The 144,179-nt window shown below is 40.8% G+C and overlaps 1 protein-coding gene and 1 pseudogene across 5 annotated transcripts; both read right to left on the reverse strand.

Moving 5' to 3' along the window:
• Nucleotides 1-903: 903 nt before the first annotated feature.
• Mtdh (metadherin) lies at nucleotides 904-58,373 on the reverse strand. Of its 5 annotated transcripts, none has more exons than XM_042673204.1 (13): nucleotides 57,668-58,274; nucleotides 39,425-39,526; nucleotides 31,738-31,822; nucleotides 30,369-30,545; nucleotides 28,917-28,982; nucleotides 25,860-25,946; nucleotides 22,205-22,294; nucleotides 18,870-18,968; nucleotides 12,654-12,778; nucleotides 7,459-7,566; nucleotides 6,249-6,389; nucleotides 3,286-3,442; nucleotides 904-2,611 (listed from the first exon to the last, which is right to left on the reverse strand). In XM_042673204.1, the coding sequence occupies exons 1-13, from the start codon at nucleotides 58,046-58,048 to the stop codon at nucleotides 2,541-2,543; spliced, it is 1,689 nt and encodes a 562-aa protein (XP_042529138.1). In that variant the 5' UTR covers nucleotides 58,049-58,274; the 3' UTR covers nucleotides 904-2,540. The 5 variants fall into 5 exon arrangements, with proteins under 5 accessions (XP_042529138.1, XP_042529136.1, XP_042529137.1 ...); XM_042673202.1 differs by having other exon boundaries at nucleotides 25,710-25,946; nucleotides 57,668-58,271; XM_042673203.1 differs by lacking the exon at nucleotides 22,205-22,294 and having other exon boundaries at nucleotides 25,710-25,946; nucleotides 57,668-58,373.
• A 22,479-nt stretch (nucleotides 58,374-80,852) lies between these two features.
• On the reverse strand, nucleotides 80,853-118,372 carry LOC122102291 (annotated as a pseudogene).
• Between the last annotated feature and the right edge of the window lie 25,807 nt (nucleotides 118,373-144,179).

The following is a 144,179-nucleotide window of genomic DNA, read 5'->3' on the forward strand; positions in this document are numbered from 1 at the left end:
CTCAACTGTTAACTCAATTCAGGGTAGATAAGTAGGATTTCAGTCTGCAGAGGTCTGAAACCACAAATTTCTGCCTGAGAACGGGAGGATTTTCACTTGCATGTGGAGCAGAGGCCAGGATCAGGAAGACTTTTTGTTTGCTTAAAGGAATACAGGACTGGCAAGGCCTGAAGGCAGCAATCTAGCAGCATCTAGTCCACACCAAAGACTAGGCCCAGCCTCTTCCCTCCTTTCTGAACTACTCGATTTCTATGCCTTGTGTGAGGTAACAATAGAAACCAGTTCAAGTACAAGAAACTGCTGTGATGTTGTATCAAGATCCTATGATCAGGGAGAGTAATGAGTATATTGTGCAAACGTTTCTACCTCATGCAGGTAGAGAGAATGGGGTTCATTTTCACTCATAGTTGCTACCTCTTATAAACACAAAACTCATGTTCTTGGCTCCTGTGCTGGAGAGGAGGAAGGAGATTATCTCCATACTGGACCCAACCCAATCCATCAGTGTGCTTCTCCATCTGTACAATATATCTCACCTCAACAAATCATGTCTTGGCCCAAGTGTCCTGGCATAAGTGGTCCAACATGGTGATACTGAACCGGAGGGATAAAGGTCCCATGTTTGACACAGCAAACAAAAGTCTAAGATATAGAAATGGTGAGGTAGAGTTGAGAGAGTTCAATTAAACGTTTCAACAGATACCTTTTGGCACACTCCAAAATTACAGACTCTTTGTATCAAATTCTTTGTGATACTTTTACAAAATGCTGACAACTTAGGAACTTTAGGATCTATGTAGCAAACACTATGTAAAGTAACAGAATAAAGTTATTTGAAGAAATCCATTCCTGGCACTTTAGCTATTATTTACCCCCATACTGAAGCAAATAAAAACAATGCTATCCATTTGTTGAATTTATTTAAACAAATCAATTTAGAAATACCATAAAATTAAACAAAACTTATGACATGTAAACAGACTGCCATGTTCCTGAAACAGATGTTAACACCTTAAAGTTAATAATTGCTTATGAGGAAAGCTGTCCATTAATAAAGGCCAGTCTTCTGCACAACTAAAATCATTTTGTTTCTTTCGCTTTCCTAGTCTGACAATGGAATACTATTAAACCACAACCATATATAATAAAGACATTGGATGGATATATCAGTACCATTGGTTACAGCTGTTAAACAATTTTGTTCTTGTTGCCACATAAAAACAATTAAGCCAATCACATCAAATAAATCATGGCTTTTTCTTTATCACAATTCACTAAGTGATGTTAATTATGGTCCTTGTCAAACACGTTTGGTAAAGGCTATTTACAGTGTACATGGCCAAGCATGCACTATTTATAATTACAAAGATACCTGCCAGTTTATTACAATAGAATTACACAGTGCCTGAAAATGGTGAAACATCTCACACATTATTTAAATCAATACACTTTCAAGCAGAAAATGTTCCTTATTTGACCACAATTGCAGTAATTACATGAAAATTCTTATAAAAACATGAATCTTCTTCAAGAAATTGATGCATATTCTACATACTACAGGTTAAGGCAGTAAAAAAATGTATTCCTGATAACTGGAGGTCTTGACAATGTCAATTAAAGCTGTCTGACTCTAGGTTTTCATTCTCCATCATATACTCAAGTTTGTGAACAATTTTAAGTAAAAAAAAAAAATCAGCAACTAATAAGGGTTGTTATTGGAAAAAAGTAATTGCTAGGGAAAGGAAAAACACCAAGTTGGATTTTGTCTGAAGAATTTCAAATCATAAACAAGAACATTATTTGTTAGTCTGAGCTTTAAATGTATAAAACAAATACATATAGTTTACCTTTCTTAATTTAAAATATACCGTATTTTGAACAATTCAAGTAATGTAAGACTATCAAAAATAACTTCATAAGCCATACAAGTGTCAATTGCATTTTCAATGTTTTAATTAAGAACTTTTTAAAAATTGTAAACTAAACCATGACAGTTTAGTTAAATGATAAGTGACTTTTTATTTGCACTTGTGATTCCTTGATACAAATTGCTACCAACAAATATGCAAAGATATGGCAGATTAAGCATTTGATCAAAGCACTTTGATTTAAGCATAAAACAGATTCAAATGGTACAAGTTCGTGCATAAGATCCAAGGAGCTGCCCACAAATTTATAGGCAGCCCTCTCTAATCAGAATCCATTATTCTTCAGCTGCAGATGAGATAGGGCACAATCTGTTGTAAACAGGGCACTGTTGTAAAACCAGGATAATATTCTTAAATTAAGATCACTCTCATCCAATTGAAAAGACTTTCCCAAGTGTCTTCCAGCACTGTAGTATGTTCTGCTGACCTCTTAATTTCACAAATTAACTTTCCTTTGATTCCATTTTTATGGTGTTTGTGTTCACAGTTTTGTTTTAAAAATTGGTTTAAATTTATATAAAACTCTGTACATGTTCACAAATTATTGCATAAACAGCATAATCTTCAAGACAGTGTTTGCAAACACGTGTCCAATTCAGGAAATAAAAATATTCACGTTTCCCGTCTGGCTTTTTTCTTCTTTTTTATTTGTTTAGGAGATTCCCAGTTAGTTTCAGACTTGGCTAAAAGAGAAATAGATAAGGAGACAAAAAAAGGCAGGAATATAGTAAGTACTGTAAAATTTTAGTAACACAAAAGCAGTAATTATGAAAAAAATACTTTAAAATCCTCAAATTTTAAGTTTTAAAGTTAATTTCTAGTTACATATTTTCAAGTCATGTAACCTGTTTTGACTTAAAGAGATGTATAAAGGGACTGGCAGATAGATAGACAAGACAAGCAGATCAAGTTTGCCTTTCTTGGCCATTCATTCATTTTTTTTTTTTGGTCAGTTGTGGGGCTTGAACTCTGTACCTGAGCACTTCAGCTCAAGGTAAGCACTCTACCGCTTGAGCCACAGCGCCACTTCCGGTTTTCTAGTGGTTTACTGGAGTCTCACGGACTTTCCTGCCCGGGCTGGCTTTGAACCACGATCCTCAGATCTCAGCCTCCTGAGTAGCTAGGATTACAGGCGTGAGCCACCGGCGCCCACTTTTGGCCATTCGTTCTTTCTGTAACTTTAGCAACTGACGTCTATTGGATTTCAAGGAATCTAGCATTTGCAGAAAAAGAAATGGCTGCTCTATGAATGCATTAGATTTCTAATCTTCATCCTTACATATCAAGAATGTGATCAGCATAGAAGGGACCCCATTTTACCCCCCTCACCTTGCCAAAATAAAAGATGATTACTTACTCTGTGAAGGAGGCACACTATTTTGCTTGGTATTTGACTTTGATTTATCTGTCTCTGGTAGCATCGGTGGCACTTGGGAAGAACTCTTGTCAGAATCATTTTTTGATAAGCTAACAGATGGCTCGGTAGAAACAGCAGGTGGAAGAGTCTTGATAGGCTATTTTAGAATCAAATTACCTCAGATTAAAACAAAATTTCACATAAATTAAGCATCAAAACATTAAAAGGCTACTGTTATTGCTTTTTTGTTGTTGTTGGTTGTGGGCTTGAACTCAGCTTCTTTTGCTCAAGGCTAGTGTTCTACCACTCTCAGACAAAGCTCCACTTGTGGTTTTCTGGTGGTTAACTGGAGATAAGTCTCACAGACTTTCCTGCCTGGGCTGGCTTTGAACTGTGATCCTTGGATCTCAGCCCTGAGTAGCTAGGATTATAGGTGTGAGTTGCCAGTGCCCGGCTAAGAGGCTATTTAACAGCAAGTAAATTGTTTTCTAACTAATGTATCAGCAGAAAAACTACAACTCACCTCTGCCCTCTAGTGCTATAACCACTGCCTGGAATACCTATGAATATGGATATAAAGGTGTAAAAACTATAAATACTAACAGATTCCATTTTAATTGACTATCATATTTTCCTATTTCATTATATGTAGCATTCTTTTTTTTTTGGTTGGTCATGGGGCTTGAACTCTGGGCTTGGGCACTGTCCCTGCGTTCTTCAGCTCAAGGCAAGTAAGTGCTCTGCCGTTTGAGCCACAGTGCCACTTCAGGTTTTCTAGTGGTTTATTGGAGATAAGAGTCTCACGGACTTTTCTGCCCAGGCTGGCTTTGAACCGTGACCCTCAGATCTCAGCCTCCTGAGTAGCTAGAATTACAGGCGTGAGCCACCAGCGCCCCGCTAATTTTTTTCTTTTTGGTCGGTCATGGGGCTTGGGCGTTGTCCCTCAGCTCTTCAGCTCAAGGCTAGTGCTCTACCACTTGAGCCAAAGAGCCACTTCTGGTTTTCTGGTGGTTTATTGGAGATAAGAGTCTCACGGACTTTCCTGCCCGACTTTCCTGCCCGGGTTGGCTTTGAACCATGATCCTCAGATCTCAGCCTCCTGAGTAGCTAGGATTATAGGTGTGAGCCATTGATGTCCAATTTATAATGTTCTTTTTACCTTTTCCTTTTTCCTTAAGCAACACAGGTTACTAATTTTGAATGCACTGAAACTTCTCATGAAAGGAAGAAAAGAAAATAGTAAACTTCACTACTAGCCTCTGATACTTCATTATTTCCTTCCCATTAGGGAGGGATGTGTAGAATAGCAATAGTAATAGTTTTGGCTTTCTATTCTGGCATTCCAGCAACAAATGACACTCAGATCTGAATGTTTTAACTTATCTAATATGGCAATGAAATTAGGATGCTCATGGGGCTTGAACTCTGGGCCTGGGCGCTGTTCCTCAGTTCTTCAGCTCAAGGCAAACACTCTACCACTTGAGCCACAGCACTGCTCCCAGTTTTCTGGTAGTTAATTGGAGATGAGTCTCATGGACTTTCCTGCCTGGACTGGCTTTGAACTGTGATCCTCAGATCTGAGCCTTCTAGTTGCTAGGATTACAGGCATGGACTTTCCTGCCTGGACTGGCTTTCAACTGTGATCCTCAGATCTGAGCCTTCTAAGTTGCTAGGATTACAGGCCTGAGCCACTGGTGCCCCATGGTCTAGATTTTTTCTTTTTGGTTGGGGGTGGGGCTTGAACTCTGGGCCTGGGCGCTGTCCCTCAGTTCTTCAGCTCAAGGCTAGTGCTCTACCACTTGTGCCACAATGCCACTTCTAGTTTTCTTTTCTTTTTTTTTTTTTTGTCGGTCGTGGGGCTTGAACTCTGGGCCTGGGCACTGTCCCTCAGCTCTTCAGCTCAAGGCAAGCGCTCTACCACTTGAGCTACAGTGCCACTTCCGGTTTTCTGGTGGTTTATTGGAGAAAGGAGTCTCACGGTCTCTCCTGCCCGGGCTGGCTTTTAACCTCGATCCTCAGATCTCAGCCTCCTGAGTAGCTAGGATTACAGGCGTGAGCCGCCAGCGCCTGGCCCACTTCTAGTTTTCTGACTGGTTTATTGAAGATAAGAGTAGACTTTCCTGCCTGGACTGGCTTTGAACCATGAGCCTCAGATCTCAGCCTCCTGAGTAACTAGAATTACAGGCATGGGCCACTGGCGCCCGGCTTCTTGCATTTATTTTACATCCAAAAGATGACGTATTTTAAATTTTCTCCCCTCTATTTTCTCACTCATTAATCACAGAATAGTTCAAGAAAATTTTTTTTGTACAAGATGACTTCTAAAGACAATTTTAAATACAAAACCAACATGTCACTAATTACGAAACCTATTTACTTATTGAGATTCTTTTCCTTACTAAATAAGAAGAGATAGATAGATGGCTTAGGGAAAATATGACCAGTTCTATTTTCCTCAAAGAATGCTCATAATTTAACCAGTTCAATCTCTAAATGTAACTTTAATGAGATTTCAAATGATATACCCTCTATGGAAAATACTAATGTATCAGAGGGGGTGCCATTTTACACAAGGCCTTGGCTTCATTTACATACTGGGTCCTACCTACCATTCTATTTTTTTTTTTTGGTCGGTTGTGGGGCTTGAACTCTGGGCTTGAGCGCTGTCCCTGCGCTGTTCGAGTGCTCTACCGCTTAAGCCACAGTGACATTTCCAGTTTTCAAGTGGTTTATTGGAGATAAGAGTCTCACGGGACTTTCCTGCCCAGGCTGGCTTTGAACCTTGTTCCTCAGATCTCAGCCTCCTCAGTAGCTAGGATTACAGGTGTGAGCCAGCAGCGCCCGGCTCTACCTACCATTTGTTTAGGGTTTTATGATTAGTATACTTGAAATGATTAGTCTAGCAATAGTAATTATGACACAATTATTAAGCCAACAAAACATTATTATTGCTTAAAAATTACCTGGCTATTTTTGACAAGTACTTCAGCTGGATCACTAGTGCTTATGGTCTTCGAGGGAAATGCTTTTTCCTGTTTTGGACGGGCTTTAGAGGTATTCACTGGAAGCTCTTCTCTAATCTCTTTTTCTATTTCTTCTGTGTCCTACAGAGGAAAGCACTCTATTAGATAATTAAACCTATTCATCAAATTACTTTCTTGTTGTTCTGAAGATATGTCAGAAAATAACTTCATTTCAGAAATTATCAATTCACCTTTGGAACATATGTTCATCACTTCTGTTTCTCCATGGAGTTGCGATCAATTGTGAATAAAATAAATAAAATAAAATAATACACCTACATTTTGCAAAATGGGAATCATTTTGACTAACTCAGAAAGAATAAACTAATGTTTTTTCTATTAAAAAGAAAGATGTTAAAAAAAAAAAATGATGTAATGTGATAATGAAATTCACCTTGAAGGTTAAAATGTGTCTGCAACTTTATTTAGCTAAGTATCACTATCCTACAATATTGTGAAGTTTATGTAACCACTTAATCTCAACAAAGAAATTAAAAAACAACAACCAAGAACTGGAAAAAAAGTATGTAGTGAAACAGATGCTTGAAATAAGACTTTAAAATTGCCATTTCAAGCCAGGTATGGGTGGCTCATGCCTGTAATTCTAGCTACCTATGATGCTGAGTTTTTTTTTTTAAACCCACCAGTCCTGGGGCTTGAACTCAGGGATTGGACACTGTCTCTAAGCTTCTTCTGCTCAAGGCTAGCACTCTATACTTTACTACTTGAGCCACAGTGTCACTTCTGGCCTTTTCTGTTTATGTGGTACTGAGGAATTGAATCCAGGGCTTCATGCATGCTAGGCAAGTACTCTACCACTAATCCACATTCTCAGCTTCAGGGACTTATTCTCAGATCTCAGCCTCCTGAGTAGCTAAAGCGTGAGCCACCAGCGCCCAACGGGACTTTAAATGATGTGTAAAATACTGAACCTCTTTTTCTATTTCACCATTTTACAATAAAAAAATGTATTTGAGTAATTTGGAATTTTAAAATGATACAAATTTTATTTTATGATTATTAACTCCTTAAAATGACTGATTTAAAAATGCTTTTCAGTAAACTTGATGTTGTACAGTGTCATTAGCATCATACACACCATCTTTTTGTATTTATAGCAGTACATGCATAATGAATACTAATTGTTTACCTGTGCAACAGAGTTATCTTCACCTTGCTTCTTCTTTTTCTTTTTTTTCTTTTTAGATTTTCCAGTTGGAAGAGCTCCCTCTCCCTTTTCTTTATCATCATCTGAAACCTAATGATAAAAACAAAAAAATGAGGTGAATCAATGTATTAATTTTTTTTGCCTGTCCTGGGGCTTGAACTCAAGACCTAGGCACTGTTCCTGAGCATCTTTGTGTTCAAGGCTTTCTACCATTTGAGCCACAGTGCCACTTTTAGCTTTCTCTGAGTAGTTTTACTGGAGGCAGGTCTTTCCTGCCTGGGTTGGCTTTGAAGCACAATCTTCTGATCTCAGCCTCCTGAGTATAGCTAGGATTGTAAGTGTGAGCCACTGACACCTGGTATGATTTGTTAAATTTCTATTACTCAGAAAATTACTATCAAATTTTATTCATTAAGGTTTAGTCTTTGAGCTTGCTAGTCTAGTGCTGCACACTTGACTTATACACCTAGTCCTTTTTGCTTTTAATTTACTTTTCAGCTAGCATCTTTTGCTTTTTGGTCTTGGCTGAGATCCTTCTGTCTCTGCCCCCCCCCACCCCCCCCCCCAAGTAGCTGGGTTTACAACGTACCACCAAACCCAGCTTTTTCAGGGAATCCCCACACCAAAGGAGGACTCAAAATTTGATCATCTGGCTGGGAAGGTGGCTCAGTGGTAGAGGGTTTGCCTCAAATGCATGAGGCCCTGGGTTCAATTCCTCAGCGTCACATAAACAGAAAAAGCCGGAAGTGGTGTTGTGGCTCAAGTGGTAGAATGCTTGCCTTGAGCTGAAGAGCTGAGGGACAGTGCCCAGCACCAGAGTTCAAGCCCCAGGACTGACAAAAACAAATACAAAAAATTGATCCTCTCATTTCTACTTCCCCAGTAGCTGGGATTACAGATATGCAACAATTCACCAGATCTAGGATAGTCCTTTTTACAATGATTTCTGTGTAAATCTTAAATGTTTTAAAATTTTTCTGGAGGGCTGGGCATGTTGGTACTCATATATAATCTTAGCACTTGGGTGTTAGAGGGTGGAGGATTTCCCATTGTAGGCCAGCCCGAACTATACAGAGATCCTGCCTCATAAATCAAAATGAGCACTGGAGGCAGGCTCCATGTGGGTATAGTACTTGTCTACCAAGCCCTGAAGACCTAAGTTTAATCCCTGGAATTATCATTAAAATAAACAAAATCAACCCAAGCCAAAATGAAACACAAACTTAGAAGAAAACAAAGTTTCAGAGGAAAGTGGTAACACTCTTCAAAGAGATATGTACTCATTACCTAACATGTAACTGTAACCCCTCTGTACATCACCTTTACAATAACAATACATCTTTTCCCCATTCAATAGGTAGTTCTGGATTTTACTGTGGAGATAAAAATGCCAAGTTATAGGCAGGTGTCGGTGGCTCATGCCTGTAATCCTAGCTATTCAGGAGGCTGAGATCTGAGGATCGCGGTTCAAAGCCAGCCCGGGCAGGAGAGACCGTGAGACTCCTATCTCCAATAAACCACCAGAAAACCGGAAGTGGCGCTGTAGCTCAAGTGGTAGAGCGCTCGCCTTGAGCTGAAGAGCTGAGGGACAGTGCCCAGGCCCAGAGTTCAAGCCCCACAACCGACAAAAAAAAAAAAAACAACACTCAAGACATGCACATACATTTTAAAGAAGCTAAACATGGCAAAAAGCAAAAAATGGAAAAAAAATTCAACACCATTAGCAACTGGAGAGGTGCAAATTAAAAATACTATGATTCATCATTTTTTAGAATGGCTAAAATAAGAAATAGTGACATCTGCAAATGCTAGTGAGGATGCAGAAAAAATTCATATATACAGCCCATGGGAATAAGTATTACCATGATAAATGTAAATATATGGAAAAAACTAAATTTAAGTATGGGAAGTAAAAATAAATATAGCTATTTTAGAAAAGTTTCTAAAATTAAAAATGTTAAAATCATTAAATAGGCCCAAGAATGTGGCTTTAGTGATAAGAGTTCTTGCCTAGCACGCATGAATTCCTCAGTACCACATAAAACAGAAAAAGCCAGAAGTGGTGCTGTGTTCAAGTGGTAGAATGCCAGCCTTGAGCAAAAGAAGCTCAGGGACAGTGTCCAGGCCTTGAGTTTAAGTGCCAGGACTGGCAAAAATAAACCCAACAAAAAACATTAAATATCAAATATCATACCACTCTACCACTCTATGATCATATACTTAGGAATGAAACCAGAGAAATGAAACCTTACATTCACACAAAACCCGCTAAGGAACAATGTATTACTTAAGTAGCTTTCATAATAACTTGAAAGGCAACTCCTGTTTTTCAATAAAAGTTTTTTTCAAAAATTAAGCAAACCTAGGTAGAGTCTGTCTACAGAATAGTTTAAAAAAAATTAGTGATATGCTCAACAAACTGACCCCCTCCTCCAAAAAAAGTCTATTGAAATAAGATAATTGTGGAGAAGGGATACAGAGGGGGACAGGATGAAATTAAAGAAAGGAAGGCTATAAAAGAACAACATGAAGGAACTTCTTGGTGGTTAAATGTTGCATGGATTGATTGTATCAATGTCAGTGTCCTGGTTGTGATATTGTACTGTTGCTTTTCAAAAGGCTATGAATGGGGAAAAATTCAGCGAAGAGTATAGGAGATTACTCTTATTACTTCCTTTTTAGTATTTTTTTTTTTTAAATTGAAGTTAAAAGAGAACAATGAAATCTGGTGAAACTGTAGTAGAAGGGAGGGGGATGGTGATGGAATGATAGAGGGATTAGAGATTGTTGAAATATGCTGCACACATGTATCACAATGAAATCCCTCTATGAATATAGCTAATGTGTGTTAATAAAAAATTAAATTGGAGAAGTTATCACTTAAAAATTTCTGCAAGGGCTAGGAAGATGGCTCAGTGGTAGAGTGCTTGCCTCACATGCATGAGGCCCTAGGTTTGATTCCTCAGCACCACATAAACAGAAAAATCTGGAAGTGGCGCTGTGGCTCAAGTGTAGAGTGCTAGATAGCCTTAAGCTGAAGAGCTGATGGACAGCGCCTAGGCCTAGAGTTCAAGCCCTATGACAAAATAAAACAAACTGCATGCCAAATATTATCAAACTAGAATTGTAGTTTTTTTAAGATTCAGTCTTTGCCTTATATACGGGGTGTTCACGTGTACAGTACATCTTGGGAGGTAGGGGAAGAGCACAGAACTTGAGGGGAAAAGGGTGAAAAAGTGGAAGCAGGGGAGCTCACTCGACACGGATGAAAGTGAACTATACAACTTGTGGGTGGAGACAGGATGGAGGGACTGGGAGAGAATGAGGCAACAGGTGACACTGTATGAAAGGAAATGTACTCATTCCCTGACTTATGTAAGTATAGCCCCTCTATACATCACCTCTGAAACAATAAAGTAAAATAAAAAAGAGTAAGGGTTTATTTTGGTGTAGGTTTCAGTGCATGACTGATTAGCTCCATTGCGAGACAGACTGAGTATTCACTTCCTATCTGCCGGGTGCTAACGAGGAGAAAAAAAAATGCTTCCTGCTTATACTCAAATGACAACCTAGATTTCTAGACTATCAAACAGCTTATAGAAATTACTAACAAATAGAAAAATAAAACAAAATCTGGCATGAGCCTGACTAGGCAATTTTCAGTCCAAGCTGCCAGTTGCAGAGAAACCTCTATAGAAGGTTTCTTTTCTGGGAGTACTGGAGCACTTTACACTTTGAGCTACTGTGCCACTTCTGAGATAAGGATCTTTCCACCTTCTCTTGGGGAATAAAATATCAAATTCAGGTTCTTTTCAAATGTTTAATAAATGTTCCACTACAGAGCTCTATCCATAATATAATTCATTCATTTTTAACTCCTAATATGTCACTGTACAAATATAATACATGTGTCCCTGAACTAAACTTTCAATTGCCTGCTCACTCTATTCCTTTATACTCATATGACCCTTTTTTCTCATCCTGTTAGTACCTCTTCCTTTCTTGGGTCTCCAAAGCTGAGAAGTACACCGGAACAGTTCCTTCACTTATGTCTATGTGATTCCTTTACCCTCTTCTACCTGTTCCAGGAGGCAGTTACAGCGGAGCTGTGGATCAAGTGGTAGAGCTCTGTTCCTGAGCACAAAAGCTAAGGGACAATTTAGTTTCTGAGTTCAATCTCCACTATCAGCATACATGTGCATACAATCCTATAAGGCAGCCATATTATTCTTTTACTTCACCCCAAATATTTACCCTTTTTGCCTAAGAGATGTGTTAAAGCAAGATTTGACAAACTACCAGGTTTTGTTTTTTTTTTATTTTTTTTAAACTACCAGATTTTTAAAAGTTCAATTTCCACATCAATTATGGCTGCTTGCAAGAATACACGAGTGCTATATCATACTAAATGATTCTTTCCTAACTAGTTTACTAAACTTGCTACTTCAACCAAGTCCCCCCTACAAAGTCCTTCCATTTCTACCCCAATTTTTTTTTTTTTTTAAAGTTATACTGGAGCTGGGTGCTCATGACTATAATCCTAGCTACTCAGGAGGCTGAGATCTAAGGATCATGGTTTGAAGCCAGTGGGGCAAAAAGTCTGCAAGACTCTATCTTCAACTACCTACCAAAAAAGTTGGAAGTAGAACTGTGGCTCAAGTGGTAGAGCACTGGCCTTGAGCAAAAAAAATTAAGGGACAATTAAAAGAAAAAAGAATTATGTTGCCTTTTCCTGTTTTTTTTCCAAACCCAGGTTCTCATGCATGTTACTGGGCACGAGTTACATCCACACCCTCCAATCCAAGATTTTTAATGAAAATTCTCCAAATTATTAGGAAGCAAATCCAGCAACATTTTTTATTTTTTGTCAGTTGTGGGGCTTGAACTCTGGTCTTGGGTGCTGTCCCTTAGCTCTTCAAGGCTAGCACTCTACCACTTGAGGCGCATCACCACTTCTGGTTTTCTGGTGGTTAAATGGAGATAAGAGTCTCATGGGCTTTCCTGCTCAAGCTGGCTTTGAACTGCAATCCTTAGATTTCAGCATCCTGAGCAGCTAGGATTACAGGCGTGAGCACCAGTGCCTGGCTACCAGCAACATTTTTTAGTCCTAGCCATTCTGTTGTTTCTGATGCTGTTTCATTAGTAAGTAAATATCCACTCTAATCCCTTGGACTCACCTTTTTATCATTAGCAATGGGTTCTTGGGACTTTAGAAGTGAAGCTCTTTCTTCATCAACCCAATTTCCCCACTCTTCTGCTGGTGCATTCCAATCAGAGCTGGGGTCAGCTGAAGATAGACCATCTAAAATTTAACAGTATCAGTTACTTATCATTTCTTCCACAAATAAATACAAAAACTAAAAATTCTTCATGTTGAACTAAGCTATATACATTTGAGACACAGTCTCACTATGTTAATCCAGTTTGGCTTCGAACTCAAGATTTTCTTGCCCCAGCCTCCCAAGTGTTGGAATTACAGGTAGCTTCATCACACTAATTTTTTTGGGGGGTCGGTCATGGGGCTTGAACTCAAGTGTCTGGGTGCAATCCCTGAGCTCTTTTGCTCAAGGCTAGCACTCTACCATTTTGAGCCACAGCATCACTTCTGGTTTTCTGGTGGTTAATTGGAGATAAGAGTCTCACAGACTTTCCTGCTCAGGCTGGCTTTGAACTGTGATCCTCAGACCTCAGCTTCCTGAGTAGCTAGGATTACAGGCATGAACTACTGGCGCTTGGCCACCACACCAATTGCTAAATAGTAATTTTAAAACAATTGCTAAACTGTAATTTTAAAACAATTGTTCTTTTTCCAAGAATATTTTAAGAGCTAGAAAAACAAAACAACATAACAATAAGCCAGTAAATGACGGTACCATCTTTACCAAAACTTTTCTAGGTACATATTAAATACACTTTCTAGATAGTCCAGTGAACATACTAATTAGCCATTTAATTTTATTCTCTTTATTTCTCTACTGGTCTCCTGAATCTTCACCCTTACTCATATCTATCTTTAATGTGGCCTGACCATCACATAATGTAATTGTTTCTAGGACAGAATTTTCAGTAGCTAAAATTACACTCTCTACCTACTATCATTTATATACACATCTTCCCATCCTAAAGTGTTCTTCAAATTTACCAACTCATGATAGAATATGCAACTTCTTTTCCTCAGATTACTTCATACCCCTTTTATCTGATTATCTCCAAAAGTATCTGAGTTGCTTTGAGGGCTTCAATTATCACAGACACAAAATTAGTTTTATTCTAGATTTCCAAATCCATTTCCTTCACTATAGAAGGCACTTTTTTTTTTTTTTTTTGGTTGGTTGTGAGGTTTGAACTCAGGGACTGGGGGCTGTCTCAGCTCTTTTGTTCTATGTTAGTGCTCTTAGTCACTTTGAGGCACAGTGCCACTTCCGGTTTTCTAGTTGTTGAGTCTCACCAACTTTCCTGCCTGGGCTGTTTTTCAGTTGCAATTTTCAGATCTCAGCCTCTCAGGCACAAGCCACCAATGTCTGGCTTGTATGACTATTTTTTAAAAGCTTTTAGTAGGTTTTTCTTTTTTTTCCGGTCATGGGGCCTGAACTCTGGGCCTGGGCGCTGTCCCTCAGCTCTTCAGCTCAAGGCTAGCGCTCTACCACTTGAGCCACAGCGCCACTTCCGGCTTTGTTCTTTTTTGCTTATGTGGTGCTGAGGAATCCAACCCAGGGCCTCATGCATGCAAGGCAAGCGCTCTACCACTGAGTCACCTTCCCAGCCCCAGTAAGTTTCATTATATTCTTTTCCTGTGTACATAGAATATACTTCTGTAATTTCACTGACACCCTCTCCTAACATTGCTCAATGGAAAAATAAAATAAAAACATTTCCTACTAGCTCCAAATACAAAATTCTTTAATATATACTTACAAAATTCTCCTCCTACCAAAAAAACTCCACCAAAAACCAAAAACCCAAATCACACAGAATGAGACCCCAAGTTTGTGTGAGAAAGAAACAGATACATTAAAAATAAGTATATCTTTGTGGATTACAGGAATTTTATTTACTCACTAATTAAGTATTTTAGTTAATAATTTACTATACAGTAGAACTGGAACTAAGTAACTTCTAAAACCAAGTGAAATAGAATCCATCCCCAGAGACAGCTGGCTCACACTCTGTCTATTCAGGGATGGAAGGATGTAGATGTAAGCATAACAAACAAGAAAAGAGTGATAGATTCCATCACAGGGATTGAGAAATAAGAGAGGAGGAGCTAAACCAGCATAGGACATGGAGAGCCATTAGGTGCTGGTGGCTCATGCCTGTAATCCTAGTTACTCAGGAGGCTGAGATCTGAGAATCATGGTTCAAAGCCAGTCTGGGCAGGAAAGTCCGTAAGACTCTTCTCTCCAATTAACCCCTAGAAAACTGGAACTGGAGCTGTAGCTCAAAGTTGTAGAGTGCTAACCTTGAAAAATAAAGCTCAGGAACAATGTCCAGCCCCTGATTTCAAACACCACTACCAACAAAAACAAAAGAAAACAAAATAAAGTTTACAGTTCCGTGAGGGAAAAAGTGACTGTGAGAAGTGTCCCAAAAAAGTCCATATATTTATGAATTCAGTACCATGACAGGCATTCAAAAACAGTTTTAACAGTATTAACACAAAAGTTCAAAGCATAGGTGTTACAGTCAACAAATGAACATATGCACAGTTCTCTACAACTTACTGACATTGTGATTTGCTTATGTTTCTTAATCTTAATTGGCTACATACCAACTTCATGGAATGCTGAGAGGATAATATAAAATATATGTAAACAGTTCAAAGCAATGCAATAAATGCTCAATAATGTTGTTTTTATCATCATGAAGGATATATATATATATATATATATATATATGCGTGTATATATATACGTATATATATATTTCTTTTTTGATTGTTGCTGGTTGTGGGGCTTGAACTCTGGCCTAGGTGCTCTCCCTCAGTCTTCAGCTCAAGGTTAGCACTCTACCACTTGCGCCACAGTACCACTTCCAGTTTTTTTGGTGGTTTATTAGAAATAAGAATTTCACGGACTTTCCTGCCCAGCCTAGCTTTATTATTATTATTATTATTTTGGTCAGTTGTGGGACTTGAACTCTGGGCCTGGGCACTGTCCCTCAGCTCTTCAGCTCAAGGCTAGAGCTTCTACCACTTGAGCCACAGCACCACTTCCGGTTTTCTGGTGGTTTACAGGAGATAAAGAGTCTCACGGACAGGATTGGGTGCGGGGTGGGTGGGGGGAGGATGGGAAGGGATGGGAAGGGGAAACAAAGGAAGAGGCTACAATGCTTGGTAAGAAATGTACTCATTATCTTTCCCATATAATTGTAACCCCTCTGTACAGTATTTTCACACACACACACACAATATATATATATATATATATATATATATATATATATATATATATATATATATATAAGTCTCACAGACTTTCCTGCCCAGCCTAGCTTTGAACCGTGATCCTCAGATCTTAGCCTCCTGAGTAGCTGGGATTATAGGCATAAGCCACCAGTGCTCAGCTCATGAAGTGTATTTTAAAACCATTTATGTGCATCAATAAGATACATTTGATGAATAGCAAAATCATTTTTGTAAGTACAAAGTTATCAAGTAGATGCTTGGAGCAAATATATCAAGCATTCATTAACAGAACTGTTAGGATATTCAAATGCCAGAGATGTCATTGTAAGGTTTAAAGCTTACAGATAACACTCAGACTTGAAAAATTGCTTTTCATTAGCCATGTCTCTAAGACTGTTTGCCAAGAAAGAAACTATCAAGTAGGAAAAAAAGTAGGCAAACAGGCAAAATAATTCACATACGCCCATTTTCTTAATGATGGAGGTGGGTGTCAGGGATAAAAATCTAGTGATTTAGTAAAAGGATTATTTAAAAGGCTTAGAATGGCCCTAAACTTTGATGAATAACTGTCACCAATAGTTTAATTCCTTAAGAATATTAATAGAAGACAGATTTTTATAAATAACTTTTCTTTTGGTCGGTCACTGGGGCTTGAACGCTGGGCCTGGGTGCTGTCCCTCAAGCTCTTCAGCTCAAGGCTAGCACTCTACCACTTGAGCCACAGTGCCACTTCTGGCTTTCTGGTGCTTAACTGGAACTAAGAATCTTATGGACTTTCCTGCCCGGGCTGGCTTTGAACTGTGATCTTTCAGATTTCAGCCTCCTGAGTAGCTAGGATTACAGTTGTGAGCCACCAGTGCCAGCTCTTATAAATATCTTCTACGTGGTTCTCAGGCTTGAACTTAGGGCCTAGCTTTTGTTGAACTCAGGGCTTAGCTTTTTTTGCTCAAGGCTACTGCTCCAGCTTTTTGGTGGTTAATTTGGGTAAACTCAAGAGTCTTTCTGGCACATAAAGACATCTATACCTTAAACCTAAGAGACAACATGTTAATCATATGATATGATAAATGTAAAATGATATTTGGACTAAATATTAAGTTATGTTCTCTATCAATATAGAATAATTACTGGGCACTAAAAAATAGCTCCACTAAAAACAGTAACACAAAACATAAAATTTATAGAGGAAGGGAAGTTAAAGAGAAAGTTTAGACTTTAAAGACAGCCAATATAGGTTTTATTAAGTTATTGGATAAGCATAAAGCTAACTTACAGAAATAGACATGCTACTTGTTGCATTTTGCAGCTTGATTAATCTAGATTCCTTATTAGTGACAAGAGTTCAAGTCATATGACAGTGTAAAACTCAGATCTTTCTAAACAAGTACTCTAGTACCTATCATTAATCTTCAAAGTATTTCACAAGCCAGGTACCAGTGGCTCATGACTATAATCCTAGCTACTTAAGAGGCTGAGAACTGAGGATCACAGTTCAAAGCCAACCCAGGCAGGAAAGTCTGTGAGATTCTTATCTCCAATAAACTACCAGAAAACAGGAAGTGGCACTGTGGTTCAAGTGGTAGAGTACTAGCCTTGAGCTGAAGAGGGACAGCCCCCAGGCCCAGAGTTCAAGCCCCATGACCCAATCAAAAAAAAAAAAAAAAGCATTTTACAATACAGCCTTGCCTATAATCTACCATTCCAACGTTGTCTTCCTTAGCCTCTAAAAACTGTGCTTCAACCACTAATTTGCAAATTTGCCTTCATGAATGCTATCATCACCAACACTGTATGGAAGTTAGAGTATGAGAACTCTAGAGCCAAACTAGCAAAGTTTAAATATATCTTCCCATTTAACTAGCTGTATGACCCAGTGAAAATTAAGTTATTCTTTGTCTCAGTTTCTTCATCTGGAAAGTGTGTTTGTGTGAGTAATATCTACTTGGACAAATAAAAACTTTTTTTATCATGTCAGAAAATATGTTTTACTTATGCTACTCAAAAGAGAACTTTTCCTTTTCTTTATTTTTTAACTGATACACCAAAAAATAAAAATGCTGTGAAATCTCATAGGTAGTAATGTAAATACTAAAATATAGGAGGAGAAAATAGGGTGGGCTGCAAGTAGCTCACACTTATAATCCTAAAATACTCGGGACACGGAGACTGGAAGGTCTGTAGTTCACGGCCAGCCTAGACAGAAAAGCTCATGAGACACCTTCTCAATGGAGAGTTGGGTACAGTGGTATGTCTGTCTGCAAATTCTGATGAGAATTCTACAAACAGGCAGATCAGAGTAGTGGAGGAGGAAGCAAGACTCTTTCTTCAAAATAATCAGCACAAAAAGGTCTGGAACTATGGCTCAGCAGTAAGTAGAGTATCTAGCAAGTACAAGGGTCCTGAGTTCAAGCCCTGATGATTAGGAAAGAAGGGGAAGAAAGAAGAACATAGTAAAAAGAACAAATGCTGAAATTTGAGGTTATAAGGGTTAAAAAAAATCATACTTTTAAATGAAAATGTTGTGAATTCTCTGAAGATAAAAACCATATTCTTTTTCCTTTCCTATTATTTTTTAAAAAATAACTCTTGCCTTTAGCCTTCCTTATGCTTGTACTGGAAACAAAGACTAACAAAGTTGGTTGTATACTAACACAAGACATAAACACTTCACAAATCCAAAGCCATTCCGGGATAACTATTGCCTCTTTTAAACCACAACTAAAGGGACACAACATTCTAAAGACCAAAAAATCTAAAAAGACTATAGATTAGCAATAAGAAAATTTCATGTTTAAATATTGCCTCAATCATTATGAAATATTTTAATTCTCTAAGTTAATCAGATTTCAAGTAGTACATTTGATATTAAATTATATTACTATGACCTCTAAAAGTAGTAAGTCAGAATTAAAAGTAAAACATAAAGCATGAATTCAGGGTGCTAAAAAGAAAATTCTGAAAATAACTGATAATTTTTAAAAGGACATACTTAACCCAGACCATTCATCATCGATATAGGGTTGATTACGGTTAACATCCCACTGATAATCAGAAGTGGAAGACTGAGAAACTGGCTCAGCAGTAGACCCTTAAATAAAAACGAATGCAAAAAAATTAAAAATGGAATTTCCTAATGATGTTTCATTACAATAGTTCTATACTTTGCACACGGAGGTTTTATTTTATTTTTTATTTCTCCTAAAAGAAAAAGTTCAGACATTAGAAAGAGTTAAAAGGAAAAGCAAAATTTTAAAATTAACTGATATATGATTAAAAACATTTTCCCTTAGTACCAATTAGATTTTATTTTTTGTAATATACTTCAATCTAGTTGTCTAAACATTTTTTAAATAAGAAAATGATTTTGTTCTTTTTTTGCTCAGTCTTGGGGTTTGAGCTTAGTGCCTGGGTGCTGTCCCTGAGGTTTTCTTCCCCACCATTAAGGTTAGTGCTCTTTGAGCCACAGCTCCCACTTCCAGTTTTTTGGTGATTAACTGGATATAAGTCTCACAGAGCTAGGTGCCAGTGGCTCATGCCTGTAATCCTAGCTACTCAGGAAGCTGAGATCTGAGGATCATGGTTCAAAGCCAGCTGGAGAAACAGTCTGTGAGATTCTTACTCCAATTAACTACCAGAAAACCAGAAGCACAGTAGTGGCTCAAAGTGGTAAAGTGCTACCCTTGAGCAAAACAGATCAGGGACAGCACACAGGTGCCGAGTTCAAGCTCCATGACTAACAGGAAAAAAAAAAGTCTCATGGACTTTCCTGTCCTGGCTGGCTTTGAACTGCGATCCTCAGATCTCACCCTTCTAAGTAGCTAGTATTACAGTAGACATGAGCCACCAGCACCAATACCCAGTTAGCTTTTTCTTCTAAATAAAAAGTAATACAACACAAATCTTGTTTATTTTAGTTCTGGATATTTGAGGGTATGCCTATGAGAGAGAACTAGAAAATGTCTGTTCAAATAAGCCTGAACTTTCTGAGCAAGGAATGTAAAAGGAATAATTACAGCAAGAAAGAGCCAAAGAGACAAGAAGGTTGTTAGAGCTTTAGAGAATTAGGCTTAAGAGAACAGAATATTTTCTAAGCTTTGTTTTTTTTTTTTGGGGGGGGGGACAAGGAGAGGGGATGAAGTAGAAAAGCTACAAGGTCCTTTAAGAACCTATGAAAGCTGTGGTAACCCAACTAAACTTTAAAAGATTTTTGGGGGAGGGCTGGGAAGGTGGCTCAGTGGTAGAGTGCTTGCCTTGCATGCATGAGAGGCCCTGGGTTCAATTCCTCAGCACCACATAAACAGAAAAAGCCGGAAGTGGTGCTGTGGCTCAAGTGGTAGAGCACTAGCCTTGAGCTGAAGAGCTGAAGGACAGCACCTAGGCCCAGAGTTCAGGCCCCACAACCGACCAAAAAAAAAAAAGATTTTTTTGGGAGGGCATGTAAGTTCACAGATACCAGATTGAAATCTCTGCTCTATGGCCATTCATTTTAGAATGTAAATGACTGTGGTCTCTACCAGACAAGCATGAATATATGCATAAAATGCTTTCTGAATCAGAATTTCCTCTTGCATGCGAGTCCATACTTGACTTTTAATGTTTTGTACCAATACTGGGGCTTAAACTCTTGTTCTTGCTTGGCTTTTCTGCTCAAGGCTGGTACTCTGCCACTGGAGTCACTCCTTTACTTCCAGTTTTTTTTGCTCATTAATTGGAGAAAGAAATCTGAGACTCTTCTGTCCAGACTGGATTCCAAATGCAATTTTCAGATCTCAGCCTCTTGAGTAACTAGGATTACAGGTATGAGCCAACAGTGTCTGGCTCATCTTTGACTTTAATATTCACTTTGGATTTTGATATAAAGAAATAGTTAAGAAGGAAAGAGACCTAGTTAGCATAAAAGGTCAACATACAATCATTTCTATCTCTCATTTTCACTTGGATGTAGATGATTTTACTAGAATTCCACTAATGTAACTGCCTGATATGGATTTAAAATAAAAATAACCCTATAAAAGTAGTATATATTACTAGTATGTATATATACACATATATTACCATATATAATATAAACTATATATGTGTGTGCATATGTATATACTAGTACTACTAGTATTATATATACATATATATACACACACACACATACATATATACTAGTATTAGTATATAGTATATATACATACTACTTTTATAGGGATGTGTGTGTGTGTGTGTGTGTGTGTATATATATATATATATATATATATATATATATATATATATATATATATATATATATAGCATACTGTTTAAAAGCGTAACTATAACCCTTCAATTATTACTTCAGTAACTTATGCTGTTTTCTTTGAAGATATGAAGGGTAAAGTATTACACATTTGTGTAATAAAAAATCACCAAATAAGAGAAGCAATTAACATGCAATTAACATGGAATTCAAAGGTGCTCTTTAAGACCAGGTTTTAGTAACTGCAACTGGTGGGCCAAACTAATCACTCTATTTTTGTATGCTCAAAAGCCAAGAATAGTTTTTAGATGGCTGAAAAATAGTATTCTATTACCAGTCACAATTACTTGTTGCTATTTCCTCTGGTAACTTGCCTATTATCATGGCAAAACTGAGGAACTACAACAGAGACCATATGGCCCACAAAGCCTACAATGTTTCTTTTCCAGAGAAGATTTGCTGAGCTGTTCTACCTTAGTGTTCTAGATAATGTGGCACTTTTTTTTCTTTTGGTTGGTTGTGGGGCTTGAACTCAGGGCTTGGGTGCTGTCCCTCGCTTTTTCACTCAAGGCTAGTGCTCTACCACTTTGAGCCACAGTTCTACTTCCAGTTTTCTGGGGGTTAATTGGAGATAAGAGACTCAGAGATTTTCCTGCCCAAGGTGGCTCTGAACAGTAATCCTCAGATTCAGCTTCCTGAGTAGCTAGGATTACAGGCATGAGCCGCTGATGCACCGCCTAAAATTCCTACTAGAAACTCATAATGAATAGGAATAAAATGCCAAATCACAACAACTATGGTAAGACTATGTGCCTTACCTAAAAGAAGGACTTTCAGGGTATTTGTTTATGTGCTAATAAACTGTAAGTGATGTCAGATGACAGAATCTTCCTTACTCTTCTGTAGAAAAGAATTAAGCCACCTGCACATGAAGAGTTAGGTTTTCTTCATCCCCACTCTTTTTAGGACTCTGCTACTTTACCTACTATTTATTTTAATAGCAGTACTTGATGATGATGATTTTTTTCAAATAAAAGTGCTAAAATTAATTTACACAAATTTTTTTTGTTAACTCAATGAAAGACTGTTTTTTCACATACCAGAAACAGCAGAGTTAAGTGTGAGAGATGCAAAAGAAGCAGAATTCTGTTCAGAGGTATTCATCCCCCTATCCACACTAGACCAAGCAGCTGTTAAAATAAAGAACGTCACTTGGAACCTTTAATTTGCAATAAAATCTGAAAGATATGTACAGATTTAAAACTATGATAACAATATTTAAAGAATGAGAACCAATAATACAGCAATAACTAATCAATTTCTATTATATTGTTGGCCCTTTATACCCAAACACTTGTGATCTTTATGGTAACCCTACTAGGCAGTTTCAGAGCAATTAAGTGATTTGCTGATACCTAGAAAACAAGGGAGCTCATGACTGGAAATTAAGTCAATTTCCAAAGCCCATGCTCTTTCCAACTACCAAACTACCTTATCATCTATCCCAATTAAGCAATTGCGTTGGGCCAGGCACTGAGCCTAGTTTGTTTTCTGACAGTCACTTAAAATATCAGCTTCATACAGGTTAAATAACTTAATGTCCAACAGATGTTCATATTTATTAAGTCTCTCTGAACTATTACATGCTCATTCTATTTAGTATATACCATACTAAAATATTAAGACAGTTATTTGAGTATACTCATATACCACAAAATTATACTGTGATCAACAGATCAGATATATACGTGGTCCTATAGAGTTTATAAGTATACACTATACTGTCACAAAATGACAAAATCATCTGGCAACTGTTTTTTCAAAGAACAATTCCCCATCATTATGCTACATGTGATGTATTTTAAGAAGCACATACCTCTGTGTAATTATTAACACCTGTCTCCTCTCAGCGGCAACCACCCTCCTCCAGCAAGCCTAACTTAATACAGTTCTATTTCAGGACTAATTCAGCTAGGGAAGAACCTTAATCTACTGTTTAATTTTTTCTATAGTAACACTAAGCAAGTACCACTTAATCTATGTCTTAATTATGAAACTGTACATGGCTCTTATAGGTGAACTGAAAATATTTCAAAATGTTATAGCTTAAAACAGTACTCCATAAAAACCTAACAATTTCATTTGTTATAAAAGAAAGTTTTAGCACAGAAATCTTATGCTTTCTTCTCTACTCAAAGTGAGAATAGGAAATTAAAGAGAACGTCTCTTTCAAACAAATTCTGCTATTTCCACACAATTCTTTATATACATCTTACTGGAAGGAGAGAACAGAGAGCAAGCTTAAGAACTTATTAGTAAATGCCAGAAGTTTGTTCTTAAGAGTGTTAACTTTTTAACAAGAAAAGGGCAGCCTAGGTGCTGGTGGCTCATGCCTATAATCCAAGCTACTTAGAGGCTGAGATCTGATGAGCACAGTTTAAAGCCAGCCTGGGTAGAAAAATCCCTGTAAGACTCTTATCTCCAATGAAACTACTCAAAAAGGCTGGAAGTGGTGCTGTGGCTGAAGTGGTAGAGCGCTAGCCTTGAACACAAAGAAGCTCAGGGACAGCACCTAGGCCTTGAGTTCAAGCCCTAGGACAGGCAAAAAACCATCCAAAACAAACCAGCTGCCCGAAAGCCAAAAAATCCCCAAAAACAAACAAAAAAAATCCCAAAACAAACACACACACAAAAACTAAGGGTGAGGAAGTGGGAGAGAGGGAATTGACAAAAAGGGGGATGGGGGAATGCTACCGGTGGCTACACCTGTAATCCTATCTATGTAGGAGGCTGAGATCTGAGGATCATAGTTTGAAGCCAGCCTGGGCAGAAAAGTCTGTGAAACTTTTATCTCCAGTTAATCACCAAAAAGCCAGAGGTAGAGCAATGTGGCTCAAGTGCTAGAGCACTACTAGTCTTGAGCTAAAAAGCTCAGTTTTAGTGCCCACGCCTTGAGTTCAAACCCCAGGACTGGCATCAAAACAAAGGTAATGGGGTATGAACAACAAAGAGAATTATTTTCTATTTACAAACTATAAACTTCTAGTGTGCATTACTCCCCAAATTAAAAGAAAAAAGCTATCAAAAATATTTGCTTTACCACGATAGAAAAAAATTGTATGTTTAATGGGTAAGAAATTGTAGTTTGATTTTAAAAATAAAAACCATAGGAGAAATGGCAAAGAACATGAACAGGGAATTCATAAAAGAAATAGAAATAAGACAGTTGTAGAAAAACCTCCAACCTCATTAATGATTCAAGAAAGTTAACCAAAATAATCTTTTTTTTTTTTTGGGTCCGGTCGTGGGGCCTGAACTCTGCGCCTAGGCACTGTCCCTCAGCTCTTCAGCTCAAGGCTAGCGCTCTACCACTTGAGCCACAGCGCCACTTCCGGCTTTTTTTCTTTTTGCTTATGTGGTGCTGAGGAATCGAACCCAGGGCCTCATGCATGCAAGGCAAGCGCTCTACCACTGAGCCACCTTCCCAGCCCCAAAATAATCTATTTTTGCTAATCAAATTAGAAAAAAAGGTATACACCACCTTTTAAGTAAATGATGAATAAGCATTTATACTGATGTTAAGAGTATATTGGGAATAACTGTCTTAAAAAATACTTTCAACAATATGGAATGAAGCACTATAAACATTCATATGCCCTTTAATCCAAAATTATTCTCAGGAATTCATCCTAAACAAAGAAGTCCTAAACTAATGTATTCAATGTAACATGCTGTTACTAACACGATATAATCATAGAGCCACTCAGTAAAAATATTTACAAAGAGTAAAGAAAATGTTTCTTACAATTTTGCAAGTAGGTGTGCAAAAGGACCACACAAATACACATAAAATTCAAATTACATCAAAAACAAAAACCATGTACAGGGAGGAAAAAAAAGACTAAGCAAAAAAACAAAAACAAAAACAAAAACAAAAAACTGTCACTAGAATGTATGGTAATAGTGCGTTTTTCCTTTTTTTGCAGTTTCCTATATATAACATGATTTCTTCTCTATACTATAACACACAATACATACATACACTCACTCAATTATATCTGTCTCCAAAAATTTAGTTTTTAACCTAATGGTCCTCAAGAGAAATAAGCTTCTCAACTAATGGTACTTATAATTAAAATCCAGGGAAAAATTTAATTACAAAAAAGCATTTGCGGGTTCTAAAACTCTCTATAAACAGATACTTTAAATTGTACTTTCATTTAATATTTTCATTTAGACTCCACAAAACTACAGATATCAATCAAGTCTTCTCAACACACCATTCATATCACTAAGAACACACAAATATAGTTAACTGATAAATGTGATATGTGAAGATTCTCTCAAAGTGATCACCCTTCTCATGTAAAAATTGGTAATAAAAAATCCATCCAACATAGAAAAGTGATCAACTTTATTATTTTAGTTCCTACTTTGCTTCATCCAAAGGAACTGAGATAGTACTAATATTTCTGTATAGAAGGACCAAATTTTCTATTGATGACTACTTTTCATTCCTGAAAAATCCAACATATACCATATTAGCACTTTAAAATGAACTTATAAAATATGTGAACTTATAAAATATGTTCTAACAGTCCTTACCAATGCCAGAAAATATTGAACGGTCACTCCAATTCCTTCCCCAGTCTTTTCCATTTGCATTAGTATCACCAGTATCTTGAGTCCAAGCAGGTGGCTCCGTTTTTCTCTTGCCTACAGAAGCTGGTGGAACAGAATTCCACTTCTCCTCACCTGCACTGATGTGTGAGGAGAGTTTTACAGGCTTTTCATTCCAACTTCCTCCATCGACAGTAAGGTTTTCATTCAATCCTGAAGAAACTTAAAGAAAAGAAAATGAAGATTAAAAACAAGAAAGATGGGGCTGGGAAGGTGGCTCGATGGTAGAGTGCTTGCCTTGCATACAGGAGGCCTTGGGTTCGATTCCTCAGCACCTCATAAGCAGAAAAAGCCGGAAGTGGCTCTATGGTTCAAGCAGTAGAAAGCTAGTCTTGAGCTGAAGAGCTGAGGGCTGGTGCCCAGGCCCAGAGTTCAGGCTCCATGACCAATAAAAAAACCAACCAACCAACCAACCAACCAAAACCAAGAAAGATGACTTCTTGTTAAAAATGTTTTGTTTTGTTTTTTTTTTATAGCATCATGGGATTTTTATTTGGAAGTAAATTTTTAACTAGCAACACAAATGCCAAGATACCACACAAAACATCCACAGGAACAAAAATGGGTTATTTTTAAATCTCTGCAATGCCTTGGCTTATATTTATCATTTTCATTCCCTTACTCTCTTTTAAATAGTTTGAGCATTAAAAAAATGAACTTAACAGTATGGTTACCACAAGGTCTCTATTAACTTAAAAATTAACAGGAGGTCTGAATGTAATTATATATAGTAGAGATGTTCTCAATAGCAGAATGACTGCCTCACAGGAATTATGAAAAAGTAAACAGGAGCCGGGAGCCAGTGGCTCACGCCTGTAATCCTAGCTACTCAGGAGGCTGAGATCTGAGAATCGCGGTTCAAAGCCAGCCCGGGCAGAAAAGACCGTGAGACTCCTATCTCCAATAAACCACTAGAAAACCGGAAGTGGCGCTGTAGCTCAAGTGGTAGAGTGCTCGCCTTGAGCTGAAGAGCTGAGGGACAGTGCCCAGGCCCAGAGTTCAAGCCCTATGACCGACAAAAAAAAAAAAAAAGAAAAAGTAAACAGGAAAATGGCCCACATTCTAGGATACTCAGAACACTCACCCATGAAGAATATAAAGACTTATACTTAGTTATATGTTTTTCCTTAAACATTTGTGTATATTATATATAAAGCAGTGATTCTAAAACCTGGTTGCTCATTAAGAAATTCCTTAAAAATACACTAGACAGCCTTAACCAAGACCAATTTAAAATCTGAGATGGGGCCTCAGGCCTCATAACATATGTCTGTATATATACTCCTATACAAATTACACACAAGTGATTGTAAATAAGTACATGTTTGTCTGTTGTGTTTTGTTTGCCTCTGTGTAGGAGTGTAAGCTTCCTAGATAACTGTGATAAGTAATAAGGATTACGACCAGGGTTATAGAGGAAGCTGACAGTGATAAAGAGGAGCCTAAAATAAGGTGCTTTTTTTTCATTTCTAAATTTATGTTTTGCTACAACACTTGTGTTTATAGGTCAGGTATACAACTCTACTTAAGCTATTATCATAAATGAGGAAACAAAATATATTTTTGTGAAGTACCTGAAAACCTTATAGTCCGTTTTTTTTTTTTTGTCGGTCGTGGGGCTTGAACTCTGGGCCTGGGCGTTGTCCCTCAGCTCTTCAGCTCAAGGCGAGTGCTCTACCACTTGAGCTACAGCGCCACTTCCGGTTTTCTGGTGGTTTATTGGAGATAGGAGTCTCATGGTCTCTCCTGCCCGCGCTGGCTTTGAACCTCGATCCTCAGATCTCAGCCTCCTGAGTAGCTAGGATTACAGGCGTGAGCCACCAGCGCCCGGCGAGGGTTGTTTTTTTTTGTTGTTTGGGTTTTTTTTAACTGTATTTTTTTGTCTTTTCTTTCTTGGTACTGGGGATCGAACCCAGGACGTTTAGGCAAGCGCTCTGCCACTGAGCTACATCCCAGCCCCCGTTTATTGTTAAATATTTAACACTGTCAAGGAAATAGTATTAAAAAACTGAAAGAACTGGGCTGGGAAGGTGGCTCAGTGGTAGAGCGCTTGCCTTGCATGCCTGAGGCCCTGGGGTTTGATTCCTCAGCACCACATAAGCAAAAAGGAAAAAGCTGGAAGTGGCACTGTGGCTCAAGTGGTAGTACGCTAGCCTTGAGCACAAGAGCTGAGAGACAGCGCCCAGGCCCAGAGTTCAGGCCCCACAACCGGATCCAAAAAACAAAACAAAACAAAACAAAACAAACTACAAGAACTAATGCTTTTTCTTGTATATGATGGTTAGGTCTTTTATATGTTCATATTACATTCATGTCCAATAAAGACCCCTCTCTATTGGCTTAAGTGGTTCAAGTCAAGAATAAAAATTGGATATAAATTACTAAACGTATATGTATATTTATGTGTGTGCGTGTATTACACATACCAAAAACTATTAGAAGTGGGATTGATTTTTTTTCTTTATTTTCCATAGAGTATGTAATCGTATTATTTTTGTTTTTTGTTTTTTGTCAGTCATGGGGCTTGAACTCTGGGCCTGAGCGCTGTGTCCCTCAGCTCTTCAGCTCAAGGCGAGTGCTCTACCACTTGAGCTACAGCGCCACTTCTGGTTTCCTGGTGGTTTATTGGCGATAGGAGTCTCACAGTCTTTCCTACCCAGGCTGGCTTTGAACCTTGGTCCTCAGATCTCAGCCTCCTGAGTAGCTAGGAATACAGGCGTGAGCCACCAGCACCCGGGGTAATTATATTATTTTAGTAATTACTTTTAATTACTTTAGTAATTACTTTTTTTTGTTGTTGTTGTTGATTGTGGGGCTTAAACTCTGGCCCTGGGCGCTGTCCCTCAGCTCTTCAACTCAAGGTGAGTGCTCTACCACTTGAGCTACAGCACCACTTCTGGTTTTCTGGTGGTTAATTGGAGATAAGAGTCTCACAGATGTTCCTGCCTGGGCTGGCTTTTGAATTGTGACCCTCAGATCTCAGCTTCCTGAGTAACTAGGATTACAGTCATGAGCCACCCACACTTGGCAGCAATCAAAATAATTTTTGCCTTTTTCTTTCCTTTCACATTATCCATGTATGTAAGTTTTTATTGATAGGTCTCCAATTTAGTTACACAGAATTTCTCTCACCCTGAATTGTAGAATCTCCTTTTCCAGACTTAAAGTTGCTAACTTGAACATTTAGATGAGAATCACCTGGTTGAAACAGAAATAAAATTTACTTAATATCAAACAGGCTATGATACACATAAAACTAGGAGTAACATACAAATTGCTATTTGCTTATTACTTATAAAAAAACTGATCCTTCAAGTGTCAAATTATGACCCTGAAAAAAAGTTAATTTTATAACACAGTTCACATGTCTAACAGGGAACTGAGTTCTCTAGTTACCATACTAAAAGGCCAATAAAGGACCTGGAAAATTGCCCAAGTAGCAATAACACTTAGCTAAATCTGCAATGGTTATTAAGATTCTTTAAGGTAGGAGCAGGAAAACTAACTGGGCTCTGAAATTGGATTCAACTTTGCCACTTCTCAATACCAGTTTTTTTTCAGCAATCCTGGAAGCAAACATAGCAACTCAAGAACTTTTGCCAGTATTTGGCACCACAACTTAGGAAATATGGCAAGAGGTGAGAATACATGTTTTAGCACAAAAATAGTACATTTCTAAAACTAGAATGATCACAATGTAGTTAAAACAAAAAAAAAAACAAACCACCAACAAACCTAGCATCAAACAGGATTGTGTAAGCAAGGAAGGCATGCACATGAACAAAGGATCACTAACAAAGCTAAAGCATATCTAGTACGTGGTAAAGAAAATGGGTAAGTAGAACTCATTGCTGTACCATGGCAATACATTCCAATAAGTTATCAAGCAAAAATGTAAAAAAGCTAAGAAAGTTATCTAAAAATAAAAGACGACATCATAAACAAAAAGACAAAGAAATATAAATAAAGCCAATCATCTGAAGCGGGTCGAACGGTTTTACTTTGCAGGCTGGTGTCTTCAGGGTAAAATGATGGTGACATAATGCTACCAGGAAGCAACCAATACTGGACAGCCTAGGTATCTAAATTCTTGAAAGAATTTAGCTTAATCACCTTGCAAATTCTGGTCTAGCTTTTTCAAATACCTACAGCTGAGGTGATAGGAAATCCAGTTAGAACCTGCACTAACCAGACATGCTTGTTTTAATATTGGAATGAAAGCACTCAACATGCAGAACGGTGATAAATAATTCCACTAAATAAATGTCCTATCCACTGTAAGAAATGGAAATGCAAGAGAGTAGGGGCAAAGCAATGCACATGAGGAAAAGAAGCAACATCATTTTCTCATGTGACTCAAGGTAGAAAGGTAAATTTTAATTTAAAAAGCCATTCATTCAGAAGAATGTAACAACATTGTTGGTTATTAGGTAAACCACTATGGTTCACAATACTCTCACAAAGAAGGGTATATCAGCACAATGATTTTAGCAGTTTGAAATAGATCTGGACATAATGGTATTTTGTACATCTGATTTAAAGAAATTTTATTTGATGTACCATTTTTATGTTCCACTAATATACCTTTATTCTTCTTGGAACCAACAGGAAATGATGCAGTTGTAAGTTGCTCGGTGGTAACTGTGATGGTATTTTCTATCCCAGGGATAGTTGAATCCAATGAACCAGAATCAGTCAGCACCTTATCACGTTTACGCTGTTGTCGTTTCTCTCTGTGACTAATTTTAGTTTCCCAGGCTCCTGATACAGCCCGAGAAGAAAAAAAATTATTCAGTAAGGGGTAAACAAAAAAAGCTATCATTTTGAGGGAAAAAAATGAGGTGGTACACACAAGGTATACTAGATTTAGATACTAAGCAAAAAAACCGTCAAACAACAACAACAACAAAAACAACCCCAAGACTGTTAATTACATTAAACTAGCCTAAGACTGTATTCTAATCTCATTTTTTTGCAACAAACTGCTATTGTTTAGTCTAATAATGTTAAAATTCCAATTTGTTTAGAAAAAGTGAAAGAAGTCATCTTTTTATTTTGTTAGGTATAAGTGACAGGAAGACTGTTATAGATTATTACCAATAACCATTTATTAGGTAATGGGTAATAAGTGGCTTATTCATGAATTTTGCAAAGCTGGGTGCTGGTGGCTCATACCTCTAATCCTAGCCACTAAGGAGATCTGAGGAACATGGTTTGAAGCTAGCCCAGGCAAGAAAGTCCATTATTTCTAATTAACCACCAGAAAGTTGGAAGTGGAGTTGTGACTCAAAGTATGAGTAAAAAGAGCTCAGGGACAGTACCTGGAATTCAAACCCCACAACAACAACAAGAAATTTTTGCACACAGCCTTTCAGGGGAGATATATATATATATATATATATATATATATATAAATATAAATTAGGGGGCTGGAAAGTTGGCTCAGTGGTAGAGCGCTTGCCTTGTATGCCTGAGGCCCTGGGTTTGATTCCTCAGCACCACATAAGCAAAAAGAAAAAAGCCGGAAGTGGCGCTGTGGCTCAAGTGGTAGGGCACTAGCCTTGAGCTGAAGAGCTGAGGGACAGTGCTCAGGCCCAGAGTACAGGCCCCACAACCGGACCAAAAAAAAAAAAATAAGTAAATAAATAAATTAAGCAATGGGGAAAAGTTCAAACCAGGCTTCTTTTCTTTGTTAAGATAAAATGATTAGCTTTTCAAATGCTCAAAATTTTGAGGTCAACCTAAATCTCATCAGGAAAAGCACTGCGGATTGTTAAGTAATTTAAATAATAAAAGTATTTTTTTTCAAAATGTCACATTTGAGAATCTATGGTCATTAAAAAGAAGAGCTAGAAATAAGATTAAGTGAAACAAATGCAGCTTCAACATAACACAACTTGGTTTTAAAAAAAGATATACAGTTTTTCTACAGTTCTTTCCCTTGCTCAAATACCTTCATCAACTTCCTTTCCATCATGGCGTGAACTGTTTTGTACTGCTTTAGCATCTGATTTTGTTTTCTTCTTATTTTTCTTTGACTGAAAGTAAAATAGAATGTTACTTATTATTCTGTTACTTTTTGAAAGGTAGGAGTCAGTAAAATATATAATAAAATGTATGATGCTGACAACTAAAAGATTTCAATAAGTTTGGTTTTAAAAACTGTAATAAGGGACAAAAATATAAGGTTATAATTTATTTTTTACTATCTACTAAGTATTTTACATTTTTTTATTAAAAACCATAAGAAGGCATTACCCTCATTTTAAAAATAAGAAAATGGACACAGGATTATTAAATTTATATAGGGTATATTGGTAGACATTAAATTCGTAAATTAAGTTATAATTAGAAACGAGGTCCATCTGGATCCAAAACCTGAGCTCTTAGACATGCCTACTCTATAGTACAAATTAAGTGCCATAACATAGTGTCTTCAAGAACAGTAAATCTAAAACCCATTGCCAGTGTACAGAAGGAAAATTATGCATGGAATACTGATTTTTGGACACATTGCTGATAAACTCTAAGCATAACAAATTAAATGGATCAACTATATGAAGCAAGTAATAGACTGTCAATTTCAAAGCAATGTGAAAAAACCCCTAAGTTGAATAGATGTTTAACAAGTCAATAAAGATAAAATACCTACACAAAGCGAAATACGAGTATTTTGGAATAGGTTTTTAACTCCTTTTCCATTCAAAATCTTGCAAAAAAAAAACCAAAACTCCTTAAAGCAGTTAGACAACTGCTTCCAGACGAGAATTAACAATAATAAACACACTTTCTTTCTTATTTAGCTATTTATTGGAATTGGCTATTCTTGTTATTGTATATTACTGTAAGTAAGTTTAGGTCAAAGAAGTATTCTGTATAAAACTATAAGCCTTTTCTAGGAGAAAGCAGTTAAGGCAGTGTGAATAATCAATAAATAACAGCTTAGTACTTTTCTTATTAATAACTTACAAATGTAGTTAGCCCTCTCTATCTATAGATTTCCCATGTATAGATTCATTTCAGAAAATGTTTGAGGGAAAAAATCATCTGTACTGAACATGTACAGACTTTTGTCATTATTTTCTAAGTACTACAGAATAAAAACATTTTACATAGCATTTACATTATACTAAACTCTAGACATTATTTAAAAGGCTATACACAATTATGAGATAGTTACAAAGGAACTTAAGGAATCTGTAGATTTTTTTTTTCCTTTCTTTGTCTGTCTTTAGTCTGGGTGCTGTCCCTGAACTCTTTTGCTCAAGGCTAGCACTCTGTCCCTTTGAGCCACAATGGCACTTCCGGTTTTCTGGTGGTTAATTGTAGATAAGCGTCTCACAGACTTTTCTGCTCAGGCTGGCTTTAAATGGTGATCCTCAGATTCTTCTGAGTAGTTAGGACTACAGGCAGGAGCCACCAGTCCTGGCTTGACCTCTAGATTTTGGTATCAGGAACCAGTAGCCTACATATACCAAGGAATAACTGTATTCTCAAGTGGCATGTGCTGTTAAAAGTGATTAAAAACTGTCCTTGACAAGGGATTATGATATGGGAGTATAGAAAAAATTATTTTTAAAAGTTCTTTTTCTGTCTTCATAGTTGATTTCCATGTTTTTATGTTCTCATCATTAAGATGTATTATGTTTAATATACTACTTTATTGTATTTGCCAAGCAAGGCTCACATCCACTTTTTAAAAGTTGACATAGTATCCACATACCTTTTAAAGGGCAGTTAGAGGTTTGTCAGTGTCAAAAAAAAGAAAAAGAACAAAACCCTTAAACAATTAGCAGTCATTCTCCTCAGTCCTATTTCTGGCATCCACGTAAATAAAGATAACACATTGAATGCCTGTCAATTACTGACTACAGCAGACCTTCACATTTATTCTGTAAAGGACAAAATAATCAACATTTTAGGGTTTATATCCCATATGGTTTTTGTAACAACCATACAACTCTGTAGCACAAAAGCAGATATAAGGGAATGGATGGGACCGTGTTCCAATAAAACTGTACACACACACACACACACAAACAAACCAGGTATCTGGGTTGGATTTAACCAGTTTACTATTCTAGCAGAGCTGTCAGTAAACATATAATGTAAGCTACATATACAATGTAAAATATTTTTCAGAAGATACACTTTTTTTTTTTTTTTGGTCAGTCGTGGGGCTTGAACTCTGGGCTTGGGCGCTGTCCCTGCGTTCTTCAGCTCAAGGCAAGCGCTCTTCCGCTTGAGCCATAGCGCCACTTCCCGTTTTCTAGTGGTTTATTGGAGGTAAGAGTCTCACAGAGTTTCCTGCCTGGGCTGGCTCTGAACCGCGATCCTCAGATCTCAGCCTCCTGAGTAGCTAGGATTACAGGCGTGAGCCACTGGCGCCCGGCAGAAGATACACTTTTATAAGTTAAAATAGATGACATTAATAATATGGTTATGTTAACTTTAATAAACCTAAAATACTAACATTTTAACATGAAATCAATACTTTTAAAACTATTAATCAAGCAAATAAGCTGAATGTTGGAGGTTCACACCTCACATGTGTACACACATAGTATGAAAAAGAAAGGTAAATTAAGTCTTAGACCACACCACTGTGCACCTGGCTGATAGTCTGAAATCAATTACATATTTTATACTTAACACTGGTCTCAATTTAGATAAGCAACAATTCAAGTATTCAATATCTACATATGTGGCAAAGGGCTGCAAATTGGACAATATAGGTCAACAGGAACTATTGTAAGTATCCTCATTTTATAGGTAAGGGAACTGATATATAGAAATATTAAGTTGTAAAACATTAAGGGTTGTAAATTGGTAAAATCAGGACTAAAGGTCCAGTTCTATCTCTAGACCCTAATCTACCAAATTCTTTACTACTATGTCTCTCTACATGTTAACTCTAAATATAAACTCAATAATGCACTGGCTATGTAGCTTTGGGCTAAATAAAAAAGTCTTTTTCTCCAACTGTCAGAGGACAAATTCCTACTAACTTCACATAAGTTTTTAATTTGTAAATTTGTATTGTTATTATAAAGGTGATGTGCACAGGGATTACAGTTACATAAATCAAACAAGTGAACACATTTCTTTTTCTTTTTTTCGGGTCCAGTCGTGGGGCCTGAACTCTGGGCCTGGGCGCTGTTCCTCAGCTCTTCAGCTCAAGGCTAGTGCTGTACCACTTGAGCCACAGTGCCACTTCCAGCTTTTTTCTTTTTGCTTATGTGGAGCTGAGGAATCGAACCCAGGGCCTCATGCATGCAAGGCAAGTGCTCTACCACTGAGCCACCTTCCCAGCCCCTGTGAATACATTTCTTTTTGGACAAAGTTACTCATCCCTCCATATGATATACCTATAATACCAGCATTGAATATGGAGCAGGTTTTCAGTTTAGGTTGCTTTGGGCTACATATTGAGACCTTATCTCAAAAAAGAAAGAATAAATGAGATTGCTCACTATAAAGCACTAGATACAAATAAGATTTTTCAAACAGGTGAACTGAAAAAAAAGAATTACATTTGAATTCAAATAAATTCAGATTACTTAGGAAACATCTATAAAAAAAAGGAAATTACCTTGAATAAGCCTAAAGTACTATTTATATTTACTATATTTACTTTTATTTAAAAGTTTCTATTACAAACTTATATAATGGAGACTTAGTAAGATAATAGGCTACTAAAAACTTGCCATCTTACTACAGTGATATGTCTTACTTTTGAGGTACCCCCTTCAATCAGGACTTTCACAAAGTTCTGGCTTTCTTGTTTCCCTTATTTATTGTCAGACTCTGCCATGGAGCTAGGTGGACTAAAAACAAACATAGCATCCTCCAGACAACTGAGCAAAATTCCCAAATAAGCAGATTAATAAAATGGTAAATGATGCCAGGTGCCAGTGGCTCCCGTCAGTATATCCTAGCTATTCAGGAGGCTGGTATCTGAGGATTATGGTTCAAACCCAGCCTGGGAAGGAAAGGAAAGTCAATGACACTCTTATCCCCAATTAACCATCAGAAAACCGGAAGTGGTGCTGTGGCTCAAGTGGTAAAGCGCTTGCCTTGAGCTGAAGAGCTGAGGAACAGTGCCCAGGCCCAGAGTTCAAGTTCCACGACTGACCAAAAACAAACAAACAAACAAAAAACAAGCAAACAAGGTAAATGATGAGTATACATTTTTCAAAATAGATACAGAAATAGCTAACAAGTATTTAAATACTTAAGATCCCTAATCAGTAGGGAAATGCAAGTAAAAACCACAATGAGATCTCATATGGTTTGATACCCAGTCAGAATAACTATTATCAAAAAGATTTTTAGGGGCTGGGAAAGTGGCTCAGTGGTAGAGCGCTTGCCTTGCATGCCTGAGGCCCTGGGTTCGATTTCTCAGCACTACATAAGAAAAAAAGCTGGAAGTGGCGTTGCGGCTCAAGTGGTAGAGCACTAGTCTTGAGCTGAAGAGCTGAGGGACAGGGCCCAGGCCCAGAGTTCAGGCCCCACGACTGGACCAAAAAAAAAAAAAAAAAAGCCACAGAAAGGCAGATAAAATTCCAAATGTTGGGCTGGGAAGGTGGCTCAGTGGTAGAGCACTTGTATGCATGAGGCCCTGGGTTCGATTCCTCAGCACCACATAAGCAAAAAAGAAAAAACTGGAAGTGGCGCTGTGGCTCAAGTGGTAGAGCACTAGCCTTGAGCTGAAGAGCTGAGGGACAGCGCCCAGGCCCAGAGTTCAAGGGCCCCCCCCCCCAAAATTTTTTTCCCCCACATATTCTCTTCATTTGTAATATGTAAAATAGAAGCAGAGAATAAAACAGAGGTCATTAGAGACTAGCAAGGACAGGGTGAAGGAGGTGGATAAGAGGGTAGATAATAGGTACAAAAATAAAGAGTTGGGATGAAAACAGTTCCAATCTTCTATAATATAAAAGGTAATAGTCTATAATCATTAACTACATAGCAATTCAAAATAACAAGAGGAAATGAGGTTGAAGGTTCTTGACACTAACAATAATAATAATACCTAAAAAGATAATGCTAACCACTTTGATTTGATCATTATATCAAATACACATTTGTTAAGTAAGTACAAATACATGACAATTAAAAAATAAAAACTCCTAATCTTTTTTTTGGCCAATCTTCATGCAACCATAGATATATACTATGTGCCAGATCATTGCTTTTTTGGTTGGTTGGGGGGCTTGGGCACTATCCGTCAACTCTTCAGCTCACAGCAAGTACTCTACCACTTGAGCCACAGCACCATTTCCACTTTTCTGTTGATTAATTGGAGATAAGAATCTCACGGACTTTCCTGCCTGCCTGGCTTTGAACCGCAATCCTCAGATTTCAGCCTCCTAAGTAGCTAGGATTACAGGTGTGAGACACCAGGCCCAGCTCTTGTGAGATTTCCAATGCTGTTTTAATTTGACTGTGCAGATATTCAATCTGGTTTTTTTAGCACTAACATGAACTTGAAAACTATAAAGTGCAAGTATTTATACATAAACACAAATGTATATAAATACATGTGCATATAGGGGGATTGGGGGAGGATGGGAAGGGATGGGAAGGGGAAACTAAGGAGGAGGCTACAATGCTTGATAAGAAATGTACTCATTATCTTGCCCATGTAATTGTAATCCCTCTGTACAGTATTTTCACAATAAAAATAAAAATAAAATACATGTGCATATATACAGTATATATATATTTTTTTTTGTAGGGGAGGGAAAACACAGTACAGGGGCTTGAACTCAGGATCTCTCATTTGAAATCTGTGCTGGACACTGGTGGCTCATGCCTATAATCCAGGCTACTCAGGAGGCTGTTATCTGAGGATTGTGGTTCAGTCAGACCAGACTCTCATCTCCAAGAAAACCACTCAGAAAAAGCCAAAAGTGGTACTGTGGCTCAAAAGCTGTAGAATAATCTTGAGGGAAAAAGCTCAGGGACATTGCCCAGGCTCTGAGTTCAAGCCCCAAGACCAACAAAAACAAAAACAAAATCTCAGAAGTGGCACTGTGGCTCAAGTGGTAGAGTGCTAGCCTTCAACAGGAAAGTTCAGTACAGTGCCCAGGCTCTGAGGACTAGTACCAAAATAAAAACAAACAAAAAACAGAACAATGGTTATAAACTTTAGACTTTAAACTGATTAATAATAGTTCACTAATTATTCTATCAAAATTTTCAGGATCATTTAAGGAGGGAAGCAAAATTGAGTTTAACAGACTTTTACCAGGAAGTAACAGTGGGAAATCTATATCAAACATATCAGCTATCTACTCTATAATCTCACAATCATTTAATTATATGCTTATTTGTTAAAGCAAGTCCTTTATGATTTACTTTTCTGTCAAAGTCAGACATAAATTCTGTTCTTTCCTACAACTATCCTTTGTTTCAAGCCATTTTACCAGCAGCTGCCTTAAATCTAGACCAATTTCACCAGATTATAGGGAAGAACTGCTTCCTCACTCATTCTTCAAAGATGTTCTGAAACTGTAAGTTATAAGAAACTGTAGCATAAGGGCTACGAGTGTGGCTCAAATAGTAGATATTTGGCCTAGCAAGCATAGGTTCTGAGTTCAAACCATAATACTGTAAAACAACGACGACGACGACAAAAACATAACACATCATCTCAACAAACCAGACAGGTATGGTGGTGCACACATATCATTCCATGTGACAGGCCTAGTAGGATTACAGTCTGATGCTGTATCCCTAGCACCCCTTCGCCGTGGTCAAATAAAGTGAGAGACTTTCTGAAACCAAAGCAAAAAGGGCTAGAGATATAGCTCAAGTAGTAGAGTGCTTGTGTAGAAAGTGCAAGTTGTGAGTTTAAACTCTAGAGAAAGGGAGGTCAGGGGAGGAAACTGTAAGCAACCAGTTCATACTGTTAAGGGAAATAAAAAAGGCTGGGGGAATGGGGTGGGAGGAAGATCAGAGTACCTTGTAAAAATGTACAAAAATGTTATATTGAAACCCACTGAGTCTGGGAAGGTGGCTCAGTACTAGAGTGCTTGCCTTGCATGCATAAGGCCCTGGGTTCGATTCCTCAGCACCACATAAGCAGAAAAAGCTGGAAGTGGCACTGTGGCTCCAGTGGTAGTACTCTAGCTTTGAGCTGAAGAGCTGAGGGGCGGCGCCCAGACCCAGCGTTCAGGCCCCACGACCAACAAAAGAAAACAAAAAGAAACCCAATGACAAATATAAATCAAGTTTGTTTATTTTGCTATTTCCAAACAACATTAAATCAAGTATAAATGAGTCAGTTTTATCAGCAACTTGAAAATTAATGAAATCCCAAGAATATATCATTAATGGGGTATAAAACATTTGGAAACTTCACATTGAAAATAAAGTGCAGAGTCAAATCTTTTAGTAATGACTTAAGTACCGAATTATTTTTTTTATAAAAACAAACTCTATTAATTAGAATTGGAACAGAAATCTGTTTTTCAGACAATTAGATTTTCACTGTAACAGATATCTATTTTAACAATACCACTGGACAATTTTGCTAAGTATTTTTCACATTACAGGTACAATATCAACAAAAACAGATAAACATAACTTTTATTAAAAACCTTTCATGTAATTGTATATGCTCCCAAGCTTACCTTTTCATTTTTCTTATCTGTCTCTGGTGGTTGTTTTGCTGCTATACTTCGAGTTGTTCGAACAGGTTCCTCTTCAGCCACTTCAACAGTCCGTCCATTTGGCTGCATAAGTAGAAAGAAAACATCACATAACCAAACTGGCTTGGAAGATAAAACCAAAGATTTACACTCAGGAAGCAACATATATTACACCCAATTTTTCCTCTGAAGTCCAAATTAACAAGGTTGTTTTGGTATAGCAATATTATCTAAGATTAAAAAAATATTATCTAAGATTTGTTGGACTATTGTCCCTAATAACAAAGTTTTGTGACATAAAGAATCTATAAACAGAGTTCCATACCACAAATTTTCTGATCTCACTCAGATATTAGTCTCTCTAGCAAAAGCAACAAAATAGAGACAATTAAAAGGAGATTTAATCTAGCCCTGATTCACTAGACATGAATTTTGAATAAATGCTCTCTTAAAAGTTTGTGTTATGAAGGCTGGGTGGCTAGTGACTCATGCTTGTAATCCTAGATATTCAGGAGACTGAGATCTGAGGATCCCAGTTCAAAGCCAGCCCGGCCAGGAAAGCCTGTGAGACTCTTATCTCCAATAAACCACAGAAAAGTGGAAGTGGCGCTGTGGCTCAAGTGGTAGAGTGCTAGCCTTGAGCTGAGAACTGAGGACAGCGCCCAGGCCCAGAGTTCAAGCCCCATGACTGACCAAAAAACAAAAGTTGATGTTATAATTGATGTCTCTGGTCTCTCCTTGTCACCGCATCACTAGTGGCCACTTATAGGTAGCTCAAATGTCTTATGTTGTTGTATTAGGATTGCTGCACTTTACCTTTAGAAACTGATTTGGTGTATCACAGTAAGTGACAAGTGGTGCAGACATGTCTCTGTAATCCTTCAGTGGGCTCAAAGTAGTAGATCTCTAGCCTTGAACACAAAAACTCAGGAACTGTGCCTAGGCCTTGAGTTCAAGTCCCAGGACTGGCACACACACACACAAAAAAAGACAACTAATGCCCAAAGCCAAGTTCTCCCCTACCTGCCTGCCTCCTTCCTTCCTTCCTCCCTCCCCCGCCCCCAACTCTTCCTTTCTTGTTGATCATTGAGCTTGAATTCAGGGCCCATGCACTGTTCCTGAGCTTTTTTGCTCAAAATTAGTGCTCTGCCACTTGAGCCACAGAGCCACTTCTGGTATTCTAGTGGTTAATTGGAGATAAGACTCTCACAAACTTTTTCCTGCCCTGGCTGGCTCTGAACCACAATCCTCAGATCTCAGCCACCTGAGTAGCTAGGATTACAAGTGTGAGCTACCAGCACCTGGCCAAATTTTCTTTCTGATGTGTTTTTCTATCTTCTGTATTGTTTTGCCACTTTATAATTTATTGCCAGTTCTGGGGCTTGAACTCAGGGCACTGTCCCTGAGTTTCTTTTGCAAAGTCTAGCAGTCTACCACTTGAGCCACAGCGCCACTTCCAGTTTTTCCTGTTTATGTGGAATTGACCCAGCGATTCACACATACTAGGCAAGCATTCTACCACTAAGCCACATTCCCAGCCCTTGCCACTTTAATATTGTCTCTCTTAATCTGGCATTCTGTATTTGTGTACATCTTGGGGGGAAGGGTACGGTATGGAAACAGTCAAGAAATCTCAGAAAGGCAGGTAGGATTAGAGCTGGATCTACATCAATAATATAAAATCTACCTTGGGGGCTGGGAAGGTGGCTCAGTGGTAGAGCGCTTGCTTGCATGCTTGCCGGAAGTGGTGCTGTGGCTCAAGTGGCAGGGCACTAGCCTTGAGGTGAAGAGCTGAGGGACAGCACCCAGGCCCAGAGTTCACGCCCACGACCGGACCCCCAAAAAAACAAAAACAAAATCTACCTTGCAGTATCACAAACACTACACATGTGTGTATTATTTCCTTCTCTTCTCTCTCTAACAGAGTGGGGATCTGACTATGTTGCTCAGGCTGTCCTAAACCTATTGGGCTCAGGTAATCCTCCGGCTTCAACCACTTTCTCAAGAATCTGAGACTACAGGCACATGATACCACACGTGTTACATGCTTTTTCTTAGTAGACACTATCCTCTCTAGCCAAACTTACCTTTTCAGACTTCCTGTGGTTAGTCTTAGTAAGGTTTACTACAGTAAATGAATAATCCTGCAGCTATTTCAGTCTCTGATCTCTTCAACTGGCAGTTTATAACTGTTTTGTCTGCAAATTTTCATTTAGCTAGTAGTACTTTCAGAAAACTCTTCGCCATGGTCACTTTATACCATCTCCATATTATTCATGTAATCATTTTATTTACTAAATGCTAAAAACTGAGAAAGTAAGTAATCAAAAATGGTCTTTAAAAGCCAGGCGCCGGTGGCTCATGCCTGTAATCCTAGCTACTGAGGAGGCTGAGATCTGAGGATCATGGTTCAAAGCCATTCCAGGCAGAAAAGTCCGTGAGACTCTTATCTCCAATAAACTACTCGAAAACTGGAAGTGCACTGCGCTCGCCTTGAGCTAAAGAGTGCAGAGATAGCGCCCAGGCCCAGAATTCAAGCCCCACGACTGACAAAAAAGACAAAAACAAAAACAAAAATGGTCTTAAAAATGTTATCAGAGGGCTGGGAAGGTGGCTCAGTGGTAGAGCGCTTGCTTTGCATGCCTGAGGCCCTGGGTTCGATTCCTCAGCACCACATAAGAAAAAAGCCGGGAGTGGCGTTGTGGCTCAAGTGGTAGAGCCCTAGCCTTGAGCTGAAGAGCTGAGGGACAGTGCCCAGGCCCAGAGTTCAGGCCCCACAACCGGACCCCCCCCCCAAAAAAAATGTTATCAGAAAATTCAATGCCATGTATGTGATAGCAACTACAGGCACTGTTGATGTAGTATCCCAAATGAGGCCTTAAGTCCTTAATTGGTGATCAACACCACTATTAGAGGCTTGGGAACACTCAATTTTTATTTCCTGGACTTTGAAAGGATCAGCAAGCCAAAGGTGCTTGGATGTTCCCACCTGTGTCAATTTTAGTTCTTTCTTTGTGACATCAATCTATGTATAACAACTGTTTACATACGTCTGATGCCACTAAACAATAAGCCTCCTATCCCAAGAGTTAAGTCTAATTCGTGGGTAGTAGGAACAGCAAAACCATTGGAAATGACATACACACACACACATATGTATTATGGTGTGTGTGTGTGTGTGTGTGTGTATAACTCTTGTATGTGTGTGTGTGTGTGTGTGTGTGTGCGTGTGTGTGTGTGTGTGTGTGTGTGTGTGTATAACTCTAAGCCTGGGTGCTGTCCCAAAGTTTTTCTTCAAGGCTAGCGCTCTATTACTTGAGCCACAGCTTCACTTCTGGCTTTTATGGTAGTTTATTACAAATAAGAATATCATGGAGCTGGGCGCTGGTGGCTCACGCCTGTAATCCTAGCTACTCGGGAGGCTGAGATCTGAGGATGGAGGTTCAAAGCCAGCTCGGGCAAGGAAAGTCCGTGAGACTCTTATCTCCAATGAACCATTTGAAAACCGGAAGTGGTACTGTGGTTCAAGTGGTAGAGCGCTCACCTTGAGCTGAAGAACTGAGGGACAGCACCCAAGCCCAGAGTTCAAGCTCCACGACCGACAAAAAAAAAAAAAAAATCATGGAGTTTCCTGCTCAGGCTAACTTCAAACCATGATCCTCAGATCTCAGCCTCCTTGGTAGCTAGGATTACGGGCATGAGCCACCAGTGCCCAGCATATTGAGTGGTGCGTAAAGAAGCAAATCCCTAAACAGCGTTATTATATAGATCTAGTCACATGAAAGGTAAATAACTGGAAGGCAACACTTCAAGTCCAACTTATCTGTCCCCATGATTGTTAACATAGGCTTTATATAAAACTGTTATCCCTGATTGTGGAATTTTATACAGTGGTTCTACATGTTGGCCTTTTTTTTTGGTCCGTCGTGGGGCTTGAGCTCTGGGCTTGGGCACTGTCCCTCTGCTCTTCAGCTCAGCTCAAGGCGAGCACTCTAGTGCTTGGGCCACAGCACCACTTCTGGTTTTCCAGTGGTTTATTGGAGGTAAGAGCCTCACAGATTTTCCTGCCTGGGCTGGCTTTGAATCGTAATCCTCAGATCTCAGCCTCCTGAGTAGCTATGATTACTACAGGTGTGAGCCACTGGCACCTGGCCTTTTTTTTTTGGCTGGTCACGGGGCCTGAATTCTGGGCCTGGGTGCTGTCCCTCAGCTCTTCAGCTAAAGGCTAGCTAGCACTCTACCACTTGAGCCACAGTACCACTTCCAGCCTTTTCTGCTTATGTGGAGCTGAGGAACCCAGGGCCTCATGCATGTGAGGCAAGCACTGAGCCACCTTCCCAGACCCCATGTTGGCCTTTTATTGCAACCTCATTCTAAATTCTGAGGTCTTCCTTTTTAGAGCCAATCAAAATTAATTTCACATATAATTTACAGTCTGTATGTTAAGGTAGACCAAAGATGTCTAGATGTCTTTCAGTATGGAAGAGTGATATAATCACCCCATTCATATGGATAAACTCCTATTAGGCATTGTTATGTTTACCTTTTTGTTATGACACCCCAAGTCCTGCCCAAATCCTTGCAAGGACAGTAAACTCGAATAAGCTGACCATCAGAATGGAATAGAAGCGGGGGTATAGAGCAGGAGAGCTGGAGCTCATTTCATGACTGCTGATATCAAGGAAATCAAAGTGCTCGATGTTATTAAATCTTTAACTTCGACTATGGGAACAAGGACCTAAGAAAGGACTTGACCTTCAAGGAGTTAAAAAGTTTAGAAGAAGATATGCTTTAGACTTCTACTTCTTTGAGCAGCCTCTAGTAGTTAACTATTTTTTTTTTGGCTGGTCATGGGGCCTCAACTCAGGGCCTGGGCACTGTCCCTCAGCTCTTCAGCTCAAGGCTAGTGCTCTACCACTTGAGCCACAGTGCCCTGCTTATGTGGTGCTGAGGAATCGAACCCAGGGACTCATGCATACAAGGCAAGCACACTGAGCTACCTTCCCAGCCCCTAGTTAACTTTTTTTGTTTTTTATGTCTGATTGTGGGGCCTGAACTCTGGGCCTGGGTGCTGTCCCTCAGCCCATCAGCTCAAGGCTGATACTCTACCACTTGAGCCACAGTACCACTTCTGGCTTTTTTTTCCTGCTTATGTGGTGCTGAGGAATCGAACCCAGGGCCTCATACATGCAAGGCAAGCACTCTACCACTGAGCCACCTTCCCAGCCCCCTAGTTAACTATTTTAAAGTTAACTGCACCCAAGGTAAACATTTATGAAAGGATTAACATTTGAAGCCAGAGCTGGGAGGTGGCTCACACCAGTAATCCTAGTTACTCAGAATGCTGAGATCTAAGCCAGCCCAGCCTGGACTAATTGAAGAGACTCTTATCTCAAGAAGCAAATAGCCAGAACCAGTCATGGCTCTAGTGGAAAAGCACCAGCCCTGAGCAGAAAAACTGAGGGAGAACCTCAAGTTCAAGCCCTAGTACTGGCACAAAAATATAAAGATTATTGTTAGGTGCCAGTGGCTCATGTCTTTAATCCTACCTACTCTCAGGCGACTGAGATTTGAGAATCACAGTGTGAAGACAGACTAGGCAGGAAAGTCTGATTCTTACATACAATTAACCACCAAAAAGTCTGAAGTAGAACTGTGGTACAAGTGGTAGAACATTAGCCTTGAGCAAAATTAGCTCAGGGACAGTGTCCAGGCCCTGATTTCAAGCCCCAGGACTGGCAAGAAAGAAAGAAAGAAAGAAAGAAAGAAAGAAAGAAAGAAAGAAAGAAAGAAAGAAAGAAAGAAAGAAAGGAAGGAAGGAAGGAAGGAAGGAAGGAAGGAAGGAAGGAAGGAAGGAAAGAAAGAAAGGCAGACAGAGAGAAAGAAAGAAAGAGAGAGAGAAAGAGAGAAAGAGAGAAAGAGAGAGAGAAAGAGAGAAAGAAAGGAAGAAAGGAAGGAAGGGAGGGAGAAGAAAGGAGAGAAAGGAAAAGAAAAGAAAAAGAAACTGCAGGTTATATCACTGAAAAAGAAGAATGTACTAAGTGGACATAAAAGCATATTGGCTCAAGAAATAGTTTCTTCTCTTCTAGCTCCAAAGCTCCATTAACAAATATGTAGGTATTAAAGTAATTTTATACTAGAAATTTCAATAACTAATTGCTGGTGAGCATTAGTCCTGGATCATTAGGTCCAATGCTTCAGACACAAACTCTTTTTGGAAGTTAATAGATTACAAATGATAAGCAAATATATTCTCTCAGGGGCTAAATAAAAAGTGTAGGGCATTGCTCTGCCTTTCTTTTGTGAATAAGTGATTACATAATTTTCACAAATTTCATAGTATTGTGAGATAGTGATACTTAAAGTCACAAACACATTCTATCCCTCTCATTCCCTCCCTCCCATCGATGCCCTTGAGTTGCTTAATTCGTTTTCATCGACGTCCAGTGCAGCTGATGGGTTCTGCTGTTGTATGTTTTCCCCTTTCCCTCTGTTTTTGTGTCCTCCTCCTAGTTTCCCTCAGATGTGTGCACATATAGCTTATATGTGGTCAACAGTCATTTAGTAATGATACAACAAGATGAGTGGAGGTCCTTTGTTTCTCCAGTCTTGTTTACTCTGTTGTATCTCCTTACATTTTGGATTTAACCTCCACATATTAGGGAGACCATATGCTGTTGGTCTCTGCTCCTCGCTTACCTCACTCAAAATGATTTGTTCTAGTTCTATCCATTTCCCTGTGAATGCCATTATTTTGTCCTTTCTAATTTGCCTTTTTTTTTTCCTTCTGATTTTGTTAAACCTTTATTATGAAAATCTCTTAAGTAGATGAAATATTTTAAGTAACTTTTCAGCAATTTGGGGTTTGAAGGAAAGGTCGCAAGGTAAGCCTATAGCCATTTAGAATCCAGAAGAGTAGAAGAAAAATGTTCAAGTGCCCCTAAAGTTGTTGAGTGCCAATGGGCAGGTCCCTGGGGCCTGCCTTATACTGCCCACCTTCTTGAGGCATGGACCTCAGTATACAGGGGACACCTAGGAATCAGCCATCAGGCCCTGGATGCTTGAGTAAAGCAGTCAGCAGTGTCCTGCACCTCCCACGCACTTACTGGGTGGCCTCCCTAAGAGGAAGGGCAGGTGGGCAAGCCCTCTCATGGCCTCATGCATAGATGAACTCCAGGATTTGCCTACCCTGGACTCCAGGTCCCACTAGTGCTGTCTGAAGAGCACTGGAACTGAATAGCCACCTTCCCACATTGTATTTTTGTCATTCCCTTCTGCCCAAAGTAATAGAGCTCACTGCCATCCAGGTGTCCTGCTCTACCTGGACTGAGTGCTCAAACCAGGCTGATACAAACTTGGTCAGGTTCTGGGCAGAAAAGTCCAGGAGACTCATCTCCAATTAAAAACACACACACACACACACACTTGAAATTGGAGCTATGGCTCAAATGGTAGAGTACTAGCCTTAAGCAAAAAAAAAAAAAAAAAAAAAAAAAAAACACCAAAAAACAAAAACTCAGGCACTGAATTAAAGCTCCAGACTAGAGCTTGAACAAACAAAAAATTAATTAAGCAAAAAAAGTCATTAGAATTTTACTATATTCTAAGAAAATTGCATATTACATACATCACATTTTCATTCAATACTCAGTAAACAAACTTAGTAGAGTAATATATTGAATAATACTCTTCCTCTATGAAAAGTATTTTGAAGCTAAGTTGAGGGACCAGAATTGGAATTCCTAATGTGTTGGACAAGTTATTTCATTAGACTTTGAATCTGCTTAGCTGAAAGTTGTAGGTTAGACTACAAGATAGCCTAAAAATACTAATTTCTGATATTTGTCTAGTGTCAGACTTCTGCTAGATGCTTTACATAAAGAGTTTTGATATAAATTTCATATGGAAAGCACAAACTATGTGTTTTCACTGATGAATGTTGTATAATTATCAACTACATATAGCTTCAGACATAGTGACTTAACCTATTTGAAAATCCCAATTTAAACTCCTCATAATAGAGAACAATCCTAACAAATAAGATCTACAATTCAAACATTGCTATGCAATTCAAGTATTGCTATGCCCCTTAAGATATTTCATTTATATCCGTGTTTTCTAAACAACTAGCCAAAAGTTCAACCCTATTCAGGTATACCAAATGATGTTGTTAATTGCATCAAGAAAGCTCAAGGCTCCGATTATGGGACAGGGAGTTGACAATATCTGACACATGACTAAATTCTGCTAAGGACGATATGAGACCCACGCATTGGTTTTTATTGACCTTTTTTTGTTGACCTCAGAGCCTGGGTGCTATCCCTGAGCACTTAAGGCTAGTGCTCTATTACTCTGAGCCACAGTGCCACTTTGACACATTGGTTTTCATATGTGATGGGTGCTGAGATAAGGAGTACAAGTGATATAGCTGACACATACTCATGCATTTTTTTTTCTTGGATCATGATATATGCCTTCTGGAAGTCCAGAATTTTGTTTCAAAACTACTAACTAGAATTGAACAGAAAAGAGAGTAAACGTACACCATCAAAACCAAAGAGGAAGCCGGGTGCGGGTGGCTCACACCTGTAATCCTAGCAATTTAGGAGGCTGAGATCTGAGGCTCATGGTTCAAAGCCAGCCCAGGCAGGAAAGTCCATGAGACTCTTATCTCCAATAAACCACCAGAAAACTGGAAGTGGTGCTATGCCTCAAGTGGTAGAGCGCTAGCATTGAGCTGAAGAGCTGAAGGAGAGCACCCAGGCACAGAGTTCAAGCCCCACTACTGATAAAACAAAACAAAAAAAAGCAAAAACAAAAAAACCCCCAAAAAACCCAAAGAGGAATGTTGGACAGAACAAGTAAGTCTCAAACTAGAATGAGAAAACAATTTTTACTTTGCTGTCTGACTTTCAGAAAGTCATTTAATCTCAATATTCTTCTGTGGAATTAGGGAGTTGTTTTACCTATTTACTTGAAGATTCTTGTTTTTCTTTTTTGTTGGTTGTGGGGCTTGAACTCTGGGCCTGGGCGCGGTCCCTTAGCTCTTCAGCTCAAGGCTAGCGCTCTATCACTTGAGCCCCCTGGTTCTCTGGTAGTTAATTGGAGATAAGAGTCTCACAGACTTACCTTGCCTGGGCTAACTTTGAACTGGGATCCTCAGATCTCAGCCTCCTGCAGCAGTTAGGCTTACAGCATGAGCCATCAGAGCCCAGCCTTTGAAGATTCTTATTTTTTTTTTTAGCATCCACACTAGAGAAATAGTGGCTTAAAGAGAAGGCTAGGATGTAACTTAGGATAGGATCACTTCCTTAGCACTACAGTAAGGTTTTGGGTGTACTCACATACATACCCACATGTGGCAAATGATGTAATTTGACAGGCACCTGGTGGCTCACCCCTGTAATCCTAGCTACTCAGAAGGCTGAGATCTGTGGATCTCGGTTCAAAGCTAGCCTACGAAAGGAAAGTCCGTGAGATTCTTATCTCCAATTAACTACCAAAAAACCAGAAGTGGCTCTGTGGTTCAAGTGATAGAGTGCTTGCCTTGAGCTGAAGAGCTCAGGGATAGCACCGGAGTTCAAGCCCCATGACCGACCAAAAAAAAAAAAAAAAAAAAAAAAAAGATATAATTTCTTTTTAGTACTACCAATAAAACCACTACATAGAAAAAAAAAAACCCACATTACCCAATTAAACTATGCCATTTAGTCATTCCACTCAGCATTTAATTTGAAAATTAATTAACGAAGACTTTCAGATGTCAGGCACTGTTTGCCACTGGCTTACCAACTAGTCTAAGAATGGTCTAGTATATTCTGAGAAAAGTCCCTCCAAAAGTAAACGGGAAAGCAAATGTTACAAAATGTGATAACTATTATGAAGGAAGCCTAGTGAGCCTTGGGATAGAAAATAGAGGAGGGCTGGGAAGGTGGCTCAGTGGTAGAGCGCTTGCCTTGCATGCCTGAGGCCCTGGGTTCGATTCCTCAGCACCACATAAAAATAAAAAGCCGGAAGTAGCGCTGTGGCTCAAGTGGTAGAGCGCTCACCTTGAGCTGAAGAGCTGAGGGACAACGCCTAGGCCCAGAGTTCAGATCCATGACCGGCAAAAAAAGAAAATAGAAGAGGAAAGGGCTGGAATGTGGGTTAGTGGTAGAGTGTTTGCCTACCGTACATGAAACCCTGGGTTTGATTTCTCAATACCACATAAACAGAAAAAGCCAGAAGTGGCGCTGTGGCTCAAGTGGTAAAGCACTAGCTTTGAGCTAAAAACGCTCAGGGACAGTGCCCATACCCTGAGTTTAAGCCCCAGGAGCGAAAGAAAGAAAGAAAGAAAGAAAGAAAGAAAGAAAGAAAGAAAGAAAGAAAGAAAGAAAGAAAGAAAGAAAGAAAGAAAGAAAGAAAGAAAGAAAGAAAGAAAGAAAGAAAGAAAGAAAGAAGGAAGGAAGGAAGGAAGGAAGGAAGGAAGGAAGGAAGGAAGGAAAGAAAGAAAGAAGGAAGGAAGGAAAGAAAGAAAGAAGGAAAGAAGGAAGGAAAGAAAGAAAGAAAGAAAGAAAGAAAGAAAGAAAGAAAGAAAGAAAGAAAGAAGGAAGGAAAGAAAGTAAGAAAATAGAAAATGATGTCTATTTCAAATGGAGTGATCAGATCAGTAAAGAATCTTCTGGGTAAAGAATCTTTAATAATCTTCAGTAAAGAATCTTTAAGGTGAGGTCAAAAGGTCGATAAGAATACTAGAAGATTACTGTAGAAGCTTTAGTATTAGGTTATGTAAAGGCAATGGGACTATGAAAAGTATTTTTGAAGAATTGAAAGAATACTGTAGTTTAAAGTAGCAGGAGAATCAATCTGGTATACTGGAGGAGTTTGTGTGCAGGTAGTACTTAGCATCTGAGACTGGTCCCCCCTAAATCTCTCCAGTGATCCGAGGAAAGACCTTGGGGAGAAGCCTCCCTCACCTTGCCCTCCAATCTCCAGAGCCCAACAGAAAAATAAGGAAACAAGTTTGATGGAAAAAAAAATTAGCAAGGGCTAGGAAGATAGCTCAATGGTACAGCACTTGCCTTGCATGCATGAGGCCCTGGGTTCGATTTCTCAGCACCACATAAGCAAAAAGAAAAAAGCCAGAAGCGCTGTGGCTCAAGTGGTAGAGTGCTAGCCTTGAGCTGAAGAGCTGAGGGACAATGCCCAGGCCCAGAGTTCAGGCCCCACGACCAGACCCAAAGAAAAAAAAAATTAGCAAATAAAGAGAAAACTAACTCAAAAATCAGCTTTGAAAGAAAATCAGGTGCTGGGCCATACAGAGTAAGCTAAGAGATTGCGTGTGTGCGTGTGTGTGTGTGTGTGTCTTGAACTCTGGGCCTGGGTGCTATCCCTCAGCTCTTCAGCTTCAGCTCAAGGCACTTCTGTGCTCTTCCACTTAAGCCACAGCACTTCTGGTTTTCTGGTGGTTTACCAGAGATAAGAGTCTCATGGGGGCTGGGAAGATGGCTCAGTGGTAGAGCACTTGCCTTGCATGCATAAGGCCCTGGGTTCGATTCCTCAGCACCACATAAGCAAAAAGAAAAAAGCTGGAAGTGGCACTGTAGCTCAAGTGGTAGAGTGCTAGCCTTGAGCTGAGGGACAGCGCCCAGGCCCAGAGTTCAGGCCCCACGACCGGACCCCCCCCCCCCCAAAAAAAAAAAAAAAAAAAAAAGAGTCTCATGGATTTTTCCTCCCTGGGCTGGCTTTGAACCGTGATCCTCAGCTCTCAGCCTCCTGAATAGCTAGGATTACAGGCGTGAGCCACCAGCCTGGCTCTAAAGAGTCTTTAAAAACAAATAACCAAGCTCAGTGCCAGTGGCTCACACCTGTAATCCTAGCTACTCAGGAGGCTGAGATCTGGGGATCATGGTTCCAAGCCAGCCTGGGCAAGAAAGGCTATGAGACTTATCTCCAAAAAACCACCAGAAAATTGAAGTGGCACTGTGGCTCAAGTGATAGAGGGCTAGCTTTGAGCAGCCTTGAGCAGATGAGCTCAGGGACATCACCCAGGCCCAGAGTTCAAGCCCCAAGATCTCCCCCCCCCCAAAAAAAAACTCTTTAGCTGGTGGGCGTAGTGATTTGTCTGTAATCCCAGTACTGAGACTGACGCACAGAGACAGAGATCATGAGTTGGAGGCAAGCCTGGATCTCAACAATAAGGCCCATTTCCTCTCTTTGTCTCCCCCACTCCTACATAAAATAAATCTGATAATTTTTTATCTAATGATATATTTACTATGGAATAGATAGGTTAAGAAGGTTAAAATCAAGGATGATTCTGAAGACTTGGCTTGAATAACTAATAAAAGACAATTTACAGAGAAAGGGAAGATTACAAGAGGGTAGGAAACTAAGTTCTGTTTTTGAGATGTTAATCTTTGAAATAAACATGGACTTCCAATTGGACAAAGTATATGACTAGTCTCAGTTGACTTTTAACTATTCAGATTCTATCTGGGCAATTCTGTTTGCTTACTAATTGTAACCCCCAAATCAGTACATGAATTACTTCTAGAGACTTCTGTGGACATGTACAGTGTTGCAAAAAATTAAAGGCATGTTCTCACCTGAGGTTCAAGGTAACATTCTGCCTTTATTTCAGTTTTCTTAACTATAAACAAGTGTGCCTTTTGAGGTCTAGTTTGCACCAAATATTTTGCTTTTTTTGTCAGTTGTGGGGCTTGAACTCTGGGCCTGGGCGCGGTCCCTCAGCTCTTCAGCCCAAGGCAAACGCTCTACCACTTGAACTACAAGCACTACTTCTGGTTTTCTGGTGGTTAATTGGAGATAAGAATCTCACAAACTGGGCTGGGAAGGTGGCTCAGTGGTAGAGCGCTTGCCTTGCATGCCTGAGGCCCTGGGTTTGATTCCCTAGCACCACATAAGCAAAAAGAAAAAAAAATAGCCAGAAATGGCGCTGTGGCTCAAGTGGTAGAGCTCTAGCCTTGAGCTGAAGAGCTGAGGAACAGCGCCCAGGCCCAGAGTTCAGGCCCCACGACTGGACCCAAAAAAAAAAAAAAATCTCAAACTTTCAGCTCGGGCTGGCTTTGAGCCGGGAAACTCAGATCTCAGCCTTCTGAATAGCTAGGATTACAGGTGTGAGCCACTGGCACCCGGCATATTTTGTGTTTCTGTCTGTGTGATTTCACTGTTTAAAATGGTGCCCAGTCATTGTGCTAATGAGCATCTTATGTTCCTAAATGGTTTGCAAGAAGGCAACAATATACCTTACAGAGAAACTTTGCATATTAGATAATAAGCTTCATTCAGGCCTGAATTTCAGTACTGCTGTCTGTGAGTTTAATATTAATGGATTAACAATATTATCTTTGTATTATAGTATCTTTAAATGGAAATACCCATAAAACAAAGCCATGTATTAACTGGTTGCTGAAAATAATGTGATCAGAAGAGTTTGCAGAAACCTAAACTTGCATTTTCTTTAGGGGATATAGTCAGTACTTACCAGTTCAATGTTTGCAGTGACTTTATAGAATGTAACTACTGTAAAGCAAGGAAACTTAACTATATTGAGCTGTCACTGTATATACAGTATACTGTATATAACCACTAGCAATGTGCTCTACGCTACCCATATAGACATGTTTGAATATTGAATGACCAATTTGATTTTTGTAACTGGCAACTGTAGTTTCCACTAAACACGAAATATTATGCTAAATGTTACAAGGAACATATAACTATGGAACAATGGAAATCTTTAAAGTAAAGGCAGAGCCTCAAAGAATGGCTAAATATTTGTAAGAGAAGCCAGATACGATGGTACATATCTCAATAGGAACTGAAGACAGGAAGAATGTTAGTTCAAGGCTTGCTTGGGCTTAGAGGTAGAGTGGTGCTTGCCTTGCACGCAGGAAGCCTTGGGTTCAATTCCAGAGGAACTGAACAGAAAAAGTCAGAAGTGGCACTGTGGATCAAGTGGTAAGAGTGCTAGCCTTGAGCAAAAAAGCTCAGGGACATGTCCAGGCCCTGAGTTCAAGCCCCAGGTCTGGCAAAAACAAAACAAAACAAAACACCCAAAGCCCAATTCACATCAACAAAAACTGGTAGAGAAAAAGGGGCTTTTTTTTTCCCGGTACTTTTTTATTGTAAAAATACTGTACAGAGGGGTTACAGTTACATTAGCAGTAATGAGTACATTTCCTCTTGAGCATTGTTGCCTCCGCCTTTGTTTGTCCTCTTCCATCCCTTCCCTCCCACCTCCACAACTACTCCCCCCATTTTTTTGGTCAGTTTGGGGCTTGAACCCGGCCTGGTCCCACAGCTCTTTAGCTCAAGGTGAGAGAGCTCTACCACTTGAGCCACAGCACCATTTCTGGTTGTCTGATGGTTAACTGGAGATAAGAGTGTCAGGGACTTTCCTGCCTAGGCAGTCTGTGAACAGTGATCCTCAGATCTCAGCCACCAGAGTAGGTAGGATTACAGAAAGGGCCTTTTTTTTTTTTTTTTTTTTCTTGTCCGTCGTGGGGCTTGAACTCTGGGCCTGGGCGCTGTCCCTCAGCTCTTCAGCTCAAGGTGAGCGCTCTACCACTTGAGCTACAGCGCCACTTCCGGTTTTCTGGCGGTTTATTGGAGATAGGAGTCTCATGGTCTCTCCTGCCCGGGCTGGCTTTGAACCGCGATCCTCAGATCTCAGCCTCCTGAGTAGCTAGGATTACAGGCGTGAGCCACCAGTGCCCGGCTCCAGAAAGGGCCTTTTAAAAAGTCAATATAAACAGAGACTCAGAACTCTAGCTAACCAGATTATTTCTTAGAAGTAATGAGCCTGGGAAGTGGCTTAGTGGTAGAGTGCTAGCCTAGCATGCATGAAGTCCTGGGAAGGTTGTATCAGGTTATATCACTGAACCCACTTAAATACAGAATGTGGTAATGAACAAATGAATTAATAGACAGACTACACTTGGTAATTAATTTTGTATTAAAGATCCTTGTTTTTGAAGCTCAAGTCAGTCTGAACTCAAGGTTCTCCTTCCTTTCTCAAGTTCTGGGATGGTTACAACTGTGCCCGACACCACACTGGACTAGAAAAATGGTGTTTTTTGTTGTTGTTGTTGGTTTTGTTTTTGGCAGTAATAGGAACTGAACTCAGGATCTGGTGCTTGCTAGGTAGGCAACTTTACAACTTGAGCCCCAAGTACTCAGTAGTCTAAGGTAGGAGGATCATTTAGGTCAGCCTGGACTAGCCAGACCATGTCTGAAAAGAAAAGGCAAGATACCCTAAACATTGTTCTGGAGATTTTGATTTTTTAAAATCTGAGGAAAGGCTGAGAAGCTACAAATTTTTACTCTATTGTAAGCATTCTGGAAGAGGGACACTTCTACAGTACTTGAGATCTTTAATATGTAAACAATATAAGCTAATAGTTAAGGTTAAATGCTTTACCCAAGTTTAGAGTTTCCCTTTCCAGCCAGCCAGTCAGCCAGCCAGCCAGATTGTCTTCCTCTATCCCTGGGCCTTTGCTATTTCTCAGGCTTCTCCCACTACTTTAATCTAATCTCCTACCCACTTTAAAAGCAAATGCCGTGATTCGGCATTTTTGTCTCCACCCACGCCTACAGTGGGATTGTATTGTTATAATTTTCCCCCCAGCAAAGTACTTTGTTAAAGGACTACCATAAGTACAAGAATCTGCAGATGCCCAAATCCCTATATAATAAAATTACATTCAGTTTGTGCATTACTTACAGCCTCATACTCTTGAAGTCATCTTTTGATTAATCATACTTAGTACATAAAAATAGTTGACATTCTATATTGTTTAGTGAATAATAACAAGGAAAAAAGTATATATGTGGGATAGTCATAATTTTGATCCTTGACTGAATCCATGGATGCAGAGCCCACAAATAGGTGGGCTCTGGGGGAAAAAAGCTGCTTGGGGAGAACATGAGCCTCTACTTTTATATTTCCCTCACACTGAGACTGACAATACTGTATCCCTTTTTCCTGCCTTCAGTTTACATAACTAGTATATTGCTTTTCTCCAAGTAAATACGTGTAGCACAGTGCAAGGCACATAATGAGAACTAAACAAATGGCAGTTTATACTTAGACCTGTAAAGCTGCATTTTAGTAACTGGGGGTCATCTCTCATAATCAATTCTTTGGTTCAAAACACAGAGAACAGTTTTGTGGGTATGTGTTGGAAATAAAGATCTTCTCACCCAATTAACAGTCATTATACCATTCAGCCTGTCTCCCATTCTCTACCCCTCAACACTTATATTAGGTTCAATCATTCATTTCCTCCTTCCTTACACAAATGAAAAGGAGGAGAGTAAGTCCTAAGTCTAATGCATATTTTTCCTAGTACAAATGTTCACCAGAGTCTGTTTCTTCTTCTGATGAGTCATTTGAATGCTATAATGTACTTCAGATGGGCTCTTGGAGCACCTGTCTCTCGCCTCAAGTCCATCTGAAACTCTAGATGTCCTAAATAGGGATTTGTAATTTTCACAACCTGTCATATCCACACAGATTTTAAGATTAATGTCTGGGAGTCCTCCCAGCCTCCAAGACAATTTTCTTTATTGTGGAGCTGGATTCTGTATTTGTTACTTTCCAGTAATCCTTGACAATGTCTACAAAAGTTTAAATATATACGTTCTAAGTTGAGTAAATTTTCTGTTCTTCTACCATAAAGGAGTAGCACACACAATTCCTCACCATGTTCTAGGTTTCCTATCTTGTTAATCAGCAAGCAAAAAGCTGAATACTTATCCAGGCCTATTACATTGTGACCTGTCATATCTTTAATAAAGACTTTTTAAAAATGGTTACCAACATTTTCATTTGTTTGGCATGAAGCTCCACTTCCTGCGATCAGTTTCCTAAGTCCCTTCAGTAGAATTAAATCTCCCAAACCTCAATAACATCCTGTACATGCCTCTATTAGCACCAATGAGTCTATGGATATAATTATTTAGAATCAGCCTCCTACACTTAGTCTCCTTGTGGATTCTAACTCTTACGTGCATACCTTGCACCAACCACAAAACACACCAAGTGTACTTCTGCACAGTAAGGCCTTGAAACTGGCTACTAAATTGTACCCGAAAGGTCATTTAATGCAAATATAGGCTAGAAGATGTTTCTAAGTCTGCACACCTTCCATATTCTCAACTGTAAAGCAAAAAAACAACAAAAAAACCTGAAACATAATGTGAAAACCATACGGAGAAGGCAATAAAAAATGTTGAAGCAGCCGGGGCTGGTGGCTCATTGAGATCTAAGGATCAAAGGGGGAGAGGGGAGAGAGAACTCCGACCATGAAATTCTTAACTCTAACCAGCAAAAATCCCTAAGCAGAGGTGTGGCTCAAGAGGTAGAGCTCCAGCCTTGAGTGGAAAAAGCCAAGTGAGAGCATGAGGCCCTGAGTTTAAGCCCAGTATGAGAATGGGCACACACATACACAAAGTAAAACTCCGCACTGAGGCTCTACCTCTGCGTTTCGACACGTGGTGCTTGAAACCTCCCAATCTTCACCTTTCTGCCCTGTCATCCCTTAATTTTTTTCTAAAAATCTCCCACATCACCGGGTGTACAATAGCCCATTTACAGAACTTGCTTTAGCTCTCTTTCATGGCGCCAAATAGCTCACAAGAATATTATGAGTCTGACTCCCTCTTGCCCCACTGCTGTTCCCGGTCTCTATCTGACCACATTCACTACACCAAGAGTGGGCAACCATTTCCCGTTTCCAGTCCCAACTAAAATGGAAGCACATCTAGACATAGACACCTTTAATCCTCTGTAAGCCCGAGTTTTTAGGTCACCCTATTTTCTTCAGTAGCCTCTGTCACAATGTGACTTAGACATCGGTCTTCCAGGTACAGTCTTTCCAGAACTTCCCAACACCACCGGAAGATCCCATTACCCTCCCCTTACAACCTACCCTGTAGGCCACAAGAAAGGTCAAGGTTTGAAGTCTGGGTAACCCCCTCCCCCCCATCCTCTAACTTCCTTTCTTGTAAACTGGTCTTGCCCACTCGTCTGCCCTAACCCTTCCTGAGTTTCTCCCATTCTCCAAGTAATGTGTCCATCCATCACCGCCTCCCCTTTGGCAGATCTGCATCTCGCCTGTCGCCTAACGCACTCTATTTCCTTCCAGGAGGAGACTCGGCCTCCTGGCTCCGGGGCGTCCGTGCCGTACCCACCGCACCGGCCCGCTCGCCCATACTCACTTTGGGTTTTTCAGGAAGCTTCTTCCGGTTCTTCTTCTTCTGCTCCTCGTTCCTGAGATTCTTCAGTTGGGCCGGGTCATCCGCGGCCGGGGCCGGCGCGGCGGCCGCCTCCTCCCGCTTGCGGGGCGGGCTCCTGCGTTTCTTGCGGGCGCCGGCGCAAGCCGCGGCCCAGCCGTAGCCCAGCAGGACGAGCAGCAGCAGCCCGAGCGCGCCGGTGCCCACCAAGATCACCCAGCCTGGGTACCGCTTCGGCTCCAGTCCCAGGTCGAGGCCCAGTTCGGTGCGCAGGAAGCCCAGGCCGGCCGAGAGCATCTCCCGCAGTCGGGCCGAACCCTCTTCGGCCTGCTGGGCCAGCTCCTCCTGCCAGCTCCGTGCAGCCATCTTCCCTCCCCGTCAGAAGGACTCACGGGATGACGCCGGGGCGCCGAGGGGCTGTGCAACAGTCGAGGGAGGCAGCGAGGGCCGGGTCGCCTCAGGCCCAACGCATCGCGGCCGCCCCTCGCGCTGGAGCCGGGGATCGGCCGCTGCCGCCGCGGGAAGGGCAGAGGAGGCTCCGGGTTCCCCCCGCCCCAGTCAGCCTCACGCCGCCGCCGCCGCCACCACCAGGAGGAGAGGTGGGAGAGAGAGGAGTGTCTCCAGTGGCGGCCGCTAAGCGGCGTCTCGGCGCCGGCGCCAGGCCCCGCTGGCCTCCCCCGGCGGAACAATGGCGGCGGCGGCCGCGACCCTCGCCGCGCGTGCGGGGGCGGAGGGGCGGGGAGGAGAGAAATGTGCGTAGGTCACGTGAGCGCGGTGGGCGGGTCGTAGGTGTCACGTGGGCGGGGCCGGGGCGAAACGCGACGAGTGAGGTTGGCGTTGGCTGGTTTCGGCCTGAGGGAGACGCGGAACCCGGGGAGCCGGTGACTCTAGGCGGGTGGCGGGGTGACTTAAAGGGGGCAAAGCCTCGCGGGGCCGCTGGGGGCGCGAGCTCTGAGCGACGTGGCGCTCGCTGTGAGCGCCGGGGTGGGGCTCTCGGGGGAGGGCGGGGGTAGCAGCGCTGGGTGAAGAGCCGGGAACCGGCCGGCTCGGAGTCGCCCCGAGTAGGTGTCGGGCGGTGCTCCCTTCCTGTGTGAGGAGGTGGTGCGAGGGGGAGCGGCCTTTTCTCCCGACGGTCAGGCTCCGCTGGAGGCTGCCGCGGTGGGCTGAAGCCGGCCCCTGGTTCATTCACAAACTGGGGCTTCGTCTTGCGGGCCAGTGAGCCTAACGCGCGTCCGCCGGACTGCGGCGCGGCGCGGTGCGGTGCGGTGCGGTGCGGTGCGCCGGCGGGCAGCCCATTCATTCTCTCCTGCCGTCTGCTGTTAGTCCCGCGCTCCGAAGTGCGGAAACCCGGGGGCGGCGCTGTTATTTTCCTACTAATTTGTAGCTATAATAGGAAAGAATGAAAGGAAGCACAGGAGTGGGTATTTGCGTGTCGAGGGATCTTCATGGTTTTCTGGGAAAGATTTTTATGTAACTTCGCTTAAACCAGTTCCCCCACCGCACCCCCAAAATAGGAAAATCTGCTTTGTTGATCGGCTGCGGCAAGTAGCATTAGAAGGAGAAGTGCCTTTTCAGGCTTAATTACCCAGGATGAGTGGGAGATTCTTCAAGGTTTTACATTTTCATTTTGTTATAAGGAAACTTGGTATGTCCTACACGAAATGATCGTGAACACGTAAACAAGTGAACTAAATACTAACGCCGAATGCCAAAGGGAGCCAAGGAGAATTTTGACCTACTTATGCAGCAGTGATTATGTTGCGTGGGTGGGAGTTCTGTAAATAATAAAAATGAACTGTTAAACTTATACAGGCTTATGACTAAAGACTTAAGTTGTAGAAGGCTGTAAGACTCAGAAGTTGTCATTGGCATCTGTGTCAACTCAAAATTCCATTCATATTTTTAAGGTTTATAATCCTACATGTTTTTGTTCTAGATAAGCTTTCCCTAAGAAGTTTTTCTGACCATTTTAGATACAACACCTGTGGTTATATGAAATAAAACTATTGCAGAAGCCCGGCGTCAGGAGGTGAGATCTGAGGAACGCCGGTGTGGACGGGAAAGTCTGTGAAACTTATCTCCAGTTAACCACCAGAAAACCGAAGTGGAGCTGTGGCTCAAAGTAATAGAGCTCTAGGCTTGATTGAAAGAGCTCAAAGACAGTACCCAGGCCTTGAGTTCCAGCCCCAAGATCAACAAAACAAAATACAAACCCCATTGCAATAATAAAGGAATGTGCAAGTCCCTTCAAACAAACAAGTATCAATTCAGTACAGTTATATAGCCTTTATTGCTTTTATTTTGTCATTGTCTTAAAAAATAGGGGACAAATGTTTACTGTATTTAGTAATAAGAGATATACTTATTTTAACTCATTGTATTTCCATATACTTAACATTTTATACAAAAAATAAGGTCATGTGCTTTATTGTTTTTCACATATTGTAGTCAGCAGTCATATCAGTTAATAAAACATCTGAAGCAGGGTGCTGGTGGCTCAGGCCTGTAATCCTAGCTACTCAGGAGGCTGAGATCTGAGGATTGTGGTTCAAAGCCAGCCCCAGCAGGAAAGTCCTTGAGACTCATCACCAGTAAACTACCCGAAAACCAGAATTGGTGCTGTGGCTCAAGTGGTAGAGCACTAGCCTTGAGCTGAAGAGCTGAGAGACAGTGCCCAGGCCCAGAGTTCAAGCCCCACAACCAACTAAATAAAACATTTGATAAAGACCACCAAAAATACAGTGTAGTTCCACAAAGTTAGGTTTATTAATTTATATAATGATGGACTTTATGTAAGATTTAAGTGAAGGAAACATTATTCAAAAAATTTGAAACAAGCAAGGCTGTGAGGAATGCTGTTAATAAACCTGCTTTGATCTAAGTAGATTGAGAATCCTAATTCTTTAAAAAACAGTAAAGTTAAGATAAATGTAAAATGAGTTTGAACACCTAACAAGAAGCTCAGGTTCAGAAATAAGAACTGCTTTTCTGTGGGTGACATATAAAGGAATATCACTCAGAAATAAAAATGAACTACAAATACAGCATGAATGCATCTTAGTTATGTTGATAGAAACTATACCAAAAAGAAAAGAGAGCATATAGTATATGATTCTGCTCATGTAAAATGAGAACATGTGAACTAATCTATGATGAGAGAAAAGCAATGGTTATTTGGGAATGTGAGGTGGAAGCAGAGGAGGGAGGGAGGTATTAAATAAGAGTATTAGGAAACTTGGAATGATGAGTATGTACTTTACTGAGATGATTTTATAGATATATCCTTTTTTTTTTTTTTTGGCTCTGGTGGTGGGGCCTGAACTCTGGGCCTGGGCACCGTCCCTCAGCTCTTCAGCTCAAGGCTAGTGCTCTACCACTTGAGCCACAGCGCCACTTCCAGCTTTTTTCTTTTTGCTTATGTGGTGCTGAGGAATCGAACCCAGGGCCTCATGCATGCAAGGCAAGCACTCTACCACTGAGCCGCCTTCCCAGCCATACAAGTGTGTGTGTGTGTGTGTGTGTGTGTGTGTGTGTGTGTGTGTGTGTGTCCAGTCCTGGGGCTTGAACTCTGGGCCTGAGCGCTGTCCCTCAGCTCTATAGCTTAAGGCAAGTGCTCTACCACTTGAGCCACAGCACCACTTCTGTTTTTTGTGTTTTTGGTTTTTTTTCCCCTGGTGGTTTATTGGAGATAAGAATCTCACGGACTTTCCCTCCTGGGCTGGCTTTGAACTGTGATCCTCAGATTTCAGCCTCCATAGTAGGTAGGATTACAGGTGTGAGCTACTGGTGCCTGGCTGGTATATACTTTTTTTAAAATATCAATTGTATATTCAAGTGTTGTAGTTTATGTCAACTATACATCAATAAAACTATTTGAAAAAGTTTTAAAATGTAATGCATATAGCTTGGGTCCTAACAAAGGTAGGATATACCATCCTCACTTTGGGATTTGCTAATGTATAATTTTATTTATTTTTTTTGGGTCCAGTTGTGGGGCCTGAACTCTGGGCCTGGGCCAGAGTACTGGAGCTCTTCAGCCCAAGGCAAGCACTCTACCACTTGAGCTACAGCACAACTTCCAGTTTTCTGGTGGTTAATTGGAGATAAGAGTCTCACAAACCTATGTGCCTGGGCTGGCTTTTAACCATGATCCTTAGAGCTCAGTTTCCTGAGTAGCTAGGATTAGTGAGGCAACAACACCTGGCCTTTTTTGAGACCAGGACTTGAATTTGGTTCTGATGGTTTTGCTCATTGGCTGGCGCTGTACAACCTGAGCCATACCTCCAACCCCAGTTTGGATGTTTTAAGGGAACTGAAGAGGTGCTACTTAAAGCTAGTTATTTTATAGATAACAGGGTTAAGTGTCATCCTAGAGTCAGAGTGGCAAGCTAAGATTAGAATCCAGCCCACTGCTCTTGACTCCTGTGCAATCAATTCTTGGAGTTAGTTATTCTATATGTTATTCTGCAGTGGCTGCCATAACAAAATACCACAGACTGGAAAATGTAATCATATCTACCCTGAAATTAGATCAAAGGTGCAACATGGGAGTGATGAACTTGGATATGTAGTGATGGATATTTCTTTCTTTTTTGGGGGTGTGTGTGGCGTCCAGTCGTGGGGCCTGAACTCTGGGCCTAGGCGCTGTCCCTCAGCTCTTCAGCTCAAGACTAGCGCTCTACCACTTGAGCCACAGCGCCACTTCTGGCTTTTTTCTTCTTGCTTATGTGGTGCTGAGGAACCAGGGCCTCAGGCATGCAAGGTAAGAGCTCTACCACTGAGCCACCTTCCCTGCCCCAGTGATGGGTATTTCTAAATGTAGGTACCTTGGGGTTTCTTCTCAAAAAGAAAGAGGAGAGCATCAGTTGAGAGAACTATGAAACAAAATTCTACTTGATTCTGAGAATTCTTAGACTCTTCAGATGAGAGAACATGCTAGAAGAGAAATGGCTCTGAATAGGGTGAAAAAAGTGGCATAAAGAAAAAGCCCATGGGCTGGGAAGATGGCTGAGTGGTAGAGTGCTTGCCTTGTCTTGCATGCCCTGGGTTCAATTCCTCAGCACCACATAAGCAGAAAAAAACGAAAGTGCTACTGTGGCTCAAGTAGTAGGGCACTTGCCTTGAGCTGAAGAGCTGAGGGACGGTACCCTCAGTTCAGACCCAGAGTTCAGGCCCATGACCAACAACAACAACAAAAATAGCCTTTGGATGTGAGTTTTTGTTAAAATTATAGAACAGAAGAGTAATCATACAAAGATACTCTACTCCTACCCACAAAAAAGAATATTCCAACCATAGTTTTATCTATGAAGTTTAAGGGTACTATTCCTTAGTAATATCAATGGGAGCTCAAGGTAGAGAAGGGCTTACCTGAAAGAGATGTTTGTGTGTGTGTGTGTGTGTGTGTGTGTGTGTGTGTGTGTGTGTGTGCGCGTGCGCGCGCATGCTGGTACTGGGCGCTGTCCCTTAGCTTTTTTTGCTCAAGGCTGGCATTCTACTACATGAGCCATAGCTTCTGGTACCCCTAGGAGTACCAGAGTAGACAAGATCAACATCTTGTCTGTTCCCATGGAGTTTATGTTCTAACAAGGTATACTTGCAGTCCAATTCTATGATATTCTTGTCCTCAGATATCAAGACTAATCCTAGATCTTATGAACTGAATTGTGTTCCTTACTATCAAATTCATAGGCTGAGGTCTTTACCCCTCAATATGACTATATTTGGAGATAGAGGCTTTAAGTAGGTTAAATGAAGTCATAAAGGTAATGACAGTTTACTAGAAGGAGTGGTCTCATAAGAAGAAGAAGAGAAATGAGGTGTGGCTCAAGTGGTAAAGTGCCTTCCTAGTAAGTATAAGGCCCTGGGTTCAAAACCCCAGTACTGGGAGAAAAAAAAAAAAAAAGAAATGCCAGGGATACCTCTATCTTCCTCTTCCTCTCCTTCCCTCTTCCTGCTTACCCCTTTCCTGATTCCCCTTACCCTCCCACTTCTCCCCAAAGACACACAGGGGAAAAGTCCTGGGAGGACATAGTTAGAAGATGCCATCTATAAGCCAAGGAGAGAGGCTCAATGAAAACTAACCCTGGCAGCACTTTGAACTTGGCTTCCAACTTCCAGAATTGTGAGAAAATGACCAAACAAGTCACCCACTGTGTATTATTCTGCTATAGCCGCTTCATTTGATTAATGTATCTTGTCACTCTTGTTTTTGCATATAGGTTCTATTGGCTGATATCCCTCAGCATCAGTTAAAATAAAGCCCTCTGGAGACATACCACTTCTTTTCTTTAAACTTTTTTTTTTTTTTCTTCACCCAGGGCTAGCCTCAGACCATAATCATCATCCTACCTTAGCATCAGACCATGATCCTTCTACCTTCACTTCCCCCATAGCTAGCATTACATAGGCCTCTGTCATCACACCAGTCCTTTACTGGTTTTTATAATTACATTTTTATTGTACAAAATAATGGGTTTCTTTCTAACATTTACATACAAGCATTCAGTGTATTTTAATCATACTCCCTCTCCCATCACCTTCCTGTGTTTCCCTAGCCCCATTCCTTTCCATTCCTTCCCACTACAATAGTCTTCCATTTAGGTCCTGTTATATGAGAACTCAATCAGGAGAAACAGAGAAGCCACATTTTGAGAGGTTGAATCATGTATCTTTATTAGAAAGCCAGTGACTACAGGCAGACACATGTCCCCAGCCTTGAATACAGGCTGGAAAACAGGCATGAGCTTTCACTGTATATGATGTTGGTATAATTTGTGGAGGGGAAGGAAAAAAACAAATCGTTAAAACAGGGATACAGATGGGTCCATTGCAACAATGAGATGTACAAGTTGTTATGTTGAAAAACGAACTTGGGCTGGGAAGGTGGCTCAGTGGTAGAGCGCTTGCCTTGCATGCATGAGCCCTGGGTTCGATTCCTCAGCACCACATAAGCAAAAAGAAAAAAGCCGAAAGTGGCGCTGTGGCTCAAGTGGTAGAGCGCTAGCCTTGAAGGGCTGAGGGACAACACCCAGGCCCAGAGTTCAGGCCCCACGACCGGACCCAAAAAAAGAAAAAAGAAAAACGAACTTTACAACTTTGGGGGTGGAGGATTCATTGGGGGTTTGGGGGGAGGATGAGAAGGGATGGGAAGGGGAAACAAAGGAGGAGGCTACAATGCTTGATAAGAAATGTACTCATTATCTTGCCTATGTAATTGTAACCCCTCTGTACAGTATTTTCACAATAAAAAATCTTTAAAAAAAAAAGAAGAAAAAACAAAAAATAATACCAACAAGCCAGATCAACTCCAATGGAGAGGTAAAGTAGGATGCCATGGTGGCCTGAGGAGAGTCAGCAGGCAAAAGGCATGGTGCCACCACTTCTAGTCCAAAGTTCTGCTTAAGTTGCTCATTGCTCACCACCATTACTAGACCTGACTTTTATTTTTTTATATTTTATTTTATTTTTGTCAGTCATGGGGCCTGAACTCTGGGCCTGGGCGCTGTCCCTCAGCTCTTCAGCTCAGGGCTAGCACCCTACAACTTGAGCCACAGTGCCACTTCTGGCTTTTTCTGCTTATGTGGTGCTGAGGAATCGAACCCAGGGCCTCATGCATGCAAGGCAAGCACTTTTCCACTGAACCACCTTCTCAGTCCCTAAATCTGACTGTTTTAATAAAGAACCCCATTATTTCTTAGAGTATAATTTTAAGCAGATTTTCCTTCTGAAGTTGAAGTCTGAGTTATTTGGAAGAGAAAGCTGTTTCTAAGGCATTAATAAGGGATTTCTTTATCATTTTTGCAAGACACAGGGAACAGCCTCTTAGGAACAAGAGTCAAAAAGTAACTGCTGCTTTTGCATCTCTTTAGCACACTCACACATAGATTTTACTTAATAAGATGATGCTTATGTTATCAAGTAAATGAAGTTTTATTTTAAGGTTCTATTTTATGATCTTTATGCTTTTTAGAAAATATGCTAAGCCGAGCGCCAGTGGCTCACACCTGTAATACTAGCTACTCAGGAGGCTGAGATCTGAGGATCCCGGTTCAAAGCCAGCCCAGGCAGGAAAGTCGGTAAAATTCTTATCTCCAATAAACGACTAGAAAACCAGACGTGGCGCTGTGGCTCTAGTGGTAGAGTGCTTGCCTTGAGCTGAAGAGCACAAGGACAGTGCCCAAGCCCAGAGTTCAAGGCCCATGACTGACCAAAAAAAGAAAGAAAATGATATCCTAACATATTGTCTGCAAAAGATGTTACCAGTGCACTTTACCTTCTTTTGGTAATGAGATTAGGTTTGTGCTGAAGCAATTGAAGCTCTCCCATTGGATCATCTGACAAATAATGTATCATCGCCTTACTCATGTAACTGTAACCCCTCTGTACAACATCTTAACAATAAAATTAAAAAATTGTTTTAAAAAAAGTGGATCATCAAGATTGAGTGTCATAGCATAGTGAATTTATCCAAGTAGTAATCATACTTGGAGTTCACTTGTAGTATATGCTAAACCAAAAAAAAAAGAGGGAAAGAGAAAAGGAAGGGAGGGCAAAAAGGAAGAAGGGAAGGCGAGGGGAAAGGTCAAGTCACTGGGTTTTAGTAATCTATATTAAACATCAAACAGGGTTTGTTAGCTATAGCAGGTTGGTTGTGAACTTGCTACTTGTCCAAATTTAGATGACACTCTTTAGTATCTGAGGTTACTAATTTACATCAACACTTGGGTCTTTCCCAGAAGGGACAGCTGCTTCTTTCTGTTCAGCCTCTACAGAATCTACTCATTTTTGTGAATTACTAAGGTTTCAGGTGTTACTTTTTCTTCTCTTCCAGTAAAGCCTATTTATTGCATCTGAAAATAAGTTTTTCCTTTCAGTAATAAAACATTTAAAAATTTAACTAGTACCATAGAAGCCATGAGGTACGTTTAATAACTGCGATTGCTCAAGAAATAAAACAAAAAAATAGGTCAATAGATTGGCCTATGTTGTTATGTCACCAGTCAGCAAAACCAACTTTGATGAAATATAGTGATTAATTGTATAACTCTAACAAAGTGCTTCCCAGGGAAAAATAAATTATACTAACATATATTACTAAAAACATGATCATCATAGGAGCCACTCTAGCATTTACTTAAGTACCTATTAGTGTAAATATGTGTGAGCTAACAAATTAATGACAATGATTGCAAAGTAAAATGGGGGGAAGCTGTTTCAGTGGTTTAAGATTTGAACTGCAGTGGTGGAAGAAATGAAGAGAAATAGTGTCAGTGAGTCACAATAATCCAGTGGAGCAGTGGGGTGGGACAAATCATAGATACCTAATATTTGGGATTTTGTGATTTGGACACTGCTGTTCATTGTGGAAATGGTGATGTTGAGAGTAGTTAGCGTATCATTACTGATCTTTCTTTTGAAGTGAGCAGACAGGACTTACTTACCCATAATTTGAAAGTCATCATATCTTCTCCCAGATGTTTCCTGAGAGTTCTCTGAAGATGTGTGATTTTTTTTTTCTCTTCCAGCAATGTTCAGGCTCCAATTTATTTGAAAACTATTCTCTCACTTTGGTAGTACAAAAAATTATAGGGACTAGAAATTAATACTATTTATTTCTGGTAATCATATCAGATATTACCCTTCTAGGCAATAGTGCTCTTTTTTTTTTTTTTTTTTGGGTCAGTTGTGGGGCTTGAACTCTGAGCCTGGCGCTGTCCCTGCGCTCTTCAGCTCAAGGCAAGTGCTCTGCCGCTTGAGCCACAGTGCCACTTCCGGTTTTCAAGTGGTTTATTGGAGATAAGAGTCTCACGGACTTTCCTGCCCAGGCTGGCTTTGAACTGTGATCCTCAGATCTCAGCCTCCTGAGTAGCTAGGATTACAGGCGTAAGCCACCGGCGCCTGGCTGGTCTTTGTAATTCTATAAGAATTTTTCCCAGTGTCATAGCTGAGTTACTGATAAGTGAAACTTTGCACCTGCTGGTGATCTATTTGCTGAAAGAGGTCATGTTGAAATATCCCACTGGTGAAAGGAGTCACCAACACTGTCAGTCGGGGCTAGGAATGGTTCATTAGCCATGGCATCTGACCTCCACTATACCACCATAGTGAAGACCAGCGATGAAGTCAAAATAGCTCAGGGTATTTAAAGGCAAGATCCATAAAGGCCACTCACAAGTGGTTAGTGCCAGTTTCATAATTGACAAAGAAGCAAGTTACAGGGGCTGGGAAGGTGGCTCAGTGGTACAGTGCTTGCCTTGCATGCTTGAGGCCCTGGGTTCCATTCCTCAGCACCACATAGGCAGAAAAAGCTGGAAGTGGCGCTGTGGCTCAGGTTAAGTGGTAGTGTTCTAACTTTAAGCTGAAGAGCTGAGAGACAGTGCCCAGGCCCAGAGTTCAGGCCCCACAACCGACCCCCTTTCCCCCCCCCAAAAAAAAAGGCAAGTTACAAAAGGGTAACTAGCAGTTAGTGATTACAAATGGCATCAAAGTAAGATGTCTGAGCCCAAAAATTCTCCTGCAGACATCCCAGTGCCTAGGCAGGAGATGGGGGCTGTGTACCCATCCCCAAGGCCTGGAGGTGGGGCAAGCCTTCCTTTGAAGTTCAGATACCTGGCTCAGTGGGGTGTGAGCTAGGAGGGCTCTGCTTTAGCCTTAGGAAAACATTACCTCCCCAAAAGGCCTAGAAGTGAGACAGTCCATCCTTAGAAATACAGATGCCTAGCATCACCATCCTGGTGCTTAACTCGCTACTTCACTCAAGTCTTTGTCTTTGAAATTTAACATTTGGCCTGATTCTTAATCAATACAACTGGTCTAGTTTCAGCAGGGTGCCGGTGGCTCTTGTTTGTAATCCTAGCTACTCAAAAGGCTGAGATCTGAGGATTGGGGTTCAAAGCCAGCCTGGGCAGGAAAGGCCTTTAAACTCTTATCTCCAGTAAGTCACCAGAAAGCCGGAAGTGGTGCTGTGGCTAAGTGGTAGAAAGCTAGCCTTGAGCTGAAGAGCTGAGGGACAGTGCCCTGGCCCAGAGTTCAAGCCTCACTACTGGCAAAAAAAAAAAAGGGTCACATTTTAGTAACTGCCACACTGCAGTCTTTCTCTCGTTTCCTGGGACTTGTTTGTCCCGGTTAAATTTCCTTCTTCTTTGGTCTAATCAACACCCTATCTGCTTAATTTTGACCTGATCCAAACAATTTCACATTTTATATTCTCTCTTTTGTGGGGATCATCACAGTGTCAGCTTATACCAGAAACAGTGTGAACATGTCCATTCTCTATTCTGGACATACTATTAGCCAACTTTAAAAGAAAAACTCAAAATGTTATTAAATATAGATTGAAAGTAATTGAATTACATCTACTAATAGGATCTAGCACTAGGAAATTTGCTTATTGTGGATAACTGGAATTTTTCCCCCTAGTTATCCTAGCTGCTGTACAAGGCCAAGAATGAGATTCAGTGTTCAAGCACACCCCACTAACATACTATGTTGTTGTTCTTTGTAAGTAGGCAGTATTTTGCATAACCTTAATGTAGGAGTGTTTACTAGACTTGAACTTTTAATGAGCTGATAAAATGGCCATTTTCCACTATTGCATGTTAATGCTATCAATTTTAGTAATCATCCCTTTTTGTACACAAATTTGTATAATTCTTTAACTGTTTTATTGCCACATGTCTTAAATTCTCTAGCAATTAGCAAAAATGAAATAGCAAATAGTAATACAAGCATATATTCCAAATGTAATACCATTGAAACAGACAAGATAGGATCTTACAGTTAAAGATTCAGCTGCTTTAATGAAGATTAAGAATTTAAACAAATCAAAATTTGACTTTCCATGGAATATTTTGATTTATCACATAATTTTACTATGTGGGGCTCTTTACATCTTGAAGTCTGTGTCCCTATAAATTAGTCTTATTTGATTGGTCCTAATTAGCTTGCCATCAAGTCAAATTCCAGACAAAAAGTTTGGGGAACATGGAGCATATGCATGCACACGTTCATGAATTAAAGGACATACTCTATTTAGGAGATGCAAACCACAAGTTGCATGTGCATTTCTGCTTAGCTTCTGTTGAACAAATCTTAGTTATACGTTATCCTCAGATACAAGGGTAGCTGAGCAATATCCTCAGCTAAAACTCAGATTCTGGTGGATTTTTTGTGTTTTTGGTTTTTGCTGTTTTGCTGGCCTTGAAATCTCAATCCTCCTGCCTCTGTCTCCTGAGCAAAAGGATTACAGCCTCTACAACTGGTAGATATGCCACCGTATTTCTATTCCTTAAGGGAATGTAGAAATTTTGGATATTGCCTGTCAATTGTTGACTCTCTGATCCCAAATGAATGCTCATTATATCTAAATGATTTACTAAACTTCCAACTGTGAACAACAAAAAAAGCAAAATTATACATTACTAGCATAGTGATAAGAATTTGTTGTAAAGAAAGAAATCTAAGCTGGGCACCAATGGCTCACATCTGTAATCCTAGAAACTCAGGAGGCTGAGATCTGAGGATCACAGTTCAAAGCCATTTGGGGCACGAAAGGCTGTGAGACTTATCTCCAATAAACTAATGCTCAGAAAAAGCTGAAAGTGGCACTGTGGTTCAAATGGTAGTGCACTAGGCTTAAGCAGAAGAAGCTCAGGGACAGAACCCAGGCCCAGAGTTCAAGCCATAGGACCAGAAAAAAAAAATGAAGTTTCTAAATCTAAGCCAAGTGTCTGTAGCTCACACCTGTAATTCTAGCTAACCAGGATGTGGAGGCTGGGATCTGAGGATTATACTTTGAAGCTAGCCCAGACAGGAATGTCCTTAAGACTCTTATTTCCAACTAGACATAAAAAAGAAAAGTTGGAAGTGGAGCTGTGGCTCAAGTGGTAGAATGCCAGCCTTGAATGGAGAAGTTGAAGGACAGTTCCTAGGCCCTGAGTTTAAGTTTTAGTACTGGCTTAAAAACAAAACAACCCAGCATAGTAGGTTTCAGTACTTTTTGAAAAGTACTTTTTGAAAGTACTGAAAGTACTCCATGTTTCCCATTCTCTTTGGGACTAGGTGTTTTGGTGCCTAAATTATCATCCCAGCACTTGGATGCTGAAAATTCAAGGCCATTAATGAGTTCTAGGCCAGCCTGCACTACATAGCAAGAGCATATCTCAAAAACCCCAAACAACAACAAAAAATAAAAAATAAGAAGGAAAGAACTTCTCTATTGAGTCTTAGAAAGTAAGTTGTTTCCTGTCATCCATGAAGGAATTGATACAGGGATGCTGTTGGATATTCAAATTTGAAGATGCTCAAGTTCCTTATATAAAATGGTATAGTATTTGCATATAACCTCAGCATATCCTTCATATACCTTAAATCATCTCTTGATTACTTATAATACTTCCTATAGTGTAAATGCTATGTAAATAGTTGCAATTTTATATTGTGTAGGGAATTATGATGATAAAATGTTTGCACATATTCAGTATAGTCTCCCCCCATCAATAGTTGGTTGAATTCATGAATATAAAATCTTCAGACACAGACTCCTAATTCTATGTGTACACAGGGAAAATTCAGGCTTCAACCACATTCATCTACCAGAGCTTCTCCCATCTAGTGTTCAGTTGCGGTGCCTTCAGCTCTGCCTGGGAAGGGGAAGAAGAATGCTGTGTTGCAGCCTGGGACCACCAGAGAAAAGGATTGTCAAACAGCCAGGGATTCCAGGTTAGTAGGGGGAGGTCTCATGATATTACTTGATATGGATTCAGTTGAGGTTAGTAGGGGGAGGTCTCATGATATTACTTGATATGGATTCATTTGGGAGCATCAGGTAGGGGGAGAGTAACTGAGGGGGACATCTCCTGTAATAATAGAGCCGCTGTGATTTAAGATGTTAAGTCCTTTGCTTGGATTTTGTTGAGTTTTCCAGGTCTCACCAAGCCTTATTGTATTTCATTAAGTGTCCCATGCTAGTCTTTAGGTACCTCTGATAAATTCTTGTTTCAGTGCTATGAATTTTCAATCACTAGAAACATTCTTTTAGTTAAGCATAAAGATAATAAAGAAAACCACATTTTCTGAAAGGTTGTCTCATATCTATTTCCTGGGGAGATGGGTAAGGGAGTAAGTAGGATGTTGTAACTCTATTTCTCTTTATCTTATAACCATTTAAAATTGACCTGTTTGGGCTGGGAAGGTGGCTCAGTGGGAGAGCGCTTGCCTTGCATGCATGAGGCCCTGGGTTCGATTGCTCAGCACCACATAAGCAAAAAGAAAAAAGCCGGAAAATGGCGCTGTGGCTCATGTGGTAGAGTGCTAGCCTTGAGCTGAAGAGCTGAGGGACAGCACCCAGCCCCAGAGTTCAGGCCCCATGACCGGACCCCACCCCCCCCCCCCCCAAAATTGACCTGTTTATCTGATTGAACTGGTTGCCACATTGGGAGTGAGATTTGAATAATGGCATCCGTGTTTCAGGGTAGAGTAGTGTGATAGGTTATATCAGCAACAGTACGGCCTAAACAACTAGGGGGGCTGGGAATGTGGCTTAGTGGTAGAGTGCTTGCCTTGCATGCATGAAGCTCTAGGTTCGATTCCTCAGTACCCCATAAACAGAAAAGGCCAGAAGTGGTGTTATGGCTCTAGTGATAGAGTTACTAGCCTTGAGCAAAAGAAGCTCTGGAGCTGGGCACCAGTGACTCATGTCTGTAATCCTAGCTACTCAGGAGGCTGAGATCTGAGGATCACGGTTCAGAGCCAGCCCGGGCAGAAAAGTCCACGTGAGACCCTTATCTCCAATAAACCACTAGAAAACTGGAAGTGGTACTGTGGCTCAAGCAGTAGAGCACTTGCCTTGAGCTGAAGAGCTGAGGGATAGGGCCTGGCAAAACAAAACAAAATAAAACAACAACAACAACAAAAAAAAACAACTAGGGGCCATCTGGAAAGTATTGAGCTAAGGAGATCAGGGTTGAGTTCTTGCATTGCTTAAAGAACAGTGCCTTAAGGCTGTGCACCAGAAAAGTAGGACCCGCATGCGAATTTTTTTTTAATTTTTTTTTTTTTTGTCATTGGTTGTAGGGTTTGCTGGGCCTAATCACTGTCCCTCAGCTCTTCAGCTCAAGGCTACTGCTCTACCACTTGAGTGCAGCACCACTTCTGGTTTTCTGGTGGTTTATTGGAGATAAGAGTCTGATGGACTTTCCTGCCTGGGCTGGCTTTGAACTGTGATCCTTAGATGTCAGCCTCCTGAGTAGCTAGGATTACATGGGAGAGCCACCAGTGCCCAGCCAGCATGGAATTTTATAAAATGAAACTTATTCTCCAGGGCTGCTGCCTCTTTGATTCCTTCTAATCTAAGAGTGCCTAGGTTGGAAGCAGGATTCATTATTACAGTGGTCTAAGTCACTGTTATCTGATATATTAAATATTTTTTCCTGTAAGATTTCATGATTTTCTTGATAGTTTTATAGCACTGCATTTTTGTTTCTGTATTCTTTAATTGGGTGCTTTATAAATTATGAGTATGGGTTAAAACTTCTATATTCTGAGGATAACCTAAGACAAGCTTTGATGGGCTTAGTGTATCTTTTTTGGACACCTGTGTCTTAGGAATAGTTTAGATATTTAATGATATGTCTCTTCAGTGTAATGTCTTTTCTTAAAGACCCAATGACAATTATTTTCTTTTTTTATTTTATGTTTATATATGAATATTTTTGTAGGCCTCTGTAAGAATAAAAATAGTTCCTTTAATAACAGAAGAAAAAATATAACAGAAGGAAAGAAGGGCCAAGAACAGAGAGACAAACAGCACATGGTCTCCCGGATAAGTGGATGTTAAATCCAAAACATAAGGTAATATGACAAAGTTAATAAGACTTGAGAAACAAAGGACCTCCACTCATCTGGTCGAATCACTACTAAATAACCCCATGCTGCTGATCACATATATGGCATATATGTGCACACCAGAGGGAAACTAGGAGGAGGACACAGAACTAGAGTGAATCAAGGAAGAACATATAGCAGTGGGACCCATCAGCTGCACTGGACATTGATCAAAACGAACTAAGCAACTCAATGGCAGCTATGGGAGGGAGGGAATGAGTGGGAAAGAGGAAACAATTGACACTATGCAAAAGGAAAGGAATGTACATATCACCCGATGTGGAAGAAATCACTGTATTGTCAAAGCTCATAGAACTCATAAACTTTATAGACCACGATAGACAATTTGCCCCATGAAAGTTAGAATGTGTTTGTGACTTTAACTAAGCATCACTATCCCACAATACTGTGAAATTTGTGAAATTATGTAATCAATCACAAGAATTTGTGAAAAGAAAAGAAGGGTCCTCCATCCAACTGTCAATCCAGGAGAGATGTATAGGTGCCTCTGCTAATTCAGCAAAAAGAAAAGAAAAGAGAAGAAAAGAAAGGCCTTAAAAGGTTATTTGACCCATTATCTAGCTTTAAAAAAAATGAGCAGAATTAGTAGTAGAAAAAGACAACAATTTATGAGCAACATCCAAAAAATACCAATAGAGAACCAAATTTTCTTCACAAACTTAAGATGTGATGGTGGCTGGAGTGTAGCTCAGTTGTAGAGTGCATGCTGTCAGGTGCCATGCCCTACCTAGGTCCAGTCCCTAGCCCTGAAAAAACCAAACCAAATCAAAACAACACCCATGACCAATGAAAGCATTCGATCATGGAATAGCTCCTTTTTTCACTCACCCTGTAGGACTAGTATTGAGAACTCCGATTATTGATATTTGGGAAATACTCTGATAGAGGGGTAGGTGGAAAAATAAAATGCCTCACATGTAATAGACCCTCTTTCCCTCTGTAGTTACAGGCAGAGGCAGAGGGACCTCCATGGCTCCACTTTCTCTAGGCTTCTTTGCTAAGCTGAGAGAATGAGAGGTAGACACACTGTGTGTTTAATTGGACTTAAGGTAAATGAACAGCTCTCTGAATATCACCTTTATAATTACAGTTGTTTTTTTTAAAGGTAAATGAGAGGTTCTTTGGATTTGGTATTACCTCCTCTCTCATACTCACCTGGCTAGTGAGCATTAGTTATATTTAAAAAAAGAATAAAACTAAATAACAAGGACTAACATAATTACAGAACATAATGTGCTGGTTTATAATCTGGAAGAGTAAAATATAAACAAGAACTAAAAAGGGAAAGGAAAAGATGTGGGTAGGATGAATTGTTAAGAATGTTACCACGCCATGCCCGACAAGAAATGTGCTCATTACTTTACTGACATGACTGTAACCTCTCTGTATAGCATCTTTACAACAAAATAAAATTTAAATTAAAAATAAAAGAATGTTACCACCAGGCTGGGAATATGGTTTAGTGGTAGAGTGCTTGCCTAATGTGCATGAAGCCCTGGGTTTTATTCCTCAGTACCACATAAAACAGAAAAAGCTGGAAATGGTACCAAGACTCAAGTAGTAGGGTGCTAGCCTTGAGCAAAAGAAGCTCAGGGACAGTGGCCAGGCCCTGAGTTCAAGCTCCAGAACTGGCAAAAAAAAAAAAAAAAAAGAATGTTACCAACACATCTTTCTTAGCAGAGAATCAATATATACTATGTAAAATTAAAGCACATAATAGAAAGGAAAAAAATAAAGCTCTTACCTATGATTTTCTTTATCTTTATCTTTTTTTTTTCTTTTTTCTTTTGTCACTCATAGGGCCTGAACTCTGGGCCTGAGCTCTTGAGTTCAAGGCTAGTGCTCTACCACTTGAGCCACAGTGCCACTTCTGACTTTTTCTGCTTATGTAGTGCTGAGGAATTGAACCCAGAGTCTCATGCATGCAAGGCAAGCACTCTACCACTGAGCTATCTCCCCAGTCCTTATCTATGATTTTCATAATTACTTTCCAGTAGTTTCCACTAGTAAGGTGATGTTGGGACTATGGGAGACCAAAGGCCAGCCCACATCTGTGTGCCAGGTTGGTCTGTGGCCAGTGCTTTAAAATATTTTCAGATCTAATTGCCTTTAGGTGGGAGTGCACTTTCCAGTTATTCCAGATTTTAAAAATTATTTAGGTGCTGGGAATGTGGCTTAGTGGTAGAGTGCTTGCCTAGCATGCATGAAGCCCTGGGTTCAATTCCTCAGTACCACATAAACAGAAAAAGCCGGATGTGGCACTCTGGGATGATGCCCAGACCCTGAGTTCAAGCCCCAGGACTGGCAAAAAAAATTTGTTTATTGATTTGTCTGCCCTGCTCATCAACAAACTTTCTAGGCATTAGTAGGTCCTATGATGAGTAATGACTTATTATAGCTCAGTAATCCTTTGTGTAAGATGAAATGCTAATTGACAAACAAATATATTCTTCTCATTTGTTTGGTTAAATGTATTTTTCTCCAGGATAACAAATGCTGTCTTTCCATACTCAGCAATAACAGAAATCTGTTACTTCTACCTTTCCCTAGCTTAGCTCTGACCCAGCCTTTAACTCCTGTGCAAGCATGAGTGATACAGAGAAAGACTTTTATGAAAGAGTCCTGTCATCATGGAAGAGTACCTTAGAGAAACTTCACCTTATGCAGTGTCTTATGCTATTTAAAGCCTTGGGGTTTAACTGCTGTCACCTCCTAGCTATTTCTTTGGCTCAAATCTAACTCTTGGTTCTTTAAATAGAATGCAGATTGGGACAGAAGTGAAGCCAAAAGAAACAGCTGATTGGCTCTGAAGTCTTCTTTGGGAAGTTCTGACCCTTGCTGGAGAAGCTGAGCAGGTCATTCTAAGAGCAAGTGGACCTATTTTCCTTTGTATCTTGAGTAGGGCTTTAGGAGGGTCAGCTGATAGACACTGGAATACTGATATTGCAGCAAGAGACCTGAGGTTAAGTAGTTTACAAAGAATTATAGATTCTGGGGATATGATCCTCCTGTTCTCAGCCTCTCAGGTAGCTAGGATTATAGGCAAAAGCTACCAGTGCCTTGCTGAGGGTTGGATTCTTGTATCTGCTTCTGCATTCACTCTGTGGTAGTGTCCCAGATTATATACCCTCGGGAAAACTCTACTATATATTGGTGAGACAATGAAAAAGAAAAAGGCTATAATTTCTTAGCATTCTAAATGGCTTACGCTCATGGATCTTTCTGAAAGGATCTCAGATATTCCCACAAACCCAGTATCACATTGAGAACCACTGAGTTAGATGATTAGGTGAGACCTGGATGCTCCCTGACAGAATAATACTCCACAAACTACAGATGACCATACTGAATTCTTTCCTACAGTGGATTTGTCTGCTGGAATAATGGGGTAAAACATGTCCTGCATCTATGTCTGCCAGACAGCTTGCAGGATTCAACATTACTCCAAATTATTGAGACTTGGGGATGGAAAGGTGGCTCAGTGGTAGCGTGCTTGCCTCCCATTCATGAGGCCCTAGGTTCAATTCCTCAGCACCATATAAACAGAAAAAGCCTGAAGTGGCGCTGTGGCTCAAGTGGTAGAGCGCTAGCCTTGAGCTGAAGAGCTGAGGGAGAGAGTCCAGACCCAAAGTTCAAGCCGCACAACTGACAAAAAGTAAATAAATAAAAGGTATTGATACTTAATCAGTCTGATTTAGGACTATGGAAATCTGTTTACTGTGTGGTTAAAATTCATTGAATTCTACAAACTCCTAATCGGAGTGCATTGTTTTTTTGTTTGCTTTTTGCCAGTCCTGGGGCTTGAATTCTGGGCCTGGGCACTGTCCCTGAGCTCCCTTTTTTTTTTTATTCAAGGCTAGTAGTCTACCACTTCTGGATTTTTCCAGTGATTAACTGGAGATGAGTCTCATGGACTTTTCTGCCTGGGCTAGCTTCATACTGTGATCTTCAGATCTCAGCCTCCTGAGTAGCTAGAATTACCAGCATGAGCTACCAGCACCCAGTTAGTGCATGACTTTATACCTTTTTTTTTTTTTTTAGGTCCTCTACTACAATCCTGTACTCAGTCTATTTTTAGTATTACTGGAAATCATGTGACTAAACCTTGATTTTCTTTTTTCTGAGAAATTAATTCAAGCAAAGGAATAGCAGGTTTGAGGGAAATCATAGTAGCTCTGGAGCCCTAATGCTTTGGGTGGGGTTTTGTTCAGGCCAGGGTTAGGTATGGGTGATTCTTTGATTGGAACTGTGATGGACAGGTGACTGACAAGTGTAGCTTGCAGATGTGCATGTGTGCATGACTGCCGTGCAAAGACTCCTTATGGAGTTCAGGATCTAGGTCCTTGGCACCATAGAACCAAAAGGTCTGTGTAGTATCATTGTTACTCTCTTCCTGGATGTGCATAAGCTCTGTTTACTGGATACTGGCACTTTCCACCAGCCTGTCAGATCCCAGGAATTTTATTATCATCTTAATAGTCTCTTTTAGGTAGGACATACTTGAGCCATTAGACGAACCATTTGCTAACTCAGACCTTTCATTAAAGGTTAGAAAAGTCTATATTTGTGGGCTGGGAAGGTGGCTCAGTGGTAGAGCGCTTGCCTTGCATGCCTGAGGCCCTGGGTTTGATTCCTCAGCACCACATAAGAAAGAAGAAAAAAGCTGGAAGTGGCGCTGTGGCTCAAGTGGTAGAGTGCTAGCCTTGAGCTGAAGAGCTGAGGGACAGCGCCCAGGCCCAGAGTTCAGACCCCACAACCGGAACCCCCCCCCAAAAAAAAGAAAGAAAAGTCTGTATTTGTGGGCATATCCACATCTGTTGCTCTAGTAATCACAGACCTATGCTTACTGCCTGCCTTAATAGAACTTTCAAGTCATATTCCCTTCTATCCAATGTCAGACATTCAGACATTGCTATTCGTATTCAGCAGTCTGTGTGATGCACCAATTGTTACTGAAGTTGTAGAAGCAAATCCTTCAATAGTCAGGCAATTGGACTAGATCAGTGATCACAGAATTCTTTTCTCATTCTAAGATTCTGTGCCTCTCAACTCTAAAGGTGACCAGGCTTCTCTGAGGACCACTGGATGGGCAGACTCTGTTGCTTGCTTTCCCTATATTTGGTCTCTCTTTCTCTTTTTCTCAGAAAACTCATTTTGTTTAAATCAGTCCAGTTGAAAAAGATATTCTAGCCAGGCACTGTTGGCTCACACCTGTAATTCTAGTGACTCATGAGGCTGACAACTGAGGATCACAGTTTGAAGCCAGCCCAGGCAGGAGAGTGTAGGAGACTCTTATCTCCAATGAAGCATAGAAAAAGTCCAAAGTAGTGCTGTAGCTCAAGTGCTAGAGAGCTAGTTTTGAGCAAAAGTTGCTTAGAGACGACTCCCAGGCTGAGTTCAAGGCCCAGGATCAGCATGGATACACATACACACACACACACACACACACACACACACACACACACACACACACACACACACACACACACACACACACACACACACACACACACACACACACACACACACACACACACACACACACACACACACACACACACACACACACACACACACACACACACACGTGATGTCATTCTTTGGATCCCTTGCAATCAGGGGCAACCTTGTGACTTAGCTCTGGTTCTTAAAGTGTAAGCAAAAATCCACAGTGTGTGTAATCAGGGAAAACAGTTTTATTTTTCTTATTTAAAAAGGGGCATATTTGGAAGATATGGATCTTTTTCTTCTTTATCAGAAACATAGATGTAATACTTGAAAATGGGGCAGCTCTTTTACAATTAAGAAAAAAGATGTACATTGAAAACTGATGTATATTGAAAACTGAATCTCTTTCTGGACTTCTTGTTCCATGAGGAAAAAAATCTTTCCCTAAGACACTGTAATTGAGGTTCTGTAGGCTAAGACAAACCCACATAAGACAATAAAAAAATGCTTCCTTTTCATCCGATCTTTTATATATGTATTTTAAATATTTTTTATTAAAAATTTATTCTTACAATGTGAGAAAAATATTTTGCTTCATATGGGTTGGTTCATTTAACTAAAAAATAATTTTTTTTTGTTAGTCATGGGGCTTGAACTCTGGGCTTGGGCGCTGTCCCTTCATTCTTCAGCTCAAGACAGGTGCTCTACCACTTGAGCCACAGCGCCACTTCTGGTTTTCTAGTGGTTTATTGGGGATAAGAGTCTCACGTGGACTTTCCTTCTTGGGCTGGCTTTGAACCACGATGCTCAGATCTCAGCCTCCTGAGTAGCTAGGATTACAGGGGTGAGCCACCGGCGCCCAGCTAACTAAAAATGTTAATCTGTTTCATGATTCAGTTACATGTTAAAATACATATGGTGAAGACATGTTGAAAAGAGGTGCCAGGATCTGAGTGTAGATTTGGGTCTACAGTAATAGCTAATATGTCACATAATTTTTTTTTTAATTTAATTTTATTTTATTTGAGAACATACTGTACAGAGGGGTTACAATTACATGGGCAGGATAATGCATACATTTCTTACCAAGCATTGCAGCCTCCTCCTTTGTTTACCCTTCACCTCCCTTCCCAGCCTTCCCCCTCCCCCCCACCCAATCATACCCCCCCTCCCCCCCATGTCACATAATTTTGTGACTACTTCAAATCCTATGAAAGTATTACTTCAGTGATTCTAAATTTTATAAAAACATCAATTTTTCTATGTCTATGATATATTTTGTTACTTTCATTACATTTTTCTTTTATTTTTTAATTATAGGAGAAATTTCATCTGTAAAAACATCTTGTAATCTGCAAGACATACAAGCATAATATCTTCCCCCAACTAATATGCTTTTCTCTTTTTTTTTTTTCTTTTGTGTCCGGTTGTGGGGCCTGAACTCTGGGCCTGGGCGCTGTCCCTCAGCTCTTCAGCTCAAGCCAGCGCTCTACCTCTTGAGCCACAGTGCCATTTCCGGCTTTTTTTCTTTTTTTGCTTATGTGGTGCTGAGGAATTGAACCCAGGGCTTCATGCATGCAAGGCAAGCACTCTACCACTGAGCCACTTTCCCAGCCCCTAATATGCTTTTCTCTAAAGGAGCTTTGTTAATGTTTTGGCATGCTAGTTTTCTAAAATGTTATATGGGTTTTTTTGAGCAATAATTTATGATTTATGAAAAATTAAACATATATTATCAAGCCTTAGCATAATTTTTTAAATGCTCAAAGAAAATCAAAATCGTGTTGATGTTAAATTAATTACATCTATGCCATCTTTACTTTTCTATAAGTAGATATAATTTTTGTTTTGTTTTGTTTTTTTGGGTCCGGTCATGGGGCCTGAACTCTGGGCCTGGGCGCTGTCCCTCAGCTCTTCAGTTCAAGGCTAGTGCTCTACCACTTGAGCCACAGCGCCCATTCTGGCTTTTTTCTTTTTGCTTATGGGGTGCTGAGGAATCGAACCCAGGACCTCAGGCATGCAAGGCAAGCGCTCTACCACTGAGCCACCTTCCCCGCCCCCCTATAATTTTTTTTTGGGGGGTCCGGCCGTGGGGACTGAACTCTGGGCCTGGGTGCTGTCCTTCAGCTCTTCAGCTCAAGGCGAGCGCTCTACCACTTGAGCTACAGCGCCACTCCTATAATTTTTTTTTTAACTGTATTTTTTTTTGTCTTTTCTTTTTTGGTACTGGGGATCGAACCCAGGACGTTGCACTTGCTAGGCAAGCGCTTTGCCACTGAGCTACATCCCAGCCCCCTATAATTTTTTTTAAATGTAGTCAATTCCCTAATGTTTATGTCGTTCTTCAAAAGCATCAACTTTCTCAAGGCAATTAATATTTCATTTTGTCCCAAACAACCTTCTAATTTCAGCATGTGTAACATAAAATGGTAGACCTGCATGTTTGGTGGATCATGAGACAAAACAGCCAGGGACAGTGACCCCTTTCTCTAGAGAGACAATATTACATCTGTATAACAATTGCGAACATCTGGATTGGTGGTGCCTACTGCTCCCCTATCCCAAACCCTGTTAAATTGACCAATATTTGCTCTGAGAAGGTCAAAACTCCACAACAGTACAATGAAATGTGTCCAGAAGAACTCATAAATACTGTGGCACCAGGAATTTGGGTGATTGGTTCTTCTGAATAAGAAAGATTTTGCTCCTTAAAAAATTCCTGTATTCCAAGTTCCCTGATTTCCACATCAACCACCCTGTGGCGCCTATCTGCAAACCATTTCCCATTTCATCTCAATTGCTTTTCCACAAGAGGAAAAAATACCCTCAGTCCACTCTGGCCATAAAGAAAAGTCTCCAGATGTTTCTTTAATAGCTGATTTCCTTTTTCTTTTCTTTTTTTTCTTTTTTTGGTCAGTCGTGGGGCTTGAACTCTGGGCTTGGGCACTGTCCTTGCACTCTTCAGCTCAAGGCCAGCACTCTACCGCTTGAGCCACGCGCCACTTCCGGTTTTCTAGTGGTTTATTGGAGATAAGAGTCTCCCTGACTTTCCTGCCCGGGCTGGCTTTGAACCATGATCCTCAGATCTCAGCCTCCTGAGTAGCTAGGATTACAGGCATGAGCCACCAGCTCCCTGCTTTTCTTTTTCTTTTTCTTTCTTCTCTCCCTCCCCCTTCCCTCCTTCCTTCCTTCCTTCCTTCCTTCCTTCCTTCCTTCCTTCCTTCTTTCCTTCCTTCCTTCCTTTTTTTTTTTTTTTTGCCAGTCCTGGGGTTTGAATTCTGGCCTTGGATGCTGTCCCTAAGATTCTTTTTCTCAAGGCTAGCCTTCTGCCACTTGAGCCACAGTGCCACTTCCAGCTTTTTCTGAGAGTTTTGGAGATGAGTTTTATGGAGGGCTGGGAATGTGGCTTAGTGGTAGAGTGCTTGCCTAACATGTATGAAGCCCTGGATTCAATTCCTCAGTACCACATAAATAGAAAAAGCTGGAAGTGGTGCAGTTACTAAAGTGGTAGAACATAAAGAAGTTCAGGGACAGTTCCCTGAGTTCAAGCTCCAGAAGGGAGGGGGGAGAGGAGAGAGGAAAGAAGGAAGAGGAGAGAGGAGAGGAGAAGAAAAGAGAGGAGAGAGAGAGAGAGAGAGGGAGGGAGGGAGGGAGGGAGGGAGGGAGGAGAGAGAGAGAGACCAGAATTCTGTAGAAAGACTTTTTGCCCAGGCTGGCTTTGAACTGCAATCCTCAGATCTCAGTAGCTGCTAAGAATACGGGTATGGTGCCTGGCCGATTTCCTTTTTCTTGATGAAACTTGCCTTGCCATTCTTCTAAGGTTAGCACTTGGGTCTGATGTACCTCAGAATCAGCGAACTCTTTAATATCAGGTAATGCTTTTGTATCACCCGTTGTTTGTGAGCCGTTTTGTCTCCTGGGCACTTGGGGAAGTTGTCTTGCGACAGTCAGTGGCTGCACACTGTTTCTTCACCTGATCCTAATAGTTCATTGCTGCCAGTGGGTTCCTACATTGCATTAGCCTGTCACCTCACTACTAGGTATTCTTGACAAGGTCAAAGTGCAAAGAGTAGATTTGGAATCAGCTATAGACTCTGGATTCTATGCTCACTTATGTGACTTTGAGCCTCTGTGTGTGTGTGTGTGTGTGTGTGTGTGTGTGTGTGTATGCTGGTCCTGGGACCTCTCAGGGCCTAGGTGTTTTCCCTGAGCATGCAGCATGCAGCTACACTCATGGCCTTGTCTTGTAACACTTGTGGCAGTCATACCTCAGAAACTAAATGTAAGCATCTGCTTAGAATATGAGCTTCCTGGGACAGAGAACATTCCTATCTCTCTATAGCCATTTTATGAGAGTATTGCTCAGTGTTTGGATAATGGCTGATGCTCTATAAATATTTTCTGAATGAAGAGGTGGCTAACTGAGTAAATCTATATCCTGATTGTCATCTTCTTGCTGCCAAGATCCACTTTCAGATCTCTTACATTTACATTTACTTAATATTTAATAGTAACTTTTGGAGTTTCTTTTTTCACCCTTTAAAATCAATTTGTAGTTCTTCTGATACCTATTTTTCCCTGATAACAAGGTTTCTAATTAAATGGTAGCAAAACAATGTACCTACTTCATTGGCTCATTGTGCAGTTTAGTAAAGTAATTTTCCAACTTTTGTCTATGATATAGTGTGAATGCATTTGACATGGTGACTCATTCGTATATGCTATGTATGTATATATAATATCTATTTCTTAATGGAAATTTCTTTTTTAATAATTATCAATATTGCCTTTTAATTTTAACTCATTAAAGTTTCTTACAAAGGGTGAACCAATGCAAAAGATAATATGTTGGAAATGAAGTATACAACTTGGGGGGGATTTGGGAGGGGAAGGAAAGTGGGGAGAAAAATGAGGGAGGTGGTAACAGGTTCAACAAATGATGTTCTCACTACCTATGTATGTAACTGTAACCCCTCTGTACATTACCTTAACAATAAAATTAAAAAACTATTTGAGGGCTGGGAAGGTGGCTCAGTGGTAGAGCGCTTGCCTTGCATGCCTGAGGCCCTGGGTTTGATTCCTCAGCACCACATAAGCAAAAAGAAAAAAGCCGGAAGTGGCGCTGTGGCTCAAGTGGTAGAGTGCTAGCCTTGAGCTGAAGAGCTGAGGGACAGCGCCCAGGCCCAGAGTTCAGGCTCCACGACCGGACCAAAAAAAAAAAAACTATTTGATGATTGAAATGCAGTCTGATATTTTTTATCCTGGGATGGTGAGTCCTAATTTATCTCTTAAAAAATCTTCATTGACGCTGGACACTGGTGGCTAACACCTGTTATCCTAACTACTCAGGAGGTTGAGATCTGAGGATCATGGTTCAAAAACCAGCTGGGGCAGGAAAGCTCATGAGACTTTTTTTTTTTGGCCAGTCTTGAACTCAGGGGCTTAAACTCAGGGCTTGAATACTTTTGGCTTTTTCTGAGGAATCGAACCCAGGGTTTCATGCATGCTAGGCAAGCACTCTACCACTAGGCCACATTCCCATCTCACCATGAGACTCTTATCATCAATTAATACCAAAAATCCAGAATTGGAGATGTGGCTCAAAGTGGTAGAGTGCTAGCCTTGAACAAAAAGAGCTCAAGGACAGCGCCCAGGCCCTGAGTTCAAGCCCCATGAATGAAGTCATGAATGATTTGCAGTTGGTGCCATCCTCCCTAGCTTTATCTGGTGGTTTCACAGGTACCATAGAAATGAACAAACACTCCAGGGCTGGTGTTAGCTGTACGGATGTGCAGTGGACACATCCTTTCCTTCCAAATGATCTTCTAACAGGCCAGCTGGGCCATTGCCTCCCCCCCCCAAAAAAAATCCTTACTGTGTCTCAATAAATAAATTGAGGGGCTGGGAAGGTGGCTCAGTGGTAGAGCGCTTGCCTTGCATGCCTGAGGCCCTGGGTTCAATTCCTCAGCACCACATAAGCAAAAAGAAAAAAGCTGGAATTGGCGCTGTGGCTCAAGTGGTAGAGCGCTAGCCTTGAGCTGAGGAGCTGAGGGACAGCGCCCAGGCCCAGAGTTCAGGCCCCACCATCGGACCCAAAAACAAACAAACAAAAAACAACAACAAAAAAATCAATAAATAAATTGAGGATCTCAATGTGCTTTTGAGAAGTCTTTGTGTTTTGAACACAACTCTTACCCAAAGACAAGATATCCTGCCCGGGCATCGGTGGCTCACGCCTGTAATCCTAGCTACTGAGGAGGCTGAGATTTGAGGATCACGGTTCAAAGCCAGCCCAGGCAGGAAAGTCCGTGAGACTCTTATCTCCAATAAACCACTAAAAAAAACAGAAGTTGTGCTGTGGCTCAAGTGGTAGAGTGCTGACCTTGAGCTTAAGAGCTGAAGGACAGCGCCCAGGCCCGAAATTCAAGCCCCATGACTGACCAAAAAAAAAAAAAAAAGATATCCTATTTCAGCAATGACTAAAGTTTAGGCAACTCACTAAATGTTTCTGTCTTCCATATCTCTGCTGGTAAATTGGATAGATGTCAGAATGAATGAGATTTCTGTTTGGTTAAAGAAGATCAGCCATTTTGTGATAAATGACTCTCTAATTCTCAGTGACTTTGCAAAATGAAGTTCATCTTTTGCTCTCATGAAGTTTGACCAAATTTTGATCAATGTATTTGACTTGCTGGTGTACTTGTCTGTCTTGGAACTTGGCAGTCTAGGCTGCTTCCATCTTGTGAACTTCATCTCAACACAAGGATCCATGACTGTGGCAGGAGAGGAAACAGCTAGAATTTCCTTTTAATTTCTTTATCCCTTAATACCATGTGAAAGGGTTTAGAGTCAGTACATATATGGTAAACCTATCTGGTTGTTTATCATTCAAATCCACCTTTGCCCACTTACCCTGAGTGCCTAGTAAGATGTTAAAAAATAAATCACACTTTCTTTATGTCTTATGTCTAAGAAATCCTTGTAAATGTTTATCTTTGTTTCTTAGGAGGGAGTGGAGAAATTAGTCTAATCTCTTGTGGCATAAAATTCGATTTCCTCCCACAGCAGAATGTGTAGGGGAGATAATAGTTTTCAACTTCACAGCTATATATTCAAGTCAGAGGCTTAGTGTCTGGATTGTCAGATACAAGAAGAATGATAAAGATAGCTTTCCTGAGCTACATTCAGGAGAAAAAGATAACATTTGCCTTAATTAGACTAGGGATGAACTCTAGGCCAATGTTTTAAAAGTTGGTAATAAGTCATTCTTAGCCTGATTCATTGTGTCTGCAGTCTCCTTTGATATCTCTGGCAGGCCCTTTAATTCCTTCCAAGTCATGAATGATTTGCAGTTGGTGCCATCCTCCCTAGCTTTATCTGGTGGTTTCACAGGTACCATAGAAATGAACAAACACTCCAGGGCTGGTGTTAGCTGTACGGATGTGCAGTGGACACATCCTTTCCTTCCAAATGATCTTCTAACAGGCCAGCTGGGCCATTGCCAGAATCTTCTGATTACTACTGGAAACTGACCAAACTTCGTGCATCAGGGAATCTAAGAAGCAGATTGTTCTCCATTGTTCACAATTTTCCTATTCAAATTCATATTCCCTTAAGGATCTTAAGTCTTTTTGCCTGTCTACAATTATTATGTCCCCTTTCTCATTCCTTGAAAGGCTCAGTAATACTTTTCTTGGTCATATGTTGGTCTAAATTAGCTTTTCACTATGAATAGAAACAGTGATATATCTTCCTTGGCATGCCTTGGAGAGTCTGTTATTTTACTAATTATTTTTGTTATATGTTTTAGAGACTTTAAAGTTTTCAAACATTTAAAACCCAGAAGACAGATGTCCTTCTGTTCTCATTTTTTTGCACATCTAGGCACATAACTGGGCACTATTAGGTAGTCTCCAGAAAGCCCATTAATAGGATTGTGGTTAGAAATAGTGGAGGTGAATCTTTGCTCTGGCTGCCTAACTTCAATACAAATTAATTAACCTCTTTAATAATATCTACAGTACAAAGTTATTTCCAGGTTGAAAAATACTAGAGTTTGAGTTCTGTTTAGTGGTAGAATACTCAGCATTTGTGAGACCTGTGAGTTCAATCTCAGCAGTCTCTTGATCCTTACTTAAGCTATTTTACCAGTTATGGGGAGTGCTGGCGGTGGCTCATCTGCTGCTTCACTAAATAGTTACTAAGTCTGCATGCATAGAATGAACACACATTCTTTGAATGTCAGGATTCTACTGTTGAAAGTCATTGATACTGTGTGTATGTGAGACATTTTTGACCTTTAAAATGCATATCTAATTTCGGGCTTGAACTCAGGTTCTGGGTACTGTCTCTGTGTCTCTTTGTGCTCAAGGCTAGTGCTCTACCACTTGAACCACAGAACCATTTCTGGTCTTTTCTGGGTAATTTGTTAGAGATAAGAGTCTCACAGGCTTTTCTGCATGGGATGACTTCAAACCATGATCCTCAGATATCAGCTTCCTAAGTAGCCAGGATTACATTGCCTGGTTTACCCATATAATTTAAATCTTGTGTCCAAACCATTGAAATTTATGGTTGTGGCTTATATAGAGAAAATACTAAAGAGTAAGATCCTTATGATGAATAGGAATATTATCCTTTAAGCAATCTCAGAAGAAAAAAATCTAGTTAAGTGTGATCACTCATAAAGAAAACAACAAAAAAATAGGAACAATGGTCACTCAGACTGATAGTGTTGAAAATTCTCCTCGAGCTAAGCTAGCCTACTGGTGTCCTAACCAGGAATTACTTGCTTATCTTCATTTCAGTGGCACAGACACAATTTCCATATGTGGAATGTTTTCTGTTTCCTCAGAGTTCCTTAGCATTTGGTTTAAAAGTTAAGAAAGTTTATCTAGCCAGCTCCAGCCTGCTAGGATCCTTTTTGTGTCCCATATGACTCAAAGTTAATGTTTAAATTTTGGCAAATAATAATACAGGATGCCCTGTTAAATTTGAATTTTGGATTAATTACAAATACTTTTGAAGTATGAAACATTTATCTTAAAAACTGTTGTTTATGAACTTCAAATATAATGGGTTTTATCTGGTAACTTACATTTAAAAGTCTTAAAAAAAAAAACAACAAAAAACCGGGGCTGGGAAGGTGGCTCAGTGGTAGAGCATTTGCCTTGCATGCATGAGGCCCTAGGTTCGATTCCTTCAGCACCACATAAGCAGAAAAAAAAGAGCCAGAAGTGGGGCTGACATTCAAGTAGTAGAGTGCTAGCCTTCAGCTGAAGAGCTGAGGGACAGTGCCCAGGCCTAGCGTTCAGGCTTCATGACAGACAAACAAAACAAAACAAAACAAACAAACAAAAAACCAACTAAGTTGTTGGGCTCTGATGCCTCACATCCATAATCTGAGCTATTCAGGAATTTGAGATATAATCAAAATTTGAACTCAGTATCAACAGACAATAATTCCCAAACTTTGCTACACTTATTATGTTGCTTTTAACATTTTCTGTAGCAATTTTAGGTGTGTATTTTGCTAACTGGATTATAAACTCTGAAAGGTATGTCCTTCTGTAGTCTCCCTCTTTTCCTTCGTGTGCTATTGGTACAAAGCCAGTATTTAATGAATGAATAAATCCTCAACATGAGCTTTATGCATATTTTCTATTAAAGTGAAAATAACCACCATCCTTGAGAGATTTGAGCATGAAATAATATAAAACCAATTTTAAAATTTCTTTTTTTTTAATTTAATTTAATTTTTTTGTGAACATACTGTACAGAGGGGTTACAATTACATGGGCAGGATAATGCGTACATTTCTTATCAAGCATTGCAGCCTCCTCCTTTGTTTACCCTTCACATCCCTTCCTTACCTCCCCCCTACCTCCCCATCCAATCCCCCCCCCCCCAACATTGTAAAGCTCGTTTTCGACATGACCTTGTACTTCTCATTTCTTTTTAAGTTTGCCTAAATTTCTAAGGCTGATAAATTATTTTCATTTATATTTTATCCTTATGAAATTTTACCTTATCTTACCTACAATGTACATTGATCCTAAATATAGTAGCTCCTTCTTGTCTCAGTTGAAGAAAAATGACAACTGCAGTAATCATTGCTTCTGATTCCTTGCATCACTAAGTCAATGCAATAAATTTGTTTGGTGCTCAGAGGTGTACCTAGTACCTACTTTGGTAAATTCCTAGTGTTAACAAAGCTTTAGCCTTTAAAACCAGAATTGAGGAGCAGCTTTAGTTTTGATTTCTCTCCTTGGAGAATTCCTTGGCTTCTACTTCCAAAGGTTCACATGTAGAGGCTGAACTCCAAGGCTGTTTATTTTGTTCATTGTAGGTAGAAAAAAAAAAAGCAATTGAGATAAAATCTCGTTATGTTAGCACTTAAGTGGGAGTGGACTTAAAGCTAATACCAAGAGTTTGAATAATGAAAGTAGTTTAATTTACCGATAGTTCTCTCAACTTTCTGGTGTGCGCCTGGATTTTGAAACTGGAATCTGGCTTTCTGAAGGCACTCGCATGGCTAAAGGGAAGGGCTGAGAGGTGTTCCATCCCCTTGACATCTGTACACTAAGCAAACAGACAATGAAAAAGGAAGAGGGGTTGACAGGGTGGAGCGGACCAAAGAGCTGTTCCTTTATCTCAGGGGACCAAAAATAAAAAGAACTGGTGGTGAGGACGCAGAGGACTGGAGCAACTTAACCAGGGGAATTACTGTTTCTCAAACTGGTAGTGGTCTGGGTTTTTGTGGTCAGAAAAAGGAAGTAGGAGTCAAACAGGAAGATCCTATCTTACACTATTTTTAGAGGGTTGGGAGGGAGTAACCCCGAGGGACTAGGGTAGAATCTAGCAGGGCTGCGCTCCTGGAGTAGGATTGGGCTGGGGCGGAAAGTCCTGTACTAAGAGTTCTCTAACAATGAGACGTACTCGACACTATGTTTAAAACCAACTTTACAACGTGGTTGGGGCGGGGGTGGGGAGTGGGGGTGAGGGGGCGCAAGGGAGGAGTCAGGGAAGTGTGGAGGGAAGGGATAGTAGGGGAAAAACAAAAGGGGGTAACAATACTCTATAGGAAATGTACTCATTACCTTACTCATGTAACTGTAACCCCTCTGTGCAGTATCTTCACAATAAAAAAATTAAGATTAATAACTACTGAGGTGGGTGCTGGTGGCTCATGCCTGTAATCCTAGTTACTCAGGAGGCGGAGATCTGAGGATCACTGTTCGAAGCCAGCCTGGACAGGGAACTGTGAGTCTCTTATCTCCAATAAATTACTTGGAAAAAGCTGGAAGTGGTACTCTGGCTCAAGTGGCAGAGTGCTAGCCTTGAGTACAAAGAGGCTCAGGGACAGTGCCTAGGCCCTGAATTACAGCCCCAGGACTGGCAAAACAATAGCAGCAGCAACAACAAACAAAAAACAAATAAAACACTCTACTGGGATTAGAAATGGGATTGTGTGTGTGTGTGTGTGTGTGTGTGTGTGTGTGCTGGTCCCAGCACTTGAACTCAGGGTCTGGAGATACAAGAGTCTCATGGACTTTCTGGGCTTTGACCCAAGATCCTCAGATCTCTGCCTCTTGAGTAGTTAGGATTATAGGCATGAGCTACTGATGCCCAGTGGAATCAACTGTTTTATAAAAGGAAAACTACTACAGAGATATACTTTATATATATAATTAGTTGTGGGGCTTCACATCAGGGCCTGGACACTAGCTCTGAGCTCTTTTGCTCAAGGTTAGTGCTTGGCACTTCTGGTTTTCTGGTGGTTGTTTGTAGATAAGAGTTTCATGGACTTTCCTGCCCCAGCTGGCTTTGAACCATTATCCTCAGATCTCAGCCTCCTGAGTAGCTAGGATTACAGGTGTGAGCCACCAGTGCCCAGGTACTTTAGACTTTTAAGATAATTATATATTTTTTATTATTACATACATAGTTCTGAATAAAACTTTTTCTTAGAAACATGATACTTAAATCATAGTTATAGTTCTTGGTAAATAATATATAAGACTACTTTAAGGATTTCCTTCCAAATATTAAGAACGTGATTAAAATATCTCTGAGATCTCATATCTGGATATTATAAATTTGATTTATGTCTTTCTAGAAAATGCATGTGTCCACATATGGAATGTTTTTGATTGTTCGTTTGTTTCTTGGTTATGGGGCTTGAACTGAGGGCCTAGGCACCGTCCTTGAGCCTCTTTGTGCTCAAAGCTAGCATTCTACTACTTGATACACAGTGCCACTTCTGTTTTTTTTTTTTGCTTATGTGGTGCTGAGGAATCAAACCCAGCGCCTTATGCATGCAAGGCAAGCACTCTACCACTGAGCCACCTTCCCAACTCCCACATATGGAATATTTTTGAAATATCTGATATATGCCAACTATAATCCTGGCACCATCAGAGACAGAGAATTCTGAGTTTGAGGCCAGCGTGGGCTACATAGGGAGACTTCGTAGCTAAATAATTAATGAAAAAGGTTTGGGGTATGTATCAAGTGGTAGAGCCTGTGTCTAGCAAATAGGAGGATGTGAGTTAAAACCCTGGAGCCACCAAAAAAATGGAATCATACATGATAAGGGTATATAACAGCTGCTCAGAGCTTCTATATACAACAGTATTGTTGGGGTTTAATCTGTAATACTTCATGTAATGTTCACAACTATCTGGTGAGGTAGTAATAGTATTTCAGTTTTATAAATAAAGTTCAGGAAAGATAAGAAACTTGCTAAAGGTCACAGAGCTAGTACTTGGGGTTTGAATCTAGACCATTTGACAGTAAGTCTTGCCCTTCTAATATAGTATTTCAATTTGATAGACACAAATTACCTTTCTATTTTAGTGTTTTGTAATCAGTTTTCTTTTCACTTAAAAAAGCATAGAATGCATATCTTTCCTTGACACAGATCTTCACCATTAATTAGGCATTATAATACACCTTCAGTCCTCCACTACTGGCCACTTAGTGTTTTTTTCTATTCTATATTTTGGTTGTTAATTTTATTTGCCAGCTTGTTTAGAACAAGTGGTGCTGGAATACTTTTCAGTGGAAAACCCAGACTACTACAGACTTCTCTTCATTTGTTTTATTTTTGATAATTATTTTCTAAAAGCAGTATTTTTATGTTAAGATCTTTTGGGGATTAACATTGTGAAATCATTTTGGAAAAGAGTTTCAATAAACATGCTCCATTTTAGGCTCTTAGGAAACTGACCCACATGGCTGTCTCCCTATTGCCCCCTAGTGGAACCTCCACTAATTGTAGTCATGACTTTTCAAAGTGTGTGTGTGTGTGTGTGTGTGTGTGTGTGTGTGTGTGTGTGTGTGTGTGTGTGTGTGTGTGTGTGTGTGTGTGTGTGTGTGTGTGTGTGTGTGTGTGTGTGTGTGTGTGTGTGTGTGTGTGTGTGTGTGTGTGTGTGTCTCTCCTGGGTTTGCATTCACTCAGGGCCAACTTGTTGTCCCTGAGTTTCTTTTGCTCAAGGCTAGCACTCTAGCACTTGAGGCACAGCTCCACTTCAGGCTTCTTTGTTAGTTAATTGGAGATAAACTCCTTTGAACTGGGATCCTCAGATCTCAGCCTCCTTAGTAGCTAGGATTACAGGTGTGAGCCACCTGCAGCTGGGTTAGTCACAACTTTTTGAGGTCATTTAAGACTGATCATTTGAGATTTTGAGGTCCAGGGGAGCACAGAACAAATTGTTCTGAGGAAGAAAAACACTTTTTAAGTGCTGAGGATTCAACCCAGAGTCTTTCTCAGCTAAATCCCCCAACTTTGCTATTAGAAATAATACAGTAATGATCAAATCGATTCATGTTTCATATTATTTCTTTAGGATTTAGACTTTAGAAAAGAGCTGTATTTATATTAGCAAAACCACTTGTATTACATAGTAACATTAAAATAATTTTCAAAACAAAATAAGTTTTATAAGTACACACAGTTTATTGCCTGATTTTATTGTATGTGTGTGTGTGCATGAGTACATATGCTAGTATTAGGGCTTGAACTCAAGGCCTTGTGCTCATGCTTAGCTTTTTCACTCAAGGTTGGTGCTCTAGCAGTTGTGCCACATCCAGCTTTTTGGTGGTTAGTTGGAGGTAAGCGTCTCAAAGATTTATCTGCTTAGACAAATCTTTGTAGCTTTGTACTGAAAATTTCAGATCGCATACTCCTGAGTACTTAGGATTATAGGTGTGAGCCATCAGTGCCAGGGTAGCCTATTTTTTTCTTTAAACTTGATTTTTTTTCTTTTTCCTTTTTGGTTACCTTTTCTTCACCCTGTGACCTATAACTTTTCCAGGCCCCTATGACCTGTAACTTTGCCTTATTTATTTATTTATTTATGTCGTGGGGCTTGAACTCTGGGCCTGGGTGCTGTCCCTCAGCTCTTCAGCTCAAGGCTAGTGCTCTACCACTTGAGCTACAGCACCACTTCCCGTTTTCTGAGTAGTTTATTAGAGATAAGAGGCTCATGGACTTTCCTGCTTGGGCTGGCTTTGAACTGTGATCCTCAGATCTCAGCCTCCTGAGTAGCTAGGTTTACAGGCATTAGCCACTGGCACCTGGCTGCCTTAATTTTTTATTTTTTGTCAGTTGTGGAACTTGAACTCTGGGCCTGGGCACTGTGCTTCAGTTCAAGGCTAGGGCTCTACCACTTGAGCCACAGCACCACTTCTCGTTTTCTGGTGTTAATTGGAGGTAAGAGTCTCACAGACTTTCCTGCCTAGGCTGGATTTGAACCATGATCCTCAGATCTCAGCCTCCTGAGTAGCTAGGATTACAAGCATGAATCACCAGCATCCAGCAACTTTGCCTTATTAACTATTGTTAACACTATATATCAGTACTTGGCAAAACCAGTTGATTCACATAGAAACTTCTAAAAAGGCTTCCTGATAACACATGACTAATCAAATGTTTACAAGAGCTAACTATGTATATATCTTCCCCTCAATTTTTGCCAGAGAACATCTACACTATATAACTCTGGACAAATGTTCTACCACTGACTACATCCAAGTCCTCACTGGCTTTCTGTTATATATTACTGAATACATGTCTTCATGTTTCAGACTGTTTCCTTATGGAGTACAGTCTTAGAAATGCCCCCTTAAGGGAAAATGGTATCAATACTTTAGTCTGCTTGTCAGTTCAGGCCCTTTTTATCTCTCTGCCTCCATCTTCTTTTTTCCTTTACTCATTTCTGTAGTTTAATTAGAAAACCCATTGTCTCATTGTGAAAGGAGCAGGCAAGGAGGTAAGTTAGTGGGAAGAACCCAGTGTGGTGGGCAGAAAACCCTGGTTCAACCTAACATGTCCTGTAGTTGTCCCTCAACCAAACTCTTGGTTTCCTGATACACAAAATGAAGGGGTTGTTGTCTGGGGTCCTTTGCAATGGAAATAGTCTGTGAGTCCATGGCCCTAATGGCTGCACTGATAGGGTCAGGAGGAAGTGTTTTGGGGACAGAGGCTGTTAGCAAATTAAGATTAATTAGACTTTGCCAGAGAACCATGCAGACATCCAGGTACAGAGAACAAAGAAAGGTTTATTGCCGGGGAAAGGGGGCCGGCAAGACCCTTCTCACATGGGAGGAATGAGAAGAAGCACCGGCTATTGTCTGGGGTGACCTATATACTTAGGAGGTTTAGGAGGGGCTAGAAAGGGCTAGTAGGCAGAGACCCTGGTATGGACGTGTGGGCTAAGGGCTTCATCATGGTGGACTAGGATTTTTTGGCTGCCATCCAAGTAGTAGATAAGGGCCCTGCAGCTGCCCAGACCTGAAGGTCACTCTAAGGGGCTCTTGCTGCCTTATATGGTGGTAGCTGCCCCAGAGAAGTGCCATCCCAAGGTAAAGGGGGTTGGAAGTTGATTATTTACTGCCTTTACTACACGGGCCTGGTGTTGCCTAGGAAGGGAGCATGCTAAGCTGTGGAGTAGGGAAGGAGTGGAGTAAACTTTGGGAAGGGACTCATTTCACTAACAAAGGCACTGGGTGAGGAATGAGACACCAGCAGGTCAGGCAGGAACAGTGCTAGTTTCAGGGCTATGTGGGCCTAACTTGTTTTTAATGCTCTGCCTTTGCTATCTTGGAATTTCTAGTAAATAAGTTTCATATTTTCATTTGTGCACAAATGATACACCTGGTCCTGGACAGGGATTGAGATGTGATGGGAGACAGAAAGACTTCTACTTGGTGTCTTTTGCTCCCACCAAATACTTCACCCGTTATCTAAATCTTGGGGTCTCTTTCAGCCTCTTTCATGAGGCAGCAAGGTGGGACAGTTAGAAAATTTGTCAAAAGTATGTACCTTGAAGGAGGTGGAAACATCTTTTAAGTTGCTGCTAACAGAACCTGAGGATTAAAACATGAAGTAATATAATAGGATAATTTATTGATCTTACACAACATGTTAAAGGCTGTAATAAGAGCTTTCAATGTATGATTTTAAGTGGTTCTCACAATCCTCTGTGCTAAATGCTAAATGCAGTTGCCAGTCTCATTTTACAGATCAGGAAGCTCAAGTATAGAGATGCAAAATGTGACTCAGTGGTGGCCTTAACACATAGAAGTTTCTTTTCTTGTTTTTCTTTTCTGTTCTGTTCTTTTCTTGTCTTTCCCTCTCTCCCTCTCTCCCTCCCTCATGACTCTTCCTTTCCTCCTTTCCTTTCCCTTTCTCCTTTCCTTTCCTTTCCTATTTCTTTCTCTTTCTGCTTAAACTCAGAGACAGGGCCTGGTTACTGTTCCTGAGCTTTTTCGCTCAAGGCTAGTGCTCTACCACTTTGAGCCACAGTGCCACTTCCAGTTTTCTGGTAGATAAATGGAGAAAAGAATCATAGACTTTCCTGCCCAGGCTGGCTTTGAACTGTAACCCTTGGTTGTCAGCCTCCTGAGTAGCTAGGATTATAGGCATGAGCCACCAGTGCCTGGCTACATAGAAGTTTCTGATGACAGCAAATGTAGATCTTTTAGGGAATGAAGAAAGAAGTAACTGACTTCCCATTAACTTGACTCACTCTTAGTTCTAAATAAAATGATGTTGTCAAGTCTTCAAAATCTGTTCTACCACTGAGTTTCCTCTGATATGCTGTGCCCTCTCTGAGAGTAGGGGGACTGGGTGTTACCTCTAGGCTCACATCTCTGACACTGAATTTCTAAAAGGAAGAGATGTGGCAATATGGTCTGTAATTGGTAATGGGGGTTCACAAGCCCCATTTAGTTAGTCTTTAAATGACATTTTGTATTTTCTTCAATTATGAATAAGACAACTAGCACAATTGAGATTTTCTCAGCAGAAATCACAGATGTTTTCATTTCTATTATAGTAGTTACAGATATCTCAAAATATCATTTCTTTGTCTTTGCTTTCAGATTATAGCAGTTATTAGATCTAGATCTTATTTAATACATATTATTACACCAGTAGTAATTGGTAGTGTGTTTCATAGCAAGTAGTAATTGACTATGTGTTTCAACACAATAGGCTTGTATTATAGACTGAATATTTTTGTTCCCTTAAAATTGATATGCTGGGCTGGGTGCTGGTGACTCACACCTGTAATCCTAGCTGCTCAGGAGGCTGAGATCTGAGGGTTGCAGTTTGAAGCCAACCTTGGCAGGAAAATCCATGAGAGTCTTATCTCTAATTAATCACTAGAAGTACCAAGAAGTAGATAGAACATTAGCCTTGTGCACAAAAGCTCAGGGACAGCAATCAGGCCTTGCATTCAAACCCCAGGGCTGACACAGAAAAACATTGATGTGCTGATCTTCTGATCTCTAATATGATGGCATTTGGATATGGAAGCTTGCACGTGGCAAGCTTTTTGTAAGTGCTTCAGGATAGGTATTCTGGAGGCAAGCAGCATTCAGCCTGCCACACCATCAACCTTTCTGGGCATTCTTCAGCCAGCAGAATTTTACCCTCAAAGGCCCAGCACCTGGAGTGCACTGTACAAGTTGGAACAGTCTTTTTTTAATTTTTTTATTATGAAAATACTGTACAGAGGGGTTACAATTACATGGGCAAGATAATGAGTACATTTCTTATCAAGCATTGTAGCCTCCTCCTTTGTTTACCCTTCCCATCCCTTCCCAGCCTCCCCCCCCAACTCCCCCCTCCAAGTTGGAACAGTCTTAAATCAGTTTTCCTACCATATGTGAACAGTCCCCAAACTTGACTATATATAACATCCTGCCTTGATTAGTCAGTTTGCGTACCATCATCAACTCTCATAAACTTACCCAGTTGGGGACTTGATAAACTGGGCATAGGAACTGCAGGACTGATTGAAAATGATGCTACTATTGCACAGTGATTGAGGATTGTAACACAAACAGCTTGAACTTTTTGTTTTTGTCAGTCATGGGGCTTGAACTCAGAGCCTGGGCACCATCCCTGAGCTCTTTTGCTCAAAGCTAGTGCTCTACCACTTTGAGCCACAGTACCAATTCTGTTTGTTTGGTTTTTGTGGGTCATGGAGCTTGAACCTCTGGCCCTGGGGGCAGTCTGTGAGCTCTTCAGCTCAAGGCAAGCTCTCTACCCCTGGAGCCACAGCACCACTCTGTTTTCTGGTGGTTAATTGGAGATAAGAGTCTCACGACTTTCCTGCCTCACTAGCTTTGAACTGTGATCCTCAGATCTCAGCCTCCTGAGTAGCTAGGATTATAGGCATGAGCCACTGGCGCTTGGCTTACTTCTGGTTTTTGAACAATTAATTGGAGATAAAAGTCTCTTGGGGACTTTTCTGCCTGGGCAAGCTTTGAACCACTATCTCTAGATCTCAGCCTCCTGAATAGCTAGGATTATAGATGTAAGCCATTGGCACCTTACTTGTATTTAGCATTTTGAACTGTGCCTCATCATGGATTTTTTAAAAATAAAATTTGCACTAAAATATTCAGGTAATGAATTTTTGAGCACCCTCTTAAATTTTACACCTGGTCAAGAGCCTCACTAGCGTCATCTGAATCCTAGCCTTGTTAGACCCTTTCATCTGGTTTTCCTTTGAGAGGCTTTTACTACCACAAAAGCGAAATCTACCTTCTTTGTCTCCAGTTCACTTCTCTATATCTCTCCTCTCTATATCTCTCCTGTCTTTCTCTTCTGTGCTTTCATGGCTCTGGGTCCTCCTACTCCCTTCCTACTACCACTGCCAGGTTTATTCCATTGTTAGTCAACTCCACAGCTCCTGTGATTTGCAGCCTCCTGCTCCCCCTCCTGGCCTTAACTAAAAGTTATTCTAGTCTTCCAAATTATCTCTTCTGTAGCCCTTAATTGTCTTCATCCAAGGACCACTCCTGGAGGAGGTGAAAGGGGCCGCGTTGGCTTCCTCCTGGCTCACCTCAGCCTTTTCATGGCTATGCCTCCTCCATTCTCTTGGAGAACAGACCTCGGAGGCCTTGGTATTCAGGTGGGTCTCCCCCACCTTCTTTTCAGGACTAGTCCCTCATTAGCAGGACCTCATCCCTTTCGTTCTCTGACAACTTTGAGAATGATTGATGGATACTGTTTTGACAGCATTTTCCCTGCCACTGGGATGTTACGTAAGTCATAATTAAAAGGAGCTTGCATTTTCTATGCATGCTGAATTGAACTGAGAGTTAATTTGGGGGCCCTCCTACATAAGGGAAAGCTCATTTACATGGCACATAAGCCTGAATGAGCTGCTCCTGCCTGAATTTCTAGATTCATTTCTTATTATTCTTTGTCATGGTCATTTTCTTCTTTTAGAATAATATTTCTCTCTCTCTGTCTCTCTGTCTCTCCGTCTCTGTCTCTCTCTCTCCCCCTTTTTTCTTTTTGTGCCAGACCTGGCCTTGAACTAAGGATCTAGTCACTGTTGCTGAGTTTTTTTTTTTTTTTTGCTCAAAGTTAGCACTCTACCACTTCAGCCACAGCTCTACATCTGACTTTTGGTAGTTAGTTGGAATTAAGAGTTTCAATGGACTTCCCTGTCATGGCTGGCTTTCCTCTTGAGCAGATAGGATTACAGGCATGAGCCAATGGTGCTCAGCTCATCTATTTTTTGTTTGCTCAAATCCTATGCATTTACAAAGAGACAACTCACCTATCAAAAAGCCATCTCTGACTTTTCTAGAATTGAAGCACTGTCCCAACACAAACTTTTTCTGATAGCAAAAGATTCTGTATCTGCATTGTCCTATATTGTAGCCATTATTAATATGATTGAAACAGAACTCTTTTTGAGAGAGGGTCTTGCTGTGTAGCCCAGGCTGTCTTGCTTGTGATGCTCTTGCCTCAGCCTCCTATAGGTATGAGCTACCACATCTAGCCAAACTTTTAATTTTAATCTAAGCTAAATAGGGGGACTAGGGGCATGACTCAAGTTGTAGAGCCCTCTAAAGAGTTTAAAACATGAGGGTTTATGCAGCAGTCTTATTGTTTTATTTTATTCATTTTTTGGAGTCCAGTCATGGGGCCTGAACTCTGGGCCTGGGCGCTATCCCTCAGCTCTTCAGCTCAAGGCTAGCGCTCTACCATTTGAGCCACAGTGCCACTTCTGGCTTTTTAATTTTTGCTTATGTGGTGCTGAGGAATCGAACCCAGGGCCTCAGGCATGCAAGCAAGCGCTCTACCACTGAGCCACCTTCCCAGCCCCTTATTGTTTTATGAGTGATGAATGCCTAGTAAAAAAAAAAAAAAAAAGGTCTGTCACTTGGTGTGGTGGTACATGTCTGTAACCCCAGTTTCTCAGGAAGTGAAGATAGAAGGATTGTGATCCAAAGTTGGTTCTGGCCAAAAGTGAGAAACCCAATATGAAAATAAGGGCTGGTAGAGTATTTGCCTATTAAGCTTGAGGCCCTGTGTTTCAAGCCTCAGTACCACTAAACTAAAACTAAGTTCAAATATAATGGCCATGTGTTATTACTGGCTATTATGCTGGAGAGTGCAGTTCTAGATTGAGGTAGGTGTTCCTTTTCTTGCTCATAAAATACATTTTATGTTGCTCTCACTTTACATTTCCCTGATTATGTTACATTTGCTCTTTCTTTGCCACCAGATGGAGCCTTCACGGAGGGAAAGAAATGAGTTTGCAAACATGTCTGTCCATAAGCCAGTATAGTGAATGATACCAACATCTGGCTAGTGCCCCAGAGGACACTGATGCCAGACTCTCTGCCAGACTTGCTTCATTCCTAGAAAAACTGAGTACCACACACAAAACTCCAACAAAAGAAAGAAGAAAAATATAAATAATCTGTTTAAAGCCATCAAAAAGCTACTACAACAGCTGGGAATTGAAACAGTATACTTTTCTGCATTTGGGAGACTAATGATACACTTTGCATTCATTTGACTTCTATAAAAAAATTGGCAACCAGAGTTTTACGTAAAACATATTTGAAGGTAGAAGATGGTACTGTGGCTCAAGTGATAGAGTGCTTGCCTTGAGCTGAAAAACTGAGGGTCAGCACCCAGTCCCAAAGTTCAAACCCCACAACTGACAGAAAAAAAAAAGAAGGTAATCTTAGGTACTCAGAAGACCGAGGTCTGAGGATCACAGTTCAAACCAGCCCAGTCAGGAACATTTGTGAGACCCTTATCTCCAATTAACCAGGAAAAAGCTGAAAGTGGAGCTGTTGTTCAGGTTGTAGAATGGCAACTTTGAGTGGAAAAAGCCAAATGAGAGCTCAAGGCCCTGAGTTCAAGTCTTAGTTCTAGTGCACACACATAATCTCTCTCTCTCTCTCTCTCTCTCTCTCTCTCTCTCTCTCTCTCTCACACACACACACACATAAGAATTGGTTTTGAGTTACTGATTCATAAGATATGTATTCATTTTAAATGGTCATCATTATTCTCAATACTGATATGCCTGTTCGAAGGTCCTCTCAAGCCCTTTAAAACCTGACCGTATAATTAGTGTGTGCTATTCTTGTGATCTGGTCTTTGCCTAACTATTAGATTGAAAATAAACTGTGCAACTAACTGAGTTGGAATGGGCATTTAGCCACTCTAGTTTTTCTTCAGTGTGGACAATGAAACCCAGGGCCTGTTAAAAGGTGTAAAAAATCATCTGGATAAAAATGGTTTAAAATCCATTAAATAGAATGGATATTATATGAATAAGTAGATTAGTAAGTAAATGAATAAACTGAAAAATTGGAGAGGATAGGCTGTCTGCATAGTCTCAGAACACCTTTTTAAATTTTTTTTTATTATTTAAAGGTGATGTACTGAAGGGTTACAATTATGTAGGTCAGGTAGAGAGTACATTTCTTTTTGGACAGTGGCACTCATTTCCTCATTCTTTCCCAGTTTTTCCCTTCCATCTCTACTCACAAGTTGTACAATTCATTTTCCTTTTCTTTTTTGCAAATTCTTTATTGTGATTGATTACATAATTTCACAGTATTGTGGGATAGTGATGCTTAGTTAAAGTCACAAACACATTCTAACTTTCATGGGGCAAATTGTCTTATTGTGGTCTACAAAATTTATGAGTTCTATGAGCTTTGACAATACAGTTATTTCTTCCACATCCAGTGATATGTACATTCCTTTCCTTTGTATTGTGTGTGTGTGTGTGTGTATGTGTGTGAGTCATGGGGCCTGAACTGCGAGTCTGAACACTGTCCCTCAGCTCTTCAGCTCAAGGCTAGTGCTCTACCACCTGAGCCACAGCACACTTCTGGCTTTTTCTGCTTATGTGGAGCTAAGGAATCGAACCCAGGGCCTCATGCATGCAAGGCAAGCTGAGACACTGAGACACCTTCCCAGTCCCCATTCTTTTCCTTTTGTATAGCGTCAGCTGTTCCCTCTCTCCCATCGCTGCCATTGCGTTGCTTAGTTTGTTGATCAATGCCCAATGCAGCTGATGGGTCCCACTGTTGTATGTTTTCCCCTGATTCTAGTTCTGTGTCCTCCTCCTAGTTTCCCTCTGGTGTGCACATATATACCATATATGTGTTCAGCAGCATGGAGTTATTTAGTAGTGATTCGACCAGATGAGTGGAGGTCCTTTGTTTCTCAAGTCTTGTTAACTTTGTCATATCACCTTACGTTTTGGATTTAACATCCACTTATCAGGGAGACCATGTGCCCTTTGTCTCTTTGCTCTTGGCTTACCTCACTCAACATGGTTTCTTCTAGTTCCATCCATTTCCCTGCAAATGCCATTATTTTGTGCTTTCTAATGGCTGCATAATATTCTATTGTGTATAGATACCACAATGTTTGGATCCATTCATCTGTGGTGGGGCATCTGAGCTGTTTCCATATCCTGGCTATTGTGAACAGTGCTGCAATAAACATGGAGATGCATGTGTCCTTGTATACTGGTTCCTGTTGTTCAGGATAGATGCCTAGGAGTGGTATGGCTGGGTCATAAGGAGGTCAATATTTATTTTCCTGAGGACCCTCCAGACTGCTTTCCAAAGTGGTTATATAAGTGTACATTCCTACCAGCAGTGTAATAGGGTTCCTCTTTCTCTGCATCCCCTCCAGCATTTGCTGTTGGCTGACTTTAGAATGTGGGCCATTCTGACTGGGATAAGGTGGTATCTCAGGCTTATCTTTATTTGCATTTCCTTTACAACCAGGTATGGTGAACATTTCCTCATGTGTTTCTTTGCCATTTTCATCTCTTCTTCTGGGAAGTCTCTCTTTAGTTCCCTTGCACATTTAGTAATTGGTTTGTTGGGTTTGGGAAGGGTTAGTTTCTTGTATATTGTATATCCTTGTATATACTGGATATTAACCCCTTGTCTGATATATGGCTGGTAAATATTTTTTCCCAGTTAGTTGGTTGTCTTTCTAGCTTGGTTGCTATGTCTTTAGCTGCACAGAAACCTTTTATTGTAAAGTAGTCCCATTTGTCGAATCTCTCTCCAGTTTGTTGTGACCCTGGGACTCTGTTCAGGAAGTTCCTGCCTATGCCTATAAGTTCAAGTGTCTCTCCTACTCTGTCCTGCAGTAGTTTCAGAGTATCAGGTTTGATGGTAAGGTCTTTCATCCATTTTGAGTTGATATTAGTGCATGGTGACAGGCTGGAGTCCACTTTTAGTCTTCTGCATGTGGCCGCCCAGTTTTCCCAGCATTAGTAGTTGGAGAGGCTGTGCTTCTTCCACTGTACGTCCTTGGCTCCTTTGTCAAATATCAGCTGACTGTAGGCCTGTGGATTTATTTCTGGATCTTCTATTCAACTGGTCTTTGGGTCTGTTTTTATGCTAGTACCATGCTGTCTTTGTTATTAAGGCTCTATAGTAGAGTTTGAAGTCCAGCATCAAGATCCCTCCCATGTTGTCTTTTTTGCGTAGAATTGTTTTGGCTATTCTAGGTCTTTTGTTGTTTCATATGAATTTTTGGACTGTTTTCTGTATTTCAGTAATATAACGTCACTGGGATTTTAATAGGAATTGCATTGAATTTATAGATTAATTTTGTCAGTGTAGCCATTTTCTTTTTTTTTTTTTTTTTTTATTTTATTTTATTTTTTTATTGTAAAGCTACTATACAGAGGGTCACAGTTACATGAGTGAGGTTATGAGTACACTTCCTCTTGAACATTGTTACCCCCTCCATTGTTTTCCCCCTACCATCCCCTCCCTCCCTCCCTTCCCCGAGGTTCTTTTTTTTTTTTTTTTTGATTGTGATTAAATGATTACATAATTTCAAAGTCACAAGTTCATTCTAACTTCCCTGGAGCAAATTGTCTACCACAGTCTGTAATATATAACAGTGTTCACATGTTATATACCATATTTGTGATCAGCAGCATGAGGATATTTAGTAGTGGTTCAACCAGATGAGCGGGAGTTCTTTGTTTCTTAAGTCCTGTTAGTTTTGTCGTATCACTAACCTTTTGGATTTAGCATCCACTTATGAGGGAGACCATGTACCGTTTGTCTCTTCGTTCTTGGCTTACCTCGCTCAACATGATTCCTTCTAGCTCCATCCATTTCCCTGCAAATGCCATTATTTTGTCATTTCTAATGGCTGCATAATATTCCATTGTGTATAGATACCACAATTTTTGGATCCATTCATCTGTGGTGGGGCACCTAGGTTGTTTCCATATCCTAGCTATTGCGAACAGTGCTGCAATAAACATGGAGGTGCACGTGTCCTTGTATATTGGTTCCTGTTGTTCAGGGTAGATGCCTAGAAGTGGTATGACTGGGTCGTAAGGGAGGTCAATCTTTAGCTTTCTAAGGACCCTCCAGACTGCTTTCCAAAGTGGTTGTATAAGTGTACATTCCCACCAGCAGTGTAATAGGGTTCCTCTTTCTCCACATCCCCTCCAGCATTTGTCGTTGGCTGATTTGTGGATGTGGGACATTCTGACTGGGGTAAGGTGGTATCTCAGGGTTGTCTTTATTTGCATTTCCTTCACCACCAGGGATGATGAACATTTCCTCATGTGTTTCTTTGCCATTTTTATTTCTTCATTTGAGAAGTCCCTCTTTAGTTCCCTTGCCCATTTAGTAATTGGTTTGTTAGGTTTGGGAGGGATTAGTTTCTTGAGTTCCCTGTATATACAGGATGTTAACCCCTTGTCTGATATATTGCTGGTAAATATTTTTTCCCAATTAGTTGGTTGTCTTTCTAGCTTAGTTGCGATAGATTTAGCTGTGCAGAAGCTTTTTATTTTAAGGTAGTCCCATTTGTCGAGTCTCTCTCCAACTTGTTGTGACCCTGGGACTCTGTTCAGGAAGTTCCTTCCTGTGCCTATTAGTTCAAGTGTCTCTCCTACTCTGTCCTGCAGTAGTTTCAGAGATTCAGGTTTAATGTTAAGGTCTTTAATCCATTTTGAGTTGATGTTGGTGCATGGTGATAGGCTGGGGTCCACTTTTAGTTTTCTGCATGTGGCTGCCCAGTTTTCCCAGCACCAGCGGTTGAAGAGGCTGTGTTTCTTCCATTGTATGTCTTTGGCTCCTTTGTCGAATATCAGCTGGCTGTAGGCCTGTGGATTTATATCTGGATCTTCTATTCTGTTCCATTGGTCTTCGGGTCTGTTTTTGTGCCAGTACCATGCTGTCTTTGTGATTATAGCTCTGTAGTAGAGTTTGAAGTTCGGCATGGATAGCCCTCCCATATTGTCTTTATCCCCTAGAATTGTTTTGGCTATTCTAGGTCTTTTGTTGTTCCATATAAATTTTTGGACTGTTTTCTGTATTTCAGTGATGTACGTCATTGGGATTTTAATAGGAATTGCATTGAATTTGTATATTAATTTTGGAAGTATCACCATCTTTACTATATTAAGTCGGCCTATCCAGGAGCATGGGAGGTCTTTCCATTTCCTAGTGTCTTCTGCAATTTCTTTCTTTAACTTTTTATAGTTCTCATTAAATAGTTCTTTTACATCTTTGGTTAGGTTAATTCCTAAATATTTTATTTTTTGGGAGGTTATTGTGAATGGGGTTGCTCCCTTTATTTCCCTCTCTTCCTGTGCGTTATCAGTGTATAGGAAGGCAACTGATTTTTGTGGGTTTATTTTGTATCCTGCTATTTTGCCGAAGTGACTTATGATTTCTAAAAGTTTGGGGATGGAGTTTTTGGGATCGTGGAGGTATAGTATCATGTCGTCTGCAAAAAGGGATAGTTTCACTTCTTCTTTCCCTATGCGGATCCCTTTAATGTCTTTTTCTTGCCTTATTGCCCTGGCTAAGGGTTCTAGGACTATGTTGAAGAGGAGTGGAGACAGTGGACATCCTTGCCTTGTTCCTGTTTTTAGGAGGATTGGTTGTAGCTTTTCCCCATTAAGTATAATATTGGCTATTGGTCTGTCATAAATGGCTTTTATTGTTTTTAGAAATGTTCCTTCTATTCCTATTTTCTCCAGAGCTTTTAGCATGAATGAATGTTGAATTTTATCAAAGGCCTTTTCTGCATCTGTGGCGATAATCATGTGATTCTTGACCTTGGCTCTGTTGATATGCTGGATTACATTTATTGACTTACGTATGTTAAACCATCCCTGTGTCTCTGGGATGAAGCCTACCTGATCATAGTGTATTATTTTTTTTATGTGTTTCTGGATTCTGTTAGCTAGAATCTTGTTAAGGATCTTTGCATCTGTGTTCATCAAGGAGATTGGCCTGTAATTCTCCTTTTTGGTTGGGTCTTTGCCTGGTTTGGGGATGAGTGTGATATTGGCTTCGTAGAATGAGTTTGGGATAGCTCCCTCCTTCTCTGTTTCTCTGAAGAGCTTGAGGAGTATGGGTATTAGTTCTTCTTTAAAGGTCTTATAGAATTCTGCTGTGAATCCATCTGGTCCTGGGCTTTTTTTTGTTGGAAGACTTTTGATAGCTTCCTGTATCTCATTATAGGATATTGGCTTATTTAATTGGTTAACTTCTTCTTTGCTCAGTTTGGGTAACTTGTATTTCTCTAAAAATGCATCCATTTCCGCCAGATTTTCTTCCTTTAGAGAGTATAGCTTTTGAAAGTAGTCTGTTAGAATTGTTTGGATATCTTGGGTACGTGTTGTGATGTTTCCCGTGGCATCCCTAATCCTATTAATATGGGTTTCCTCTCTTCTTTTTTTAATTAATCTTGCCAACGGGCCATCAATTTTGTTTATTTTTTCAAAGAACCAGCTTTTTGTTTGGTTTATTTTGGTTATGGTTTTCTGATTTTCTAATTGGTTAATCTCTGCTCTCAATTTGGTTATCTGGCTTCGTCTAGTAGCTTTAGGTCCCATTTTTTCTTGTTTTTCTAGCTGTTTTAGTTGCAACATGAGATTATTTACTTGGTCTGTCTCCATTCTCTTGATGTGGGCACTGAGGGCAATAAATTTGCCCCTCAGGACTGCTTTTGCTGTGTCCCACAAGTTTCTTTGTGAGGTGTTTTCATTTTCATTGAGTTCTAGGAAATGCTTTATTTCTTCTCTGATCTCTTCTGTTACCCAGGCCTTGTTAAGGAGTGTGCTGTTCAATTTCCATGTATTAGAGAAATTTCTGCGGTATGCTTTGTTATTGAGAGCTAGCTTGATTCCACTGTGGTCAGATAGGATACAGGGGATTATGTCGATCCCTTTGTATTTGCTTAAGTTCCTTGAATGAACTATGATATGGTCTATTTTGGAGAAAGTTCCATGAGCTGCTGAGAAGAATGTGTACTGTGTTGTTTTAGGGTGAAATACTCGGTAGATGTCAGTTAATTCCGCTTGAAGTATGGCCTCACTTAATTCGGTAGCTTCTTTGCCAATCCTCTGGTTGGTAGACCTGTCCTTTGGTGAGAGTGGCGTGTTAAAGTCTCCTAGTATTATCGTATTGGGATCTATTTTATTCTGTAAGTTTGAGAGCATTTGTTTAACATATCTGGGTGCACCGATATTTGGGGCATATAAGTTGATGATGGTTATATCCTCCTCTTGGATTGTTCCCTTTATTAATATGTAATGTCCGTCCTTGTCTTTCTGTACTGATTTTAATGAAAAGTTTATTTTGTCAGATATCAGGATAGCTACACCTGCTTTCTTATTGGGGGAATTTGATTGGTAGATCCTTTTCCACCCCTTCACTCTGAGTTTGTTTGTATGTTTGGCTGAGAGGTGGGTCTCCTGAAGGCAACAGATGGATGGGTCTTGTTTTCTGATCCAGTCCTCAGTTCGTTTTCTTTTAATTGGCGAATTCAGCCCATTTATATTAAGAGAAAGTATAGAGAGATGCATTGTTGTCCCTGCCATTCCGTTTTCCTAAGTTTTTCTTCTTTCCTTTCCTCCTGTGCTTGCTCAGTTAGACTTTGAGTAATGCCTGTTTGGGGCAGGTCCCAGTTCCTGGTTGCTTTCTTCAGGTTGTGTCCCCCCTCTTAGAATTCTTTGTAATGCTGGCTTAATGTTTATGTATTCATTTAGTTTTTCTTTGCTATTAAAAGTTTTCAGTTCTCCATCGAATGTGAATGCTAGCTTTGCCGGGTATATCAGTCTGGGTTGGCAGTTATTGGCTCTCAGGGCTCGTATGGTGCTTTCCCAGGCTTTTCTTGCATTCATTGTTTGTGTGGAGAGATCTGCAGTGATTCTAATTTTTTTCCCGTTGTAGTATAGCTCCTTCTTCATTTTTGCTGCATGCAGGATTGTTTCCTTATTATTCAGATCCATCATTGTTACTATTATGTGCCTAGAAGTGTTTCTCCTGGGATCTTGCTTGTTGGGTGTTCGATAAGCTTTTGTGATGTAGTTAAGATGGTCGTTTTTGAGGTGGGGAAAATTTTCATTGACTATCTTGTTAAATAGGTGTTGCATTCCCTTGCTCTGGAATTCCTCACCTTCGTCCACTCCGATTATGCGAAGGTTAAATTTTTTAGCATTATCTGCTTGCTCTTGAATTTCCCTTTGGTTTAATTTGAGTGATTTTTCCATATCTGTCACTTTTTGGTCCAGTTGGTGTATTCTGTCTTCTGTATCTGACACTCTACCTTCCATTTCATTCACTCTGTTGACCGTGGCTTCTATTGTGGTTTGCATGGTGGAAATGGATCCCTTTATGGATTCAATGTTGGTTCTCAGAGTACTGATCTCACCTCTCAATGAGGTGATATCAGTATGCATTATCTCTAATTTGGCGTTTATCTCACTTCTTACTGAGGTTTGTGCAGCTTCTATTTTTGCATCCAATTTTTGTTTGATATCCTGTATATCTTTTGATAGTTCATCCTTGTGCTCTTTCAATTTCTGATCCATTTCTCGCTTTATTTCTTGAGTCATTGCCTCCAGCAACCCTTGGATGTAGTTTTTGTCTTCCATTCCTGCTTTGCTCCCACTGGGGCTCTCCCCTGCGTGGCTGCTGGCTTTTGAGGTGAGCTTGCTGTCCTGGGTAGTGGTAAACCTTGTGATTTTTCTCTGTGATTTTCGCATGGGGGTTCAGGAGACTGCTCTTCAATCTTGTTTTGGTGTGTCTGTCTTTGCTTGGTTGCTGATTCTCTATTGGTAGAGAGAGTCTGTGTCTGATCTGGATTCTGTTGGGAGCCTATTTCCAGCTGCTATTCACTTAGGATTCTCAGCTCTCTGCTGTAGCAATTCCCGCCTTTGGAAGGGTTGAGCAGCCTAGACTGCTTGTGTTTGCTCCTGCGGGTGCTCTTGGGAAGATCAGATGCTCTGGATGCACTCTCCCAAATACTGGAGTCTGCTATGGGCTCCTGATGTGTTTTTGTTTGTTTGTTTTGGGCTGGTTGTGGGCTTGAACTCTAGGTTTGGGTGCTGTCCCTCAGCTCTTCAGCTCAGGGCTGGCACCCTACCATTTGAGCCACAGCCCCACTTCTGACCCTTTTTGCTTTGTTCAGGCGCCGGTCCCCTGGCCTGGTTCCGGCCCCAGCCTGGAGCGCGCTCGTTAGGCCTGTGCTAATGTGTATACCACCTTGGTTATGCAGCCTGGAGGACACAGTTCAAATTTCTTCTACTGTTGGTAGTCTTGACCCAGGGGCACTGTTCCTGGCTTGAGCATTTAAGCTCCCTTCCCGGGGCGCTCTTGCTCTGGCCTGGCCAGCAGAGTGTGCTCCACCGGCTGGTGGAGCTCTCGAACAGTTCCCAGTTTTAGTGGGTCCTGTGGTCCGGGTGTTGGGGTAGGGAGTCTAGGTCAGGGTCTGGGGATTCCCTCCAGCTCTGGTCTCCCTTGATGGATTCCCTGTCCCCTGATGGGTACTCACCCTGTAGGTCGTCAGTTGTTGTTGCAGTCCGTCAGTTGTTGTTGCAGTCCGAGTTCAGTTGGGGTGGTTGCGGGCTGGGTTGGGCGGCCCCCCGCCGGGTCGTTGCGATCGCGATTGGGCGGGTGGTCTGCGGACAGGTCCCTTTGTGGCGCTGCTGGTGCCGGGCGGCTTTGGCGGGATGGAGCCTCTCCGCTCCGGTGGAGAGTGATGGGTGGGGTGGGATCCTCCTGGAGACTCCCGGCTGGTAGGTTTCTCTGTTCCTGGCGATCCGCTGTTCTGCAATCCGGTACCTGGTGATCTGCAAGCAGCCCCCTGTGTCTCTGTGGCTCCGGCAGCCCCTGCCGGGCCGGCTGGCCGGCGGCTTGGCGCACTGCCGCGCGGCCAGTAAAGGTTGGGGGAGGGGTCTTCGCTCTTCTCTGTTCTGAAATTCTTCTTTTCCTCTCTTTCTTTTTTTGTTATTTTCCACCTCTGGTTTTTCTCTGAGTGTTCGTCTTTTTGTTGTTGTCGGTCTCTTGGGGAGATTAAAGGTTGGAACTCGAACTCTCTTTTTGGTTGGAGAGAGCTGTGGCGTTTCCCTACTGCCCCGTCGCCATCTTGAGAACTCCAGTGTAGCCATTTTCACTATATTAAGTCTGCCTATCCAAGAGTATGGAGGTCTTTCCATTTCCTGGTGTCCTCTGTAATCTCTTTAAGTTTTGTTTTGTTTTTTGTTGGGGCTTGAACTCTGGGCCTGAGGGCTGTCCCTCAGCTCTTCAGCTCAAGGCTAGCACTCTACCATTTGAGCTACAGCGCCACTTCCGGTTTTCTGAGTGTTTATTGGAGATAAGAGTTTCAGGGACTTTCCTTCCCCAGGCTGGGCTGGCTTTGAACCTCGATCCTCGATCCTCAGATCTCAGCCTCCTGAGTAGCTAGGATTACAGGTGTGAGCCACTGGCGCCTTGGTAAGTTTTTATAGTTTTCATTAAATAGTTCTTTTACATCTTTGGTTAGGTTAATTCCTAAATATTTTTTTTTGGGGAGGGAATGGGGTTGTTTCCTTTATTTCCCTTTCTGCTTGTACATTGTTGGTGTACAGGAAGGCTATTGATTTTTGTGGGTTGATTTTTATCCTGCTACTTTGCCAAAGTGGTTTATAAGTTCTAAGAGTTTGGGGGTGGAGTTTTTGGGATCATGGAGGTATAGTATCATGTCATCTGCAAAAAGGAATATTTAACTTCTTCTTTCCCTATGCAGATCCCTTTAATGTCTTTTTCTTGCCTTATTGCTCTGGCTAAGGATTCCAGGACTATATTGAAGAGGAGTGGAGAAAGTGGGCATCCTTGTCTTGTTCCTGGTTTTAGGAGAATTGGTTGTAGTTTTTCCCCATTAAGTATAATATTGGCTATTGGTCTGTTGTATATGGCTTTTATTGTTTTAAGGAATGTTCCTTCTATTCCTATTTTCTCCAGAGCTTTTAACATGAATGAATGTTGTATCTTATCAAAAGCCTTTTCTGCATCAATGGAGATAATCATGTGGTTCTTGACCTTGGATCTGTTGATATATTGGATTACATTTATTGATTTACATAGGTTAAACCACCCCTGCATCTTTGGGATGAAGCCTACTTGATTGTAGTGTATGATTTTTTTTTTTTTTATGTGTTTCTGGATTCTGTTATCTAGAATTTTGTTAAGGATCTTTGCATCTGTGTTCATCAAGGAGACTGGTCTGGTAGTTCTCTTTTTTTGTTGGGTCTTTGCCTGGTTTGGGGATGAGTGTGATATTGGCATCGTAGAATGAGTTTGGGACAGCTCCCTCTTTTCTATTTCTCTGACAAGCTTGAGGAGTATGTGTATTAGTTCTTCTTTAAAGGTCTTATAGAATTCCATTGTGAGTCCATCTGGTCCTGGACTTTTCCTTGTTGGAAGACTTCTGATTGCTTTCTGTATCTCATTGTAAGATATTGTCTTATTTAATTGATTTATTTCTTCTTTGCTAAGTTTGGGCAACTTGTATTTCTCTAAAAATGCATCAATTTCTGCTAGGTTTTCTTTCTTTAGAGAGTATAACTTTTGAAAATAGTTCCTTTTTTTTTTTTTTGTCAGTTGTGGGGCTTGAACTTTGGGCTTGGGCACTGTACCTCAGCTCTTCAGCTCCAGGCCAGTGCTCTACCACTTGAGCCACAGCTCTACTTCCGGTTTTCCAGTGGTTTATTGGAGATAAGAGTCTCACGGACTTTCCTGCCCAGGCTGGCTTTGAACTGGATCCTCAGATCTCCTGAGTAGCTAGGATTACAGGCGTGAGCCACTGGTGCCCGGCTTTGAAAATAGTTCTTTATAATTGTTTGGATGTCTTGGGTATTTGTTGTGATTTTTCCTGTGGCATCCCTAATCTTGTTGATTTGGGTTTCTTCTCTTCTTTTCTTAATTAATCTTGCCAAAGGTACATCAATTTTATTTTTTCAAAAAAACCAGCCTTTTGTTTTATTAATTTTATTTATAATTTTTTCTATTCTCTATCTCATTAATTTCAGTTCTTAATTTGGTTATCTGGCTCCATCTAGTAACTTTAGGTTCCATTTTTTTTTCATGTTTTTCTAGCAGTTTTAATTGAAATATGAGATTGTTTACTTGGTCTGTCTCTATTTTCTTGATGTGGGTACTGAGGGTGATAAATTTGCCCCTCAGGACTGCTTTTGCTGTGTCCCACAGGTTTCTCTGTGATGTATATTCATTTTCATTGAATTGTAGGAACTTTTTAATTTCTTCTGTTACCCAGGTGTTGCTTAGAAGTATGCTGTTCAATTTCCATGTATTTGAGTAATTTCTACAGTATGCTTTGTTATTGAACTAGCTTGATTCCACTGTGGTTGGATAGGATATAGGGGATTATGTCAATTCCCTTGTCTTTGCTTAAGTTCCTTGTACAAATTATGATATGGTCTATTTTGGAGAAAGTTCCATGAGCTGCTGAGAAGAACGTGTACTGTGTCGTTGGAGGGTGAAAAACTCGGTAGATGTCAGTTAGTTCCACTTGAAATGTGGCCTCACTTAATTTGATAGCTTCTTTGCCAATCCTCTGGTTGGTAGACCTGTCCTTTGGTGAGAATGAGGTATTAAAGTCTCCTAGTATTATTGTATTTGGATCTATTTTATTATATAAGTTTGAGAGTATTTGTTTAACATTATACTCCCTGGGAGTATAAGTTGATAATGGTAATATCCTCTTCTTGGATTGTGTTAATATATATATGTCCTTCCTTGTCTTTTTGTATTGATTTTAATGAACAGCTTGTTTTGTTAGATATCAGAATAGATACTCCTGCTTTCTTGCTGGTAGCATTTGCTTGGTAGATCTTTCTCCAACCCTTCACTCTGACTTTGTTTTTATGTTTGGCTATGAGGTGGGTCTCCTGAAGGCAACAGATCTAATCTGCAGTTCTTTTTCTTTTGATTGGTGAATTGAGTCCATTATTATTTATGGTTATTATAGAGAGATACATTGTATTTCCTGTTATTTTCCTGTTTTTCTTCTTTACTTTCCTCCTATGCTTACTAAGTTGTACTTCTAGTGATACCTGTCTGATGAGGATTCCTGTTCCTTATTGCTTTCTTCAGGTTGTGTTCCTCCTCTTATTATTCTTTGTAATGCTGGTTTATTGTTTATGTATTCATTTAGTTTTTCTTTACCATTAACATTTTAGTTTCTCCATCGAATGTGAATGCCAGCTTTGCTGGGTATATCAGTCTGGGCTAGCAGTATTGGTTCTCAGGGCTTGGATCGTACTTTCCCAGGCTTTTCTTGCATTTAGTGTCTGTGTGGAGAGATCTGCAGTGATTCTGATTTTTTTCCATTGTAGTATACCTCCTTCTTTGTTTTTGCTGCATGCAAGATTGTCTCTTTATTATTCAGATCTATCATTTTTACTATAATGTGCCTAGAAGTGTTCTTCCTAGGATACTGCTTGTTAGGTGTTCTATATGCTTCTGTTATATGGGTAAGATGCTCTCTTTTAAGATGGGGGAAATTTTCATGGATAATCTTGCTGAATACGTGTTGCATTCCCTTGCTTTGATATTCCTCACCTTTGTCCACTCCAATTATATGAAGGTTAAATTTCTTGGCACTGTCTGCTTACTTTTGGACTTCCCTTTGGCATAATTTCAGTGATTTTTTAATATCTGTGACTTTTTTTCCCCCGGTTGCTGCATTTTGTCTTCTGTATCTGACACTCTAAATTCCATTTCATTCACTCTGTTAACTATGGCTTCCATTGTGGTTTGCATGGAGGAAATTGATCAATTTATGGATTCTATCTTGGTTCTCAGAGTATTAATCTTACCTCTTAGTGAGGTGTGTACTGTATTTTTGCGTGCATCTCCTGTTTGAAATCCTGCATCTTTTTTTTTTTTTTGATTTCTTTTTTTTATTGTGAAAATGCTGTACAGAGGGGTTACAATTACATGGGCAAGATAATGAGTGCATTTTTTATCAAGCATTGTAGCCTCCTCCTTTGTTTCCCCTTCCCATCCCTTGCCATCCTCCCCCCCCCACCCCCTAATCCTCCCCACTCCCCCCCCCCCCACACCAAAGTTGTAAAGTTCATTTTTGACATAATGACTTGTACATCTCATTGTTGCACTGGGTCCACCTGTATCCCTATTTAAATGATTTGTTTTTCCCCTTCCCCTCCACAAATTATACCGACATCAAATACAGTGAAAGCAGGGGTTATACTGTGGGGGAGGGACATACAAAGCAACAAAGAAATAATCTTATAAATGCATTAGAAACAATCCCATGAAAGAAAAAAAACATTTGAATACATATCTTAGGGTTCATTCCTCTAACATGACCTTATCTGACCTTTTCTGCTTGACTCAGACATATACTAGATATTGCAAATAAGGGAAATCATGGGACCTATGTTTCTTTGGGCCTGGCTTACTTCACTTAATATAATTTTCCCAAGCCTTTCCATTTCCTAACAAATGGGGCAATGTCATTCTTTCTGATGGAGGCATTGTGTATATATACCACATTTTCTTGATCCATTCATCTACTGAGGAGCATCCATATCTTAGCTATAGTAAATAGTGCTGCAATAAACATAGTTGTGCTGGTAGCTTTAGTGTGGTCTTGTTTGTAAACTTTTGGGTAAATGCCCAAAAGTGGGATTGCTGGGTCATAGGGGAGCTCTATGTGGAGTCTTTTTTTTTTTTTTTAATTTAATTTTATTTTATTTGAGAACATACTGTACAGAGGGGTTACAATTACATGGGCAGGATAATGCATACATTTCTTACCAAGCATTGCAGCCTCCTCCTTTGTTTACCCTTCACCTCCCTTCCCAGCCTCCCCCCTCCCTCCCACCCAATCATACCCCCCCTCCCCCCCCACCGACATTGTAAAGCTGGTTTTGACATGACATTTTGTACTTCTCATTGTTGCAACAGGTCCACCTGAATCCTTAAACGACTTGTTTGTCCCCATCTCCTCCACATGTTATACTGACATCAAATATAGTGAAAGCGGGGGTTACACTGTGGGGGAGGGACATACAAAGCAACAAAGAAATAATCTTATAAATGCGTTAGAAACACATGCATGAAAGAAACAAAAACATTAAAATACATATTTGAGGTTTCGTTTTCCTAACATCACATTATCTGACTTTTTCCGCTTGACTCATACCTATACTAGATATTGCAAATAAGGGAAACCATGGGACCTATGTTTCTTTGGGCCTGGCTTACTTCACTTAATATAATTTTTTCCAAGCCTTTCCATTTCCTAACAAATGGGGAAATGTCATTCTTTCTGATGGAGGCATAGAATTCCATTGTGTATATATACCACATCTTCTTGATCCATTCATCTACTGAGGGGCATCTGGGTTGGTTCCATGTCTTAGCTATGGTAAATAATGCTGCAATAAACATAGTTGTGCTGGTAGCTTTAGTGTGGCCTTGTTTGTGATCATTTGGGTAAATGCCCAAAAGTGGGATTGCTGGGTCGTTGGGGAGCTCTATGTGGAGTCTTTTGAGGAACCTCCATACTGCTTTCCAAAGTGGTTGAACAAGTTTACATTCCCACCAACAATGAAGTAAGGTTCCTTTCTGTCCACATCCCCTCCAGCATCTGTTGTTGTTAGAGTTCTTGATTTTTGCTGTTCTAACTGGAGTGAGGTGATATCTCAATGTTGTTTTGATTTGCATTTCTTTTATGGCTAGGGATGTTGAACATTTCTTCATGTGTCTATTGGCCATCCTTCTTTCTTCTTCAGAGAAGCTTCTCTTTAAGTCTTTCGCCCACTTACTTATTGGGCAGTTGTTTCTTTGAGGATTTGTTGTTGGGTGGTTTAATTTTTTGAGTTCCAAGTATATTTTAGATATGAGACCCTTGTCCGTTGTATGGCTAGTAAAGATCTTCTCCCAGTCCGTGGGCTTTCTATTGATCTTGCTAGCTATGTCATTTGCCCTGCAGAAGCTCTGCAACCTTATGCAATCCCATTTGTCCAGCCTTTCTTTGATTTGTTGTGTTTCCGGGTCTCTATTCAGAAAATTTCGGCCTGAGCCAAGGAGACCCAGGGTTTCTCCTATTCCATCCTGTAATGTTTTCAGAGTGTCTGCTTTGAGTTCAAGGTCTTTGATCCATTTGGAGTTGATTCTGGTGCAGGGTGATATATAAGGATCTAGCTTTAGTTTTCTACATGTAGTTAACCAGTTTTGCCAGCACCATTTACTGAAGAGGCTGTCTGTTTTCCATTCTATTGTTTTAGCTCCCTTATCGAAGATTAGATATGTGGAGTCTTTTGAGGAACTTCCATACTACTTTCCAAAGTGATTGAACAAGTTTACACTCCCACCAACAATGTAGTAAGATTCCCTTCTGTCCACATCCCCTCCAGCATCTGTTGTTTTTAGAGTTCTTGATTTTATCCATTCTAACTGGGGTGAGGTGGTATCTCAATGTTGTTTTGATTTGCATTTCTTTTATGGCTAGGGAGGTTGAGCATTTCTTCATGTGTCTATTGGCCATCTTTCTTTCCTCTTCAGAGAAGTTTCTCTTTAAGTCTTTAGCCCACTTATTTATTGGGCAGTTGTTTCTTTGAGGATTTGTTGTTAAGGGATTTAATTTTTTGAGTTCCAAGTATATTTTAGATATGAGACCCTTGTCCGTTGTATGGCTAGTGAAGATTTTCTCCCAGTGTGTAGGCTTTCTATTGACTTGGCTAGCTATGTCCTTTGCCATCCTGCATCTCTTTTGATATTTCATGTCTGTGTTCTTTAAATTTCTGATCGATTCTCGCTTTAATTCTTGGGTCATTGCCTCCAGCATCTCTTGGATGTAGCATTTGTCTTCCATTCCTGCTTTGCTTCCACTGGGGCTCTCCCCTGGGTGGCTGCTGGCTTTGGGGGTAGCTTGTTATCCTGGGTGTTGATAAACCTTGTAACTTTGCTCTGTGATTTTCACATGGGGATTCAAGGATTATTGGAGACTAACCTGAAATTTTGTTTTGGTCAATAGGTGGCTGTCTTTGCTTGCTTCTGGGTTGGTTCCTGGATAGATTGATGAAGCTCTTTTCTGAGCCCTGGATTGGCTGAGAGAGTCTGTACCTGGTCTTGGTTCTGTTGGGGGAGAGGCTGACCTCCAGCTGCTAGTCTGACCAATGTAGGGCTCTTGGCTGTCTGCTGTAGATCACTTGCAGTTCCTGCCTTTAGGAGGACTGAGCAGCCTAGACTGCTCCTGTTTATTCCTACAGGTGCTCTTGGTGAGATCGGGTGTGCTGGATGTACTCTCCCAGTTGCTGGAGTCTGCTATGAGCTCTTTTTTTTTTTTTTTTTGGTCAGTCATGGGCCTGTACTATGGGCCTGGGCGCTGTCCCTCAGCTCTTCAGCTCAAGGCTAACACCCTACCATTTGAGCCACAGCGCCTTTCTGCTTATGTGGTGCTGAGGAATTGGACCCAGGGCCTCAAGCACACAAGGCAAGCACTCTACCACTTAGCCACCTTACTAGCCTGAGCCCCTGATTATTATCAGGTGCTGGCAGCCTGAGCTGTCCAATCCCCAGCCTGGGTCAGGTTCTGGTGGGGTTTGGGCTTCTGGTTCTCCTGTCCTGGACATACAGGACTTTTGCTGTCACGGGTGTGATTCCCAGGGGGTACAGTTCCCTGCTTTCCCCCTCTGCTGAGGCATGTGCTCAGCTTCTGAGGAGTTGGTTGTATTACTCAGGCACCTGATCCCCAGGTCTGGTCCTGGCTCCCAGTCCACTGCCTGGGGCACACCAGTTGGACCTGTGCTGCTGGGTATCAAGATGCAGCCTGGAATACACAGTTTAGGTTTCTTCCACTGTTGATTGTTGTGACCCAAGGGCACTGGTCCCAGCTTGGGCATTTAGGCTCCCTTCCTAGGGCACTCTTGATCTAGCCTGGCTGGCTGGCTGTGCTCCACGGGCTGGTGGAGCTCTTGAACAGTTGCCAGTTTTAGTGGGACCTGTAGAACAGGTGTTGGGGCAGGGGTCTGGGTGAAGATCTCGGGGTTCCCGCCAGCTCTGGTCTCCCGTGAGAGGGGATATGCCATCCTCTGCGGGGTATTCACCCTGGAGCAAGTTGGGAACTCTCCAGCTGTTGTTTCTGCGTGATGTAGGTCGCTGGTGGCCGCTGCCCTCTGCCTTAGGTTGAGATACTTGTGGGCTGGGCTGCTTCAGTGTTTCTCCCATCTTGACCTCTATTGCTGCTGTCCGGGTCTCTGGACAGGGGTTGGGGAGAGGTCTCCATGCAGGTTCTGAGCACTGAGGTTTGTCTCTGTTTGTGCTCTCTGGATCAGCACCAGTACCTTGAGGTTCTTCTGCACTGGTGTTCTTCGGGCAGACCCCTGTAGTTCTGGGGATCACCTTCCCCCCTCCCCACTGGGGCCCAGTGGCTTTGGTGGGATGGAGCTGCACCGCTCTGCAGGTGAGGGGTGGGGGAGGGGTCTTTGTTTAGGCTCCTAGCCCTGAGGTTTCTGTTTGTGATCAGTGGGTCCAGCACCTGTACCTCAGGTGTCTTCTGTGCAGATGATCTGCAGACAGACGCCCCCTGTGTCTCTGTGGACTCGAGCAGCCCTCGCCAGGCTGGGCCGGCCGCAGCTTGGTGCGCAGCCAGCAAGAGTTAGGGAAAGAGTCTTCACGATTTTTCCTTCTGAAATTCTTCCTTTTCTTTCTTTCTTTTTCTGTTTTCTGCCTCCTGATTCTCTCTGGGTGTTTGTCTTTTTGTTGCTGTCGATCTCTTGGGGAAATTAAGCGTTGGAACTCAAACTCTCTTTTTGGATGGAGAGAGCTGTGACGTTTCCCTGTTGTCTCATCGTCAACTTGGTCGCCCTCCACACAGTTCATTTTCAATGTCCAATGAGTACCGTTGTGCCAGTTGTTTACCCTTTGTCCCTCAATTTCTGACTTCTTTTATACTCCCAAATATATGTAAATGAACAAACAAAACAAAAAGAAAAGAAAACAAAAACAGAAAAAAAACCCTCTTGTTTTCATTTCCGGGAGTTCATTAAAGCACCTTCTTAATAAGGTACATATTAATAACAGGGGAGAACTATAGCTTTATGATGAAGTCTTTCTTACACCAACTTATTTTAGTATTTCTCCTCATAGCTCTTATTTGTTCTTGATATATGATTCACTGGTAGAGGGGAACCTTTCCCCCCTCCTCTGATTTCTAGAAGGGTAGCATTTTCCTCAATACTTCTGGCCTTTTGCTCCATTCTTTTCTACTCACTCCAGATGGGAAGTGGGTTATGTGAGGGGTGAGCTCAAGGAGGAAGTGACATGAGGAGAGGAGGCCTGCTGCAGTCTTCCCTTTAGGGCTCTGCTTGATTGCAGAGAACACTTGCTTCTTTTTTCTTTTCTTTTTTCTTTTTTGCTGGTTGTGGGGCATTTACTCTGGGCCTGGGTGCTGTCCCTCAGCTCTTCAGCTCAAGGCTAGCACTCTACCTTTGGAGCCACAGCACTACTTCCGGCTTTTTTTGCTTATGTGGTACTGAGGAATTGAACCCAGGGCCTCATGCATGCAAGGCAAGCGCTCTACCACTGAGCCACCTTCCCAGCCCCAACACTTGTTTCTCAATTGGTTTTAGCCATATATTACCTAATGTTGTAGTTAGGGTAGATTTTTCTTTTTAGAAGCTTGTCTATGGGAAGACAAACATATTAGGGAGAGACTTAGCGGAGAAGGAATTTAATTTGAATTTAGGATCAGACTAAACTTTTTTTTTTTTTTTTGCCAGTCCTGGGGCTTGAACTCAGGGCCTGGGCACTGTCCTTGAGCTTCTTTTGCTTAAGGCTAGCACTCTACCACTTGAGTCACAGCTCTACTTCCAGCCTTTTCTGTTTATGTGGTACTAAGGAATTGAACCCAGGGCTTCATGCATGCTAGGCAAGCACTCTATCATTAAGCTACATTCCTAGCCATGGCTAAACATTTTAAATATTGTTATAAAAGAGTTACTGGCAAGAAGAGGTGGTTTCCCATTGAGGTAGGAGGGAAGGAGGGAAACAATATGGAAGGTTAAAATTATCCTTCTGTAGAGCAGGCTAAGATTGTAGGTCACAAAATAGCTGCAAGAGTAGATGGACTGTTCATACACTACTAACTCTCCAATGTCCAGTATACTGCTCACCCACAGTTGGTGCTCAATATAATGACTTCAGCTACTGTGATATGTGGAAGGATTCTTGAGTAGTATTAAGATATCAATCAAAGTTAGAGATCACTTTTCTGTAAAGAATGGTTCCTGAGACACTGAGCTGTATAGCGCTATGAACAGGGAGCAGAATGGTACTTGGTGATTACTTACAGCCATGAAGTGAATGGGATCAGGTCCAGGTGTGGAGGAATGGCAGTCCACCTATCCCAGAAAAGGAGCAGGGCCAAAGAGGCAGTTAGCTGTCAATAGGGTGTGTGTGTGTGTGTGTGTGTGTGTGTGTGTGTGTGTGTGTGTGTGTGTGTGTGTGTGTAGAAGTCTGCAGTTTGAGAGCTCGATTGAAACCCCTGTGGTGTCAAAACTCACATCTGGATTCTGGTTATATTAAAGAGCAGACCAGAATTACTTAAGTTATGATGTAATCTGAGAATAAGTTCAATAGCATGACCTCATTCCAAATGGGGTCTTTTCTAATTTTTGCTGTATTTATGGAATTGAGGTTCAGGCTTCCAAAGAAATGAGATAAATGGATGGAGGTCAATAAAGAGGGTGAGAAAAATAGTTCAAAATGAGCTAGGGAATTATTTTGCTTGAAAAGAAATGTATTTGAGGCTAGCCAGAAAATGATCATATTGGTTGTAAATAGCTATAAGAGAAAAATTTAAGTAACTTTCCATTACTTGGCAATGTTTTTAATTTGGCTACATCTGACATTACTAGAGGAGAGAGGAAGCCAGCCCATAATTCTACAACCAAATTAAAACAGTTCTTGAGGCATCCGAAGATTTTGATCTTAGAGGGTAATTGGTTTTTGTTTCAGTTCACCTAAGGCAGTGGGAAGAGGTTAAAAAAAAATTCCAGCCTGCTGCAAAGCATTAGAACTCCAGTCTATGGACCTTGGTTTCTGTAAGTGCAATTCAAGAACAAAACTTCAACCTTCTGCATCTAAACAAAACACTGCCTTGCAATTTAAATCTCATACCTTTCCTTTCCCACTCCCATGCCATTGGTGGATGTTGAAGGATACCAGCAACTGTGGTATTGACATTCAGGGAAGGACACATACAACAAGATATTCTAAGAGAGTTATTTATTGGACAGTAGTGCATGCCATTTTCCTTAACTATCACCTCATTGTTCTGATGTTTTTGGACTCTGCTATTTATTTCATCATTAAATTATAGGCTTTGAAAAGCAACCCATTGTGACTGGCAATCGAGTGGTTTCCTATTACCCATCTGCCACTGCTTGGGAAAGTCATCTGAGGAAATGTAATGAGATCACTGGGGCAGGCCCTTTTCAAGGCTAATTATTCCAGTACACTCTGCATTGCGTTGTTATTTTTAACTTACTAATATTAGCTTTTTTCTTCCTAAGGCAACACAGGTCCACTCAATTTTCCTGACTGTCAGAAACACAAATTGCAACTTAATTTTTTTCTTATTTACTGAGAAACTATAACCCTTATGTCCAGCCCCATTTTCTCTTTGATGACATTGTGAAATAGACTGGACACATTTTCATGTGGCTCAGCCTTTGGGGAAGAAGGCTGTTAGAGGCTGATGGTTTAAATTGCAATGGGACAACAATGGCTTCCTGAGTCATCTTCCTGCTATGCAGTGGCCCCCCTCAGTCTGTTCTCAGTTCAGCACCCAGGATGATTCTGTTGCTAAGATGGCAGTGGCTTATGTCAGTGTCTATAGTTTGGACATAACAGGTTGTCCATGTGTTGGACATTTAGCCTTTGCAAGTAATTTTTTTTTTTTTTTTTTGTCAGTCGTGGGGCTTGACCTCTGGACCTGGGTGCTGTTCCTGATCTCTTTGGCTCAAGGCTAGCATCAATTCTGGTTTTCTAGTGGTTAATTGGAGTTAAGAGTCTCACAGACTTTCCTACCTGGGCTGGCTTTGAACCGTGATCCTCAGATCTCAGCCTCCTGAGTAGCTAGGATTACAGGCTTGAGCCACAGAGATAGTGTACAGAGGGGTTACAGTTACATGAGTAAGGTAATGAGTACATTTCCTATCGAGCATTGTTATCTCCTCCTTTGTTTTTCCCCTACCATCCTTTCCCTCCCCACCTCCCCACCTCCCCAACTCCTCCCTTTCCCCTACCCCCCCAAAGTTGTAAAGTTCATTTTCAACCTAGTGTCTTGTACATCTCATTTTTACAATGGGTCAACCTGTATCCTTATTTCAGGATTTTGTTATTTCCCTTCCCCTCCCCAAATTAGAAAAATGTATAAACAAGATACAGGGCACTGGAATCAAATATAGTGAAAACAGGTGTTATTTCACGAGGGAAGAACATACAAAAGAAACAAAAAAAATTCACATAGTACATTATAAATGTATTATTAAAGACAACAGCAAGAAAGACTGTCTAGATTGTGAGCATGACAAAGTGTTCACTATGTAAGTGCTTTCATTATAATATGACTCACTGCTTCTTTTAAGGGCCAGGGACTATGTCTTTATGTATCTCTGTTCTCCCAATGCCTGGCACAAGGATGTCAGCAAGTAAATATTTGTTTATAGTTTAAAAAAACTGTAAATTGTCTGAGAGAAGAGATGGGAGTTCCATACTCTTACAGTTTAGTTCTAGTTACCAAATAGGTACTTAAAATACATTTAAAAACATTGTAAGTGTATTTATTTTATTTGTTTTTATTCTTTTGCAAGTATATTTAAAAAACGTAAAAAAGCTATAAGTTGTGAATTTTCTGATATACTGATTCTGATTCTCTGTTTAAATTTTGGCCTTCATGGCCTACCTCCAGCAGTGTTTTTTTTTTGGTCGGTCATGGGGCTTGAACTCTGGGCCTGAGCTCTTTCCCTTAGCTCTTCAGCTCAAGGTGAGCACTCTACCACTTGAGCCTGAGTGCCACTTCCGGTTTTCTAGAGGTTTATTAGAGATCAGAGTCTCACAGACTTTTCCTGCCTGGGCTGGCTTTGAACCTCGATCCTTAGATCTTACCCTCCTGAGTAGGTAGGATTACAGGTGTGAGCCACTGGCGCCCGGCTCAGCCGTGGGTTTTTGTTTTTGTTTTGTTTTTTGTTTTTTTTTGACAGTCTTGGGGCTTGAACTTGGGCCTGGGTGCTGTCCCTGAGCTAGGTTTCTACCACTTGAGCCACAGTGCCACTTCCAACTTTTTCTGTGTATGTGGTACGGAGGAATTGAACCCAGGGCCTCATGCATGCAAGGCAAGCACTCTACCACTGAGCCACCTTCCCAGCCCAAGAAATGGGTTTTTAATTTATGTCTTTATTTTTGAATACTGAAAAAATAGACCATTCATAGTCTTTCCTGTGTAATTAAGAATTCCAGCTGAGTATGAGTGGCCCATATCTCATGTCTTTAATCCTAACTACTCAGGAAGGAGGCTGAGATCTGAGGATTAGAGCCATCCAGGCAGACATATCCATAAAAATCTTATCTCCAAATAACTAGCAAAAAGCTGAAACTGGAGGTGTGGCCTAAGTGATAAAGTGCCAGCTGTGAGAGAAATAGTTGAGAGAAAAAGCTGAGAGAGAGAGCATAAAACCCAGAGTTCAAGCCTTAACATCAACCTCCATTAGTACTATTAGCAAGTTGTTACATGGAACTAAGTATGTGCATGGTAATATTTCTACAAATAAAGAGAATAACTTTCTTTCTTTATCTTTTTCTTTCTTTTTGGCTGGTCCCGGGGCTTGAACTCAGGGCCTGGGTGCTGTCCCTGGGCTTCTTTGTGCTCTTCTAGCCCTTTACCACTTGAGCCACAGTGCTACTTCTGACATTTTTTGAGTAGTTTATTGGAGATAAAAGTCTCATGGACTTTCCTGCCTGGGCTGGCTTCAAACAGTGATCTTCAGATCTCAGTCTCCTGAGTAGCTAGGATTACAGGTGTGAGCTACTGGCACTGGACTAAGGAAATAACTTTCAAAACCCTGAAAAGTCTGATTGAATTGTGTGATGATGATGATGATGATGATGATTTTGGCAGTACTAGGGTTTGAAATTATGGCCTCACTCTTGCTAGACACACAGTTGGCCTCTTTAGCCATATCCCTCAGTCCTCCTCCTACCCCCTTTTTTTCTTTAGTTTGCCTGTGATAGGGTCTTACATTCTTGCTAGTGCTGGCCTCAAACCTTGATTATCCTACCTGTACTTCCTGAGAATCTAGAATTACAGGTGTGTATTACCATGCCCAGCCCAAATTTATTTTATTTTATTTTATTTTGCACAAGTGACTTCTTTGCATTGAGAGATACTTTATTAGGCCAGGGCCTTGGTAAATGTGTTCTTTTTCTCTTTTAAAAATCCCAGAGGGTTGCTCTCTTTGGAAGATTGGTAGTTCACTCCCCTGGGGCTTGCCTTGCTCTTCGGTAGGCCCAATTTTGTGCCCAAAAGTTTGCCTCATTTTTACTTACTTCCCAAAAAACCAACAGACAGGTTTTTCCCAGAGTGCCTCTGCTGTTCTGTGCCATTGTGAGGAGTTAACCCATAGACAAATTATACTCTTCTGCACCACTGCATTCCTTACTCTTTTGGGATGGCTGGGTTTCAACTGTTTCAATGTTTGTCTATTCATTCATTCTCGGGTAGTGGAGGTTGGTACATGCCAAGTTTGTGCTAGCCTATGCCACATAGCGAGACTATGTAAAAAAAAAAAGATACATTTTTTTTTTTTTTACCCTTTGGCCACTTGGTGAGCATAGCGTTCTGTGGTCCTTGCCTTAGAGAAAGGTGACTTAGAGAAAAGAGCAATGAAAAAAGGAGGATATTCTTAGGAAGTTTCCAAAGCTTAGCCAGCAGAAAAGGCAGATCCTTGTGTGTAAGTCAGAGATCTGGGAAATAAGGAAGGACCAGGTTTCTCAGAGCTGGAGGAGAGGGAAAGGCCAGGAAATGAGTAAAGAGAGGAGTGAATAGGGTGGGTGTGAGTGGGGATTGGATGAGGGCCAGACCCAGGAGACGCAGAGTTGGCATCTAGAGGCCACCAGGCTCCATTGCTGAATGGCTTACCCACCATGGGAGTCAAATGTGGCCACATCTGGGTTGGAATGAGGGCTGTACCTCTCACAGGAGCTGCACTAGAGGGTTTATTGTTGGTGTCTGATGAGGATTCCTTCTTAGACAGCATATTCTCCAATTACTAGCATGAGTACCCTTGACCCTTATCTGTGTCCCAATAACTTTTCTCCATCCAGTGGCATTTATAGCTTTTCCCCTTTGCTCTTATATCTCTAGTTTGGCTCAGGGTGATAATGTACCCATTCAAAATTTCCTAGGCTCCTTCAAGTTCTTGTGGATAAGTTCTGCCCAATGAGTTGTAAGTGCAAGGTTTTCCTTTTCCATTGGATGAAGTTTCTAGGAAAGTTGTTATTTTCCTAAGGAAAAATGGGTAGCAATCCTTTGCCTTGACTTTTCCCCTGGAGAATGCCAGCCATTTTGCAATCATTTGCTCAGGATAGCAGGACAGTAACACAAAAGGAGCCAGTTCTTTGAGTGGTCATGTTAGGGCTGGCTTACTTTCTCCTCAATTTCCTGTTACATGAGCACAACTAGCTCCCCCCTCATTCCACGGTTTGGTTTATGACATATGCAACTGCGACAGGCCTTGGGAGTCGGTAAAGATGAGCTAACCTTCATTAGAACGGCTGTGATTGATGGGGGATGTGGTTCCAGAGATCCTGGAGAAGACAAGGAATGGTATAGAAAGCCTCCTAGAGCCAGGACCCTTCCATTATGGAAGAAAGCATTCACTTCCTCCATCTCAGTTCTACCTTGCCTCCAAGGTTGAGGGGTATTGGTGGCTTGTCCAGGTAATGGATGGCTGATGTCGTTGGCTGGCAGGTCTGTCGTACCTCCATGCTTTCTTTTCTATAAGAGGATTTCAAGAGCTGAGCTCCTTCATATTTTGTTTTGTGTTCTGAAATTAGTTGAGTATGTGGCTTGTCAAGTTAGCAAAATCTGAGGGTTTTTGAATGGAAGTGAACAAGGTTTAAACAAATGAAGTAATGTGCGAGAAAAACCCAGATGGTAACTAAAAGGATGAATCCTGATGTTTCTAAATGACAGTTCTCTTAATCTTAATTATTAATTGCTAAATTGAATGCAACAGCTTCATATGTTCTCATATTGTTTTGATTTATTCATCATCAGTGTAGTTAAAGGAAATGGTCAACACAAAGGAACCCTGTGTAAATTTCTGTGTTGATCAGCAGATGCAAGGAAAGGCCAGTGTTACTACCATGAAAGTACCAGGTTGGGCTGAGAATGTTCCAAACTCTGACAGTGTGAATGCCCTGTGACTCTGCCAATAAGAAGTAGTGTCTTGATGGGTGTTGGTGCCTGTAATCCTAGCTACTCAGGAGGCTGAGATCTGAGGATCACAGTTCAAAGCCAGCTCAGGCAGGAAACTCTGTGAGACTCTTATCTCCAATAAACCACTCAGAAAACTGGAAGTGGTGCTGTGGCTCAAGTAGCATAATGCTATCCTTGAGCTGAAGAGCTGAGGAACAGTGCCTAAGCCCAGTGTTCAAGCCCCACTACCGACGAAAAAAAAGAAAAAAAAAGAAAAAAAAAAGAAATAGTGTCTTGGCATGGAAATCTGCCACGGATACAGTGCTTTTCCATGGAACAGAGTTCATGGAGAGTTGGCTGGGCAGTCAACTCTGAGCACCTTCAGTATGTCAGTGATTCATTTACTCCTGCATGTGGTCCATTGACTTTTGGAACAGTACCATCTGGTGGCCATCTTTTTTCCTGCAGGCAAATGAAACCAGAATCTCTTTTGGGAGGGTTTTTGGAATCAATGTTTGCCATGTTTTTGGTGATTCTGTACCTTTCCTTCCTTCCTTCCTTCCTTCCTTCCATCCTTCCTTCCTCCCTTCCTCCCTTCCTCCCCCCTCTCCCTTCCTTCCTTCCTCCCTTCCTCCCCCCCTCTCCTTCCTTCCTTCCTTCCTTCCTTATTTCTGTGAAAGCTTCATGTATTCAATGTTCAGTGAAATTCTACTGAGTCTTGTGCTGGATTTCTTTCTTTTTTTTTTTAATTGTGAAAATACTGTACAGAGGAGTTACAATTACATGGGCAAGATAATGAGTACATTTCTTATGAAGCATAGTTGCCTCCTCCTTTGTTTCCCCTTCTCATCCCTTTCCATCTACACGCCCCCTCCCCCCAGCAAAAGTTGTAAAGTTTGTTTTTCGACATAACGATTTGTACATCTCCTTGTTGCAATGGGATGGATTTCTTTTGATACTTGGGGTTTTTATCCAGTTGGAAATGGTGGTAAGACTTGTAGGAAAGGCACACTTACAAATCTTTCCCTTGTAGACCACTTGGAAGGAAAGAAGGAAAAACAACAACAACAACAACAACTTTTTGCTGGGTGCTGGTGGTTTACACCTGTAATCTTAGCTACTCAGGAAGCTGAGATCTGAAGATCATGGTTCAAAGCCAGCCCAGGCAGGAAAGTCTGTGAGACTCTTATCTCCAATTAACCACCAGAAAATTGGAAATGGTGTTGTGGCTCAAAATGGTAGAGCACTAACCTTAGACAAAAAGAGCTCAGGAACTGAGCCCAAGAACTCAGTTCAAGACCCACAACAGACAGTGCCCCCCCCCCAAATAAAAAAAACCCAAACAAACAACCCCCAACCCAACTTTTCCTAACTCCACTCAAGGTAAAAGAGAAACTTGCTGTCAATATTGGGGCTGAAGTGTATTTTGGGATTCATTTAAAAATTTTTTAGAAAGTTTTTAAAGCCCTTACAAAATGGAGAAGCCATATATACTTCTAAGCATTGTCTGCATCTCTGTCTTCTATCTCCCTCCAATTTCTTTCTTTATTCTCTTTCTTTTCTTTTCTCTTCCATTCTCTTTTCTTTTTGGGACAACTTCTTATTACATAACACAGGCTGACCTTGAACTTGTGATTCTCCTGCCTCAGCCTTACAAGGCATGTGACATCACATTTGTCTGAGAAGAATATTCATTCATTGCTTATTAACATTTATTCAGCACCTACAGTTAACAAATAGAATCTCTTAAAGAGTATTCCATTTAGTGGAGGGAGAGGAGCAGAAACATTTAACAATGGATGATACATTTTATAAGACTTAGATTCCAGGGTTGGGAAGGTGGCTCAGTGGTAGAGTGCTTGCCTTGCATGCATGAGGCCCTTGGTTCAATTCCTCAGCACTACATAAGCAGCAGGAAAAAAAAAGCCGGAAGTGGCGCTGTGGCTCAAGTGGTAGAGCGCTAGCCTTGAGGTGAAGAGCTGAGGGACAGCGCTCAGGCCCAGAGTTCAGGCCCCACGACTGACCCTCTACCCCCCCCAAAAAAACTTGGTAAAACTTTGGGGAGGTGGGGGGAGTATGGGAAGGGATGGGAAGGGGAAACAAAGAGGAGGCAACAATGCTTCATAAGAAATGTACTCGTTATCTTGCCCATGCAATTGTAACTCCTCTGTACGATATTTTCACGATTAAAAAAAAAAAAAAAAGACTTAGATTCTATCACTTTAACCCATACCTTTGGGGAAGACAAATTGGGCAAAGAGCCATCCAATTTGCTGATGAGTGTGTGTGAATATCATGTAGGGGAAAATACTTCATATCAATCATGAAATAATTCAATGGTTTATATATAGTGCCTTATAGGTGTATTTTAGATGATATTTAAATGTTTCCTCTATTCCACTCTTTTGTGAACAAAAAAGGTTGATATATTCCTATACACACACAAAAACAAAAAAAGCAGAAAAAAGTGGAAAAGGCAACATTTGGCACACACTGGAGGCACACAAATATTTGAAAAATGGACATGTATAATAACAGTAAGGGGGAGGAGAAATTAAAACAATTTCTTATGTGAATATGGTTTAGATTGTCCATTTTGGAACTCAGTAAGAGGCACTCCATTCTAGCTATGAGCATATCAACAAGTGTACGTCTTTCTGTGATTTGGTGGGGGAAAAGGGAATGGTTTACCCACAGGATGCTTGTTGGAGACCATGTCTTCTCATTCCTTCTAGCAAAGTATTGGGACAAATGAGTTGAACATGAAAGTTGTAGAGTAGGGAATTCCAGGTCACTTTGCTAAAGAAAATTGTCTTGACTGAAAGATTGTTTCCCCCTTACTTTTCTGTTTGTCTGGAGTACAGATTTTAATTACTAGAGCTCAGTAGAGGGACAAGGTCTGCTAAGGATAGGGATGGGCATCGGTGGCTCACACCTGTAATCCTAGCTATTCAGAAGGCTGAGATCTGAGGATCGTGGTTTCTATGCTGAAAAGTCCCCTTGATACTCTTATTTCCAGTTAACTAACAGAAACCCAGAAGTCTGTGGCTCAAAGTGGTAGCGTGCTAGCCTTGAGTGAAAGAGCTCAGGGACAGCACCCAGGCCCCAAGTTCCCCATGACTGACAAAAAAAAAAGACAAAAGGAGTCAGGGTCCCCAACCTTGGACTGTCAATTTCTTGCCTTCTTTTATGAAGGAGAGATAAGCCAAATGCCAACATAAACAATTCTTTCCTTTTTTCATTGTATTTTATTATTATTATTTAAGTGTACAAAGAAGTTACAATTCTGTAAGTCAGGTTATGAGTACAGTACTTTTTGGATAATGTCACCCCTTCCTTCATTCCCACAATCCTCATGTTCCCCTTCCTGTCCCTATCCTCATCCACTAATCTTTTTTTTTTTTTTTTTTTTGCCAGTCCTGGGGCTTAAACTCTGGGCCTGGGTGCTGTCCCCCAGCAATTCAGCTCAAGGCGAGCATTCTACCACTTGAGCCATAGCATCACTTCCAGCTATTTTTGGTGGTTAACTGGAGATAAGAGTCTCATGGACTTTCCTGCCAGGCAGCTTTGAACTGTGATCCTCAGATCTCAGCCTCCTGAGTAGCTAGGATTACAGGCGTGAGCCACTGGCGCCCAGCTTCCACTAATCTTTTAAGTCCATGGGTTAGCAAATTTTTTCTTTAGGTGCCAAAGGCAAAGTCTATACTGTATAATTTCTAAATCTATAATCTCTATATTTAGAGAAAATGCAACTCTACTATCCCTGTTCAGAAGCAGCCACAGATATTACATATGCAAATGAGTGTGGCTATGTTCTAGTAAATATGCAGCTAACTGCAGGACCTAGTTTGCTGGTTCTTGCTTTAGTCCACAAATTCAAGAGGGATAAAAAATACCTTTTGTTTACCTAGTAGTTGGTGGTGGCAAGATATTACACTCCAACCCTGCCTCCCACTTTAAAGAAAAAGCAGCATAAATAAAATAAAATTTAAAAAAAAAAAAAAAAAAAAAAAAAAGAAAAAGCAGCACTAAAATCCTTTTGAGTGATAATTGCTTGAGAGACTGTGAAAACTCTATACATGGGTCAGGCATGTTGATGCACATTTGTAATCTCAGCTACATGAGAAGTAGAGGTAGGAAGATCCTAGTCCAGGCCAACCCTAGTAAAAAGCATGAGAGTCCACATTAAAAAAAAAAAAAAGAGGGGCTGGGAATGTGGCTTAGTGGTAGAGTGCTTGCCTAGCATGCATGAAGCTTTGGGTTCAGTTCCTCAGTACCACATAAACAGAAAAAGCTGGAAGCAGAGCTATGTCTCAAGCTGGAGCAAAAGAAGCTCAGGGACAGTGCCCAGGCCCTGAGTTCAAGTCCCGGGACTGGCAAAAAAAGGGAGGGGGAGTTAGATTATGGCTCAAGTGGAAGTTCAAACTCTAGTACAAAAAGAAAAGGCAAGGGAAGGAAAACTGCAAGTATTTCTCCTTTTTTAAAATTTTATTTTATTATAAAGATGCTGTACAGGGGGCTGACAATTAAATATTTCTTCTTTTGATCAGACTAACCCATGATGATTCTATACTCTTCTGCACCTCAAACTGCAAGGTAGAATTTGCAGTGCTGCCTCTCCTTTTTCATACACACTCATGGTACAGTTTAGAGAGATGCTCTCTTGCAAGATGCTCTCTTGAGCATCTCTCAAGGACAGAGAGATGCTCACTTTGCTCCAAGCCCACTGGACTGGTTGAGCAGGAAGAAGGCTTGAGAGGAGAGCAGGCACTGGTTAGAGGGGATCTTCGTTTCCAGTCAGGGGCTGCTTCATCTGGTGGAGGCTGCAGAGGTGACAGGCTGCTTCTACAGTGAAGCTTTAGCATCCTCTCCCAGGAGGATGGATGCCAAAACTGTGGCTAGAAACTCTGGATAGGAGCTACTTCTGCTGTTCTGCAAAATTCACAGGCCTTCTGGAAATTCACTCTCTCATCTTTCCCTATTTATCTCATTTGCTCCGCATCTGGCATAGTACACAATGCAAATGAGACAGTGCATGAGTCTAGTATATGCTAGTATGCTCTTGTTTTGCTTGTTTCCTTTATGCAAAGTCCTTGGAGACCTATGTGTTTTGGAATTCTGACTATTTTGGATTTCAGAAGAGTAAAACAGTGTCCATGTTTGTAAGTTCTGGGCAAGTACCTTTAGACTGGACACATTAACATCTGTGTAGATGCTCAATACTGACAAATAAAGACTACAAATAGTCTGGTTTACTTTAGGTCAGGTTTTGATGTCAAAAGCAGGAAGGAAAAAGAAGAAAGGTTGCCAGAGATTGGATTTCAGAAGTGTGAACAGAGATTGTGCACCTGTATCTGGCCTTCCTCAAAACACCAACTTCCTGCCATTCATGGTTCCTTTTACTTCCAAAGCCTATCTGCGCCTTGCCACACTTCCATGGAGGACATTCCCAGTCCCTCCTGAACATGCTTGCTATGCTGCCTTACACACCATGGCTGCTTGCTAACTTTTTGTTACCTAGACAACAACAGTCTTGGAAAGATAGACATTATGGTATCAGCTTGTTGATGGACCCAAGTCGCAGAAGGTGAAGGGCTTGCTGAAGTGACATGGAGCGTTCTTTGTCCTTGATTTTTATGTATTTGTTCCCAAGATAATTGATGGCCATCAATCAATAAGAGTGATGGCTTAGAAGGAAAGGAAGCTGGGACTAAGTTGTGGTTCTTAGCAGGGGGTGACTCTGCCTCCTGTCTTCTCTCCCTGGGGTGGCCAGGCCCTTGGCAATGTCACGACATACTTTTGATTGTCACACTGTGGGGAGAGTGTCACTGACGTCTAGTGTGCAGAGACCTGGGTGCTGCTAAACACCTTGCTGCACAGGACAGTTCTCACAGCCACAGCTGGGAGCCAGTAGAGTTGAGGGAGAGAAAATTAGCCTAGTTCAGAAAAATCCCCAGCTGAAGCTCTTGAATTGGGAGACCCATCTCACTGCTCTCCGTATTAATGACTCCCACGGTCATTTCCTGAAAACCTTCCACCTGACTTCGGGTACTATGTGCACCCACCTGTATTCCCCACACACTCTGCAAACCACATCTGCCCTGCCTGTTGCCCTAAAGTGAACGTCTACATTCTCCTACCTGGGTGGTGGGTTTGAGGTTCCAGCCCAGGATGAGTGACACCAGGGCTCCTGGAGGGAATTTTTGGGAGTGTTCTCTCTCAGGTAAGAGTTAAAGAAATAGAAAACCTAACAAAATGATAAAATGAACATCTTTAAATCTGAAAGATGATTTCACATTTTTTGCCTCTTTGTCACTTTGCTTGGGAACTGGGAAAGGCAAACTTGAGCCTTAGTGACTTAAAACAAGTATAATGTTATTGTTATTAAGGTTTTGTACAGAGGAGTTACCAATTTCATAAGTAATGAATACAATTCTTTTTGGTCAATGCCTTAGTAACTTTTGAATCACCAGCAGAGGGCAGCCGTTGCTTACCTAAGAGAAAAGCTCGAGTTCTGCTTGGGCCTTAAAGTGGGTAGAAAAATGCTGGTTGCAAATCCACAGGAGCTCACATGGTCTGATCCAGTCTCTCCTGGTCATTTCTTACCTCCCTGCCTTGGTAGACAGGATGGTAGTTACATCAGTTATAGTCTTGCATCTGAGAAGATTCCAGTTCTTTGTTCTTGAGATGATATAAAAATCTTTAATGGTTTCCTAATTGAAAATAATACATCCTCATTTCGAAAACTTGGAAAAAATATACAAAAGCACACACACACACACACACACAAACACATGTAGTCAGAGATGGCCATTGCTATTATACTTTTGGTGTTTTCTCCTTTTTCAATTTCTTTTCTATTAAAATTTCTGAAATGTATTTGTAGCAAACACATCTGAAGGGCTTCTGACATGCTGAGAAATGTATGAATAAACCACACTTTCTTGTTTCTGTGCCTTTGCTCCTAGCTCAGCCGGGAACTCTTTCTCTGATCTCTGAAAAATCCAAATCCTACAGATTCTTTAAGGTCAAGCTCCAAATATCTTGCTTGGTTCTCCTCAGCAGGAATTGAGCTATTTTCTCTGATTTTTTTTTGTCACTGTGTCTATGACTTTTAGGGAAGTTACCACTTTCTGCCTTACGTATTATGATTTTTTTTTTGCATATAACCAAATCTTCCTAAATTGTGGGAATCTAATTTTATCTCTCTATCCTCCACAGCACCAACATGAAGCCATAGCCTAGTAAGTAGCCATGTTAGTAGAAAGGAAAGAGGGTAGGGAGGAAGGAAAGGAAGGAAGGAAGGAAAGAGTAAAGGAAAGAAGGGAAAATGAAGGAAACTTTTTTTTTAAATAACTGGCAGCAAGCAAGATAGGAAGGCATTATTCTAGTTTCACAGGTAAGACCAGAGAACACGAGGGCTGTCTCAAGTGCCATTTGATGAGATTTTTTTCTGATCCTCTCAGAAGACAGACTTTTTTTTGAGTGTTATTGTGGGCTGATTTGTAGCCTACAAAATGATATATTGAAGTCCAAACCTCCAGAACTTGTGAATGTCACCAACATGGAAACAGGGTCTTCACAGATGCCATCAAGTTATCTCAAGTTCATACTGGGAGGGTTCAGAATGGGTTATAAAACCCAATGATGTCATGAGAAGGGGGAGATTTGGACAGAGAAATAATACGGGAAGCAGTTGCACCCTGTGCGATGGAGGTGGAGGCAGGAAGTGGAATGATGCAGCTACAAGCCAAGGAAGGCCAAAGACTGCTAGCAGCCCTTGTCAGAAGGGAAGAGGCAAGCAAGGATTCTTTCCTCTCTCCTTCAAAGAGGATAGCTCTGAAGTCCAGGTGATTTCACCTGTAGATCTATTAGAACTGCAATAGGAGGAATTTCTGCTGAATTAAGCTATCCACTTTGTGGGCTAGCCCAAAGAAATAAATTTATCATGCTAAGAATGCTTAGGGACCCCGGACCCAGGGGAGTGAAGGAAAGCCCTATGGACACTTGGAAGCAAGTAAACTTCTTGGTGAGGGTTACCCAGAAGTTGTTTGATGGATTTAAAAACAGACTTTAGTACAGGCAAAATTTTCCTTTTCTATAATTTATTGTCAAAAGTATTAGGAAGCTAGACACTGGTGGTTCACATTTGTAATCCTAGCTATACAGGAGGCTGATATCTGAAGATCATGGTTCAAAGCTAGCCTATACAGGAAAGTCTGTGAGACTTTTATCTCCTATTAAGTACCGGAAAACTAAAGTGGTGCTATGTCTCAAAGTGGGAGAGCAATAGCCTTTGATAGTAAAAGCTCAGAGAGACCATCCAAGTCCTGAGTTCAAGCCCCATGACTTCCAAAATGAAAAAAAAAGTATTAGGCTTTGGAAAGAAGTTTGAAAGATGTGGCAAAATTAAGTGCTCTGGTTTGTGTGTCATCCTCTTGACTACTTCTTTTTTTTTTAAGTTTTTATTGTAAAGATGCTGTACAGAGGGGTGACAGTTACATGAGTAAGGCAACGAGTACATTGTTATCCCTTCTCTTCTTTCTTGTTGTCCTACTGTCCCTTCCCTCCCCCCATCTTGGCTATTTTTAAATGCATATAACCTCAGTCAGCATCTTGTTAGTTCCTAAACTGTTTTTTTTTTTTGGGTCCGGTCGTGGGGCCTGAACTCTGGCCTGGACGCTGTCCCTTAGCTCTTCAGCTCAAGGCTAGCGCTCTACCCCTTGAGCCATAGTGCTACTTCCGGCTTTTTTCATTTTGCTTATGTGGTGCTGAGGAATTGAACCCAGGGCCTCAGGCATGCAAGGCAAGCGCTCTACCACTGAGCCATCTTCCCAGCCCTCCTAAACTGTTTCTGTGTGTTATGATAGGTTGCCACGGATCATGTATAAAGATGAAAAGGAGTACACAACAAGGCCTAGTTCTTGGAATTCAGATAAGGATTCAACACAACCAGCCATTCATTTACCCATCACTACCCTACAGCCTTATAGGACTCTGAGGGTTAAACTACAAATGGGGAAATTTTGTCACAGTAGGGTAGGGAGTTTCCTATCTGAAATAAGACCAACTTCTTCCTCTCACCCCCATGGTTTAGCCACTATGAGACTTTAGACTTAAGACAGAGGAAGTCCTTTCCTCCCTCCCTCCCCCCCCTCCCTCCCTCCCTCCCTCCCTCCCTCCCTTCCTTCCTCCCTCCCTTCCTTCCTTCCTTCCCTCCTTCTTCCCTCCTTCTTCCCTCCCTCTCTTTCTCTCTCTCTCTCCATTTTTTTCATCCTCACTCTCCTCTTTAGTAGTACTAAGGGTTGATCCTAAGGCTGCTCAGATACTGGGCAACCACATGCTCAGCCCCAAAGATCAATTTTTAGGAGAAAAGAGGCAGCTGGTTGTTTAGTTGAGACTACTTTGTTAAATGTGTCCATCATGTTCCATGGAAGGAAAAATAGGTCAGGGGCACCTACATGCCTCTCCTTAAGTTTCCAGGAGATTCCCTCATATGCCTCCACCTTCTCAATAATTAAGAAGATGATGACAACAGTAACAATAATCTCTCACAACTGGAACAACAACAAAAAACATCACGTACTTATCCAAAAGGGTTTCATCTGAGGTATCTAGCAGTGTCTGGCACATAGTATCCACTCAATGAAAGTTTCCTGAATGGAGAAATTTGTGGAACTAGATCTTTCACAGCAGAGATCCAGCTATTACTTTGTGACTTGAGTGTGTTTCTGTAATTTTCTGGCAGGATAACTAGGAGTGAGAGAGCTCAGTGGGCACTGACAGTTTGTGGCTGAACTCACCAATTTAGAGCTGTGATGAGATTTGTGTCCCATGTTAGCCCTGTCATTTCAGGGCTGAGCATTAATATGCTGAGCATATTAGTGGGTTAATATTGTATTCTAGGCAGAGATCTCAGGGCCGCTGTGAAGGTAGCCAAACCAAGGCAGCGATGATGAGTGTATAAGGACAATGACAATTCTGCTCTCAGTTCCTGGTAAGTCACTAGATTAGGTTCTCACTTGGTTAAAGCAATATTGCCATTTGAACATTTCCTGACTTTAGGATTAAATAATAATTGGTTTATCTAACAAATGATTGTCAGCACCTGCTATATGCTATGCACTGTCAGGTACTGAAGAGTTTTTTCAAAGACCAAAATGCCTTCATGAAGTTCAAATTCCAGCGTGCCAATATCAAATAGCAATGCAAAATGATGTCAGATGTTGGTAAATGTTATGAAGTTTAGAATGTTATGAAGGTTAAAGATGTCAAGGAAGATTTCTGGAGTGTGGGTACACTCTTTTATATTTACAGAGTTGAATACACACACACACACACACACACACACACACACACACACACACACGCACACACACATTGCCAATCCTGGGGCTTGAACTCAGGGCCTAGGCACTGTCCTTGAGCTCCTTTTGCTCAAGGTTAGTGCCCTACCACTTGAGCCACAGCACTACTTCTGGCTTTTTCTGAGTAGTTTATTGGAGATAAGAGTCTCAAGGATTTTCGTGCCTGGGATGGCTATGAACAGTGATCCTCAGATCTCAGACTCCTGAGTAACTAGGATTACAGGCCTGAACCACTGGCATCTGGCTGAGAAATATATTTTGAGGAACAAAATAAAGAAATCCATTTTAGCCATGTTAATTGGAGATGTCTGTTAGAATACTAAAGATCATTTTCTGATGTCAGATCTCTCCTGATGTGAGATTTGTGTGTAGATAAAACACACAGAGAAAGAAGAGAGAGAGAGATTGAGAGCAAGTGAGAAAAAGAAAGGGAGAGGGACAAAGAGAGAGAGAGAGAGAGAAAGAGAGAGAGAGAGAGGACCCACTATTTAATTTTGAGCAAAATTTCCTGGGTATTATTATATCTTTAGGAAGATTCATCAGGGCTGGGAAGGTGGCTCAGTGATAGAGTGCTTGCCTTGCATGCATGAGGCCCTGGGTTCGACTCCTCAGTACCACATAAGTGGAAAAAAAAAAGCCAGAAGTGGTGCTGTGGCCCAAATGGTAGAGTGCTGGCCTTGAGCTGAAGAGCTGAGGGACAGTGCCCAAGCCCAGAGTTCAGGCCCCACAACCGGACCATCCCTCCCCCCCAAAAAAGAAGATTCATCAAAACGATCTTAAGATTTTCAAATCCTGTTATTTTGGATTCTAACTCCATAATCGGATACTCAAGAAACTACCAAGCAATATGTTCACCCTAAGAAGCTTGTCAGCATCTTCACCTTCTCACAAAGGCATGCTTATCCGATCTGTTCATTCTCCTACACCAAGAGTATGATAGGTCCTCAGCAGGAGTTTTTCATTACTGTGTGCACTTGTTGCTGTACAAAGAGTGGATAACTGTTCTGCTCTGGAGGTATAACACTGTGGCTTGCCATGAGAAATCACCTCCATGGTATAAGAAGTTTAATCTAAAGAGATAATCATGTAAGTAGGTCAGAGGCACAAATCTACCCCCACTGGGACCATTATTACTTAGCCACCTACCTTCACTGTGAAATCCAGGGACTTGTCTCAGTGTTTTGTGTTACTCAGCCAAGGCTACCTTTCATAGCCTCTCCTGATTAGACAATCCTCATTTCCTGCTTCCTTTACTTCCTCTTCCTCATGTCATTTGCTGACTTTTCCTCTCTCCTTCATCCCTTAAGGACACTCCCCATATGGTTCTTTTGTATTTTCTTGTCCCTCCTTCCCTCCATTCCATTCCTGCCTCCCTTCCTCCCTTCCTCTCTGTTCTTCCCTCTCTGAGACAACATCTTTTTTTTTGTTTTTTTTGTTTTTTTGTTTTTTTTGTACAGAAAATACTGTACAGAGGAGTTACAATTACATGGGCAAGATAATGAGTACATTTCTTATCAAGCATTGTAGCCTCCTCCTTTGTTTCCCCTTTCCATCATCTGAGACAAGATCTTGCTATATAGTCCAAGCTGGTCTCCGACTTGTCATCTTCTTGCCTCAATCTCACTCCAGAAGGTTCTTGTATTTTGTTGTCTTTTATTTTATTTTCTGTACACACTTCCTGGGCTGTTTTATTTTCAACCTTCACTCTCTCTACCGCTTAATCCAACTCTCATCTCAGGAGCTTCTTTTTATTGTCCAGTGATGATTAGTCATCTCTGTTTGTGTGTCTTTTAGATTCTCCACATGAAATGTCCAAAATTGAACTAATTATCTTCTTTTTTTATTGTGAAAGTACCATACAGTGGGGTTACAATTACATGGGCAAGGTAATGAGTACATTTCTTATCAAGCATTGTTGCCTCCTCCTTTGTTTCCCCTTTCCATCCCTTCCCTTCTCCACCCTCCCTCTAATTATCTTCTTGATTCCTTCTTGTCCTTATCTTCTTTAGTTCCATCATTGATCCATTTGAGCTAGTAAATCTCAGGGTCACTTCTTTACTTCCATATTATACACTCTTGTAGTGCGGCTCCAAGGTGGGCTCGGATTATCTCTACCTCCCCTGGTACCATGTACCATGACTGGTCTGTGTGACCAAAGACTATGAGAAAAATAGTGGCCTGTGACTTCTAAGGCTAGATCATGAGGAAAACTACTATACTATAGTCTTTTTTATATAATAAATTCTGGAGAAATCTAGCTGCCATGTCTTGAGGAAATCCAAGAAGCCACATGGAAAGGTTCATATTGCAATGATCTGAAGGCTCCTACCAACAGTTAGCATCAACTTAGCAGCTTTGTGAGTGGCCATTGTGGTAGTGATCCTCTGGGCCCAGTTAAATCTTCAGATAATGACAATCCTGGCTGACTCCTAAGCCAGGGTTGGAGAAATGCTAAGCCAGAAAAACCTGCTAATGTGTGCTAGAACCTCCTGACAATTGTGATACCATATATATTTGTCTTCACGTTAGGTTAATACATTTTAGGATGGTTTATTTATAGGAATAGGTGACTAAATTAGTTACTAAATACTTAGCTACTAAATTCTTTTTTTTTTTTTGTGGGTCGTGGGGCTTGAACTCTGGGCCTGAGCACTGTCCCTGTGTTCTTCAGCTCAAGGCGAGTGCTCTACCACTTGAGCCACAGTGCCACTTCCGGGTTTCTAGTAGTTTTTTGGAGATAAGAGTCTCACAGACTTTCCTGCCTGGGCTGGCTTTGAACCGTGATCCTCAGATCTCAGCCTCCTCAGTAGCTAGGATTACAGGCATGAGCCACCGGCGCCCGGCTTTTTAAGACCATTTTTGATTACTCACTTTCTTCATTTTTAGCAGTTAGTAAATAAAATGATTACATGAATAATATGGAGATGGTATAAAGTGACCATGGCGAAGAGTTTTCTGAAAGTACTATTAGCTAAATGAAAATTTGCAGATAAAACAGTTATAAACTGCCAGTTGAAGAGATCAGAGACTGAAATAGCTGCAGGATTATTCATTTACTGTAGTAAACCTTACTAAGGCTAACCACAGGAAGTCTGAAAAGGTAAGTTTGGCTAGAGAGGATAGTGTCTACTAAGAAAAAGCATGTAACACGTGTGGTATCATGTGCCTGTAGTCTCAGATTCTTGAGCTTCTTTTGCTCAAGGCTAGCACTCTAGTACTTGAGCCACAGTGCTGCTTCCAGCCTTTTCTGTTTATGTGGTTCTAAGGAATCAAACCCAGGGCTTCATGTATGCTAGGTGAGCACTCTACCACTATGCCACTTTCCCAGTGCCCCTCCCCCCCCCCCTCCCCACCCCCCCGCCACCTTAAGGATATAAATCTGGTCCTGCTCCTCTTCTGCTATATCAGTCAGGGTGGCCTGTGTTTTTACTTCAGGGAGAAAACCACCTTGCTAGTCACCAGTAAAATGTTCATTTCTTACACTTGCCTTCAAGTTTATTGTCATTCAGCAGATCGAGTCTCTCATGGTAATCACTCAGGAGACCAGGCAATAGAGAAGCTACTATCTTAAAATTGCTGGGCATTAGCTAGAAGTAAAAGAGAATGTGCAGAACACTTACTGGCTCTTTACTTCCATCTAGATGTGACCCATGCTATCTCTATTCACTTTCAATTGGTCAACCAAGTCCCATGATCACTTCTTACATCATGTAGGGAAAGAAATTATATTCTGGCTGCTACCTGCTTAAAACTGGTTTCACCTCTTCTTCAGGCTAGACCCTATGCAGAGCATGCAAAATCTTTTGTGATTTGGGCTCAGTCTACCTTTTTTTAAACTCTCTCTCTCTCTGTGTATATAATATATATATATATATGTGTGTGTATATATATATATATATATATATTTGTACTGGGGATTGTACCTAGGACATTGCGCTTGCTAGGCAAGCACTTTGTCACTGAACTACATCCCAGTCCTTTTTTTTTTTAAAAAATAAAATCTCTGGATACAATCTTCTTAACTTTCCATGCAATACTCTACTCAATTGCTCTGAGTTGCTCTCCTTTCTAGAATGTTCTATGAATTTTCTCACCTCTGTACCTAGCATGTGTTAAATATTTTCTTTTTTTTTTTTCTCTCCAAAGCCACATTTATTTACACTTGGACTTCCAAAACACTTATTTGAGAAGTTTGGCATTTCATAATCACCCATCTTGATTGATATGTGCTGTCATAAAATCTTTCCTTTTTGAGGCAAGGTCTTGCTTTGTAACCCAGGCTGGCCTTGAATTCTCCTTTCTCCTGTGTCAGCCTCCTAAGACTTGGATTACACATGTGCACCAACAATACTAGATGCACATGGACAGCACATGTTTTATTTAACTGGCCCATACATCCTCATTCCTTAAGGCCTTATTTTCCTTCCCTATGAAGCTGTCCCTGAATTCTCCAAGTCATCATTCCTCTCCTTTTGTGAATGCCTCCATAATAGCACAGATAAGAAGCATGCTGTGCTATCCCAGGACAGGGGTTTCATTATATCCCAAGTAGGAAGCTGTTTATTTTCACATGTTTCTTCTCAAGTTCTGTTAGAATAGGAATAGCATGGCTCAGGCTAAGCACAGAGCCCGGCATATCATAGAAGCTTAAGAAATACCTACTGAATGATGCAAATACTCCCTTTCACAACCCCAGAAGGTTAGTCATATGCACCATATTCTCTTGAAAGATCCATAGCTTTTAAGGAACTTCCTACTATGTAAATTTACTTTTCTTACATCCTATTGAAAAGCTGACTTTGCCTTGAAAACTACAACAATGTTAATCATGCCAGATGAATTTCTTTTTCCTTCTGGGTAACTTTAGCTCTGACTAAACCCTTGCTTGTGATCTTCAGCTAATTTCTTTTTTTTTTTTTTTGGGTCTGGTCGTGGGGCCTGAACTCTGGGCCTGGCCACTGTCCCTCAACTCTTCAGCTCAAGGCTAGCACTCTACACTTGAGCCAGAGCACTACTTCTGGCTTTTTTCTTTTTGCTTACATGGTGCTGAGGAATTGAACTCAGGGCCTCATGCATGCAAGGCAAGCACTCTACCACTGAGCCACCTTCCCAGCTATTTTCCTTTTTTTTTTTTTTTGAGTTCGGTCATGGGCCTGAACTCTGGGCCTGGGCGCTGTCCCTCAGCTCTTCAGCTCAAGGCTAGCGCTCTACCACTTTAGCCACAGCGCCACTTCCGGCTTTTTTTTCCTGCTTATGTGGTGCTGAGGAATGGAACCCAGGGCCTCATGCATGCAAGGCAAGCGCTCTACCACTGAGCCACCTTCCCAGCCCTTCAGCTAATTTCAAAGTCAGTTAAGGCCAGTGTTTACTATGTTATCTCTCTGTGAGACACAGTGTTTTGCACTGGAGATATGAGGGAGAGAGGAGAGACATAATAGATTTTGTGCTCAGTGAATGTCTACTACACTTCACCCATGTCTTCAGTATGCAGGGATATTGAGGTTCTTTCATGAAGGCTGACATTCCCATGCACATGTTTTTCAACAATAGATCTGTATAAATCCTTTGTTGGGAAGAGTCTTCCTTTTCAACACCTATGAAAGGTGAAGTACAAAGGGGTTACAGTTACACAAGTCAGGTAATGAATATATTTCTTTAAGGACAATGTTACCCCTTCCGTTGCTCGTTTCTAGTTTTCTTTCCTATCCCTAACCACAAGTTGTATAGTTCATTTTCAATCTCATGTCTACATAGTACACACTTTGTCCCTCCATTTCTATGCCCTCCCCAAGATATATAAAGGGACAAACAAGAGAAAAAGAAAAGAAAACGACAATAACAAACCTCTTGTTTCCATGTCCTGGAGTTTATTTCAATAAATATTATTTTATATGGTCAGAGCACATAGATGTTCCTCCCCTAAGACTACCCCACATTTGAATGCCCAGAGTCCTATATAATTTATCATGTCCCAGTGTATTTTAGAGCTAGCTTCCACATATGAGAGAAAAGTGTGCCATTTGTCTCTCTGAGCTTGGCTTACCTCACTTAACATGCTTTTTTCTAGGTTCATCCATTTCCTCGCAAATGACATAATATTATTCTTTCTAAAGGCTATGTAAAATACCATTGCGTAGAGGTACCACATATTTTGGATCCACTCATCTATTGTAGGCCATTTGGGCTGTTTCCATAACTTGGTTGTTGTGAATAGTGCAGCAATGAACATGGATACACTAGTGGCTTTCCAGTGTCCTGGCTTGTGGTATGGCTGGGTTGTAGGGAAGATCTATGTTTAGTTTTGTGAGGAATCTCCAGACTGCTGTCCAGAGTGGTCCAAAACCTCTTAAAAAATAGAGGATGTGACTGGAGAATGCTAGCACTTTAGCTGATTAGCATCTAATAACAACAGATTAATGAAATTTTGGAGTAGAAATCTGAGAAATGGGATGTGGTATCTTCTAAGTCAGAGTGAATTAGATGTGGCTTTTGATCTGGGATGATACAAGGTTGGGTAGGGGTTGGGGAATCAATCACCTTAAAGTAGCTGGGACCTTTTCAGGGCAGTGCAATGTTCCTGAAACAGGGAAGTCATTGAGAAGGTGTGTAGAATCAAGTGGTGCCCTATTCAATATGGTAACCTTTGATCATATGTGAACCTTTGAAAGGTGTCCAGTCTGCACTGAAATGTTTAATGAATATAAAATACATAATGGATCTGGAAGATTAAATACAAAACATAAACTCACTATTTTCATCTTGATTATATATTGACATGGTGCTATTTTGGATTTGTTATGGTAGGTTAAATATGTTATTTAAATTAACCTCATCAGGTTTTTTTTTTTTTGGTGTCTGTCATGGGCCTGAACTCTGGGCTTGGGCGCTGTCCCTCAGCTCTTCAGCTCAAGGCTTGCGCCCTACCACTTGAGCCACAGTGCCACTTCCGCTTATGTGGTGCTGAGGAATGGAACCTAGGGCCTCATGCATGCAAGGCAAACAATCTAACACTGAGCCAACTTCCTAGCCCCAGTTTTTTTTTAATTTAATTTAATTTTATTTGTGAACATACTGTACAGAGGGGTTACAATTACATGGGCAGGATAATGCGTACATTTCTTACCAAGCATTGCAGCCTCCTCCTTTGGTTTACCCTTCACATCCCTTCCCAGCCTCCCCCCTCCCC

This window comes from Dipodomys spectabilis, unplaced genomic scaffold (genome assembly GCF_019054845.1).
Source record: "Dipodomys spectabilis isolate Male_0828 unplaced genomic scaffold, ASM1905484v1 ptg000783l, whole genome shotgun sequence".
Taxonomy (NCBI): domain Eukaryota; kingdom Metazoa; phylum Chordata; class Mammalia; order Rodentia; family Heteromyidae; genus Dipodomys; species Dipodomys spectabilis.

What these genes read in the sequence shown, in the direction of transcription:
- Mtdh (XM_042673202.1), bottom strand. Translation starts at nt 58,048, where the DNA reads ATGGCTGCACGGAGCTGGCAGGAGGAGCTGGCCCAGCAGGCCGAAGAG. An exon ending in TGGAAAGGAAGTTGATGAAG is followed by an intron (nt 30,546 to 31,737) that starts GTATTTGAGCAA and finishes GGGCTGTATCAG; the next exon opens with GAGCCTGGGAAACTAAAATT. An exon ending in ACTTAACTCTGCTGTTTCTG is followed by an intron (nt 18,969 to 22,204) that starts GTATGTGAAAAA and finishes TTTTTATTTAAG; the next exon opens with GGTCTACTGCTGAGCCAGTT.